Source organism: Oncorhynchus masou, chromosome 18, assembly GCF_036934945.1.
Source record: "Oncorhynchus masou masou isolate Uvic2021 chromosome 18, UVic_Omas_1.1, whole genome shotgun sequence".
NCBI lineage: Eukaryota > Metazoa > Chordata > Actinopteri > Salmoniformes > Salmonidae > Oncorhynchus > Oncorhynchus masou.
Window position 1 is genome coordinate 19,173,894 of NC_088229.1, and position 144,179 is coordinate 19,318,072.

At 44.0% G+C, this 144,179-nt stretch overlaps 3 protein-coding genes, 1 long non-coding RNA gene and 1 other non-coding gene across 6 annotated transcripts in view; 2 read left to right on the forward strand and 3 right to left on the reverse strand.

Annotated features, from left to right (window-relative positions):
- LOC135559315 (C4b-binding protein alpha chain-like) overlaps positions 1-3,044 on the forward strand; it is a 51,480-nt gene extending 48,436 nt beyond the window's left edge. Inside the window, exons 21-24 of the mRNA XM_064993498.1 lie at positions 11-52; positions 510-555; positions 936-1,010; positions 1,350-3,044. Coding sequence (XP_064849570.1) covers positions 11-52; positions 510-555; positions 936-996 — 149 coding nt within the window. The 3' untranslated portion in view covers positions 997-1,010; positions 1,350-3,044. The remainder of the gene's footprint in view (positions 1-10; positions 53-509; positions 556-935; positions 1,011-1,349) is intronic.
- Positions 3,045-24,799: 21,755 nt separating this feature from the next.
- LOC135504146 (uncharacterized) lies at positions 24,800-37,897 on the reverse strand. Its single transcript, XR_010450082.1, has 6 exons — positions 37,624-37,897; positions 35,997-36,111; positions 35,641-35,677; positions 34,140-34,258; positions 31,729-31,772; positions 24,800-25,293 (listed from the first exon to the last, which is right to left on the reverse strand). It is a non-coding gene; the product is annotated as an uncharacterized LOC135504146 (long non-coding RNA).
- An 11,391-nt stretch (positions 37,898-49,288) lies between these two features.
- Positions 49,289-93,131, reverse strand: LOC135504147 (uncharacterized). 2 transcript variants are annotated; one of them, XM_064922470.1, is made up of 9 exons: positions 92,907-93,131; positions 67,737-67,865; positions 63,052-63,180; positions 57,745-57,965; positions 56,874-56,954; positions 53,526-53,634; positions 53,330-53,382; positions 51,670-51,822; positions 49,289-51,171 (listed from the first exon to the last, which is right to left on the reverse strand). In XM_064922470.1, the coding sequence occupies exons 1-9, from the start codon at positions 92,986-92,988 to the stop codon at positions 50,989-50,991; spliced, it is 1,140 nt and encodes a 379-aa protein (XP_064778542.1). In that variant the 5' UTR covers positions 92,989-93,131; the 3' UTR covers positions 49,289-50,988. The 2 variants fall into 2 exon arrangements, with proteins under 2 accessions (XP_064778542.1, XP_064778543.1); XM_064922471.1 differs by lacking the exon at positions 67,737-67,865.
- A 6,506-nt stretch (positions 93,132-99,637) lies between these two features.
- On the forward strand, positions 99,638-99,713 carry trnaa-ugc (transfer RNA alanine (anticodon UGC)). Its single transcript has one exon. It is a non-coding gene; the product is annotated as a tRNA-Ala (tRNA).
- Positions 99,714-140,272: 40,559 nt separating this feature from the next.
- Positions 140,273-144,179, reverse strand: part of LOC135504148 (plexin-A2-like) — a 467,742-nt gene continuing 463,835 nt past the window's right edge. Inside the window, exon 32 of the mRNA XM_064922474.1 lies at positions 140,273-144,179. This exon is cut by the window's right edge and continues 1,187 nt beyond it. The gene's annotated coding sequence lies outside the window, so the exon portion shown is untranslated.

Below are 144,179 nucleotides of genomic sequence, written 5' to 3' on the forward strand. Positions count from 1 at the left end.
TTATTTACAGACAACACTGGGGTAATAGCAGGCTGTGTTGTAGGTGGACTTGGTAAGTTGCAGCAGATGTTATTTTTGAATGACGAGCTATGTGGATAACAACATCAATCAAGGAAGAAACTGTACTCTATTGCAGTCTAACATTAGCGTCATAAGTGGGAATTTGGTCAAATTCACAACTATTCTTCTGAAGATTTTCATTGGATTGGCAACTTTCTTTTCAAATCAAGTTATCGTTCAACAATTGTGTACTTGTTGCTGTACTATTAAATAATTTTCTAACATACTCACAAATGTATAGACTTTTTACGTTTCCTGTGCAGAACTGAGTTATTTAATAATAATCTTCTATTGTTACTGGCATACCAATATTATTTTTTCATATATTCACAATAAGGGTAAAGTAGCAAGAATGTTTTGGTTTTAAAATGTATGCCAAGTAAAAATGAACTACCTCTGATGTTAAACAGAATAATACCTTATGGGTTCATATTTATTTTTCTTTCTAGCCATTATTTGTGGTGCAGTATTTGCAGTCTACAAATTTAAACAAAGGTAAGAAGTTCTCATCTCATTAACTAACATCCAACCAAAGCTTGCTTCGTCATGGCTCCTCCCTCTTTTCTTGAAATGTTTGGAGCTCAGTTTCATGTGTTCTTGCACTGTTACCACTGATGCCGGTTTCTGCCAAAGCTGCATGATTTACGTTTGTAAAGCTTTCTGGTGTTTTGATATCAATACACCAGTCACAGTAGTGGAGCAAAGTGAAGGCAATGGCCATGTCAGAAGTGTATTGCTCTTTTAGCATTGAGCTGGTTGGTGTGTGTCATTGAAGAGGTCTAGAGGGGTAGTCACTTAGGTGGTGGGCAATGGTGGCGGTTTTCTAAGGTTGAGAAATAGCGGATGATGACCGGTGCTCGACTTCTGGGTTACAGCTCTCGAGGTGGCTACTCATCAAATGTGGCCACTAAAATCTCTGAAGAGAATGAGTTGTAGCATCCTCTGCCATGGTAAGAAGGCTTCTGTGCACACAGTTTTTATTTAATAAGAAAAGGTGGGTGGTATGTGATTTGAAAATGAATTGGCAGTGAAATGCAAAATGTTTAGTTTTTTTGAAGGGTGAGCATGAACCTTGAACTGAAACATAATGATCTCAAACTTGGCTTCAAGCTGACATGTTGTGGCAGCTGTTCAGTGATATATGTCAAAGTCCAACAGATTTGATCCAGTTTGTGTTCCACAGGTCCATGTTGATTTTTATTTAGCAGGGTAGATGGTTATTATCAGTATATAAATAAATATTTTTTCAGGAGTTGTCTAACAATTTTATTTTGATGTTTTGTTTTTAGTGCCAAGCAGCCTAATTTGCCTTAGTCGTCTCCTGCTTCATTGAGAAAGGAGTCAGAACTGGCTGCTGTGACGGTGCCTCCGAATCATCTACTCTCCCATTTGGAAGCTTGTGCATAAGGAGTGTCCTTGATTAGATAATAACTATTCATGTTTCCAGTGTACTTCATATATCACTTTTTCTTAATCTAAGCCTGCCTCATCTCATTGCCTACATTCTGATGTTAAAAGTCCCACATATGTATGGAAGCTGCTCTTTAGAGCGACCATGCATCACAAAGCCAGTTTTACCCCCTCTGAAATAAGAAGATTTAAGGAAATCATATCCTTTGCAATATAAAAAAACTCACAATATATCATGCCGTTTGACACCAATGTCTTGATAAAGTCATACCACCAAAGGTCAAAACTGGTTTCATAGACTAGGTTGCAGATGTGTTGAATGTAACCTGGAGTTCATGAACAAAATCTGGTTCGGGGAATCAATGGGCGCTCACGAACTTTAGCTCTAATCATTGGCCTTGGTCTTTAACTGTGTAAATGTCAGGTTCATTTAAAAAGGTTGGTTTTATAAGGAGACCATGGAATTGATGTAGTATACTTATTTTGTAAAGTGTGCTAGTTCTTTGAGGGATCAAGGACTCATGATCCAGCTTTGGAATCTTTATTTGCACTTATAGCCTATTTGCATTGTCTTGGAGTTATATTGTAGATAAGACCATGAAAGATTTATTTAAAAGAATGTAAATGCATCTTGTTTTAATGAAGTTAAATGGGGAAAAATACATGCTTACAATGTTATGTCTATTTTCAGAGATGAGTCATGTTTCTGTGACACATTTTCCCTCTAAACTGTTCTAGATTTGTGTGTAATTGGCTCACATTGCATGTGTAAGAATACCTGGGAACTGATTTAAGCAGATTGCGCAAATGTATTGGAGATCTGCTATTCAACCACTTGTAATATAACATCCACCATACCCAACAGTTGAATTACTGCCTTGAGTAAATGTACATAGTGACGTTAACCACAGTGCAAGACTATCTGGGTCGTGGTGTTCTATAGGAAAGAAACCTGCAGCTCTCTGTAATATCAGGCTCAGCTTAGTGCATTTTGAACGCTCAATGTGCTCTGGATTCTTCACTATGCCTTGTAATGAAGAATATTTTGGAGTTTGATGTCTATTGTATAGCCTACAGTGACTTTGCTTTATTCTGATCAATGTACCCTACTAAGCAGCGCGGTGTTCAACATATCCAAACAAGACAACCCCACTTGCCATGTTTTCAAAATGGAATGAAAATACATGTTCCAGAATGTCGTCTTTCACTTGATCTTTGAAACTACTATTTCCAACAGAGTAAAATGTATTCATGTGTTTTTGAAGTATTCTGTAGTGGCTCTATTCAATCTGTATTGCTGAAGCATTACAGATTGCACAATGTAAAGGTAATTTCTGATTGGTTGACATGCAGCGTTTACTGGGAATGCAGTCGCTGCTAAAGCTGGAACAATATCTTTATTTTAATCACGCTTCCTATACGCTGTACTTGTCTTTGGTGTCAGTGTGTCTGTAATCTGTTAAATTCAGTGTGGGACCACATCTTATGTTGTGGTTAGCCAGTTATGAAAAATATTTTTAGCACTTGTTTGTACATTAAGTTAATCAATTAAACAGCAATCATTTTAACATGAACCGGCATCCTGTCTTTGGCCATGCTTTACTCTTGATACTGAACTAGTATCTATATTTACTGTTACATTGTGCTGTGACTTGGGTCATGACAGTTAGTTGGTTCTTGACCTAATATTTACACATCTCAGATTGGTCTGCGTTATCTTGCCAAAACTATGGTTGTGAATATTTTATTTTGCTGAAGAAAATGCGGTCATACATCATGAAAATAATGTACATGTTACAAGACATGCCACCAGAGGTTTCCACAGTCCCCCAGATTCTGGGAAACACACAGCACTTACTACATAGTTCCATGTAGTCATGGCTCTGTCTTCCACAACAAGTAACTCAAGTGTGCAGTAAAATCAGATTTAAAAAAAAAACTGATAAAACACCATGGCACAACGTGGACTGTTGGGGGACAAACACTCGCATGCGCACACTCACTTTACACACATTGTAATATTGTGGATTTTATACTGTACATTTAATATAGTGATGTCTTGTATGTTCTATTGTTTGGACCCCAGGAAGAGTAATGGGGATCTTAAAGACAAATATTCAATCTATCAGTGATGCTTGATAGAAATTTGAAGTTGCCCACCAGAAGCAAATGCCACTCCCATTTTGACATAATTCTTGCCCTAGAGTGGAAATGCTTGTTTAGGTTCCACACTCGGAATATCTTACTAGCTGTTATCTGTTATACAGTGGGTGGGTCTAATCCTGAATGCTACTTATACAGTGGGGAGAGTATTTGATACACTGCTGATTTTGCAGGTTTTCCTACTTACAAACCATGTAGAGGTCTGTAATTTTTATCATAGGTACACTTCAACTGTGAGAGAAGGAATCTAAAACAAAAATCCAGAAAATCACGTATGATTTAGGGTTATTTGTGGGGAGTTTTTGTAATTTCAATAGCTGCCACACGAGAGGCTCGGGTTCGTTTCCCAATCTATGCATCAATTGACTAAAATCTGGGTTTCTGATTTGTAATTCAACTATTGGTATGTTTTGCCTGGAAAGATACGGTCGCTAGTGTTTGTTTAAAATATAGACTGAACGTTTTAATAGCTTGTTTAGGTTAAATTGAAAGACTAATTCATTCAAAAATAATAGCGAGGCGATTTCGATGTAGTACGTTGTCAGTTGAAATAACATATTGAGAATGGAGTAGTATTTAAATAACTGAATCAGAGAGACCGTTACCTAAATCTAATGAATTCTAATAATAAGCGGGTTGATGTTGTACGTTGTCAGTTGAAATAACATATTGAGAATGGAGTAGTATTTAAATAACTGAATCAAAGAAGAGACAGTTACCTAAATCTAATAAATTCTAATATTAAGCGGATAGGTAATTGCGATAGAGTTGTGCCCACCGAAATGTGTTTTTTATTCTAAAAGACTTGACTGATGTATTTTATAAAGTTGCCGATTTACAGTGCCTTGCGAAAGTATTCGGCCCCTTTGAACTTTGTGACCTTTTGCCACATTTCAGGCTTCAAACATAAAGATATAAAACTGTATTTTTTTGTGAAGAATCAACAAGTGGGACACAATCATGAAGTGGAACGACATTTATTGGATATTTCAAAGTTTTTTAACAAATCAAAAACTAAAAAATTGGGCGTGCAAAATTATTCAGCCCCTTTACATTCAGTGCAGCAAACTCTCTCCAGAAGTTCAGTGAGGATCTCTGAATGATCCAATGTTGACCTAAATGACTAATGATGATAAATACAATCCACCTGTGTGTAATCAAGTCTCCGTATAAATGCACCTGCACTGTGATAGTCTCAGAGGTCCGTTAAAAGCGCAGAGAGCATCATGAAGAACAAGGAACACACCAGGCAGGTCCGAGATACTGTTGTGAAGAAGTTAAAAGCCGGATTTGGATACAAAAATATTTCCCAAGCTTTAAACATCCCAAGGAGCACTGCAAGCGATAATATTGAAATGGAAGGAGTATCAGACCACTGCAAATCTACCAAGACCTGGTCGTCCCTCTAAACTTTCAGCTCATACAAGGAGAAGACTGATCAGAGATGCAGCCAAGAGGCCCATGATCACTCTGGATGAACTGCAGAGATCTACAGCTGAGGTGGGAGACTCTGTCCATAGGACAACAATCAGTCGTATATTGCACAAATCTGGCCTTTATGGAAGAGTGGCAAGAAGAAAGCCATTTCTTAAAGATATCCATAAAAAGTGTCGTTTAAAGTTTGCCACAAGCCACCTGGGAGACACACCAAACATGTGGAAGAAGGTGCTCTGGTCAGATGAAACCAAAGTTGAACAATGTCCGGTCATTACTGAGTGGAGGGGGAGCCTGGACATTTAGAATCTTGAATACAAGATATGCGTCAGTGTATTGCAAAATATTTTTTCCAACTCAGGAGCTCATGCTTTCTGAGAATGTAACCGTGATTATAGCTATTGGCCTTCCTATCAAGCACTTTGAGAACCTGTTTGCAGACAGATTGAATGGGTTTTAATGTTGTAAAGCAAGCTTGGGCCAAACTAGTCAGGTAGTATGAAATGGGGTGGAGTATCATAGATTTGAAGTACAATTTGTTACCTCTGAAGTCAAACAATTTCACATGTTTTGGAAATTTGCTAGGTTGAATTTGTTTATTTGAGTTACCTTTTTCATTTGCTTTTTCAAAGAGAGGTTGGAATCAAGTATGATGCCGTGGTACTTAAAATCGGATACCACCTGGAGCTCTTCCCCTGATACATACCTGATACATAGTCTTCTGTCTCAGCGGTATTATTTGTTTTCTTTGTAGTGCGTTCTTGTGTAGCTTGTTATTTGCATGCATGTATCACTGCATCATCTGCATACATTGGAACTTCAGACTCTGTACAGACAGAAGAAAAATCATCAATGTACGAGCTGAAAAGTATTGATCTTTGGGGCATGCAAACATTGTAACTATGAGTGAAAAAAAATAGTTAGTTTTGACTCTTACGCTGATGAGACAGCACCAACTTTTTAAAGGTTTGATATTTATTAAACAACAGGATTCTTTCTCCCCAGGATAATTGTATCTAAGGGTAGCGCATGTTCAATTAGGTACATATAAACATTGAGGAAGTTTAAAATGAATTATTTGAGGGAGTACAGTGGAATCATCATTATTATTAGGTTTTGTTTGTTTTTAACTTTGGTGTTTGCAAATACCCACACAACAAATAGTGTATACCTATTTGTTGGTGTTTTTAAAATACTATGTTTGGATTCGCGTGTACTATTTATTTTGGGTTTAGTGAGATTTCCATTTGCCTTAGTGCTACGATATCTTAAAGGGGCACGCACACACATGGAATTTTAGAAGTTTTATTTTCTGAGTTTTAATTAAACACGTGAATTCTTTTGATAAAGGAATGTTCTGGGAACCTGGGATACAACATGTAGAAAATGTTTAACGGTTTTTCTTTAATTTGTCTAATATAGTAACAAACACTTCTTTGAAGGGGTGGTATGACTTATGACCTCTATCATGACTTTCCTTTGTGGTTTGATCATTGGAAAGCCATTTGGATAATACATTTAAGGTCATTTGTAATACTGATTTTAAGGTCATTTTGTGTAATCGATAATTATGATGGAGTTTAAAGTTCTTAGACATATGTAATTTGATCCAATGAGAAGAAAGAAAGGGCATAGCTTTTGACTAAGGACAGGCTTCCTTAAGTCTTATCTTCCTATGGCCATAAGGGTACAATCATTTTTCTTTGAGTGTTTCGGTGTAGTGGTTTTGATCTGATTATGTTATTTGAAATTGTATTTTATCTTTTGACCTGTAGTTGTATTTTTATAAATTACCTAGCTAAGTTTTATTTCCCCTTAGGTAGTTAGCTATTGTTGTATATAGATTATATCTTTGTGTGAAATTTATCGCAGCATATTTTTGTGTGAAATTTAACACCAAAGAAGGCGGTAAAATTGACATGTTAAAATTATAATATTATTTAAATTGAATAAGGTTATACAGTTAATAAGAATATGTTTTAATTATGGTAGACTTATATTAAGTATTTAGGACCTATTTTAAGCCTGAAGGAGTATTAATAAATGGGGAAAAGATTTTGGTCGTTCAGCTTCCGGACATCAGACAGTAGAGAGACTGTCTGCTCCATTGGTTATAAAACAAGAGATGTCGGGAGGGCAGGCATGCATCCCAGTCCTTAACTCCAGGATATGTCCAGTTAATCTGTTGAGAAGAGATACAATGACTCTGTTGAATGTGGCCATCACCCCCACAGAAAGCCAGAGGCTATAAAAGAGATTACTCCCACCTTTGAGGACTTGTTAGAGGGGGGTGTAATTAGAGAAAGTGATGCACAATGCAATTCTCCAAGGTTTTGGCAAAGAAAGCAGCCCCAGTTGAGAGTTCTGCCACAGAGGTATAGTAAATACCTCTGGGAAACCTATTACACATGCTCAGTTGATTTTGAATCTATTAGATGCTATACATTTGCCAGCAAATTAAGCTATTTTTAAGTGTGAGGCTCATAATAAAGGATCAAATAGTATATTCTTTTAGAATAGATAAATATAGCAAATGGGTGGAAGTATTTCCAACTTACTTGGCGGACACGATTATGGTAGCTAAAATATTAGGTCCAGATATTATCCCTAGAGTTGGTTTACTGGGATCTATTTCTTTAAACAATGGATTACGTTTCAGCTAATCAGGTAGACCATGTGGAATGCCAGAGTTAGGGAGACCAGAACAGGCAGACATAGAAGTTGAAGATATACTAGCAGAACACATGAGAAGACTGTTTGTTAACCAAACCCGTATGTCCAACATTTTGTGTCCAACAGGTGAATTACAGGAGAAGGTGATTCACTCAATCCACCAGGAGACAGGGTGTGGATTCAGTCCCTGAGGAGAAAAGACTGGAAGCAGCCCCGTTGGGAAGGCCCATACCAGGTTCTGTTAACCACTGCCTTTGCCATTAGAATAGCTGAGAGAGTCACTTGTGTCCATGTTACCCACTGCAAAAAGGTTTGTACATATAGAAGCACTGCTGATCACACACAGAGTTAGGAGAAGAACCGAGAACCAACAGGGTCCGGGGGTTACCTCCTTAACGAAGATTCCCTATCCTGACCGTTCATCACTGTGTGTGCTCCTAGAAGTGTGAGTATGGTGTGGTACCTAGCAGACCGACTAAGGGCAGGAGAGACTTGGCGGTTTTGGGGAATATTAGGGACTCTGAGCTGCATCATAGTCTCGGTAATGTTTCTGATACATTCAGATCCACCACCTTCCGGTACTAATTATACGATGCCGTTGTCATTGATAAGAAGTAAAAGACAAACAATATAAAATACTGACCATCAAGGATGAGTGACTTACAGAATAAGGAGACAAAGAAGGTCAAGATGTAGGATCTAAGATAAACATTAAACAATTTCCTCAGAAAGCAAATAACTTCACAGGGATTGGGTTGGCCAGATGGAAGTACTCGGCCAACTCATTTCGGTTCACTTTAACTCCTGATGAGTACCAGCGTTATAGATACGAGAAGGGCACCAAGAACTTAGGTGATTTTAATGGCTGTAAGGCAATCACTTAACCTCACAGCACCTATAACTGATTTATGGTGGGCTTGTACCAGCAAAGGATGCATACGATAGACACTACCAAAAGGGTGGTTAGGAACTTGCACCCTGGTGTTATTGGTCCAACCAGTTCGAGTTAGTCATCAGAGGTCAGTTATAGGAGGCTAAAGAAGGCACAGGAGGAGTTTAGACCAGGATGGGAGTAGCTTTGTCTGTATGGATGCTATTGGCATCCCCATGGAAGTTACAGATTAATACAAAGCTATGAATCAAATAGGTGAAGACTTTACCACTACGTTCTTTTGGTGGTTGACAATAAATAAAAATGTGGATTGGATTAATTACATCTATTATAATCAACAGAGATTCATGAATGAAACCGGGGATGCAGTAAAGGGGTTCTCTGACCAATTATCCACAACCTGACCTGGCAAAATAGGTTGGCTCTCGATATGTTATTGGCAGAAAAGGGCCGGGTATGTATAATGATTGGGGTTCATTGTTGTACATTTATTCCTAATAACACAGCTCCAGATGGATCTGTGACCAAGGCCCTGGCCGGTTTAACCACATTAGCTCATAAATTAGTAGTGAACTCTGGGGTGGATACCTCCACGACTGGGTGGTCCGATAGTATGTTTGGAAAATTGAAAATTTTTGTAATTACTGTATTGTGGGCTGATTTCACCTATATGAGTGTGTTGGTGTTGTGTGGATGCTGTTTGATCCCATGTGTGAGAGGTTTAATCACCAGGACTCTCGAGAGATCGATGACGCAACAAATGATGAGGTATGGACAGATTCCGAGCTCCGACCAGTGGGATGACTACTTCATGCCTCCAGGCCTAGTAGATGGGTTTCCTTCAACCACAAGGAGCCCAGGCAGACTGTTCAATTAATGAAGATTAGAATGAAAATCCTAAAAAGAGTTATAATTGGATATAGGCCTAGAACAGTCATTGATGGGTATCTGATGTAAATACATGTATTGGTTTTGTTTGCTTTTGTGTAACATTTATGATTCCATATGACGGTTGACATATCAGTGTGTAATATTTAGTCAAAGGGTGGATTGATAAGGGAATTCATATGTTTAAGGTAATGACTAAAGAATTCCACCCTGAAATGTAATTATTAGATTAATTATTCTTATACATGTTACATAATCTAATAATTACATTAGTCTAATTATTCTTATACATGTTACATAGACTAATGTAATTATTAGACTATGTCAAATGTATTAAGAATAATTAGACTAAACTCCAATAAGGTTTGGTCGAGACAAGTAAGGGAGAGAAATGTGTGTGTGTGTGTGTGTGTGTGTGTGTGTGTGTGTGTGTAAGAAAACACAGAGGACAATTATACATGACCTGACCTGGTTAAAAGGGTGAAAAACTTACGACAGGAAAAGGAGTCCTGTGAAGGTCCCTCTAATCTCGGGAGGAAGGGAACGGTATGGAACTGCCAGCTTGGTGGTGATAAACGAGGAATGAGGACTGTGGGGAAAGATACATCCCACCCACTGTTTGTGTGTCTGTGTGTGCGTGTAATCCCCCTACTGTTTGTGTGTCTGTGTGTGCATGTAAGTAGGTAGGGGGGTGGGAGTTATAAAATGACATGTCTTGGCATTTTTTGAATTTAGAACGTTCTCTTGAATAAAGAACCAACCATGTGCAGAAGCTGAGTTTTTGCCTAATTATTATTAAACCCAGCATTTTACAAATCCCGGGGATTGGTCAAAGCTTCAATAATTGTTTAGTTATCATCATTGGGATTGAAAATTCTCGTGACAATAAGCTATGCATTAGTCAGGCCCCAGTGTCCGGTCTGGAGTGTGATGTCACGGCTCTGCTGGGCAGTGGCAAAAGCCCTGTGAATACCCATACTAACATACTGCATACTTAACCTCTCTGGGATATTCGGGACGGTAGCGTCCCACCCTGCCAACAGCCAGTGAAAATGCAGGGCGCCAAATTCAAAACAACAAATCTCATAATTAAAATTCCTCAAGCATACAAGTATTTTACATCATTTTAAAGATAAGATACTCATTAATCCAGCCACAGTGTCTGATTTCAAAAAGGCTTTACAGCGAAAGCACCACAAACGATTATGTTAGGTCACCACCAAGTCACAGAAAAACACAGCCATTTTTCCAGCCAAAGAGAGGAGTCACAAAAAGCAGAGATATAGATTAATCACTAACCATTGATGATCTTCATCAGATGACACTCATAGGACTTTGTTACATTTACATTTACATTTAAGTCATTTAGCAGACGCTCTTATCCAGAGCGACTTACAAATTGGTGAATTCACCTTCTGACATCCAGTGGAACAGCCACTTTACAATAGTGCATACATGTATGTTTTGTTCGATAAAGTGCATATTTATATCCAAAAATCTCATTTGACATTGGCGTGTTATGTTCAGTAGTTCCAAAACATGCGGCGATTTTGCAGAGAGCCACATCAATTTACAGAAATACTCATAATAAACATTGATAAAAGATAAAACTATTATACATGGAACTTTAGATAAACTTCTCCTTAATGCAACTGCTGTGTCAGATTTCAAAAGAACCTTACGGGAAAAAGCATACCATGCAATAATCTGAGTACGGCGCTCAGAGACCAAACAAGCCAAAAAGATATCCTCCATATTGTGCAGTCAACAGAAGTCAGAAATAACATTATAAACATGCACTTACCTTTGATGATCCTCATCAGAATGCACTCCCAAAAATCCCAGTTTCACAATAAATGTTTGATTTGTTCGATAAAGTTCATAATTTATGTCCAAATAGCTCCTTTTGTTAGGGCGTTTGGTTAACAAATCCAAACGCGCGTCCAGGTCCAGCCGAAAGGTCGGACGAAAAGTCCAAAAAGTTATATTACAGGTCATAGAAACATGTCAAACGAAGTATAGAATCAATCTTTCGGATGTTTTTATCATAAATCTTCAATACTGTTCCAACTGGAGAATTCCTTTGTCTGTAGAACTTTTTACCGTGCGTCACGAGCTCGTGGCACTCTGCCAGACACCTGGCTCAATCCCCTCTCATTCGGCCCCACTTCACAGTAGAAGCATCAAAAAAAGGTTCTAAAGACTGTTGACATCTAGTGGAAGCCTTAGGAAGTGCAACATGACCAATATACCAATGTATTTTCAATAGGCTATGAGTTGAAAACCTACAAACCTCAGATTTCCCACTTCCTGGTTGGATTTTCTCAGGTTTTCGCCTGCCATATGAGTTCTGTTATACTCACAGACATAATTCAAACAGTTTTAGAAACTTCAGAGTGTTTTCTATCCAAATATATATTATATAGGGGAGGCAGGGTAGTCTAGTGGTTAGAGCGTTGGACTAGTAACCGGAAGGTTTTGAGTTCAAACCCCGAGCTGACAAGGTACAAATCTGTCGTTCTGCCCCTGAACAGGCAGTTAACCCACTGTTCCCAGGCCGTCATTGAAAATAAGAATGTGTTCTTAACTGACTTGCCTGGTTAAAAAAATAAAAAATATGCATATTCTAGCTTTTATGGCTGAGTAGCAGGCAGTTTACTCTAGGCACCTTAGTCATCCAAGCTACTCAATACTGCCCCAGTCACCATGAAGTTAATGAGTATTGTCACGATCCGGCTCAAAGCCCGTAACATAAAGGGAGACAACGTGGAGATAATAATAACAAAATATATTTATTAACTGAAGTAAATTAAATACAATTAACAATGGTGTGTGTTTAGTCAGTACTGTAAGTGAGTGGTCGCGTGTATACATGTGATAATGAGGGGTGTTGAAAGGTGCCAACACAAACAAACCAAATAACAACAAAAATGCCACAACCAAAATCTGTCTGTGTCTGCATGGAGAGAGTCTCCCCAATGAATGGGGACGAGGTGCATTTATCCTGGGACACAACCGAGCCCAGGTGTGTCCCATTTCTCTGACGACCCTCCCGGCTCCGCCCACCGACTTCCTATTAAGGAAAACAAGAGCAAAGAGAAAGAATTCGGCAGACAGAGTGGGAGGGTCGTCACAGTATATACTATGTACTATTAGTATACTGTAAACAAACAGTATGCTTTCAGTTGAGCGTACGAGCTCCTCGCCTTTCTACCCGAAGTTGATGATGTTGCTATGCAACCTTCTGCAAGCTAGTTAGCAAAACAAATGACTAGTTAGACATTTTATGACTTCAGGTGTGTTCTTAAATTCAATGTGGAGTGCCAGAGTGCGCTCGTAAATTTAGAGCGTTGTCAGATTGTCCATTTTGTAAATTCAGAGCGTTTCGCTCTCGGAGGAGTAGGGTTGTTTTGAGCGTTCTGACCTTACAATAGCAGTCAAGCACCCAAGCTAACGTTGGCTTGTTAGCTACTTCCAGACTCAAATGCGACCACTCGGACCATTTTACTCACCCTAGCAGAGCTAGTTAGGCAGTTTTCATGTTATCCAGAGCGTTGGTGACTGTAACTGTGCTGCTGGCAACAATTTAATTAAGATTTTTTTGCCCACGTTTACTGACACCTGACATATTAAACAGGTGTTGAGCGCTCGTAAATTAATTATTCTGCGCTCTTGACGACGCTAGGCCAATTGTGCGTCCCCCACGGACCTCCCGGTCGCGGCCGGTTACGACAGAGCCTGGGCGCGAACCCAGTCTCTGATGGCACAGCTGGCGCTGCAGTACAGCGCCCTTAACCACAGCACTTTCTTGCCTTCCAACCTGGAATTAAAATAGATTAGAATTTTGGGGGGGGTTATATCATTTGATTTACACAACTTGCCTGCCACATTGAAGATGCAAAATATTTTTAATCTGAAACAAACAAGAAGAGGACTTGACAACTTGAGCGTGCATAACTACCCCCCCCCCCCCAAAGTCAATACTTGGTAGAACCACCTTTTGCAGCAATTACAGCTGCAAGTCTCTTGGGGTATCTCTATGAGCTTGGCACATCTAGCCACTGGGATTTTTTGCCCATTTTTCAAGGCAAAACTGCTCCAGCTCCTTCAAGTTGAATGGGTTCCGCTGGTGTACAGCAATCTTTAAGTCATAACACAGATTCTCAATTGGATTGAGGCCATTCCAAGACATTTAAATGTTTTCCCTTAAACCACTCAAGTGTTGCTTTAGCAGTATGCTTAGGGTCATTGTCCTGCTGGAAGGTGAACCTCTGTCCCAGTCTCAAATCTCTGGAAGCCTGAAACAGGTTTCCCTCAAGAATTTGCCTGTATTTAACACCATCCATCATTCCTTAAATTCTGATTAGTTTCCCAGTCCCTGCCGATGAAAAACATCCCCACAGCATGATGCTGCCACCACCATGCTTCACTGTGGGGATGGTGTCCTCAGGGTGATGAGAGGTGTTGGGTTTGTGCCAGACATAGTGTTTTGCTTGATGGCCAAAAAGCAACATTTTTGTCTCATCTCATCAGAGTACCTTCTTCCATATGTTTGGGAAGTCTCCCACATGCCTTTTGGTGAACACCAAACATGGTTGCTTATTTTTTTATTTAAGCAATGACCTTTTTTCTGGACACTCTTCTGTAATGCCCTGCTCTGTGGAGTGTATGGCTTAAAGTGGTCCTATGGACAGATACTCCAATCTCCGCTTTGGAGCTTTGCAGCTCCTTCAGGATTATCTTTGGTCTCTTTGTTGCCTCTCTGATTAATGCCCTCCTTGCCTTGTCTGTGAGTTTCGGTGGGCAGCCCTCTCTTGACAGGTTTGTTGTGGTGCCATATTCTTTCTTTTTTTTTACGGATTTAATGGTGTTCCATGGGATGTTCAAAGAGATCATGTGACACTTAGATTGCACACAGGTGGACTTTATTTAACTGATTATGACTTCTAAAGGTCTTATTTAGGGGCTTCATAGCAAAGGGGTGAATAGATATTCATGCACCACTTTTTGTATATTTTATAATTTTTTGAAACAAGCTATTTTTTTCATTTCACTTCACCAATTTGGACTATTTTGTGTATGTTCATTGCATTAAATAAAAATCCATTTAAATTACAGGTTGTAATGCAACAGAATAGGAAAAACACCAAGGGGGATGAATACATTTGCAAGGCACTGTATATCCATACCTTGACCAATAAGCATACTCAACTGTCGGACTGCCAAGTCTGTCGGACTGCCAGATGGTGAAGCGTGATTCATAACTCCAGAGAATGCTTTTCCACTGCTCCGAAGTCCAATGTCGGCGAACTTTACACCACTCCAGCCGACGCTTGGCATTGCGCATGGTGATATTAGGCTTGTGTGCAGCTGCTCCGCCATGGAAACCCATTTCATGCTCCCGACAAATAGTTATTTTGTTGATGTTGCTTTCAGAGGCAGTTTAGAACTCATTAGTGAGTGTTGCATCTGAGGACAGACAACTTTTACACGCTACGTGCCTCAGCACTCAACAATACCGCTCTGTAAATGTTTGTGGCCTAGCACTTCGCGGGTGAGCTGTTGTTGCTCCTAGATGTTTCCACTTCACAATAGCTGCACTTACAGTTGACCGTGGCAGCTCTAGCAGGGCAGAAATTTGACAAACTGACATGTTGGAAAGTTGCCATCCTGTGATGGGCCATTCAACTGTCAATGTTTGTCTATGGAGATTGCATGGCTCTGCTCAACGGGTGAGGCTGATAAAGTCGAATCCACTAATTTGAAGGGGTGTCCACATACTTTTGTATTTATAGTGTGTGTGCTTTTGCTCCATGACCAAAACATGACATTCTATACTAAACAAAAATATAAATGCAGCATGCAACAATTTCAACGATTGTACTGAGTTACAGTTCATATAAGGAAATCAGTCAATTGAAATAAATAAATTAGTCTCTACTTTATGGATATCACAGGACTGGGAATACAGATATGCATCTGTTGGTCACAGGTACCTTAAAAAAGGTAAGGGTGGCGTCCCGAGTGGCACAGCAATCTAAGACACTGCGTCGTAGTGCTTGAGGCATCACTACAAACCCGAGTTCGATCCCAGGCTGCGTCACAACCGGCCGTGACCGGGAGTCCCAGAGGCTGGCACACAATTGGCCCAGCATGGTCCGGGTTAGGGGAGGATTTGGCCGGGGGGGCTTTATTTGGCTCATTGCGCTCTAGCAACTCCTTGTGAGGGCCGGGCACCTGCAGGCTGATGGTTGGAGTTGGCTTCCGAGTTAATCGGGTGGGTGTTAAGAAGTGTGGTTTAGGTGAGTCATGTTTCGGAGGACGCATGACTCGACCTTCACCTCTCCCTAGCCTGTTGGGGAGTTGCAGCGATGAAACAAGATCGAAATTGGGGAGAAAAAGGGGTTAAAATGCCACAACAAACAAAGTAGGGGTGTGGATCAGAAAGTGTGGACCAGTCAGTATCTGGTGTGGCTACCATTTGCCTCATGCAGTGTGACACATCTCCTTTGCATAGAGTTGATCAGGCTGTTGATTGTGGTCTGTGGAATGTTGTCCTGCTCCTCCTCAAAGGCTGTGCGAAGTTGTTGGATATTGGCAGGAACTGGAACACGCTGTCTTACACGCCGATCAAGAGCACCCCTAACATGCTCAATGGGTGAAATGTCTGGTGAGTATGTATGCCATGGAAGAACTGAGGCATTTTCATCTTCCATGAATTGTGTACAGATCCTTGCGACATGGGGCCGTACATTATCATGCTGAAACAATGGGCCTCTGGAAATCGTCACAGTATCTCTGCATTCAAATTGTCATCGATAAAATGCAATTGTGTTCGTTGTCTGTATCTTGTGCTTGCCCATACCATAACCCCACTGCCGCCACACAATGCCATACACGTGGTCTGTGGTTGTGAGGCCAGTTGGATGTACTGCCAAATGATCTAAAACATTATAGGCAGTTTATGTGGAGAAATTAACTTTAATTAACTGGCAACAGCTCTGTTGGACATTCCTGCAGTCAGCATGCCAATTGCACTATCCCTCAACTTGAGACATCTGTTGCATTGTGTTGTGTGACAAAACTGTACATAAAAAAGTGGTATTTTATTGCCCCCCAGCACAGGGTGCACCTGTGTAATGTTTTATTTTTTTATTAGCACCTTGACATGCCACACTTGTCATATGGATGAATTATATTGTCAAAGGAGAAATACTAATGTTTGTGCACAGCATTTTTGAGAAATTATCTTTTTGTGCTTATGAAACATTTCTGGGATATTTTATTTCAGTTTCTCACGCCCTGGTCAAAATATATTGTGTTTGTCTGCATTTATTTGGTCAGGCCGGGTTGTGACATGGGTTTATTGTGGTGTGTTTTGTCTTGGGGGTGTCTAGCATAGTCTATGGCTGTCTGGAGTGGTTCTCAATCAGAGGCAGGTGTTTATCGTTGTCTCTGATTGGGAACCATATTTAGGCAGCCATATTCTTTGAGTGTTTTGTGGGTGATTGTTCCTGTCTCTGTGTTTGTTGTCACCAGATAGGCTGTATAGGTTTTCACGTTCCGTTTGTTGTTTTTGTATTGTTAGTTATTTCATGTCTAGTTCATTTCATTAAAGAACATGAATAACCACCACGCTGCATTTTGGTCCGCTTCTCCTTCGACAGACGAGAACTGTTACACAGCTACTGAAACAAGGGATCAACACTTTACATGTTGCTTTTATATTTGTGTTCAGTGTTTTTAGCTGATATAGGAGTGAATACATTCAAGCAGTATATCAAACTGTCACCAGCAAATATACTTTAAATACTTAAGTATATTTTAGAAATACATTTACCTTTGATTCTTAAGTATATTTAAAACCAAACACTTTGAATTTTACTCAAGTAGTATTTTACTGGGTGACTCACTTTAACTTGAATCGTTTTCTATTAAAGGTATCTTTACTTTTACTCAAGTATGACAATTGGGTACTTCTTCCACCATTGACCCTAGCTTCATGTCCACATCCCAGTTCACATTGACCACAGTTTTGCTGTGTGTGTGTGTGATTTTCTCTCTCACACACAATCATCCAAATGAGAGATTATGTTATTAGGGAATGTTATCCGGGTCCACTCACTCACACACTCATATGTAGCCTACAGATTAAATAAGATACTCAATTTACCCATGGTCAACGAATCCCATTCTTAGGGGGCGGATACATAGGCATCGCGTCATTAGATCCAGTATCTCTGGTAATCTCATGGACAGAAAACAGGAAGCGACTAACTTCTGCAAGAATTTTACTTCTGGGTAATCGAAGTATAAGAATGGCACTGAGAAAGACTCAGCCATGCCACATGGTGGACTAAACTGCAAATGACAAATCAATCGTGTGAACACTGCCAAGACAGTCTGATCAATATCATTACATTTTATGTGTACCAGATCTATGGTATTATAATGATGTATTTATGTTCATTACATACTTTTGATACCTTAATGATCACATTTTATTTTGAGTAGACCACACACACCAGTAGTGTTTCAACACGTCGTTACTGTATGTGTGTAATGTACTGCATAATCTTTCAAGTGATGTGATTCAGTGTGCATTATTTTACACAATACTTTATTAGTAGATTCTGTTTTTAGAACTCAGAGACATTGACAAACATCCCCCCTCCTTTATCCCCCCCACCCAGCCCACCTATCCCTCCAACCCACCCCACCAAGTCATCATACAAAACAGCAAGAAAACTACAAATAAACAATAACAGAAACAAAACTAAAAGCAATTGCAGTAAATTATAATGATTATAGTATTACAGAATAACACAAGTACTAGTAAAACAGGTTTTACAGTAACATTTTAAGGGAGTTCTTGACAATGGGATCCAAAACAGTGGAGAGCACAGTAACGAGACAGGAGAAGCTGGAAGGCTTGACTGTTACTCCATGGTCATTGTAAACAAACTTACCCCGTCATCTGAATGCAGCAACAGCCCCGCAGAAGACAGGCTATTCGCTCAATGCAGACATTTCCCTGCGTCTGTCCAGTTGACTTTGTCCTTTATTGTAACCGATTTCAAATGGTGCTAGAAACACAACAAGACTCTGAACACCAAAAGAAATCGGTCACCCTTGGTGATAGGACAAATAGCTGGAGGTGTCTGTATGTCTGTCTCCTCTGCTGAGACATACCTGATGACTAGTGCCATTGACTGTTTACCACTACACCACTAAGGGAAACATTCAATGGCCCTTAATATCTTCCCCTCTCAATACGAAGTATCACTCTGCTGCTTATCTTTCAAGTCCAGTCATTCAGGGGTGTTTGGTTAGGTGTTGATGGGCCAAGGCACATAGAAAGACGTAGCTACTTCTCACCCCAAGAACACTGATTTCAAATGGTGCTAGATAATGACTACACTCTAAGCCACCACCTGAAACCAGCTTCCAAGAGGAGCATTGTTAGGTCACACCAACCTTAACTGATGAAACTAACAATGCGCCGAGCCTGCTGGACATTAGAAAACAAAATGTGAAATGGTTAGTATTCATCTTGTTTACAAAATTATTAATCATTGCAAGTGTTAGGATACATGTTAAAGCTTAATAGTATAATGTAGTCATGTGCTGCACATAGTAAAATTGTCCCACAAAATGTTTTTTTGGAGTTGCGAAGTGGTATTTAAAAATTTGTCAATGAGTTAACTAGCAGAGAAACCTGCAGAGTGTAAGGCTCTCTTTATTTATATAGCCTACAGGCGTGTTTGATTTAACACGATTGATACCTCTCATACATACTAAACATTTGTTAGCACTTTACATTACAGCGCATAAATTGGTGATAACATGGTAATAGTATGGTACCACTTTATCTTGTGCTGTAAGCCACCTGAAGTCCACTTATTGAACAACTCAACACAGCAAATATGGAAATATAATATCCTACTGTCAATTTGTTTGAGTGCTTTCCCTGTATTTACATTCCTGCAAATTACTACTTTTTTATCCCATTGAGCTTATTTGATTATTTATTTGATTATTCTTATGTCGCATTGTCGAGTGTGAACCTGCAATTACGCATTTCATTGTACTGTGTATAATGTTTATCCTGTGCATATGACAAAAAAACTTGACTAGTGTAAAGTACAACCAAACACTAAGTAAAATCTTAATGTGCTAAGTATCTCCAGCCCAAGTCCTTTATTAAGACACAACCTGCCTCCTCCTGAAACCCTGTCTCTGTCCATAACCTGGGTTATTTTCCCGTCAGCCTACCCTCCTCTGAAATCTAAAACGTTAATTGTGCTTGGAGGGAGGAGAGGCACACTTGTACGTTTCAACATGCCCAAAAGGAGAGGAGGACAACAACAGACTGCCATGTCAGAGTCAGTGGAAACTGAACACCACCAGGCCAGGTCCTTTTCACTGGAGTCAATAAGCTGAGTCAAACCCCCCGGCAGGCCGGCTGGACCAGGAGGATCTGACACAGACTGTCTTGTCCCAAATGGCCAGGGCCAATAGGACTGTGGTCAAAAGTAGTGGACTATATAGGGAATAGGAGAGGCATAGAGGGCATGCCTGGGGCACTTTAATCTTGTAAATCTCTGACAGAAGAACATCCTACCATTTCACATCACAGCTTCAGATAGTGGCCTTTAATATGATCTGAGAGGCATCGCTGCCCTGTTAAGTACAAATGTAAAGTAATGCAGTAATGCATCGTCATTCTGTATAGAGCAATACAACATTTATTACGGTTGTCAGGATGCTCTCACTGAGCAGTAGAGGAAAAAAGATTGAGAGGAACATCTATCAAACTAGAGTCCTCCATCATATTGATGTCTGTCATTAGATAAATGGTAGTCAACTGTAAAATCGCTATATAGGATATGCTCTGTTGTATCACGTGCTCCATCCGGGGTTACATTGGACAAGAACAGGGTGGAGCAGAGTCATTTTGGGTTCATATTGAAAATCTCCATAAGAAATGCATAATGGGACAGTACAGGAAACGGGAAGGAGGGAAAGCCCCTGTTGAGGACATCTTTCACTAAGTTAGTTCTTTGCATCAGGCAAGATAGTACTTCCATTATTACCACATGAGAGCGAGTGAGAGAAAGACATGTAAAACGATACAGAGAACACCACACCTACTTCCTTCTAGCAAACCCGCCACTTGATCCAAACGAAACAGCTTGGAGTGGCGCAACATTCAACACCACATGCTGCTTAACATCTTTTTAAATCTATGGTCTCACCTGCAGCCCTGAAAACACAGAGACAGATGCTGGCTGGGCTTTTGACTTCGGTCCCCTTCATTTTGACTCACAGTGGTATGATATTCACACTCACAGCTCTCTACTACCGCCATAATGGAGAAAACCAAGGAAGTGGCAGGTAGATTCTGGCAGGGAGAGAGCCGTGACGTAGGCACATCGTTCGTGTGTGGTGATAGGTAGTGGCCAACTCACATCACTTACAGTTTTGCCAACTGATTAGCTAGGCGAAATACAAAACTGTCCAACCCCTCTCCCAAAATCCCCTTCTCTCCTCTATGTAATTCAGTGTCTCTCTTGTTCTCTGTTCTCTCTTCTTATTCTCTCCTTGGCAGGTAAATTAACTGCTGCCTTATCCAGCTACACAGTTCCCCCTCCTTCTTCCGCCCCCCCCCATATTTATCTGTTTTAATTTCCCTCTCTTCAACAATGCCCACAAACACTCCTTGTACTTCAACTGATTAGAAGAGGGCCAGGGAAGTAAGGCTACTGCCAAAATATTCCCTCCCTGTTTTTATTTCCTATTTCAAATGCATATTTACTTTGATTTCCACAATGAGATGAAGAACAAAGACCCTAGAGCCCATATCAGCCTGATCTACAGACAGACTGGACAATGTTTCCAGGAGTTAGCTAGTGAGTCAGTGGGAATTCTGTGTTTATTTTCATTTGCCACCATGACAGGTCAGACTCTGATCAGTAGGGCTGTGTGTGTGTAGGTGTCTGGTTCCTCCCTTCAACCCTACCCTGGCAGGCAGATGTATTTTTTGGGTTGTTTGTTGCCTGTGTTCCCTAGACCTGTTGTGTAATCTTTATAAAATATTTAAAGGTACAGGAGCCTTTCCATGTGCATCCAAAACAACAGACAGCTTTGGCCTGCCTAAATGGACTTCGGGCTCTATTCAATCCGTATGGCGGAAGTATTACAGCATGATTGAAATTTAAAGGCAATGTTCCCACATCACGAGAGACTGCATTCATGGTAAATGCTGCATGTGTTGGCTCAATGGGAAATTACTTTTGCATTTCTATTGAACAATCTGTAACACTTCAGCTACCCAGATAGAATACACACCTTGACTGGAGAATGAGAATATATACATTTTTTTTTAATTTTACCTTTATTTTACTAGGCAAGTCAGTTAAGAACAAATTCTTATTTTCAATGACGGCCTAGGTTAACTGCCTGTTCAGGGGCAGAATGACAGATTTGTACCTTGTCAGCTTGGGGATTTGAACTTGCAACCTTTCGGTTACCAGTCCAACACTCTAACCACTAGGCTACCTTGCCGCTTTGCTTCAATAGATGTTCAAAAACAAATCAATCTAACCAGTTCACCCTGGAAAAAACACCATCAAAAGGAAATAAACCTATGTTTAAGCCAACTTATATAGCTTAAACAAACGTTTGATTATTTTCACACTATGGGGATATTAATCTTTATAGAGACTATTATAGGGCTCCCGGGTGGTGCAGTGGTCTAAAGCACTACATCTCAGTGCTAGAGGCGTCAACACGGACACCCTGGTTTGAATCCAGGCTGTATCACAACTGGCCGTGATTGGGAGTCCCATAGGGCAGCACACAATTGGCCCAGCGTTGTCTGGGTTTGGCCGGTGTTGGCCGTCATTGTAAATAAGAATTTGTTCTTAACTGACTTGCCTGGTTAAGTAAACATTTAAAAAACAAATAGCCCCATCAAAACAGCCTGGGAGTTTCATGTGAAGGAGTGATATTATACTGAACAAAAATATAAATGCAACATGTAAAGTGTTTGTCCCATCTTTCATGAGCTTAAATAAAAGATCCCAGAAATGTTCCATATGCACCAAAAACAAAATTCTCTCAAATGTTGTGTACAAATTTGTTTACATCCCTGATAGTGAGCATTTCTCCTTTGCCAAGACAATAAGCTAATTAAACAGCATGCTCATTATACTGGTGCACCTTGTGCTGGGGACAATAAAAGACTACTTTAAAAAATGTGTGTTTTTGGTCACACAACAGAAGGGAGTGTGCAATTGGCATGCTGAATGCAGGAATGCCCACCAGAGCTGTTCCCAGATAATTGAATGTTTATTTCTCTAGCATAAGCCACCTTCAATGTCGTTTTAGAGAATTTGGCAGTACGTCCAACCGTCCTCACGACCACAGACCACATGTCACCACGGCAGCCAAGGACCACAATCCCACTTCTTCAACTGCGGGATCGTCTGAGACCAGTCACCCGGACAGCTGATGAAACTGTAGATTTGCACAACCGAATAATTTCTGTCAGAAACCATCATCCTCACCAGGGTCTTGCACTGACTGCAGTTTCAGCGTTGTAATCGACTTCAGTGGGCAAATGCTCACCTTCGATGGCCACTGGCACGCTGGAGAGTGTGCTCTTCACAGATGAATCCCGGTTTCAACTGTACCGGGCAAATGGCAGACAGTGTGGTGTGTATGGCGTTGTGTGGGCGAGTAGTTTGCTGATGTCAACGTTGTGCAGGCATAAGCTACGAACAACGAACACAAATGCCTTCTATCGATATTAATTTTAATGTTCAGAGATACCGTATGAGATCCTGAGGCCCATTGTCGTGCCATTCATCAGTCGCCATCACTTCATGTTTCAGCATGATAATGCACGGCCCCATGTCTCAAGGATCTGTACACAATTCCTGGAAGCTGAAAACGTCCCAGACGTTGGATCAACATGTACGACAGCGTGTACCAGTTCTCGCCAAAGACGTGGATGTCGATTAAGGCAGCCCCCCACACCTCTCTGTTTCTAAGGGGTTGGGTTAAATGTGGAAGACAGATTTCAGGTGAAGGCATTCAGTTGTACAACTGACTAGGTATCCCCCTTTCCCCCCAATATACAGCAACTTCGCACAGCCATTGAAGGGGAGTGGGACATTATTCCACAGGCCACAATCAACAGCCTGATCAACTCTGTGTGAAGGAAATGTGTCGCACTGCATGAGGCAAATGGTGGTCACACTAGATGCTGACTGGTTTTCTGATCCACTCCCCTGCCTTTAAAATAAAAAAAGGTATCTGTGACCAACAGATGCATATCTGTATTCCCAGTCATGTGAAACCCCTAGATTAGGGCCTAATAATTGCATTTCAATTGACTGATTTCCTCATATGAACTGTAACTCAGTAAAATCGTTCAAATTGTTGCATGTTGGGTTTATATATTTTTTTACAACCTAACGTGAATATTAATTGAGATTAGAAACATTCACCCATTCAGGATAAAATCATATCCACCATGGCAAAATGCTCATAGATATCTATGAAAAAATCAATTTCACGACTGTCTACTAGTGAGAAAAGAAAGTGAAACGACACACTCAAACACTGAGGTTTGGGTCTCTTCTCCCTGCGCCCATCTAATGACATGCTGCGTGTGTTTTCACCACACACTGTCAGGAAAACGCTTTCTTGTTGCATCCTCATTCATAAGAAATGTCCGCCCATGGGGCGACACCAGGTGAGCTGTGGAACCCTCAACCCTAAAGATTTGCAGTTTGCGCAAGCCCAACTCAGTATGTTTTTTCTGTATATCACACTCGTCTTGTGTATGCGAGTGTGTTTGTGTGTGTGTTTCTGAGACGGAGAGAGAGGTGCCGACTGCAGCAGTAGTGGATGCAATGCAGACCCTTGACAAACACAGTCGTTCTTGCGTCACTTTAGAAAGTGGCAATGTGGCAGGTTTGTGACATCACAGAATGCCAGTTCAGAGAACCCTCGGTTGCTCCCCATCTCACGGACCACAACCGTAATAGAGCAACCAAATCAAACACTAAGTAAGTATAGACTTCCCTCTGGGAAGGGAAGGAGAAGCGATTGGTGCAGCGTCCAGACAGAACAGGAAGTGGACTGTGTTTGGCCTCCAGCATAACAGGAAAAAGACAGGGGCTGATCAATGTCAACATGATGTAGTACACGCAAACCAATCAGACTATGAGAACACATTACACAAGACATTACTGGAGCTTAGTAAACAGATACACACGTGTTTACCTACAGTGCTCATGTTTCCGCTCCTTTCAGCCAAGGACTAACAACAATATAATCCATTGTAATATACAGTACATACAGCTTACATTACTGTAGATAAGGAACAATGTAAAACAAAACCATGTGCTGTTACTGTACACATTTTATTAGTACCCCTATAGAACACATACATTTGTTTTTTAAACGTACTGCACGATAACGCTACTTATCCACCAGTCAGAAGCTGTCCACCACCTGCTCCCTTCTGCTCGTCCAATAGCATTGTGCTGCCAGCAGAGTCTGGGGAGGTCCTCCCACCCAACGGGAAGCCAGCTCTGGCACTCAGGCCTGTGATGCAGCAGCTTTAGGAAGTCTAGTGCATATGAACTGGAGAGCTGCCAGTGCAGTCCCCAAGAAAGCAAGGTAAACAACTTCTCCCTCTCTTCTTCTCTGTTCCTCTCTCTTTCTGAACTCGAGCCATGACATTTAAACCCCATTTGCTGCTCCCTCCCATCCAGAGATAGAGAACAAGACCGAGAGGGAGAGAGAGAGAGAGAGAGAGAGAGAGAGAGAGAGAGAGAGAGAGAGAGAGAGAGAGAGACAGTGAGAAAGGGAGAGAATAACACAGGGACAGTCATGAGCCATTCTGTCATAGAAGTACAGCTCAGTAGATGACTGCGTCACAATCTCTGTTTCTGTCTGTACCAACTACGCAGAAACAACACCCCCTCTGTTTCTATCTGTTCTAACTACGCAGAAACAACACCCCTTCTGTTTCTATCTGTTCTAACTACGCAGAAACAACACCCCCTCTGTTTCAGTCTGTACTAACTACGCAGAAACAACACCCCCTCTGTTTCTATCTGTTCTAACAACGCAGAAACAACAACCCCCTCTGATTCTATCTACTCTAACTACGCAGAAATAACACCCCATCTGTTTCTATCTGTTCTAACAACGCAGAAACAACACCCCATCTGTTTCAGTCTGTACTAACTACACAGAAACAACACCCCATCTGTTTCAGTCTGTACTAACTACACAGAAACAACACCCCATCTGTTTCAGTCTGTACTAACTACACAGAAACAACACCCCATCTGTTTCAGTCTGTACTAACTACACAGAAACAACACCCCCTCTGTTTCAGTCTGTACTAACTACACAGAACAACACCCCCTCTGTTTCAGTCTGTACTAACTACACAGAAACAACACCCTGTCTGTTTCTATCTGTACTAACTACACAGAAACAACACCCCCTCTGTTTCAGTCTGTACTAACTACACAGAACAACACCCCCTCTGTTTCAGTCTGTACTAACTACACAGAAACAACACCCCCTCTGTTTCAGTCTGTACTAACTACACAGAACAACACCCCCTCAGTTTCAGTCTGTACTAACTACACAGAAACAACACTTCCTCTGTTTCTATCTGTACTAACTACACAGAAACAACACCCCCTCTGTTTCAGTCTGTACTAACTACACAGAAACAATGTCTCAGGGAGGGTTTCCACTAAACCCCAGACAGTCGCCCTAGAGACAGACAACAAATCCCATGATAATACTGGTCTGCTACAAGATAAAGGCTTCAAATAGGTCTCCTGTTGGCTTCTCTATTAACAAAATAAGCCCAGATTGATCCCTGGTTTACTCAATCCCGGTTCACTCTCATCCTTCTTCCTGCCTTCGACCCTATGAAGAGTTAATCACAACAAGTAACAGACAAATATGCTGCGTAGCAATATCAACAAATGTTATTGCCTGGTTTGGACCATATACGCAATAGCAGGTACTATGGGAGAAAAGGTATCCTATGATGACATTATAATACAGCCGAACCAGCTCCATACCTCCATACCTGTTACTATGCGGTTTTATATAAGGGCAGACAACACGTATTACACACACATAGATATATATATATCTACATAATGATTTATGTAATCACTTATTGGTATATATGTAACCATATAATAACCATATTCGATTACCTCGATAATTCCTAGAATACGCTCCCCAATGCGCTTCGTCTCGATAATAAGAACCTTCCGGAACGTTCTTTTGTTAACCCCTTCCCACCCTCTACTCCGACCTCATAATCAATGTCAATCTAAACACCCACACAAACGAACTGTCTCATCTTCAGCATCGATGTTGGAAGTCTTCTCTGCGATTCCAGATGAACTATTATACAGATGTAGAGGCTGAGGGAGAAGCTGGTAATAAGCTCTACGGATGAGGCCGAAGAGGCAGAGGTTCTCGCGTAACCATTGCTTCCAACTCTCAGGTAGAAAAAACCAGATGACTCTGGGCTTCTGTTATCTTAGATTCTGTCGTCCCCCCCCGACATGAAAAAGTGACGTAGCAACTAATCCAAAATCTCTATATCTGTGACTGCCTCCCTCCCTTACTCCCTGCCTGACTCAAACACGCATATACACTCTCTCTCTCTCTCTCTCTATTTTCAGCTAGTTTGCACTGATACAGATATACGCCAACAGATCAGACCACACACAGAAAGAGATTGCCACAAGGTCTCACGATCGATCGAGAAATATAAATAGAGTGTGGTATGACGCAGCACTAATTCTCTGGGCTTTCTCAGCTGCCACTGTTGTGGCTATACACAAAACACATGCAGCAGCTTCTTAAAGAACTTGACCCACCAACATACTGCTGGCAGCCACACAAACAGCTGAGCACAGGGCTGCAGTTAAAGGGACCTTGCTACCAGTTTGCCACTTCCCACTCTGTACACCCCTTTCTCTCTGACCGTGACGGATCCTGTGGCCCCATTTAATTGGGTCTCGCTCCCTATTTTCTGTCTCTCTCTTCCTCTCCTCCATCATCGGTCTTTCCTCAGGTTTCTCTCTCGCTCTCTGCCTGGCTGTGAGCTGAGCTGACGGAGCCGAGCCTCCTCTCCTTGGTCACCTGACTAGCCACTAGTCTTAAAGGCACATCATCCAGAGGGTTTTGTCAGTTACATAACTACTTGTCTTTTTAAACATTTCCTGGCTAGGGGCTGGACTTGAATTCATTGTCTGGTGTTGTATAAAAGGGAATCCATATGGATTGTAGCCAGACAATCTATTTGTATCCACAGAAATAGGACTTCTATGTGATTCTATTTCTATATTGTGTCTCTGATTCTAATTCTTTTTCATTCTTCAGTCTGTAGGAATAAACATCAACCCTACATTTTCTGTGCAAGTCTATAGCATTGTGCAGAGATGAGTCTGTGTGATGACAACGATGGCACCAGAGACTGTCAAATGAACATGACTACACTATATATACAAAAGTATGTGGACACACTTTCAAATTAGTGGATTCGGGCTATTTCAGCCACACCCGTTGCTGACAGGTGTATACAATCGAGCATACAACCATGCAACCTCCATAGACAAACATTGGCAGTAGAATGGCCTGTACTGAAGAGCTCAGTGACTTTCAACATGGCACCTTCATAGCATGTCACCTTTCCAACAAGTCAGTTCATCAAATTTCTGCACTGCTAGAGCTTCCCCGGTCAACTGTAAGTGCTGTTATTGTGAAGTGGACGTCTAGAGCTGCCCGGTCAACTGTAAGTGCTGTTATTGTGAAGTGGACGTCTAGAGCTGCCCGGTCAACTGTAAGTGCTGTTATTGTGAAGTGGACGTCTAGAGCTGCCCCGGTCAACTGTAAGTGCTGTTATTGTGAAGTGGACGTCTAGAGCTGCCCGGTCAACTGTAAGTGCTGTTATTGTGAAGTGGACGTCTAGAGCTGCCCCGGTCAACTGTAAGTGCTGTTATGTGAAGTGGACGTCTAGAGCTGCCCGGTCAACTGTAAGTGCTGTTATTGTGAAGTGGACGTCTAGAGCTGCCCGGTCAACTGTAAGTGCTGTTATTGTGAAAGTGGACGTGCTGTTAGAGCTGAGCTGCCCCCGGTCAACTGTAAGTGCTGTTATTGTGAAGTGGACGTCTAGAGCTGCCCAGTCAACTGTAAGTGCTGTTATTGTGAAGTGGATGTCTAGAGCTGCCCCGGTCAACTGTAAGTGCTGTTATTGTGAAATGGACGTCTAGAGCTGCCCCGGTCAACTGTAAGTGCTGTTATTGTGAAGTGGACGTCTAGAGATGCCCCTGTTATTGTGAAGTGGGTCAACTGTAACGTGCTGTTATTGTGAAGTGGACGTCTAGAGCTGCCCGGTCAACTGTAAGTGCTGTTATGTGAAGTGGACGTCTAGAGCTGCCCGGTCAACTGTAAGTGCTGTTATTGTGAAGTGGACGTCTAGAGCTGCCCGTTCAACTGTAAGTGCTGTTATTGTGAAGTGGACATCTAGAGCTGCCCCGGTCAACTGTAAGTGCTGTTATTGTGAAGTGGACGTCTGGAGCAGTGGAAATGCATTTTCTGGAGTGATGAATCATGCTTCATCATCTGGCAGTCCGATGGACAAATTTGGGATTGGCAGATGCCAGGAGAACACTTCCTGCCCCAAATGCATAGTGCCAACTGTAAAGCTTGGTGGAGGAAGAATAATGGTCTGGGACAGTTTTTTATGGTTCGGGCTAGGCCCCTTAGTTCCACTGAAGGGAAATCTTAACGCTACAGCATACAATGACATTCTTGACGATTCTGTGCTTCCAACTTTGTGGCAACAGTTTGGGGAAGGCCCTTTCCTGTTTCAGCATGACATTGCCCCCGTGCACAAAGCAAAGCCCATACAAAAATGGTGTGTTGAGATTGGTGTGGAAGAAATTGGCTGGCCTGCACAGAGCCCTGACCTCAACCCTATCGAACACCTTTGGGATGAATTGGAACACCGACTGTGAGCCAGGCCTAATCGCCCAACGCCAGTGACCGACCTCACTAATATTCCAACATCTAGTGAAAAGTCTTCCCAGGAGAGCTGAGGCTGTTAAAGCAGCAAAAGGGGGGGGGACAAACTCTATATTAATGCCCATGATTTTGGTATGAGATGTTCGACGAGCAGGTGTCCACATACTTTTGGTCATGTAGTCACTATTTCATCATGCATTTCCTGTTATGTTCTGAGGCTGCCCACAGTACCGCCCTGGATAAGATAAGGAGTGTTACAAGTCACACTGTAGCACCTACCTCTCTTTTACAAACCAACATAAAAACATGTCAACATTGTGAAAACAGTTAGAGAATAACCTATTACAAATTGAATCATATGCATACAATTACTGGATTAGAAGATTAACAAATACATTGACTGATTGATTACATTTACAGTATGAAATAATGTACATTTGAAGTCGGAAGTTTATATACACTTAGGTTGGAGTCATTAAAACGCGTTTTTCAACCACTCCACAAATTTCTTGTTAACAAACTATAGTTTTGGCAAGTCGGATAGGACTTGTGCATGACACAAGTAATTTTGTTTACAAACAGATTATTTCACTGTATCATAATTCCAGTAGGTCAGAAGTTTACATACACTAAATTGACTGTGCCCTTTTAAACTGCTGGAAAATTCCAGAAAATATCATGGCTTTAGAAGCTTCTGTTTGGCTAATTGACATCATTTGAGTCAATTGGAGGTGTACCTGTGGATGTATTTCAAGACCTACCTTCAAACTCAGTGCCTCTTTGCTTGACATCATGGGAAAATAAAAAGAAATCAGCCAAGACCTCAGAAAAATAATTGTAGACATTCAGAAGTCTGGTTCATCCTTGGGAGCAATTTCCAAATGCCTGAAGGTACCATGTTCATCTGTACAAACAATAGTACGCAAGTATAAACACCATGGGACCATGCAGCCGTCATACCGCACAGGAAAGAGACGCGTTCTGTCTCCTAGAGATGAACGTACTTTGGTGCGAAAAGTGCAAATCAATCCCAGAACAACAGCAAAGGACCTTGTGAAGATGCTGGAGGAAACAGGTACAAAAGTATCTATATCCACAGTAAAATGAGTCCTATATTGACATAACCTGAAAGGCCGCTCAACAAGGAAGAAGCCACTGCTCCAGAACCACCATAAAAAAGCCAGACTAGGGTTTGCAACTGCACATGTGGACAAAGATTGTACTTTTTGGAGAAATGTCCTCTAGACTGATGAAACAAAAATAGAACTGTTTGGCCATAATGTTCATCGTTATGTTTGGAGGAAAAAGGGGAGGCTTGCAAGCTGAAGAACACCATCCCATCCGTGAAGCACGGGGGTGGCAACATCATGTTGTGGGGGTGCTTTGCTGCAGGAGGGACTGGAACACTTCACAAAATCATCATGAGGACGGAAAATAATGTGGATATATTGAAGCAACATCAAGACATCAGTCTGGAAGTTAAAGCTTGGTTGCAAATGGGTCTTCCAAATGGACAGTAACCCCAAGCATACTTCCAAAGTTGTGGCAAAATGGCTTAAGGACAACAAAGTCAAGGTATTGGAGTGACCATCACAAAGCCCTGACCTCAATCCTATAGAAAATATGTGGGCAGAACTGAAAAAGCGTGTGCGAGCAAGGAGGCCTACAAACCTAAGTTACACCAGCTCTGTCAGGAGGAATGGGCGAAAATTCACCCAGCTTATTGTGGGAAGCTTGCGGAAGGCTACCCGAAACATTTGACCCAAGTTAAACAATTTAAAGGCAATGCTGCCAAATACTAATTGAGTGTATGTAAACTTCTGACCCACTGGGAATGTGATGAAAGAAATAAAAGCTGAAATAAATAATTCTCTCTATTATTCTGACATTTCACATTCTTAAAATAAAGCGGTGATTCTAACTGACCTAAGACAGGAAATTTTTACTAGGATTAAATGTCAGGATTTGTGAATAACTAAGTTTATATCAAGTCTGGGATGTAGTGTACCTTTAAAAGGGTTGTGTTGATGTCTTCAAATAGTCTGTTTTGTTTCAGTTAATAATTTACATAGAGGGAATTTCAAGATATATTGGGTTTAATAGAGTCCACATACCTTATCCAGCACTTGACAATTCCAAACAGTACTCGGAAGAGGTTCTGAAGAAAGATAAAACAACAAGTTGGTTGTGATTTTTGTAACACAACATCATAAGAATGAACTTGTGATTCCATCATGATCCACTATATACTGTTTCATGATGCTCCAAGCTAGCTGACCAAGCAATGAGCCCATGGAAGGAACACCACAACAGCCCATGGAAGGAACATACAGAAACATATTTACCCCTGTGTTTCCTGTCTCTCTGTGCCAGTGTATTTACCCCTGTGTTTCCTGTCTCTCTGTGCCAGTGTATTTACCCCTGTGTTTCCTGTCTCTCTGTGCCAGTGTATTTATCCCTGGGTTTACTGTCTCTCTGTGCCAGTGTATTTACCCCTGTGTTTCCTGTCTCTCTGTGCCAGGGTATTTACCCCTGTGTTTCCTGTCTCTCTGTGCCAGTGTATTTACCCCTGTGTTTCCTGTCTCTCTGTGCCAGTGTATTTACCCCTGTGTTTCCTGTCTCTCTGTGCCGGGGTACTTATCCCTGTGTTTCCTGTCTCTCTGTGCCAGTGTATTTACCCCTGTGTTTCCTGTCTCTCTGTGCCGGGGTACTTATCCCTGTGTTTCCTGTCTCTCTGTGCCAGTGTATTTACCCCTGTGTTTCCTGTCTCTCTGTGCCAGTGTATTTATCCCTGTGTTTCCTGTCGCTCTGTGCCAGTGTATTTACCCCTGTGTTTCCTGTCTCTCTGTGCCAGTGTATTTACCCCTGTGTTTCCTGTCTCTCTGTGCCAGTGTATTTACCCCTGTGTTTCCTGTCGCTCTGTGCCAGTGTATTTACCCCTGTGTTTCCTGTCTCTCTGTGCCAGTGTATTTACCCCTGTGTTTCCTGTCTCTCTGTGACAGTGTATTTACCCCTGTGTTTCCTGTCTCTCTGTGCCAGTGTATTTACCCCTGTGTTTCCTGTCTCTCTGTGCCGGGGTACTTATCCCTGTGTTTCCTGTCTCTCTGTGCCAGTGTATTTACCCCTGTGTTTCCTGTCTCTCTGTGCCGGGGTACTTATCCCTGTGTTTCCTGTCTCTCTGTGCCAGTGTATTTACCCCTGTGTTTCCTGTCTCTCTGTGCCAGTGTATTTATCCCTGTGTTTCCTGTCGCTCTGTGCCAGTGTATTTACCCCTGTGTTTCCTGTCTCTCTGTGCCAGTGTATTTACCCCTGTGTTTCCTGTCTCTCTGTGCCAGTGTATTTACCCCTGTGTTTCCTGTCTCTCTGTGCCAGTGTATTTACCCCTGTGTTTCCTGTCTCTCTGTGCCAGGGTATTTACCCCTGTGTTTCCTGTCTCTCTGTGCCAGTGTATTTATCCCTGTGTTTACTGTCTCTCTGTGCCAGTGTATTTACCCCTGTGTTTCCTGTCTCTCTGTGCCAGTGTATTTACCCCTGTGTTTCCTGTCTCTCTGTGCCAGTGTATTTACCCCTGTGTTTCCTGTCTCTCTGTGCCAGTGTATTTACCCCTGTGTTTCCTGTCTCTCTGTGCCAGTGTATTTACCCCTGTGTTTCCTGTCTCTCTGTGCCAGTGTATTTATCCCTGTGTTTACTGTCTCTCTGTGCCAGTGTATTTACCCCTGTGTTTCCTGTCTCTGTGTGCCAGTTTGTCTTGTATGTTAGACAAGTCAACCAGCGTGTTTTTCCCGTATTCCTTTTGCTATTCTCTTTTCGCTAGTCCTAGTTTTGACCCCTGCCTGACTCTGGGCTTCTTTCCTGCCTGCCTGATCATCCTGCCTGGCTTGACCTTAATTCTGCCTACCCTTCCGTACCCTTTGGACTCTGAACTGGTTTTGACTGTTTTGCCTGACCACGACCCTTCTCTTGCCTTCCCCTATTGGATTAATAAATATTGTAAGACTCCAACCATCTGCCTCCTGTGTCTCTGCATCTGGGTCTCGCATGATAGTGTGTGTGTGTGTGAGTCTGTGTCTGTGTGTGCTGGTGTTAGCTATGGCTGTAGCATTACAACCACTTAGCACCAGACATAGGCAGGGCTGGAGAACCGTCATTAGGTTAAGCTACACACCACAAGGCAAACCACATCATGTCTGTGTACAGTGCTCGCGGATTAGAAACATACTTTTAATACCTGGGCTGTAAATGGAAGCTTTGTCTTACAGACCGATTCGTGTAAAGTAAGTTGATTTCCTTCACGCTTGAGCAGAACCACTCCAACACAACTGGGCTGAATTATGCATTAAATAAGCAACCTTGGAATCAAATTGCTTGGAGGAAGATGATACAGTAATAACATGATAATTACATTGTAGGACATAAAGTATGTTGCATTGACACAGGTTCAGAGAGACCGAAAGAGAGAGAGAAAGAGAGGGAAAGAGACAGAGAGAGCGTTCACTTCAGCATTCACTCTTTGGGTTCAGCTTACCCGGGTGGGCAGGGAAGGAGACTATTGGTAAAGAATGAGCTTTCTCTCAGTGCTGCCTCTTACTCTCCACCAGCAGCAAGGTGATGTAAGGGATCGGTCTGATCAAAGGCATGTGTTCTCTGAGGAGACATGGTGTTGTGTATTAAGTTGTATTGGGGTTATGCCACAGAGCATCATGGGAGTTGTATGTGTTGATTATTAAACCCATGAGACAACAAAAAATTGGTTAACGAGTAAGTCTGAACCTCCAGGATCTATTTTGTCCGGAAGAAGTCAGTTTTTACTAGTTTAAAACTATTATTTACCATGGTACAGTCTAGGCTAATGTGTTCTCTGAGGAGACATGGTACATGCAGGAGTACTGATCAGAGATCTGGTCTCCTCTCAGTCAGTAGATACACAGACTAAACAACACAGCACAACGTAACACTTGGAACAGAAGCAGGAGGCCAATGGTGTGAGGGATTACCAGGTTGAAGCCAGGTCCAGGTTCCTCCCCCTGCTACTGGTATATAATGTACTACCTGCACCAAGATCAAATCAATGCAATACATATGCAGTGAGCGTAGTGCAGTAAGAACTATAATCTCAATCAATTGTAATGGAAGATTCATTTAATGTGGTAATGCCTATAACACATGAATGTTCCTATTTCTTTATTGTCATACCAATATATAAGGCAAATCCTATACAGGTCATCCCATATTTGCATCATAGACAGCTGGTGGCAATTTGTGTGCAATGAATGCCCAGTATGCATGAGTATGCCCAGTATGCACAATTTAAACTAGTCACTGTATAAAGAAAAGACAGATTTGTGTTATATTGACGATGACGTGCAGTGTTGCCTTGACAGTGCTTCCAGTGATGTGCAGTGTTGCCTTGACAGTGTTCTCAGTGATGTGCAGTGTTGCCTTGACAGTGCTTCCAGTGATGTGCAGTGTTGTATTGACAGTGCTTCCAGTGATGTGCAGTGTTGTATTGACAGTGCTTCCAGTGATGTGCAGTGTTGTGTTGACAGTGTTCTCAGTGATGTGCAGTGTTGTATTGACAGTGCTTCCAGTGATGTGCAGTGTTGCCTTGACAGTGTTCTCAGTGATGTGCAGTGTTGTATTGACAGTGCATTGAGTGATGTGCTGTGTTGTGTTGACAGTGTTCTCAGTGACATGCAGTCACTAAAGATGCATGCAACCTGGAGCTGGAATCCTTTCTGTCAGCGATTTATACCCATCATTCACTGGGCACTGCGTTAAATTTAGCCATGTCATCTCAATGTCCTGCTCCACTTCCTAAACCCTAATCTCTCTCTCTGGCAAGGTAAGTGCCCTGGTCTGGTCTGTATGCCTGCTCACTGCTGTTGTTGTGGCTGTATGGGAAGAAGCCTTCGCCATCCATCCCTGAAATCTAACACCATATGGCTCAGCAGTTTGTGGCACTCTTAGAAATGTGTATATTACTATCATAGGTGTTCTATTTGTTAGGTGTTGTGTATACTACTCACCTTATTTTGGCCCCATCGATGTTTCACCTTTGTTCTACTGAAAAATAAGAAATGTAAAGGTACGTGGATGAAAACTTATCCAACAAACTTTGTCCACCACTTCATATCAGGACATAGCCTATGCAGCTCCAGACGTCTACATTCTTGCACAGTAAACACAAACTCCCTATACATCCAATGACAATATGAGTAGATTGATGATCTAGCCTAGACCTACATAGTTATGTTACTTGGGCTCCCGTGTGGCGCAGCAGTCTCAGGCACTCAGATCCTGAGTTCAATAAATGTAATTGATTGAACCCTCCAACATGCACACAATTAAAGAGATATCTGTATAACTGAGATAATAAGATCACCATCCACTGCAGTCACTTTTTACTGTTGAGGTTTGAAGGCCTTGAAGTCAAGAGAGTCCTGGTCATTCTTTCCCACATGGTGCCAGCCATTCTCATAAACCTGACCGGACATAACCTGTGGAGGGAAAATAAACATCACACATTTTATTGAACTCCAATCAGAATACTGCTGTAATGTTTCACTAGTCAAGCGGCAGGTCACCTAGCCTAGTGCGGCAGGTAGCCAAGCAGTTAGCGCGTTAAGCCAGTAATTGAACGGTTGCTAATTTAAATTTCTGCACTGATTTTGGTGAAAAAATAATAATAAAATCGGTAAATTTGCAAAAATCTATCAATTTGCATTTAAGCAACGCACTTAACCCTAATTGCACCAGTGCCCCTGTGACAACAATTTTGGACCCCTTGTGGCCCCCCTAAATGTGGAGTATAAAATCATTTTTACATAACAAATTTTTGCTATCGTTCTTTTTTTTACATCCGTTATTAGACAGTGGCAATGTGGAAAACTAATTCAACCCACACATTTTCTAGAGGGACGGCTTTAGGCGGAACACAACAGTATCGTACCACATGCATCTGCATTATGAACATGGTATTTTGCTTGCTAATGCTTGCAGCAATAACTTCTAATGTAACTGGCCCCTCTAACAGTGCAACTGGCCCCAGCTTGGTTCCCTTGTAGAAATGGTCTAGATCCACCACTGGTCTTGGGGGGAGTGGGATATGCAGGAAACACATTTCCTTTACACACTTGTATAAGCACCGCCTATCGATCTCTTTTTTTCATGAAAAGGTAAAATAATCTCAGGTGGGAAGATCACATATACATCGATGATGAGACGATAACGTCCAGTGTCCACATTCAGTATTGAAAATGAAGGATTATGTATGTTTATCTAAACTGCAAAACAGCGACACCCACCGTCCAGGAAGTGTAATGGTTTGGGGGTTTGTTTACATCAGAAATACAAAGTGCGCATCTCATCCTACTTTCAATAATCATGTAATCCATCAAAAGGCCTACTTGGGTAAACATTAGTTTAGTCAAAGAAAGCAGAATTACGTATTTTATTTAGAGGATGACATTATTAATATCAACAATAATTTATGTCTGTATATCCTATATATTACATTACATATACACTACCAATGGTACATCCTTGTAAATATAACCAAACTTGCCATACCACTCCGTACCCAGCGTCATAAAATACGCACAGAGAGACAGACACGCAGGTAAATAGAACTGCGCAACATCCTCCTTTGACAGTGTCAAGCCCTCTCTCCTCCGCAGCATCATTTTTTTACTGTTATGGTACCCTCCCCATCACCTTGCCTTCAATTTGATGCCCTATTCCCAGGTAATACGATCACTTTTACTAGGGATTATACATTTTATGCATTAGCCTATTGGGCTGACACTTTAAGATTATTCATAGTGTAAGAAAATTCATAACAACTGTTTTAAAACCCCATAGCCCCATATCCTACATGGCAACACTGAGGATTTCTATTAACATTAATACAATATCAGAAACATGAACTGCCTGAAACCTTTAGAAAAGTTACACAAACATTTTCGATTGCAACCTAAAAGTATTTCCTGATTATATATTTACAATTTCACCTGTTATATCCTGGGATGTTGACAATGACAGTAGACTGAAGCAACGGTGGTGTGTAATGATCCAAGCCCTATCCCACCACTTGGGCAGAAAGGACTCACCTATGGCCCATCTCCTCAGTAGCATGTCCTGCGAACATTCTGAACAATAAAGTGCGACACTACTAGAGTTGTATTCCTGGCATTGGTCCCTTCATCATTTATTTCAAGACGTTTGCTTTTAACCTGATAATCCGTCGAATTTTCCAGAGCGCCACATTCAAACCACGCCCTCTCACACACCCCCGATGTTCGATTGGCCACTGTACAAAAACGTAATACTGCGTTGTCGGAATCACATGCTTTTGACGCATATTCACAAACATTTGGAACTGTCACGTTAAAATGTAATACTCAAGACGTGTTTTTCAAAGATTTTGAAGTGCAATGACAGTAGAGTATTCTAGGCCTACTGCCCTATAAAACAATAGGTCTACCTGTCCATAGACTAATGAACTAATAAGGAAAACAGGTCATGAGGCAAATGAAATCAACTTTCGTTCAGTTTCCCTTTGCAATAACAACATATTTAAACCCTTACAAAACTGTAGAATGGTCATTAGTACAGAAGGGGGCGTACTAACCCAATGATAGAAAGCTTGGTTTGAAGGAAGCTCTACCCTCTGTGGAACAGAGAACAGTGCTGTTCATAGTCTCCCTGTGTTCTATATATTTGGGGAATTTAGGTCTATACCGATTCACTGATTCAGTTTTTCAGTTTTACTTGATTGTGGTGAAGGTGATTTCTAAGAGTATACTGCATAAAATAATTGTCCATATTAGGCTAAAGTAGTTTTAAAATGATCCATATTTCCTTAGAGCAAGTAAGGCACAATACACATTGGACTGTGCATATGCGATCAAAGCAGTGGACATCATATAGGCTGCATTACAACAAATGTGGCGATAAATTACGGTATGTTGTATTAGACAGTGTATCATGGACTGCAAGGTGTAGCAGGGCCAAAGGAAATTAACTTGGTTGAGTATAACATTGCATCACAGTGGAAAGAAAGGGATGATGTTTTCCAGATTGTTTTTTGTTTCTCACAACAGATGTGCTGCTTTAACTGGGAGCTTCCTCATAGATTTTAGTTCAATGACATCAGAGGACTTTTGCTTTGTGGGAAAGAGATATTTTATCACTTGTGCATCCAACACTAGTCACTTGGGTATCTAATGCAAATAATACATCCTCTAACGCCTATCAAAAAAGTAGACATTGCAAATTAGTCACTTGCAATTCCTCACATCTGAAGTTTATTTCTGCATAATTAATCTTCATTATACACCTTTTAGTTAAAGTCAAGCATTTTGTACTGCAGCCTGAAGTACCAGAGGAGTATTATGAGAATGTTAATATAGTTATACCAGAGGAGTACTATGATAATGTTAATATAGTTATACCAGAGGAGTACTATGATAATGTTAATATAGTTATCCCAGAGGAGTACTATGATAATGTTAATATAGTTATACCAGAGGAGTACTATGATAATGTTAATATAGTTATACCAGAGGAGTACTATGATAATGTTAATATAGTTATACCAGAGGAGTACTGTGATAATGTTAATATAGTTATACTAGAGGAGTACTATGATAATGTTAATATAGTTATACCAGAGGAGTACTATGATCATGTTAATATAGTTATCCCAGAGGAGTACTATGAGAATGTTAATATAGTTATACCAGAGGAGAACTATGAGAATGTTAATATAGTTATTCCAGAGTACTATGATAATGTTAATATAGTTATACCAGAGGAGTACTATGATAATGCTAATATAGTTATACCAGAGGAGTACTATAATAATGCTAATATAGTTATACCAGAGGAGTACTATGATCATGTTAATATAGTTATACCAGAGGAGTACTATGATCATGTTAATATAGTTATACCAGAGGAGTACTATGATCATGTTAATATAGTTATCCCAGAGGAGTACTATGAGAATGTTAATATAGTTATACCAGAGGAGTACTATGATAATGTTAATATAGTTATACCAGAGGAGTACTATGAGAATGTTAATATAGTTATACCAGAGGAGTACTATGATAATGTTAATATAGTTATACCAGAGGAGTATTATGATCATGTTAATATAGTTATCCCAGAGGAGTACTATGATAATGTTAATATAGTTATACCAGAGGAGTACTATGATCATGTTAATATAGTTATCCCAGAGGAGTACTATGATAATGTTAATATAGTTATACCAGAGGAGTACTATGATAATGTTAATACAGTTATACCAGAGGAGTACTATGATAATGTTAATATAGTTATACCAGAGGAGTACTATGATAATGTTAATATAGTTATACCAGAGGAGTATTATGATAATGTTAATATACCAGAGGAGTACTATGAGAATGTTAATATAGTTATCCCAGAGGATTATTATGATAATGTTAATATAGTTATACCAGAGGAGTACTATGATAATGTTAATATAGTTATACCAGAGGAGTACTATGATAATGTTAATATAGTTATACCAGAGGAGTACTATGATAATGTTAATATAGTTATACCAGAGGAGTACTATGATAATGTTAATATAGTTATACCAGAGGAGTACTATGATAATGTTAATATAGTTATACCAGAGGAGTATTATGATAATGTTAATATACCAGAGGAGTACTATGAGAATGTTAATATAGTTATCCCAGAGGATTATTATGATAATGTTAATATAGTTATACCAGAGGAGTACTATGATAATGTTAATATAGTTATACCAGAGGAGTACTATGATAATGTTAATATAGTTATACCAGAGGAGTACTATGAGAATGTTAATATAGTTATCCCAGAGGAGTACTCTGGTGGAATCTGTGGAAAGAACTGAAAACTGCTGTTCACAAATGCTCTCCATCCAACCTCACTGAGCTCGAGCAGTTTTGCAAGGAGGAATGGGAAAAAATTTCAGTCTCTCGATGTGCATAACTGATAGAGACATACCCCAAGCGACTTACAGCTGTAATCGCAGCAAAAGGTGACGCTACAAAGTATTAACTTAAGGGGGCTGAATAATTTTGCACGCCCAATTTTTCAGTTTTTGATTTGTTAAAAAAGTTTGAAATATCCAATAAATGTCGTTCCACTTCATGATTGTGTCCCACTTGTTGTTGATTCTTCACAAAAAAATACAGTTTTATATCTTTATGTTTGAAGCCTGAAATGTGGCAAAAGGTCGCAAAGTTCAAGGGGGCCGAATACTTTCGCAAGGCACTGTATGTGAATGATGTACATTGGGACATTCCAGCCCTGTTACAGCGGTCAAATGGTGTGAATATGAGATAGCTAGCTACAGTGTCTCCCTCTATTGGCCCATTTCAGAAACCCTCTCAGGTTTGGATCAAGGCATGCTCCACCACGAGGATCTTCTAGCAAAAACAAGCTGTGAAGCTAGACACTCTTCCATATTAACTGTCCAATGTTTAGTGGGTGGGTTGAGCTGGACACATTGATCCCCACTAAAGGTTAACCATGTCGGGGTTCTGGTCTGATTAATACTGTATATATCAAGCATCATGATATCACGGTGTGTACAGTATAATCATCAGACACTTACAGTTTTTGCTTCAGGTATTTTGTCCGTAGTGACCTTCCTGTTGTGATGTATGCCTACTTTATTCAAGATCTACTTCACCCCCCTCTGAAATGAAAACTTGATATGCTTTTCTTATTTTATTGGAACACTGATACAAGCATTCCTACAGCTCTATGCTGATTTAGATACATATTGTAGCCCATTACAGTAAAACTCTGTGCCAATTTGTAATGGTATTGTTACGGCAAATGAGTGAGGAGGTGTGGAGTCAGGCGCAGAGAGCAAAAGATGTGGGAAAAAACACGCTTTAATGTCCCGGAAAAATAACATGAACAAAAGTAGGAAAACAAAAGATCAGAAATATTAACGGACAGCGCGAAACCCAAAATACAAAACAAAATACACTCAAACATAGAACAGATGAACAAGCCCGCACGAAACAGAAGCGGGCTGAACAAACTATATATAACCCTACCCTAACAACCATACAAGAAACAGGTGATACCAATCAGACAAAACCAAAGGAACACAGAACAACGGATCGGTGATAGATAGTAGACCGGCGACGACGACCGCCGAGCGCCACCCGAACAAGAAGGGGAGTCACCTTCGGTAATATTCGTGACAGGTATTTCCTAAAAAAGAAAGGCTCTGTCAAAATGAAATTTACCTCATTGAGAAAATCACCTGATCCTAGTCTAGCAAACTAACTTAGCCTGTATTGTTTTTCTGTTGAAAGACCTCTTTTCTACTCTGTTGTTTTATCCGCCCTCCACACTGTAACACAGGTCTGCTGAAACAAACTGAGGGTATGAGAGGTTGCTTTCCCAGGAGTAGACAGAGTGAGAATACACAATACAGCCAGCCAGTTCTAGAATGATTTCCCTGACTCTGCAGATATTCCGCCTTCACTTCAGCAGCCATTGTTCTGCCTCCTTCACTTCATGCTCTAAGGAGCTCAAATTGGCCGATTGGATTTCTGTCCTACGTCTCATTGTTTGCCCCTTCCTACTGGACAAAAACTGGTTGAATCAACATTGTTTCCACATAATTTCAACCCAAAAATTAAACCCAAAAAATTAAATGTGATTACGTTGAATCAATGTGAAAAACTGAATGGCATTGGCGTGATCCTGATTTCATATTTATCTCCCGAGCCAATCATTATTATCATGAAGCAAAGCCATTTATCATCTGAAATGTGCACACGTAATGGATAACACATACATGCATTCAGAAAGTATTCAGACCCTTTGACTGTTTCCTCATTTTGTTACGTTGCAGCCTTATTCTAAAATGGATTTAAAAAAGCAACTATCATCAATCTACACACAATAACCCATAATAACAAAGCAAAAACACGTTTTTAGAATTTTTTTGCAATTTAAAAAATAAAATAAAATGGAAATATATAATTTACATAAGTATTCAGACCCTTTTTTTCAGAACTTTGTTGAAGCACCTTTGGCAGCGATTACAGTCTCAGGTTATCTTGGGTGTGACGCTACAAGCTTGGCACACCTGTATTTGGGGATTTTCTCCCATTCTTCTCAGCAGATCCTCTCAAGCTCTGTCAGGTTAGATGGGGAGCGTCGCTGCACAGATATTTTCAGGTCTCTCCAGAGATGTTAGATCGGGTTCAAGTCCGGGCTCTGGCTGGGCCACTCAAGGACATTCAGAGACTTGTCCCGAAGCTTGAGCGAGCGGCCAGCTTTAGGAAGAGTCTTGGTGATTCCAAACTTCTTCCATTTAAATATGATGGAGGCCACTGTGTTCTTGGGGACCTTCAATGCTGCAGAATGTTTTTTTGCGCCCTTCCCCAAATCTGTGCTTTGACACAATCCTGTCTCAGAGCTCCTGTCTCAGAGCTCCTGTCTCAGAGCTCCTGTCTCAGAGCTCCTGTCTCAGAGCTCCTGTCTCAGAGATAAACCCAGTTAACATCAGCAGACCAACTGCGAATACAGACCAAGTGAAACAGGAAGTTGGTAAACATTGCTTGGTCCATTTCTTAACAGTGGGAAACTCCTGAGCATGGATGGTCAAAATGTAATGCAAGAGGCCTGTCACATGAAGACGGGGTTTGATGCTGAGATAAGCTTTAAGCAGTGTTATTTTAAACTCTTTTGATTCATTTTTTTGCTACTGCCATGACTCCACCTTCAAGGACTAGTAGTGAGTATTGAACGATGATACGTCATTGTGCTGCCACACTATAGACGGGTTAGCTGGCAATGTCACAAAAATTATGCAACGGCATCGATGTTGCCGGAAGGTGTGCCTTGTTATGATTCTGAACGGTCAGATAGCTATCAACAATGACAAGAAGCTGCCCTGTGGGGAATCGTAGGTGGCTTGTTTCAGCTCGTTGTATCTTGTTATTGATACCTGTCACGGCCTGACCTTAGTTCCTTTTTATATCTTTATTTTGGTTTGGTCAGGGCGTGAGTTGGGGTGGGCATTCTATGTTTTGTTCTGTGTGTTGTATCTCTATGTGTTTGGCCTGGTGTGGGTCACAATCAGAGGCAGCTGTCAATCGTTGTGTCTGATTGAGAACCATACTTAGGTAGCCTGTTCCCACCTGTGTTTGTGGGTAGTTGCTTCCTGTTTTGTGTTTTTTCACCTGACAGGACTGTTTCGTGTCGTTCACTCTCTTTGTTGTTTTTTTGTCATTCAGTGTTCAGTTTATTTAATTAAATTTACTATGAACACTTACCATGCTGCGTGTTTGTCCGATGATTCCTATTCCTCATCATCAGACGAAGAGGAGAGCCATTACAATACCATGTCTTGTTTTAGGTATTTTGACTGATATGGTAGTCAAAATACCTAAAACAAGACATGCTAATACGTCAAAAAAGCTTACCAACAACTATAATTATGTATTTGAGAGACAACAAGTGCTCATTGCTTCAATAAACATTTGTAGACTAAATATAGTTGACATGTTGTTAGCAGTCTAAGCCAACCCTGTCTCTTTTGCCCTAAAGTAGAGCAAGCCTCGGTTTTGTTGCTAAACAACCAACCTGTCTATTCTTTATTAAGAAACTATTCCTTAGACTGTGTAGTATATAACTACTATAACCTTACATAGTCCTGAGAAAACTATTAGTGGAATTAGGGAATGATTTAGTATTGGCGACACTGGAATCCTATGCGACAGTTTTACCTGCTACGGTCCTGTCCTGTCCTCCTCTCCTCTCCCCTCCTCCCAGTCTCCCTCCGTCCATTCCTGCCTGATAGTATCTTACCATCAGTGAGGGGAGATGGGACATCAGGGGCGCGTCTTGGCAGGAAGAGGAAAAACATGACGTGTTGCACAGCTATGATTATACCAAGGGAGACCCGCCCTCCATGAAAACAACCAGCTGAGATTTTTAGTCCACCCAGGGGTGGGGTGTGTGGGGATGTTTTGTCTACGGGTGGGGGGGAGGGGGGGATGGAGGGATGGAAGGGTGGAGGGACTGTTGGGGGCTCAACCCCACCTGGGATTTGTCTAATATGGGTGGGGTCCAGTGGTCCTCCCTCACAGCAAATACTCACCCCACCTCCATCCCGACCCAGACACATCTGTCCTGTAAAATACAGATGGCTTCTCCCCGAAGGCTGTTTCACCTCTAGAGAAAGAGGTCCTGGTGAAATAACGGTTAAATCATGCAGAGATTTCTCAATATGGAGCTAGACAAGACAATATTCCTGCCAAGATTTCTTTCACTTAAGATACAAACGATAACAGTACAGAGACTGATTTACAGACAGGATGTTTTCTGTTTCTTTGCATTTTTATTTAACGCCTTTTACTAAAAATGTATCTATCTATATGCTTTAAACTACAGTTCCTGAGAGTAGTTTAATTCTAATAAAATATGGCTCTACTGTGTACTGTGATTGTAATACTGCTTTTCTACTGTCATATACTGTTAATCAAGGAACCTGGGAACATTAGCTAAGATTCCCATTAAGTTCTAGTTAGGTTTGTATCTAAAGTTAGGATGTTAACATCCCAAAAACATTCAAAAAATATTTTTGATGAAATATCCTTGGAAACTTCTCCTAACATTCATTAAAATTCAGTGCAGTACATGTGTAACAACCACCACAGAACATTCCCCAAACTTTCTCATTAGGTTTCCAGGTAATGTAATAACACAATGTACCAGTAATGTTATTCCGGAAAACCAAAATTGGTTCTGTGAAAGTTCCCAGAACACAACTGTCCAGTCACGCTGATGATTGTACAATGTTTGTATTAAACATTTGTCTGATGTTGTAAGAATGTTCCCTGAACACATTTTGTATGTTCTGTAAAGGTTCTCAGAATGTTCCATTAGGTTGTGGGAACAGTCTGGCTTGAACATTTTGGGGACGTCACAAAAGATATGTTCCCAAAACACAAAAAACTGTCCAGTTGTGCGGAGGATTCTACAACGTTTCTTTCAGGGTGCAAAAAACATTCACCTGATGTTGCAAGAACGTTCCTGGAACACATTTAGTATGTTCTTTAAAGGTTCCCAGAATGTTTTTTTAGGTTGTGGGAACATTGTGGGGATATAAAAAGAGACAGGTTCCCAAAACACTGAAGCTGTCAAGTTGTGCTGACATTCAGATCATGTTTCTATCAGGGTGCTAAAAATATTCCTTTGATGTTACAAGAATGTTGACAGAACAGCCTTTCTGAATTTTCAACGGTTCCAAGAACATGTAATTAGGTTTTGGGAACTGTGTGGACACATTGCAAGAGATAGGTTACCAAAACACCAAATATGATGACATTCAGACAATGTTTACATTGCACAGGACATTCCCTTAATGTTGCAAGAACATTTTGTGATATTCACGAAGATTGCACAGAACATTCCCACAATGTTGCATAATGTTCTACAATTTCCAAATAAGGCCATTTTTATGACATTCATAGCATATTTGTTTTAGGTTTAATATAATAGTCCATTGATTTTCACACATTATACACTACCATTCAAAAGTTCAGTGTCACTTAGAAATGACCTTGTTTTCAATGAAAACATACATGAAATAAGTTGCAAAATGAATAGGAAATAGAGTCAAGACGTTGATAAGTTTACAAATAATGATTATTAATTGAAATAATAATTCACCCCATGCTTCCTGAAGCACCTCCCACAAGTTGGATTGGCTTGATGGGCACTTCTTACGTACCATATGGTCAGCTGCTCCCACAACAGCTCAATAGGGTGACTGTGCTGGCCACTCCATTATAGACAGAATACCAGCTGACTGCTTCTTCCCTAAATAGTTCTTGCATATTTTGTAGCTGTGCTTTGGGTCATTGTCCTGTTGTAGGAGGAAATTGGCTCCAATTAAGCGCCGTCCACAGGGTATGGCAGGGCGTTGCAAAATGGAGGGATAGCCTTCCTTCTTCAAGATCCCTTTTTCCCTGTACAAATCTCCCAATTTACCACCACCAAAGCACCCCCAGACCATCACCTTGCCTCCACCATACTTGACAGATGGCGTCAAGCACTCCTCCAGCATCTTTCAATTTTTTATGCATCTCACGAAGGTTCTTCTTTGTGATCCAAACATTTCAAACTTAGATTAGTCTGTCCATAACACTTTTTTTCCAATCTTCCTCTGTCCAGTGTCTGTGTTCTTTTGCCCATTTTAATCTTTTATTTTTATTGGCCAGTCTGAGATATGGCTTTTTTTTGCAACTCTGCCTAGAAGGCCATCATCTAGGAGTAGCCTCTTCACTGTTGATGTTGAGACTGGTGTTTTGAGAATACTATTTAACGAAGCTGTTGAGGACTTGTGATGCGTCTGTTTCTCAAACTAGGCACTCTAATGTACTTGTTCTCTTGCTCAGTTGTGCACCGGAGCCTGCCACTCAATTATATTCTTGTTAGAGCCAGTTTGCGCTGTTATGTGAAGGGAGTAGTACACAGCGTTTTACCAGATCTTCAGTTTCTTGGCAATTTCTCGCATGGAATAGCCTTAATTTCTTAGAACAAGAATAGACTGACGAATTTCAGAAGAAAGTTATTTGTTTCTGGCCATTTGAACCCTTAATCAAACCCACAAATGCTGATGCTCCAGAATTCAACTAGTCTAAAGAAGCCCAGATTTATTGCTTCTTTAATCAGGACAACAGTTTTCAGCTGTGCTAACATAATTGCAAAAGGGTTTTCTAATGATCAATTGGCCTTTTAAAATTATAAACTTGGATTAGCGAACAAAACGTGCCATTGGAACACAGGAGTGATGGTTGCTGATAATGGGCCTCTGTGCACCTATGTAGATATTCCATTAAAAAAATCTGCCCTTTCCAGCTACAATAGTCATTTACAACATTAACAATGTCTACACTGTATTTCTGATCAATTTGATGTTATTTTAATGGACAACTGAAAAAGTGTGGGCAAGCAAGGAGGCCTTCAAACCTGACTCATTTACACCAGCTTTGTCAGGAGGAATTGGCCAAAATTCACCCAACTTATTGTGGGAAGCTTGTGTCAGGCTACCTGAAACGTTTGACCCAAGTTAAACAATTTAAAGGCAATGCTACCAAATACTAATTGAGTGTATGTAAACTTCTGACCACTGGGAATGCGATGAAAGAAATAAAAGCTGAAATGAATCATTCTCTCAACTATTGTTCTGACATTTCACGTTCTTAAAATAAAGTGGTGATCCTAACTGACCTAAGACAGGATTAATTGTCAGGAATTGTGAAAAACTGAGTTTAAATCTATTTGTCTAAGGTGTATGTACTCTTCCGACTTCAACTGTATCTGTTTAAAGTAAGAATTGTTGTAGACTGACGTCGCTCTAGTCTAGCCTCTGGGACACATTGTGGCTCTTTGTCTGAGGGCACATTAATATTGCAGATTTAATTAACGGATTTAATTAACGGCCTTGGATTAATATTTTCTTATGGGGCTGTGGGGTCACATTGGTGTCTTGTGATTATACAGAGATGGTGGCAGCTATCCAACAGTCTACTAGATGAAGTGACAGAAAAAGATCCAAAAATAAGGACTGAATATAGCTTGGGCTTGCAGATTTCACGATTGTCTGAGAAATACCTTGCACTCTCATCTAACAAATTGTCTATAAAGAGAGTGCAAATTATAACCTTGTCCGTTTCTCTATCAAATCTTAACCTGCCTGACACCTGGATATCACAAAACATGATCAGTACTGATCAACACAGAGAGACAGCTGTGTGAGGGATGTTTTCTTTGCCCCACACAAACACTGAAATACAAAACTGTGTGAAGTGATGTCTGCTTATGCAAACCAGCTGTGTGACCTTATGGGATGCATGGGACACCATGGTGTGTGTGTGTGTGTGTGTGTGCGTGTATGCAGTTGAGCTTTAACACATTTCCCCCTGCCAAAACCTTGCCTGTATTTATTCCCTCAAACACAGCAGATAGGACTGAGTGAAGTAAAGAGAGATGTATCTAATTAAGTTATTGAGAGGGCTACAACTTTTCTTTACACAGGAAATGTCACGCCCTGACCGTAGAAATCCTTTTATTCTCTATTTTTGTTTCGTCAGGGTGTGACTCGGGTGGGAGAGTCTATGCTTTCTGGCTCTTTGTTTTTGGGCGGGTATGATCCTCAATCAGGGACAGCTGTCTATCGTTGTCTCTGATTGGGAATCATACTTAGGCAGCCTTTTTTCCTTTTCTCATTTGTGGGTTGTTGTCTTTGTTAGTGGCATGTATAGCCTTACAGAGCTTCGTTCATTTTGTTGTTTATTGTTTTGTTGGCTACATTTAAAATAAAAGAATGTACGCTTACCACGCTGCACCTTGGTCCGGTCATTTCCTTTGCAACAAACGTGACAGGAAATTAGATGAAAATGTCATGATTTTTTTTTTAAAGTATTTTATTTTCCAAAATGTATTCTTATCGTGAACTTTAGGATGCTAGTAGAATTAAAACAGTCATTCGGGAATGTACAAAAATACAGAAAATGAATTAAAAATAGAACTGAAAGCAAGGTAACACTTATGCGCTGAAATGTTCTTTAAAACGGCAATTTCTTCCAGTTAGATAACCAGCAGTACTCACTGTTTTGCTGAATTTATTAAAAATAACATAGTATTGTAATGTTATGTATAATGGAAATTGTGACATTCCCCTTAGTTCCTGATTTAAAAGGTCAGCAATATGACTTCATCATACCCAGCGGAACGACTCTCAGCTTGTAGATATTTGTAAACAAGAAGTCACCCTGCTGTGTATACAGTGTACTTTAACAATAGATTGGGCTGGGTTGTTAAGAATGCCGTTCTGCAAAAATGTAGTATTGCCAAGCTTTGAACAACATATATTTGGGCAACTAGGCTAACAAGATGTGTAACACACACTAAAAGAGACCCAAACACTACCTTGATGTCACAAAAAGCAGCAAGTAGTTTCTCCATATGTTCACTATTCCTCCCTCTACAGTATACAGTATCTCCGCATGGCAAGCTGGTGAAAAGGATTTCTTTGGCTTAGAACAAAGCAAGTGTGAAAAAACACAAAAACACAAGACAAAACAGAAACATCATATTATATAACATTGTTCCGTACAATACTGTATGTATTAAGTGTCTAATTATATACTGTTACAAAGGTATTAAAAAGAGAATAATACAGACTTTTTTTAAAGGATTGGCACATCTGACCTCTTTATATACACAACACTGTGTCCCAGACCTTACATACATAAGTCTGGTATCGTTTTCAGCAGTCACCATTGTGACACTGTGTGGATCTAGTTTTTCTAACTTCTGTCAGGCCATTGGCTTATGTGGGTTTAACTTGCAGTAATGAAGGGGAGAATTCCTTCCTGCTTCGTCTCCTACAGATTGATACAGTGAGATTAAGCACCAAAAGAAGACCCCTCTCCAGGTCACTACTAGGGACCTATCTCCCCAAGCAATCACCTTGTCTGCTTATTTGAATAAATTGTATTCTAAATTTTTTTGGGGTGACACACATGTACATTCTCGCACAGACACACACACTCACATGCCAACACACATCCGCCTGTACACACAGAAAACAAGCATAAACACACACTGCTTTTACACACACAGCAACACTCCTTACACGCACACGCACACACAGAACACAATAACACAAACATAACCAAACTAGCTCAGCTTCCACTCTGATAAGTTTGTAAACAGATTCAAGAATGTGTTATGTTATTTTCTCCTTTTTATGATCAACTGAGGACCAATTTGAGTGGTAGTGATGCAGTGCTTCAATTTATGGTTAAAGGATTTATGGCAGGAAGCTTTAAACCTGATGACATGTGAAGGCAGGGCCCCTCCTGGGCATTGAAAATGACTACATGGTTGATGTGACCCAAGCTGCAGTCTTAGAGCCACTGGTGATTGACAACACAAAACCCTCCCTCCCCACCACCCAGTGCTAACCCTGGCCCAGTCTCCAGCCCTGTATGACGTCAGCAACCCAGGGACAGGGACACAGCCCTCGGCATCATCATCATCATTCACATTATCATCAACACCTGTTCATTGTAGTCTTATGGTTACTTTACCATGGGGTTGTCCCTCCATTTTAATTGTTGAGGCATGTAGCCGAAGTGGGGCACACAGAGAGTCTGGAGGAGTGTTTATGTGAGGGTTAAGAGGGGTAGTTCTAGTCCCTAATGTCCGTGGTAGGATGGGGCTTCTGGGGGGGAAAGGGTTGGTGTTGGAGGAGGGGTGTGGGATCTGATCCATTCTTTTCCAGGTGTTCTAAGGGGTCTTCAAAGCTCTGTGTCTGCCGTCTTGGTGGTGGAGTGGCCGTTCGTGGGAGGGGGACAGGTCTTGGCGGCCTCTTGGGAGTCCCCGTTCGCAGGCTTCTCCAGGATCTCAGGGGGGTTGAGAGGGGCAACAGACACCAGGGTGTTTCCGTGGTTCTCCTCATCGACTGGGTACGCCTCCTCAGCCTGCACACAAACACACACCATACACACACAGTCAACATCAACAGGCTGCTCGTCAATTATAAACAAACATTATGAATGTCTTTCCTCCACTAGCAGCACTGTCTTTGTTGAGGCCCATACCCGGTGGAGGGTCTTTATCATGTGACATCACTACTGACTGGTCTTAGAGAAAAGTAGTTGTATCTTTTTGACCAGGAGATGAAACAGTTGTATGCATACATGCACACACGTACACAGACACACACACCAAACACACACTCCTCATCTCATTACATTGCTCCACGGCACAGTTGGCCTATGCTCAAGGTTAACCAGTGGTGCTAAAATGTATGATAAAGTAGTATACAACCAATGAATTATAAGCTAAAGTCATACACAAATGAGATCTAGAAAAAATGCTAATAGCTCTACAGTAATACATACACCTAGAGGTACTAGAGGTACAGTCAACCAAAACAATGGTCAGCCAGTGTAGTCAGAGATAGAAGGTGAACTGACCAGCCTCATGCCCTTGGTGTTGTGTCCACGGTAGTTCTTCATATAGTAGCATCCGATGATGGCAGCTGCCAGCAGCAGGCCAGTAATGATCAGGGACACCAGCACAATGGGAGTGTGTGTTCCCCACTGAAGAGCTGCCTCCACCACACCCAGCTACACACACACACACACACACACACACACACACACACACACACACACACACACACACACACACACACACACACACACACACACACACACACACACACACACACACACACACACACACACACACACACACACACACACACACACACACACACACACACACACACATCGTTCCTCATGAAGCTGGTTGAGAGAATGCTTGATATAGGATTACAATTTTAAAAATCCAATAGATAACCCTATCACATTTTGGAACATATCCTATAGGATTTTATTCTCTAGGATAGAATCCTGTAGGAGTCCAATGGGACTGGTTCCAAAATCTGATTGGATTTTCTATTGGAACTTTAAAATTGGATACCTGTAGGATTTCTTTACTAGGGATTAAGCCATGCCACACTGGCTGTATCTATGGAGAGGACTCTGGGAAGCTATGGGAGATTCCTCTATAGAATTAAGAATTAGAATACTAGAATGAGAATGAACCTTCTTATGATGGTCCAAAGATCAGCCATTTTGGTCAGGGAGTTGGTCAATCATGGTTTGCCAGTGCTGTGATAAGATTGTATGTAAAACAATGAATGTGAAGAATGAATCTGCACTGCATGCGTGTTAGCCAGCTAGCCAGACAGTGTTAGAGGAATGATTCCGTACGTTTTTCAAATGAACTTACAATATGAAAACATTCCATTCCAACAATGCAGTCAAGCCACAGCCACACACTGGCTAACATTTTGTAAATGCAGTTGTAAATGCATCAAGTACTGATATTGTATCACATAATATCACTCAGCTTTAAAAGACAAGAAGATCTGAGACATTTCTGGTCTTTTACATACATTGTAGAGGCTATTTATACATAAAATGTTTATAAAACCCATATAACCTGTATTTATAAATAAAATACAAATATTTTAGGTTGACTATAATTCAATTACAATTGCCAATGCATCACGTGCCTACTTTTATTTTCCTGCATATGTTAAAGCAGGAAATGCATCACCTATGCCTGTACTGCCATTTACTCCAATTAGACTGGTTTTGGATTTCTCCCTGACCAAGATGGCTGCCATTTTGTCCCCATTATGGAACTTGAGGGTTTATGACATAGCCCCTCTAGTAATATAATAGGATCGCTATGGATTCCTCACTCTGATGCCTGGGGACTGTTCAAGTCATGGTTAGATCACTACCCGGCTTTAAGCCAAGCCACTTTGTTATTTCTATTAAACCAGATTGTGATTTGTAAGTGGGGCCCTGCATAGCATTCCACTGCCTGGTTGGTTCCCTACATTGTCCATATCTCCCTCTTATAAAACTATCATGGTACCTGTGTCGCAGTCCATTTAGAGTTGTGTACATACAAGATAGCATGTGAATCAATACATTTTCCCTTCCATCTATTGCTATGGGGATGAGTAGTTATAGTTGTTAAACGTGACCGCGAACAAGAAGAAAAAAGGCCTAGTTTTCTTCTCCCATAAGTATGAGTGTGTTGAAGTGGACATACCTGGTCCTTGATGCCTTCACTGACCAGGCTCTCTGACAATTCTTTCACACCACCTGTAAGGAGGGACCAATGGGAGTGAGAAAAATATTGTATACAATATTCAGATTGTCTAGATTAGAATTCTATAGTGTTCAAAGAAACGCATTACTGTAACGTATTGTTATGATTATCATTATTATGAGGCAGGGAAACCTACCATCAGCGCGTGTCAAAAGATATGTGTTAGAGTTCTCTTCCTGGAACACTTGAAGGTTGCAGTCCCCTGCGCACCAGGCTGAATCCTCCAAGATTCTCTTGGTCTCCAACTATGGGAAAGCATGTCAGTTTAACAATCATATATTGTTATGCTCAATTCTCAACTATAAACACAATGATTTATGTGTTAAAACCACATCACCTTAATGATGACACTGATCTGTTTATTCTCACAGAAAGCCAGAGGTCCCCAGAGTATTTTGGCATGCCCTGTTCCAGTGACCCAATGGGACTAGGCTGCGCTGACTGTTGTGGTTCTCCTACGCAGGGAGGATGTCTATCCTCATCTTAACTTCACCACACCAAACACACAATGACGGTCATGGTTTGAGCCGGCTACAAACATACACTCTGCTCTCTTTCTCAGCGTTCTCTTCCTTCCTCTGTAGAGCTAATGCCTCTCAGATGCTTCACAGTAGACTTGCAGTGTTAAATGTTATGTGGGTGTGCGTGTGAATCTGTCCAGCTGAGTGTGTGAGTCAGTGTGTTCACCACGCCATATGCCATTGTGTTTGCGTAATGGAAGATGCATTGCGTCGGATGGAAAACGACGAAATCAGCGACCACACCCCATCTCTCTCTCTCCCACCTTGGTTTTGAACTATGATATCATCACATTGCACAAGGGCCTCGGGATGGGAACTCTCACTACCCACTCTGTGTAATGCGATCCAGACAGCGCTTCTCTTCCCCATAGGCCGCTATGTGCAAACACAGCATCCTCAGTCAGGAGTTCCACATCTACAGCTACAGCCTGGTCTCCCCATAACATGGAGCTATCCAATGGGTAGGAAGGAAGGAACCCTGCACAGCCCACATCAGCTCCCCATCCCTACTACTCTACCCTACAGTACAAAGCTAATTTGTGTTTAGTATCCAGTCTCCTTCTCGTCTTCCTCTCTCTGCCTCCTGTTCCTCCCGCCTCTCTCTCTTTCCCGCTCTCTCTCTCCCTGCTCCACCAGTGACTCATTTAAGCTACGCTCAGGACCTCTAATTTTCGTCACAGTGGGCCTCTCTCAGGGATGACCTCAGTCTCACTATTGGCAACCACAACACGATGTCTGCTTTTCTATTTATTTTCATTTAGATAGAAATGGCTCTACGAGATTGCCGTTTGTGATTGACATCTAAGGCCTTGAGTGAGACTGGTGTGTGTGTTCTTTATAGTAATTATGTTATTATTAGCTGCTGCCATTTATAGTGTTGACTGAAACCTCAGAAAAGGGGACAACGTTTCTCATGGGAATTTACAGGGATGTTTTTTAGAGAACATTCCAGGACTTTTCTCATTGAGAGATTTTCCACGACTTTGGAGTGGATCTCGGTTCATGGGAACGGCTCCATGGATAGAAGGTGATAGATAGACATTACTCTTGTCTTATCAAGGCTTCCCAGCAGCTCACCCACGCTCTGTGAATGCTTGTCTTATCAAGGCTTCCCAGCAGCTCACCCACACTCTGTGAACGCTTGTCTTATCAAGGCTTCCCAGCAGCTCACCCACACTCTGTGAACGCTTGTCTTATCAAGGCTTCCCAGCAGCTCACCCACACTCTGTGAACACTTGTCTTATCAAGGCTTCCCAGCAGCTCACCCACGCTCTGTGAACGCTTGTCTTATCAAGGCTTCCCAGCAGCTCACCCACACTCTGTGAACGCTTGTCTTATCAAGGCTTCCCAGCAGCTCACCCACGCTCTGTGAACGCTTGTCTTATCAAGGCTTCCCAGCAGCTCACCCACACTCTGTGAACGCTTGTCTTATCAAGGCTTCCCAGCAGCTCACCCACGCTCTGTGAACGCTTGTCTTATCAAGGCTTCCCAGCAGCTCACCCACGCTCTGTGAACGCTTGTCTTATCAAGGCTTCCCAGCAGCTCACCCACGCTCTGTGAACGCTTGTCTTATCAAGGCTTCCCAGCAGCTCACCCACGCTCTGTGAACGCTTGTCTTATCAAGGCTTCCCAGCAGCTCACCCACACTCTGTGAACGCTTGTCTTATCAAGGCTTCCCAGCAGCTCACCCACACTCTGTGAACGCTTGTCTTATCAAGGCTTCCCAGCAGCTCACCCACGCTCTGTGAACGCTTGTCTTATCAAGGCTTCCCAGCAGCTCACCCACGCTCTGTGAACGCTTGTCTTATCAAGGCTTCCCAGCAGCTCACACACGCTCTGTGAACGCTTGTCTTATCAAGGCTTCCCAGCAGCTCACCCACGCTCTGTGAACGCTTGTCTTATCAAGGCTTCCCAGCAGCTCACCCACGCTCTGTGAACGCTTGTCTTATCAAGGCTTCCCAGCAGCTCACCCACGCTCTGTGAACGCTTGTCTTATCAAGGCTTCCCAGCAGCTCACCCACGCTCTGTGAACGCTTGTCTTATCAAGGCTTCCCAGCAGCTCACCCACGCTCTGTGAACGCTTGTCTTATCAAGGCTTCCCAGCAGCTCACCCACACTCTGTGAACGCTTGTCTTATCAAGGCTTCCCAGCAGCTCACCCACGCTCTGTGAACGCTTGTCTTATCAAGGCTTCCCAGCAGCTCACCCACGCTCTGTGAACGCTTGTCTTTTTCACTTGTTTCAGACCTGGTCCCCAAGACAATTTCTCTGGTTGAATTCATGCTAGGATTAGCAGGTTAGACCCACACGTCAATCCCTTATTGTTCTGATAAGGTGTTTGTTTTTGTACATGGGTACAGGTCTTCATGGAATTATCATGTCATCAGTCAACACTACCATGGTGTTTCATTCCATCTCACACTGAGGGTTCCACTACACCAGTTCCACTCTACACACCCTGCTATTCTTCCATTGACCGTGGCCCCTGGAGCACACAGAGACGCCCAGGGAGGAAACATTGTCCTCCTCCCCGTTTGTCTTCTGTGACGACAGACGGACGGATGATTTAGAATGGCTAAAGAATGTCTGAAAACAGATCTGCCTTTATCAGGCCAAGGCGCTGGGAGCCAGATAAGGGCCAGGGTATATGAAATGTGGCTCCAGGGCTGAAGGGTAAGGGGCTTCCTGTCTGTCTCTGTTCGTCTCCCAGGCAGTTGGCTGGTACAGGCTGATATCTCTGTAAGGGCTGTGGTTGGAAACAGAATGTAGTGCAATACACACTGTGGTAGAGGCTGGGGGAGGGCAACTGTACCAGAGATACCCTTGTATGCGGCTTAGACTGTATTGTTCTGTTTTATGATAGACGAGAGCTAGGTGGGGTGGTAGAGCACAAAAGCTAATATGGCATGGGAAAAGTCCATAAGGAGACATTTCATAATGACAGTAAAACATGTTGCTACTCACACAGCTGGTTTCTGAAGAAAGCTCCACCTTGACTGCATCCTTATCCTTCACTGCCTCCTTGTCCACACACTCAACATTGGGCTGCAGAGACAGAGACGGCATAAAGCTTTCAACTCAAGTGTTGACATCATCAGATTCTGTAAGTTAGTCTCTCCATTCAATCACAATCTGTTACATTCCCTCTACAATACAATGAGTTATGATATGTGGAATTTCAAGTTCATTTGCAGTCCTACAGTTGTATCAAGTTGGCTGGATGTCCTTTGGGTGGTGGACCATTCTTGACACACACAGGAAACTGTTGAGCGTTAAAAAAACAGCAGTGTTGCAGTTCTTGACACACTCAAACCGGTGTGTCTAGAACCTACTACCATACCCTGTTCAAAGGCACTTAAATCATTTGTCTTGCCCATTCACCCTCAATGGCACACATAGACAATCCTTCTCAAGGATTGAAAATCCTTCTTTAACCCCTTCATCTACACTGATTGAAGTTAACTAGTGACATCAATAAGGGATAATAGTTTTCACCTAGATAGTCTATGTCATGGAAAGAGCAGGTGTTCCTAATGTCTTGTACACTCAGTGTATACACTAGATGACTGACAGGGTGCACTGTTTTGAAGCCACCACGCCTCCATTATGGCACTCCCCCACCATTGTAAAAAAATATTTCGGAAGCTATAGAAATGAATACATTTGTTTTTGACATGTTTATTATATTACAGACACCTTAATGCATACTTTTAAAATATATTATGTGAGATAAATATACATATACATCATTGTCCTGAACAGTCTTTCAGAATTTCATTATGATACAGCATCTAAATATATTGTAGACATTCCCCATTAGTTAGGTAATACTCACATTCACAAGAACCTGTGTCTTGGCTACAACCAGTGCATCAGTTACTTCAGTGCCCTGTGTGTCTACACCAGGTCCAGCCGTGGTTCCAGAAGCTTCACCTCCTGCTAAGAGGTCACTGGTTGGCAACATGGAGGAGAAGGCAGTGTCCTGGTCTGATCCAGGAGCACTGGCCCCAGTAGTGTCGTAGGCTGTGGCGTCGGCGACGGTAGTGGCCGTGTCGTCTACGGGGGATTGAGTGGTTGCGGTGGCATAAATACCATTACTTTTTTTTTACATTGAAAACATATTTTATACATAAGTGAAGCTGCTCCGAATAGGCTACCCAGTCCCCTTCATGAATCCTCCCAATCCCACCCCACCCTATCCTAACCTGAAGTATGTCAATAGAAGTGAAGAAGAAAACAAACAAGACAAACATGCAACAGATACTGGTAGAGACGTACAGGCAGACAGGACAACATAATAATAACAGACTGGACAGGCAGACAGCACAACATAATAATAACAGACTGGACTGGCAGACAGCACAACATAATAATAACAGACTGGACAGGCAGACAGGACAACATAATAATCACAGACTAGACAGGCAGACAGGACAACATAATAATCACAGACTGGACTGGCAGACAGCACAACATAATAATAACAGACTGGACAGGCAGACAGGACAACATAATAATCACAGACTAGACAGGCAGACAGGACAACATAATAATCACAGACTAGACAGGCAGACAGGACAGTATAATAATAACAGACTAGACAGGCAGACAGGACAGCATAATAATAACAGACTGGACTGGCAGACAGCACAACATAATAATAACAGACTGGACAGGCAGACAGCACAACATAATAATAACAGACTGGACTGGCAGACAGCACAACATAATAATAACAGACTAGACAGACAGACAGGACAGGACAACATAATAATAACAGACTGGACAGGCAGACAGGACAGGACAACATAATAATAACAGACTGGACAGGCAGACAGCACAACATAATAATAACAGACTGGACTGGCAGACAGCACAACATAATAATAACAGACTGGACAGGCAGACAGGACAGGACAACATAATAATAACAGACTGGACAGGCAGACAGCACAACATAATAATAACAGACTGGACTGGCAGACAGCACAACATAATAATAACAGACTGGACAGGCAGACAGGACAGGACAACATAATAATAACAGACTGGACAGGCAGACAGCACACCATAATAATAACAGACTAGACAGGCAGACAGGACAACATAATAATAACAGACTGGACAGGCAGACAGGACAACATAATAATAACAGACTGGACAGGCAGACAGGACAACATAATAATAACAGACTGGACTGGCAGACAGCACAACATAATAATAACAGACTGGACAGGCAGACAGGACAGGACAACATAATAATAACAGACTGGACAGGCAGACAGCACACCATAATAATAACAGACAGGCAGACAGGACAGAGGCAGACAGGACAGTATAATAATAACAGACTAGACAGGCAGACAGGACAGTATAATAATAACAGACTAGACAGACAGACAGGACAACATAATAATAACAGACTGGACAGGCAGACAGGACAGTATAATAATAACAGACTAGACAGGCAGACAGGACAGTATAATAATAACAGACTAGACAGACAGACAGGACAGTATAATAATAACAGACTAGACAGGCAGACAGGACAGTATAATAATAACAGACTAGACAGACAGACAGGACAGTATAATAATAACAGACTAGACAGGCAGACAGGACAGTATAATAATAACAGACTAGACAGACAGACAGGACAACATAATAATAACAGACTGGACAGGCAGACAGGCAGACACAGACAATAATAATAACAGACTAGACAGGCAGACAGACAAATAATAACAGACTGGACAGACAGACAGGACAGTATAATAATAACAGACTAGACAGGCAGACAGGACAGTATAATAATAACAGACTGGACAGACAGACAGGACAGTATAATAATAACAGACTGGACAGGTAGACAGGACAACATAATAATAACAGACTAGACAGGCAGACAGGACAGTATAATAATAACAGACTAGACAGGCAGACAGGACAGTATAATAATAACAGACTGGACAGGTAGACAGGACAGACATAATAACAGACTAGACAGGCAGACAGGACAACATAATAATAACAGACTAGACAGGCAGACAGGACAGTATAATAATAACAGACTAGACAGGCAGACAGGACAGTATAATAATAACAGACTAGACAGACAGACAGGACAGTATAATAATAACAGACTGGACAGACAGACAGGACAACATAATAACAGACTAGACAGGCAGACAGGACAACATAATAATAACAGACTGGACAGGCAGACAGGACAGTATAATAATAACAGACTAGACTGGCAGACAGGACAACATAATAATAACAGACTGGACAGACAGACAGGACAACATAATAACAGACTGGACAGACAGACAGGACAACATAATAATAACAGACTAGACAGGCAGACAGGACAGTATAATAATAACAGACTAGACAGACAGACAGGACAGTATAATAATAACAGACTAGACAGACAGACAGGACAGTATAATAATAACAGACTGGACAGACAGACAGGACAGTATAATAATAACAGACTAGACAGACAGACAGGACAGTATAATAATAACAGACTGGACAGACAGACAGGACAGTATAATAATAACAGACTAGACAGGCAGACAGGACAACATAATAACAGACTGGACAGGCAGACAGGACAGTATAATAATAACAGACTGGACAGACAGACAGGACAGTATAATAATAACAGACTAGACAGGCAGACAGGACAGTATAATAATAACAGACTAGACAGACAGACAGGACAGTATAATAATAACAGACTGGACAGACAGACAGGACAGTATAATAATAACAGACTAGACAGGCAGACAGGACAACATAATAACAGACTGGACAGGCAGACAGGACAACATAATAACAGACTGGACAGGCAGACAGGACAGTATAATAATAACAGACTGGACAGACAGACAGGACAACATAATAATAACAGACTGGACTGGCAGACAGGACAACATAATAATAACAGACTGGACAGGCAGACAGGACAGTATAATAATAACAGACTGGACAGGCAGACAGGACAGTATAATAATAACAGACTGGACAGACAGACAGGACAACATAATAATAACAGACTAGACAGACAGACAGGACAGTATAATAATAACAGACTGGACAGACAGACAGGACAGTATAATAATAACAGACTAGACAGGCAGACAGGACAACATAATAACAGACTGGACAGGCAGACAGGACAGTATAATAATAACAGACTGGACAGACAGACAGGACAGTATAATAATAACAGACTAGACAGGCAGACAGGACAGTATAATAATAACAGACTAGACAGACAGACAGGACAGTATAATAATAACAGACTGGACAGGCAGACAGGACAGTATAATAATAACAGACTGGACAGACAGACAGGACAACATAATAATAACAGACTAGACAGACAGACAGGACAGTATAATAATAACAGACTGGACAGACAGACAGGACAGTATAATAATAACAGACTGGACAGACAGACAGGACAGTATAATAATAACAGACTGGATAGACAGACAGGACAGTATAATAATAACAGACTAGACAGACAGACAGGACAGTATAATAATAACAGACTAGACAGACAGACAGGACAACATAATAACAGACTGGACAGACAGACAGGACAGTATAATAATAACAGACTAGACAGGCAGACAGGACAGTATAATAATAACAGACTAGACAGACAGACAGGACAGTATAATAATAACAGACTGGACAGACAGACAGGACAGTATAATAATAACAGACTGGACAGGCAGACAGGACAACATAATTATAACAGACTAGACAGACAGACAAGACAGTATAATAATAACAGACTGGACAGGCAGACAGGACAACATAATTATAACAGACTAGACAGGCAGACAGGACAGTATAATAATAACAGACTGGACAGGCAGACAGGACAACATAATAATAACAGACTAGACAGACAGACAGGACAGTATAATAATAACAGACTGGACAGGCAGACAGGACAGTATAATAATAACAGACTGGACAGGCAGACAGGACAACATAATAATAACAGACTGGACAGACAGACAGGACAGGACATAATAATAACAGACTGGACAGGCAGACAGGACAGTATAATAATAACAGACTGGACAGGCAGACAGGACAGTATAATAATAACAGACTAGACAGGCAGACAGGACAACATAATAATAACAGACTAGACAGACAGACAGGACAGTATAATAATAACAGACTGGACAGGCAGACAGGACAGTATAATAATAACAGACTGGACAGGCAGACAGGACAACATAATAATAACAGACTGGACAGACAGACAGACAGGACAGGACAACATAATAACAGACTGGACAGGCAGACAGGACAGTATAATAATAACAGACTAGACAGGCAGACAGGACAGTATAATAATAACAGACTGGACAGGCAGACAGGACAACATAATAATAACAGACTAGACAGACAGACAGGACAGTATAATAATAACAGACTGGACAGGCAGACAGGACAGTATAATAATAACAGACTGGACAGGCAGACAGGACAACATAATAATAACAGACTGGACAGACAGACAGGACAGTATAATAATAACAGACTAGACAGGCAGACAGGACAACATAATAATAACAGACTGGACAGTTGTGAAAGGAAAGTGACCATATATATGGTCAAGTGTATTAAAGTTAATTTGGGAGGAAGATTGTTGTTGGGGGTGGGTTGTGTTTGGTTTTGTCAACAGTTTATCAACATAATTAGTATATAGTTCAGAATAACATTTTAAAAACTAGAGAGAAAAGGAAGAATAGAAATGAAAAGGACTATCAGTACTTTGGTGTGTCGTCAGTGAGGGCTGGGACTCCTAAACCATCAGAGCAGGGTGATAGTTTGAACTGAGCACTATAGGTCTGCTGGTGTTATAAATGTTATGAATGGGTGTGATGTAATTCACTTATAGATGAGTGACCGATGGCTAATGAAAAGGTACTACTGTTATACTGTACCTTACATTCAGTTGCCATGTAAGGTACTAATTGTAATTGTGTAATTAGGGCCAATCTCAAATCATGAAGACCTGTTGTCATCTCCTGATCCTCCATATCATAACTACTGACTTCAGCTTTGGTCTGGACTTTGGACAGGGATGTTATTAATGTCTTACTTCTGACTGTAGGGTTGGAGGATGCATCTTCGAGTACTGATGTATTTTCTGGAACAGAGCTGGGGACATCTGTGACAACCGTATCAGGTGCAGCAGAGAGATCAGTGGGGTCAACTGCTTGAGTTCCACCTGAGAGAGAGAAATAAAAATGAATCAATACAGTAGACCTGATACTGCCACACTGTTCAGAGCTTAATGCAACCTTACCTCGCATCCTTAATGCAACCTTACCCTGCAATGTTAGTGCAAGGCCTTTATATCCTGTAATGATTGTAATGCATGTCAAACAATCAATGAAACAAACAATGCAAGACTGGTTTTGCTTCACATAGGCTAGTGCCAGAATTGTACTAACCCTTCCACTGTAGGGAGCGCTCAAACTTTATTTAGTGTTCCTCTCCTTTCAGACAGTAGCTCTGCACTCTCTATAAACAATATTCTAAAACACGCCTATGGTAAATTACTGTTGTAGCCCAGCTGTAGGTATCCAGAAGGCTAATCTGTGGGATGAGTTTTGGCACGTGGGTGGTGTGTTTGTGTGACTGTGGTTCGGGGGTGGAGGGCAGGTTGACACTGCCTGGCCCCTATGACTGACACCCTGTGCCCCAATGTACTTGGAAACTCTAACCCTGGCAATTTGACTGGTAAACTCATGGGTACACGCGGAATGGCTGCCTGGTATTGTTATGCAATACTTTGAATGGTATTTTGGAATGTTCTGTCAACTGATACTCAAGATTCGATATTCACATAATAATAAGGAATTCCCCTCGACCACGCCCAGAAATTGGGGGAAACAAACATTCTTTCCCATTGATCCCCAGTGGAAAAGAACCAAAATAGTTTTTCTGTTATACAGAAATCACAAAACATGCCGATAAGCTGCTGTGTTGTTCAATGTACATGTAACCAGGTTTAAAATCCTGACCTACGGTTCCTAATGCTCCCACATAGGGAAATAGAACCTGTGAGAAGAGCCCTGAAAATGTTGATAATTTGAGCACAGGGCTTAACATGTCTCTCAAGGAGGCTAAAAAGAGATTTTGGCTTGGAAAATCTGAATATTTGCAGGAGTCGGGTAATTGGTTAAGGGAAGAAGATTAGAGGGAAAGAGAGGGAAGGTTGAAAAGACTGAGAAAGGCGGAGGTTTGAATATGTTGAAGCCAGCAATAACAAGGGAGAGGGTATGTCCAGGAAGATTGGTGTCAATTTCAAATCAAATGAATGTTTATTTGTCACGTGCGCTGAATACAGCAGGTGTAGACCATACAGTGAAATGCTACTTACAGGCTCTAACCAACAGTGCAAAAAAGGTATTAGGTGAACAAAAGGTAAGTAAAGAAATAAAAACAACAGTTAAAAGACAGTGAAAAACAGTAGTGAGGCTATAAAAGTAGCGAGGCTATAAAAGTAGCGAGGCTACATACAGGCACCGGTTAGTCGGGCTGATTGAGGTAGCATATATATGTAGATATGGTTAAAGTGACTATGCATATATGATAAACAGAGAGTAGCAGCAGCGTAAAAGAGGGGTTGGCGGGTGGCAGGACACAATGCAGATAGTCCGGTAAGCCAATGTGAGGGGGCATTGGTTGGTCAGGCCAATTGAGGTGGTATGTACATGAATGTATTATTAAAGTGACTATGCATATATGATAAACAGAGAGTAGCAGCAGCGTAAAAGAGGGGTGGGGTGGGGTGAGGGGAGGCACACTATGCAAATAGTCCGGGTAGCCATTTGATTACCTGTTCAGTAGTCTTATGGCTTGGGGTTAAAAACTGTTGAGAAGCCGTTTTGTCCTAGACTTGGCTCTCCGGTACCGCTTGCCATGCGGTAGTAGTGAGAACAGTCTATGACTGGGGTGGTTGGGGTCTTTGACAATTTTTAGGGCCTTCCTCTGACACCGCCTGGTACAGACGTCCTGGATGGCAGGCAGCTTTGCCCCAGTGATGTACTTGGCCATGTCGTGCCCTCTTGGCTTTGTCGTGCCCTCTTCACAACTGTCTTGGTGTGTTTGTACGATTCTAGTTTGTTGGTGATGTGGACACCAAGGAACTTGAAGCTCTCAACCTGCTCCACTACAGCCCCGTTGATAAGAATGGGGGTGTGCTCGGTCCTCCTTTTCCTGTAGTCCACAATCATCTCCTTAGACTTGGTTACGTTGAAGGATAGGTTGTTATTCTGGCACCACCCGGCCAGGTCTCTGACCTCCTCCCTATAGGCTGTCTCGTCGTTGTCGGTGATCAGGCTGTTGTGTCGTCTGCAAACTTAATGATGGTGTTGGAGTCGTGCCTGCCCATGCAGTCGTGGGTGAACAGGGAGTACAGGAGGGGACTGAGCACGCCGCCCTGGGAGGCTCCAGTGTTGAGGATAATCGTGGCAGATGTGTTGCTACTTACCCTCTCCACCTGGGGTGGCCAGTCAGGAAGTCCAGGATCCAGTTGCAGAGGGAGGTGTTTAAGTCCCAGGATCCTTAGCTTAGCGATAAGCTTTGAGGGTACTATGGTGTTGAATGCTGAGCTGAAGTCAATGAATAACAATCTCGCATAGGTGTTCCTTTTGTCCAGGTGGGAAAGGGCAGTGTGGAGTGCAATATGGATTGCATCATCTGTGGATCTGTTTGGGCGGTATGCAAATTGGAGTGGGTCTAGGGTTTCTTGGATAATGGTGTTGATGTGAGCCATTACCAGCTTTTCAAAGCACTTCATGGCTACGGGGTCTGTAGTCATTTAGGCAGGTTGCCTTCATGTTCTTGGGCACAGGGACTATGGTGGTCTGCTTGAAACATGTTGGTATTACAGACTCAATCAGGAACATGTTGAAATGTTAGTGAAGACATCTGCCAGTTGGTCAGCACATGTCCTGGTAATCCATCTGGCCCTGCAGCCTTGTGAATGTTGACCTGCTTAAAGGTCTTACTCACGTTGGCTACGGAGAGCGTGATCACCCAGTCGTCCCGAACAGCTGATGCTCTCATGCATGCCTCAGTGTTGCTTGCCTCAAAACGAGCATAGAAGTGATTTAGTTTGTTTGGTAGGCTCGTTTCACTGGGCAGCTCACGCCTGTGCTTCCATTTATAGTCTGTAATAATTAGCAAGCCCTGCCACATAAGACGAATGTCAGAGCCGGTGTAGTACGATTAGATCTTAGTCTTGTAATGACACTTTGCCTGTTTGATGGTTCATCGGAGGGCATAGCGGTATTTCTTATAAGCTTCCGGGTTAGAGTCCCGCTGTGTAAATGTTGCTTGTAATCCATGGCTTCTGGTTGGGGTATAAACAGACTGAGCCGGATGCCAGTTCGAGTTCTGGAAGTGAAATGGAAGGGGTAGAAGGTGTTGTGAGGAGCTCGGAGAACGAGCTTTACATTGATGAGCATGGTCATGATAAAGATACGTTTGATCCAAAAGGAGTGACATTTTTGGAGAAAGTGGATCCTTGCCTTTTGGCGGATCCATTTGTGGTTTCAGGGTGGGGGAGAAAGGAGTTGGGTGCAGTTGAATCAGGGAAAGGAGTGATTTATGGTGTAGCGTCAAATGTGGAGGTGGAGCAATTGAAGTTTCTTGGTGTTTGTAATGCCCAACGTTTGGTGCGATGCAAACCCGATGGTGAGCGTGGTGAAACAGAGGAGTCCCTGTCAGTCCTTTTAAGTCCGTCTTTACCCGACAAGGTCAAGTTAGGATATACAGTGCATTCGGAAAGTATTCAGAGCCCTTAACTTTTTCCACATGTTGTTACGTTACAGCCTTATTGTAAAATGCATTAAATTAAACATTTTCCTCATCAATCTACACAGAATACTCCACAATGACTAAGTAAAAACAGGTTTTAAGAAACTGTTGCAAATGTATAAAAAATAAAAACAGAAATACCTTATTTACACATTCAGACCCTTTGCTATGAGACTTGAAATTGAGCTCAGATGCATCCTGTTTCCAATGATTATTCTTGAGATGTTTCTACAACTTGATGGGAGTCCACCTGTGGTAAATTAAATTACAGCAACACTCCCCATCCAACCTAACAGAGCTTGTGAGGATCTGCAGATAAGAATGGGAACCTCCCCATCCAACCTGACAGAGATTGAGAGGATCTGCAGAGAAGAATGGGAAACTCCCCAAAGGTGTGCCAAGCTTTTAGCATCATGCCTAAGAAGCCTGTCAATGCTGTGCTTCAACAGGGTACTAAGTAAAGGGTCTGAATACTTATGTAATTTGGGAGGAAGATTGTTGTTGGGGGTGGGTCATGTTTGGTTTTATCAACAGTTTATCAACATAATTAGTATATAGTTCAGAATAACATTTTAAAAACTAGAGAGAAAAGGAAGAATAGAAATGAAAAGGACTATCAGTACTTTGGTGTGTCGTCAGTGAGGGCTGGGACTCCTAAACCATCAGAGCAGGGTGATAGTTTGAACTGAGCACTATAGGTCTGCTGGTGTTATAAATGTTATGAATGGGTGTGATGTAATTCACTTATAGATGAGTGACCGATGGCTAATGAAAAGGTACTACTGTTATACTGTACCTTACATTCAGTTGCCATGTAAGGTACTAATTGTAATTGTGTAATTAGGGCCAATCTCAAATCATGAAGACCTGTTGTCATCTCCTGATCCTCCATATCATAACTACTGACTTCAGCTTTGGTCTGGACTTTGGACAGGGATGTTATTAATGTCTTACTTTTGACTGTAGGGTTGGAGGATGCATCTTCGAATACTGATGTATTTTCTGGAACAGAGCTGGGGACATCTGTGATAACCGTATCAGGTGCAGCAGAGAGATCAGTGGGGTCAACTGCTTGAGTTCCATCTGAGAGAGAGAAATAAAAATGAATCAATACAGTAGACCTGATACTGCCACACTGTTCAGAGCTTAATGCAACCTTACCTCGCATCCTTAATGCAACCTTACCCTGCAATGTTAGTGCAAGGCCTTTATATCCTGTAATGATTGTAATGCATGTCAAACAATCAATGAAACAAACAATGCAAGACTGGTTTTGCTTCACATAGGCTAGTGCCAGAATTGTACTAACCCTTCCACTGTAGGGAGCGCTCAAACTTTATTTAGTGTTCCTCTCCTTTCAGACAGTAGCTCTGCACTCTCTATAAACAATATTCTAAAACACGCCTATGGTAAATTACTGTTGTAGCCCGGCTGTAGGTATCCAGAAGGCTAATCTTTGGGATGAGTTTTGGCACGTGGGTGGTGTGTTTGTGTGACTGTGGTTCTTGGGTGGAGGGCCCCCATGACCGACACCCTGTGCCCCAGCCCCCCCCCCCCTCCCCAAGCCCCCTGACGATGAACCAATTCGGCCTGTTTTTTTTAGTCACCCTAGATAATTAATGGCTGAAGTGTGTGTTACTGCCCACTCTATGGCCTGCACAAGTAAACTCCGCTCCCCAAAGTCACGACCCCTGAATCTACACCAAACCTCCGGGAAAGATCACATTTCTGAAGTCAGATCAGGTTGCCCTGCAGGTAGTGCAACGGAAGACTAGATGTCGATAAAGTCAAGTGAAACTGTAAGAATTTTTTTATCCATGTGAGTTAATGGGGTCAATGATATATATTTATTATGTTTTGATGTTTCTATTGGACTCTACACTTGCTATACTGGATGTTCACTTGCTATTGGGGCCAGAGTGGACATTTTCAAAGATAACTGGTTGGGCAGATGTGCTACAGTGTTTGAGCTGGGATTCTAGAGCCCAGTATTCCCGGAGTCCAAACTCATTATCACTGGCCTGCTACACAAGCGTTAATACCCCTCATCTGGGTTACACTGACACAAAGACTGACGTGATCCTTTTCTCTAACACAGCTTCAACGACCCATTGTCTCAATACTGTGTTTATCTCAGGGTGTATAAGTTGTCAAAGCAGGTTTATTGAGATATGGTGCAGTACATGAACATAACCACTGTTTTCTGTGCACTGGTTGAAAGATGTAAACTCCTATGTCATGTAGTATTCAGATACTTATCTATGGTCATAACCCTAAAAGGTGCCAAAACAATGTAACTGTCACTGATTTTAAAGTGCAAGTTAAGTTTAAACCATAGAAATAGTATGAATAGAACGTGCTTGGAAACTCTAACCCTGGCAATTTGACTGGTAAACTCATGGGTACACGCGGAATGGCTGCCTGGTATTGTTATGCAATACTTTGAGTGGTATTTTGGAATGTTCTATCAACTGATACTCAAGAGTTGATATTCACGTAATAATAAGGAATTCCCCTCGACCACGCCCAGAAATTGGGGAAAACAAACATTATTTCCAATTAACCCCCAGTAAAGACCCAGCATTGTTTTTTTTTATACAGAAATCACAAAACATGCCGTGTTGTTCAATGTACATGCTCCCACATAAAAATCCTGACCTACGGTTCCTAATGCTCCCACATAAAAATCCTGACCTACGGTTCCTAATGCTCCCACATAAAAATCCTGACCTACGGTTCCTAATGCTCCCACATAAAAATCCTGACCTACGGTTCCTAATGCTCCCACATAAAAATCCTGACCTACGGTTCCTAATGCTCCCACATAAAAATCCTGACCTACGGTTCCTAATGCTCCCACATAAAAATCCTGACCTTCGGTTCCTAATGCTCCCACATAAAAATCCTGACCTACGGTTCCTAATGCTCCCACATAAAAATCCTGACCTAAAACGGTTCCTAATGCTCCCACATAAAAATCCTGACCTTCGGTTCCTAATGCTCCCACATAGAAATCCTGACCTACGGTTCCTAATGCTCCCACATAAAAATCCTGACCTACGGTTCCTAATGCTCCCACATAGAAATCCTGACCTACGGTTCCTAATTCTCCCACATAAAAATCCTGACCTACGGTTCCTAATGCTCCCACATAAAAATCCTGACCTGACGGTTCCTAATGCTCCCACATAAAAATCCTGACCTACGGTTCCTAATGCTCCCACATAAAAATCCTGACCTACGGTTCCTAATGCTCCCACATAAAAATCCTGACCTACGGTTCCTAATGCTCCCACATAAAAATCCTGACCTTCGGTTCCTAATGCTCCCACATAAAAATCCTGACCTACGGTTCCTAATGCTCCCACATAAAAATCCTGACCTACGGTTCCTAATGCTCCCACATAGAAATCCTGACCTACGGTTCCTAATGCTCCCACATAAAAATCCTGACCTACGGTTCCTAATGCTCCCACATAAAAAAATCCTGACCTGACGGTTCCTAATGCTCCCACATAAAAATCCTGACCTACGGTTCCTAATGCTCCCACATAAAAATCCTGACCTACGGTTCCTAATGCTCCCACATAAAAATCCTGACCTACGGTTCCTAATGCTCCCACATAAAAATCCTGACCTACGGTTCCTAATGCTCCCACATAAAAATCCTGACCTTCGGTTCCTAATGCTCCCACATAAAAATCCTGACCTACGGTTCCTAATGCTCCCACATAAAAATCCTGACCTACGGTTCCTAATGCTCCCACATAAAAATCCTGACCTTCGGTTCCTAATGCTCCCACATAGAAATCCTGACCTACGGTTCCTAATGCTCCCACATAAAAATCCTGACCTACGGTTCCTAATGCTCCCACATAGAAATCCTGACCTACGGTTCCTAATTCTCCCACATAAAAATCCTGACCTACGGTTCCTAATGCTCCCACATAAAAATCCTGACCTACGGTTCCTAATGCTCCCACATAAAAATCCTGACCTACGGTTCCTAATGCTCCCACATAAAAATCCTGACCTACGGTTCCTAATGCTCCCACATAAAAATCCTGACCTACGGTTCCTAATGCTCCCACATAGGGAAATAGAACCTGTGAGAAGAGCCCTGAAAATGTTGATAATTTGAACGTGGAGCACAGGGCTTAACATGTCTCTCAAGGAGGCTAAAAAGAGATTTTGGCTTGGAAAGTTGAATATTTGTAGGAGTCGGGTAATTGGTTAACAGAAGAAGATTGGAGGAAAAGAGAGGGAAGGTTGAAAAGACTGAGAAAGGCGGAGGTTTGAATATGTTGAAGCCAGCAATAACAAGGGAGAGGATATGTCCAGGAAGATTGGTGTCAAGTTGAAACAGAGTGAACCGGACGCGAGTTCGAGTTCTGGAGGTGAAACGGAAGGGGTAGAGGCTGTTGTGAGGAGCTCGTTGTACGAGCCTTGCATTGATGGGCATGGTCATGATGAAGATACGTTTAATCCAGAAGGAGTGACATTTTTTGAGAATATGGATCCTTGCCTTTTTGGCGGATCCATTTGTGGTTTCAGGGTGGGGGAGAAAGGAGTTGGGTGCAGTTGAATCAGGGAAGGTAACCTGTACTGGACCTGTGATATTCGTTTGTGTTTCTTCTGACCAGAGGGAGCAGGCGCTCCGTGTCACACAACTTGGGTCAAGATCTGTTTCTTGCTTTGCTCATAGGAACATGTTGAAACGTCATCTTTAGACATGTTGGACTTTTCTTACAATGTAGTTGACTAAAATACGCAGGTGAGAATTGCGTTTGAAAAAGACAACATTTTTGCTGTGAACCGCGAACAGGTTGTTTTCTCCGCAAATGCGTTCCGTGAGAGGTTAGTTCCACTCCACACCTTCCACGTCGTGCATTATTTTCCAGAGAATGCACTGCCCCTCGTTGATTATACTTTGTTATACCACAGCTTTAAAATTAATTATTTGCAGATAGAAATGAGACGACATTCACTGAAGTAGCTAGCAAGTTCACATTATAGATAGCTACAGCAGTTGCCTTGGTAACCTAACAGACATACTTTTTTTACCCCCAGATCACAGTTTATTTGGTTCTTAAAACTTAAAGCGTCTTAAAACGTCCCATTTCGACAACTTCCGGTGAAATTGCTGAGCGCCAAATTTAAATTAAATTACTATAAATATTAAACTTTCATGAAATCACAAGTGCAATACATAAAAATAAAGCTTAACTTGTTGTTAATCCAGCCACCGTGTCAGATTTCAAAAGGCTTTATGGTGAAAGCAAACCATGCGATTATCTGAGGACGGCACCCAGCACACAAATGCATAACAAATCATTTTCAGCCAGGGAGTTGCGACACCAAAGTCAGAAATAGCAATATAATATATGCCTTGCCTTTGAAGATCTTCTTCTGTTGGCTCTCCAAAAGGTCCTAGTTACATTACGAATGGTCCTTTTGTTCGATAAAGTCCTTCGTTATATCCATAAAAACTCAGTTTAGCTGGCGCGCTTCAGTCGATAATCCACTCGGTTTCCCTCCTTCAAAATGCATTCAAAATGAATCCCAAACGTTACCAATAAACTTATCCAAATAAGTCAATCAAAATTTATAATAAAACCTTAGGTACCATAATACACAAATAAACGATACAATTTAAGAAGGAGAATCGTTATTGTCTTTACCTGAGAAAAATACCAAAGAACGCGCTCTCATTCAAGCGCTCTCATTTACGTGCTTGGAAACACTACAGCCAAAATGTTAGCCACCTAGAAAAACTACAATTTCTGGCTCATATTTCCAAAAACCAGCCTGAAACTCTTTCTAAAGATTGTTGACATCGAGATGAAGCCCTAGAAACTGCTATTATAAAAGTGCCAGCCATTGAAATCAGTGGTAGGATGAAACATTTTTGGGGGGGTATGGTTTGTCCTCTGGGTTTTGCCTGCCATTTCAGTTCTGTTATGCTCACAGACATGATTGTAACAGCTTTAGAAACTTTAGAGTGTTTTCTATCCAAATCTACCAATTATATTTATATCCTAGCTTCTGGGCCTGAGTAGCAGGCAGCTTACTTTGGGCACTCTTTTCATCCGGACATCAAAATACAGCCCCCTATCCCAAAGAAATTTTAAGCCTGGTTGCAACAGATGAGTGGTAAATACTGTAGTTTGGGATCATGGAAAAGAGACAGGTTGCTGTTTACGTCATGATGCAGTCATGAAAAACTAGTATTTGTGTCATGTTGAGTCAGTAGAAACAAACAAAATCCCACTGTGAAACTAGTGAACATGAACATACTCTATTACAATATATCTATGATACTCCAAGTATGCAAACAGTCATGTGAGACATGCAGAAACTGTGAGACATGCAGGCATTGGGAGAAGATGTGCCTGAAGGAGATTTTCCCCAATCTACACAGACAAGAGATGATTTGTCTTCTACGCTATGACCTCTGTAACCTGGGGTTGAATTTTAGAATGCACTGCCATGTCAAATTCTTTGCTCTCTAGAGATGTAATCCACTCTGTGAATCTGCAAGTCCCTAATTTTCAGCACCTGGATTTGATGTGTTAGTTGTCTGCTTGAGTTTTCACAGCTCCAGCTCCCAGCCTCCTATCAGTGGGAATGTGTTCAGTTTAGCGACCTCTCCAAACAGACTTGCTTGCCAAAGTATTATGCTAGCTTGCTATTATGAAAATTTAATTCAACAATGCCAATAATGTTTTCAATTCGACTTTTACTTTCAAAAGCAGATTAAAAGTAGAACATGTAAGAATGAACTTCATAGCCATTGAATTATACCACGCAATTAGGGAAATATTGCATACTCTAGAATGCCCTTCAAGCCAATCCGAAATGAGTATTCAACAATGCCATGGTATAATTAAGCAATAAGGCAATAGGGGGTGTGGTATATGGCCAATATACCACGACTAAGGGCTGTTCTTATGCAAAACGTATCGCAGAGTGCCTGGACACAACCCTTAGCTGTAGTATATTGGCCATATACCACAAACACTCAAGGTGCCTTATTGCTATTATAAACTGGTTACCAACCCAATTAGAGCAGTAAAAATAAATATTCTGTCATACCCATGGTATAAGGTCTGATATACCATGGCTGTCAGCCAATCCGCATTCAGGGCTCAAACCACACAGTTTATTATATCTAAAACTGACTGGGACTATGCTGGATTGCCATTGTAATGTAGAATGTTCATTCAAATGATGTTAACTGATGTGGCTCATGCAATGGAATGTATGTCAGTTGACTCAACAAATCACAGCACAGATTGAAGGGTACACTGCTTTTACTTCCACTCTTACTCAAAATGGCTGCCAGCCCACCCATTATGCCATCATTGACTTGAATGGAGATGCCCTTTCTATTTATTCTATTTCTATGGTTTAAACACTGCCTGATGTGGAAACAAATGTGGTTTGCAAAGCCCTATAACTGGAACAATTATCTTCCCAACACTACGGCATAATCACGACGCTCATGAGCACACCACAACACATTATTTATCAAAACACCACAAACCATCCACCCATTGTAGTGGATGTTAGCTTCCTTTTTCTTCTATTGTGATGATGCATTTTACATTTTAACATACTGCAAACCACAGATGAGAGGATGTTAGCCAACCTCTTTTTAAGGATGAACGCACAGCCAACGTCTTTGTATGGATGTTAGCTAGCAAGCATTATTAACAAGTTTGAAGCGTTACCTCAATATTTCCAATGATTAATAGCTGCCAAGTGGCCACCATGATAGTGTGTCTCCAGAGCTGCACACTAAGTCCTGTAAAATGTGCTACACTTCCCTCCTGCAGTGCACTTTATCTTGACAGCAAGTGGCAGTGCCAACCAAGACATTGGACATTATGCAGAGCATGTCATATATTTTAATTGGCTTAGCTGGGCATAATTCCTCAATGTTTAAGTGTTTTTAAAAGACCCTAGCTAACTCACTTTGGCCCTGAGATGACACGTTTATTGATACAGTAATTGTGAATAAGAATGCACAGCTAAACTTACAAGATCGAGCAATCAAACCCCCCTACCCCATCGCTCACCTCATATGTAGGCCTTCTCATGTTGACACCTTCTTACTCACATGTTCTTCTCACTCACATGTTCCAGATGTAAAAATGTATTTTCATGTCTGCAAGCATACTGTACTGTACACATGTCCTTGAATGCACTAACGAAATACAAATGTATGGTATTGCAATGAGATGCTTACAGAATGTCTCTTTTCTGATTGTTGGACCTCTCTCTCTACTCCATCAGGTTATACAGTCAAGTGCTTCCTTGGGCAGTGATAATAGGAGGGCAAAAGCTGTTTATGGCGTGAGGCTTTTTAACTCTGATGGTATTAATCATGCTATTAATGTGCTCCCCTGTCTACACACACATCCAACCTGGCCTACCTCTGCATAGCATCACCCCTAGCCTGGGCAGCATGACGGTGGTTTACACTTTATGTGATGCTTTACACACACACACACACACACACACACACACACACACACACACACACACACACACACACACACACACACACACACACACACACACACACACACACACACACACACACACACACACACACACACACACACACACACACACACACGGAGAGCTGAGCTGAGCTGAGTGAGAAATCTCCCTCACTACACTACCGTGTCAGGCCACCACACAAGCCTGCTATCAGCCCAAACACACGCCCGTACTCCACACAGTGGCTTCTTTCCTCCAGGATTGTTTTGGGTGCTTTGGAGCATGGAGTCTGGGCACCAGTCAAATACAGCTCCTACCCTGTATGAGGCCTCAGTACTCCCAGTACCCTAAGTCTTCCCCAGCCAATTCTACTCTGGGTGTTTTAGCCTGTATCACATTGTGGTGGGGAGGCACGACCGCCATAGGCCACTAAATCATGGGCTGCAGTGTGGATGGGATGTGACGGGCCTGGTAGTGCGTGACAGCTGAAATGCTGCTTCTATAGCCTGGCTGTGGTTGGACCCATCAACAGCACATGATACCATAGTAAGTAGTAACGTTCTATGACCAAATGAGAAGACAACCCATTACATATAGAATCTATATAGAATGGTGATTTAATAGGATCTCTGTGGGACAGCCACAGACCTAACTGACACGCTACAGAGATGTGGGTCATTCTGTTGGGTTGATGAATGGAGAGGAGATGGTTGACTTCATGGTTATATTTTCTGAGGGGAGCTGGTTATAATCCCTGGGTGAGGTCACTGAGTTGACATACTATAGAAAGTCACACTGTACATATATCAAGTATCTACACATCCATAAATAAGTGCTATTCCTGGAAGTATGTTATGTATTTCACGACTGTACGCAGTCATTTTTAAATCGAGAGTTCCAGGAAAGTCACAAGGAGTAAATATTATTTGTAAATCTCAGGTCATCCTAACGATGAGCTACCACTCAATGTTGGTACATTCATAAACACATAGGCTATTCTCCTCTAAAACACCCCTGTTGGAGCTGACAACACTGAAAATCTCCTGTTGGAGCTGATGCGACACTGGAACTCCCCTGTTGGAGCAGACACGACACTGAAACTCCCCTGTTGGAGCAGACACGACACTGAAACTCCCCTGTTGGAGCAGACACGACACTGAAACTCCCCTGTTGGAGCAGACACGACACTGAAACTCCCCTGTTGGAGCAGACACGACACTGAAACTCCCCTGTTGGAGCAGACACGACACTGAAACTCCCCTGTTGGAGCAGACACGACACTGAAACTCCCCTGTTGGAGCAGACACGACACTGAAACTCCTCTGTTGGAGCTGACGCGACACTGAAACTCCCCTGTTTGAACTAAAACAGTGCTGAAACTCCCCAGTGTGAGCTGACACGGCCCTGAAACTCCCTGTTGGAGCTGACGCAACACTGAAACTCCCCTGTTGGAACTAAAACAGAGCTGAAACTCCCCAGTGTGAGCTGACACGGCCCTGAAACTCCCCTGTTGGAGCTGACACTATACTTTAACTCCTCTGTTGGAGCTGACACGACAATGAAAATCCCTTGTAGAAGCTGACACGACACTGAAACTCCCCTGTTGGAGCTGACACGGCGCTGGTACTCCACGGTTGGAGCTGACACAATGCTGAAACTCCCCTAATAGAGCTGACACAACACTGAAACTCTTCTGTTGGAGCTGACACGACACTGAAACTCCCTTGTTGGACCTGACACAACACTGAAACTCCCCTTTTGGAGCTGACACAACGCTGAAACTCCCCTGTTGGAGCTGATACAACGATGGAACTCCCCAGTGTGAGCTGACACAGCACTGAAACTCCCCAGTGTGAGCTGACACAACACTGAAACTCCCCTGTTCTAACTGACACGACACTGAAACTCCCCTGTTCTAACTGACACAATGCTGAAACTCCCCAGTGAGAGCTGACACAAAACTGACACTCCTCTGTTCTAACTGACACAATGCTGCAACTCCCCAGTGTGAGCTGACACAACACTGATACTCCCCTGTTCTAACTGACACAATGCGGAAACTCCCCTGTTCTAACTGACACAACACTGAAACTCCCCAGTGAGAGCTGACACAACACTGAAACTCCTCTGTTCTAACTGACACAATGCTGCAACTCCCCAGTGTGAGCTGACACAACACTGATACTCCCCTGTTCTAACTGACACAATGCTGAAACTCCCCTGTTCTAACTGACACAACACTGAAACTCCCCTGTTCTAACTGACACAATGATGAAACTCCCCAGTGTGAGCTGACACGGCCCTGAAACTCCCCTGTTGGAGCTGAGGCAACACAGAAACTCCCCTGTTGGAGCTGATACAACGATGGAACTCCCCAGTGTGAGCTGACACAGCACTGAAACTCCCCAGTGTGAGCTGACACAACACTGGAACTCCCCTGTTCTAACTGACACAATGCTGAAACTCCCCAGTGAGAGCTGACACAACACTGACACTCCTCTGTTCTAACTGACACAATGCTGCAACTCCCCAGTGTGAGCTGACACAACACTGATACTCCCCTGTTCTAACTGACACAATGCGGAAACTCCCCTGTTCTAACTGACACAATGCTGAAACTCCCCAGTGTGAGCTGACACAAAACTGAAACTCCCCTGTTGGAGCTGACACAATGCTGAAACTCCCCTGTTCTTACTGACACAACACTGAAACTCCCCAGTGTGAGCTGACAGAATGCTGAAACTCCCCTGTTCTAACTGACACAACACTGAAACTCCCCAGTGTGAGCTGACACGGCCCTGAAACTCCCCTGTTGGAGCTGAGGCAACACTGAAACTCCCCTGTTGGAACTAAAACAGAGCTGAAACTCTCCAGTGTGAGCTGACATGGCCCTGAAACTCCCCTGTTGGAGCTGACACGATACTTTAACTCCTCTGTTGGAGCTGACACGACAATGAAACTCCCTTGTAGAAGCTGACACGACACTGAAACTCCCCTGTTGGAGCTGACACGGCGCTGGTACTCCACGGTTGGAGCTGACACAATGCTGAAACTCCCCTAATAGAGCTGACACAGCACTGAAACTCCCCTGTTCTAACTGACACAACACTGAACCTCCCCTGTTCTAACTGACACAACACTGAAACTCCCCTATTCTAACTGACACAATGCTGAAACTCCCCAGTGTGAGCTGACACAACACTGAAACTCCCCTGTTCTAACTGACACAATGCTGAAACTCCCCAGTGTGAGCTGACACAACACTGAAACTCCCCTATTCTAACTGACACAATGCTGGAACTCCCCAGTGAGAGCTGACACAACACTGAACCTCCCCTGTTCTAACTGACACAACAATGAAACTCCCCTGTTCTAACTGACACAATGCTGAAACTCCCCAGTGTGAGCTGACACAACACTGAAACTCCCCTGTTCTAACTGACACAATGCTGGAACTCCCCAGTGAGAGCTGACACAGCGCTGAAACTCCCCAGTGTGAGCTGACACAGCACTGAAACTCCCCAGTGTGAGCTGACACAACACTGAAACTCCCCTGTTCTAACTGACACAATGCTGGAACTCCCCTGTTCTAACTGACACAATGCTGGAACTCTCCAGTGTGAGCTGACACAACACTGGAACTCCCCTGTTCTAACTGACACAATGCTGAAACTCCCCAGTGTGAGCTGACACAACACTGGAACTCCCCTGTTCTAACTGACACAATGCTGAAACTCCCCAGTGTGAGCTGACACAACATTGGAACTCCCCTGTTGGAGCTGACACGGCGCTGGTACTCCACGGTTGGAGCTGACACAATGCTGAAACTCCCCTAATAGAGCTGACACAGCACTGAAACTCCCCTGTTCTAACTGACACGACACTGAAACTCCCTTGTTGGACCTGACACAACACTGAAACTCCCCTGTTCTAACTGACACAATGCTGAAACTCCCCAGTGTGAGCTGACACAACACTGAAACTCCCCTGTTCTAAATGACACAATGCTGAAACTCCCCAGTGAGAGCTGACACAACACTGAACCTCCCCTGTTCTAACTGACACAACACTGAAACTCCCCTATTCTAACTGACACAATGCTGAAACTCCCCAGTGTGAGCTGACACAACACTGAAACTCCCCTGTTCTAACTGACACAATGCTGGAACTCCCTAGTGAGAGCTGACACAGCGCTGAAACTCCCCAGTGTGAGCTGACACAGCACTGAAACTCCCCAGTGTGAGCTGACACAACACTGAAACTCCCCTGTTCTAACTAACACAATGCTGGAACTCCCTAGTGAGAGCTGACACAGCGCTGAAACTCCCCAGTGTGAGCTGACACAGCACTGAAACTCCCCAGTGTGAGCTGACACAACACTGGAACTCCCCTGTTCTAACTGACACAACGATGGAACTCCCCAGTGTGAGCTGACACAGCACTGAAACTCCCCAGTGTGAGCTGACACAACACTGAAACTCCCCTGTTCTAACTGACACGACACTGAAACTCCCCTGTTCTAACTGACACAACACTGATACTCCCCTGTTCTAACTGACACAATGCTGAAACTCCCCAGTGAGAGCTGACACAACACTGACACTCCTCTGTTCTAACTGACACAATGCTGCAACTCCCCAGTGTGAGCTGACACAACACTGATACTCCCCTGTTCTAACTGACACAATGCGGAAACTCCCCTGTTCTAACTGACACAACACTGAAACTCCCCAGTGAGAGCTGACACAACACTGAAACTCCTCTGTTCTAACTGACACAATGCTGAAACTCCCCAGTGTGAGCTGACACAACACTGATTCTCCCCTGTTCAAACTGACACAATGCGGAAACTCCCCTGTTCTAACTGACACAATGCTGAAACTCCCCAGTGAGAGCTGACACAACACTGAAACTCACCTATTCTAACTGACACAATGCTGAAACTCCCCAGTGTGAGCTGACACAACACTGAAACTCCCCTGTTCTAACTGACACAACACTGATACTCCCCTGTTCTAACTGACACAACACTGAAACTCCCCTCTTCTAACTGACACAACACTGAAACTCCCCTGTTCTAACTGACACAATGCTGAAACTCCCCAGTGTGAGCTGACACGGCCCTGAAACTCCCCTGTTGGAGCTGAGGCAACACTGAAACTCCCCTGTTGGAACTAAAACAGAGCTGAAACTCCCCAGTGAGAGCTGACACAATGCTGGAACTCCCCTAATAGAGCTGACACAGCACTGAAACTCCCCTGTTCTAACTGACACGACACTGAAACTCCCTTGTTGGACCTGACACAATGCTGGAACTCCCCAGTGTGAGCTGACACAACACTGAAACTCCCCTGTTCTAACTGACACAATGCTGAAACTCCCCAGTGTGAGCTGACACAACACTGAAACTCCACTGTTCTAACTGACACAATGCTGAAACTCCCCAGTGTGAGCTGACACAACACTGAAACTCCCCTGTTCTAACTGACACAATGCTGGAACTCCCCAGTGAGAGCTGACACAACACTGAACCTCCCCTGTTCTAACTGACACAACACTGAAACTCCCCTGTTCTAACAGACACAATGCGCAAACTCCCCAGTGTGAACTGACACAACACTGAAACTCCCCTGTTCTAACTGACACAATGCTGGAACTCCCCAGTGAGAGCTGACACAACACTGAACCTCCCCTGTTCTAACTGACACAACACTGAAACTCCCCTGTTCTAACAGACACAATGCTGGAACTCCCCAGTGTGAGCTGAAACAACACTGAAACTCCCCTGTTCTAACTGACACAATGCTGAAACTCCCCTGTTCTAACAGACACAATGCTGGAACTCCCCAGTGTGAACTGACACAACACTGAAACTCCCCTGTTCTAACTGACACAATGCTGGAACTCCCCAGTGAGAGCTGACACAACACTGAACCTCCCCTGTTCTAACTGACACAACACTGAACCTCCCCTGTTCTAACTGACACAACACTGAAACTCCCCTGTTCTAACAGACACAATGCGCAAACTCCCCAGTGTGAACTGACACAACACTGAAACTCCCCTGTTCTAACTGACACAACACTGAAACTCCCCTGTTCTAACAGACACAATGCTGGAACTCCCCAGTGTGAGCTGAAACAACACTGAAACTCCCCTGTTCTAACTGACACAATGCTGAAACTCCCCTGTTCTAACAGACACAATGCTGGAACTCCCCAGTGTGAGCTGACACAACACTGAAACTCCCCTGTTCTAACTGACACAATGCTGAAACTCCCCAGTGTGAGCTGACACAACACTGAAACTCCCCTGTTCTAACTGACACAATGCTGGAACTCCCCAGTGAGAGCTGACACAACACTGAACCTCCCCTGTTCTAACTGACACAACACTGAAACTCCCCTGTTCTAACTGACACAATGCTGAAACTCCCCAGTGTGAGCTGACACAACACTGGAACTCCCCTGTTGGAGCTGACACGGCGCTGGTACTCCACGGTTGGAGCTGACACAGCACTGAAACTCCCCTGTTCTAACTGACACGACACTGAAACTCCCTTGTTGGACCTGACACAGCACTGAAACTCCCCTGTTCTAACTGACACGACACTGAAACTCCCTTGTTGGACCTGACACAATGCTGGAACTCCCCTGTTCTAACTGACACAATGCTGAAACTCCCCTGTTCTAACTGACACAATGCTGGAACTCCCCAGTGTTAGCTGACACAACACTGGAACTCCCCTGTTCTAACTGACACAATGCTGAAACTCCCCAGTGTGAGCTGACACAACACTGGAACTCCTCTCTTCTTACTGACACAATGCTGAAACTCCCCAGTGTGAGCTGACACAACACTGACACTCCTCTGTTCTAACTGACACAGCGCTGAAACTCCCCAGTGTGAGCTGACACAACACTGGAACTCCTCTCTTCTTACTGACACAATGCTGAATCTCCCCAGTGTGAGCTGACACAGCGCTGAAACTCCACAGTGTGAGCTGACACAGCGCTGAAACTCCCCAGTGTGAGCTGACACAACACTGGAACTCCCCTGTTCTAACTGACACAATGCTGAAACTCCCCAATGTGAGCTGACACAGCGCTGAAACTCCCCAGTGTGAGCTGATACAGCGCTGAAACTCCCCAGTGTGAGCTGACACAACACTGGAACTCCCCTGTTCTAACTGACACAATGCTGAAACTCCCCAGTGTGAGCTGACACAGCGCTGAAACTCCCCAGTGTGAGCTGACTCAACACTGGAACTCCTCTGTTCTAACTGACACAACACTGAAACTCCCCAGTGTGAGCTGACATGGCGACTTCGAGCTAGCTAACTTATGCTAGGATTTAGGGTTAGGGGTCAGGGTTAAGGTTAGGAGTTACAGAAGGGTTAGCTAAAATGGTTAGGGGAAGGGTTATCTAACCTGCTATGTAGTTGCAAAGTAGCTAAAAAGTAATGTATATTTGAAAAGTTACCAATTACCTAAAATGCTAATGTCGTCCATGATGAGATTTAAACGTGCTACTTTGGGTTGCTACACGTTTGCGTTATACGCCCACCATACCAACCGTAACATATCATACTAATTTGTGTCTATGTCTACTATATTATTAGTCTAGTCTATGAGAACAGGCTGGGTACACAGACAAGTAAACTATTAGTGGAACTTCAACCAAAGAATCAGTAAATACAGGCAAGCCATTCTCTTTTTACTTGATGAACTTGAGGACAGATTCTAACAGTGCAAGTTTAAGACTTTGAGTTTAAGACTTTGGGCGTGGTTCTGTGTTTGTGCAGAGTGTGCGTGCATGTGTCCAGCTCCTTTCAGGACAGGGTCCAGGTCCGTCCTCTTCACAGCCCCATCCAGCCCTGTGCAGACCGTTTCCTGGCCCCTCACTGATGTCATCATGGCACCAACGGAACAGATTGTCTCATTGTGCTCATGAGCAGCTCGGGTCTCCATAAAGAAACGCATAAAATGTAGATGCCAGATTTTGCATGGGTGCAGAAGGGAAAAATGGCAAGATGATAATTTGTTTGCTTCGCACTGCTGCAGCACGTGGCAGAGTAGTGTAGTGAGGCTGTGGCTAGCTGTGGCTCAGGAACAGGGAAACCAGTTACCTAAGTCCACAGGGAACACACCCACACACACACACGAACGCACACACACACACACACACACACACACACACACACACACACACACACACACACACACACACACACACACACACACACACACACACACACACACACACACACACACACACACACACACACACACACACACACACACACACATAGAGTAGACGTGACAGGATCCAGGCCAGGTAATGACAGCTCAACTCTGAGTAAAACCTCTGTGTGATCACAGCAGGACCAATGGAAACATAGAGACATCTTGAAATGCTCACCGAATGGAAGAGGTCATGGAGAACAGTGTAACATGCAATTCATGCTCCAGTGCAGCACTAGAAAATGAACCAGTGTGACTCCCCAACCCAACCAGGAGCAATGTTGTGTGGAAAAATCAACAAGCTGTGTGGCATCATGTTTACTCCGCACAACATCTTTCTGCTTTCAACAATGCCTTAATTACAGACCATTAAACCCTGATTTACTGGGCTTTTCTAGATGCTCGCTCTCGGTATAAGAGAGTCTAAAATGTAAATATTGTGACGTTTTTGATGATTTATTGTGAAGACGTCTACCCACTTACTCACTGTGTCCTCCTTTTTCCTCCTGCACTTCCTTCTACAACCTTTTACTATTGTGATATCCATCTCTGACCCTTCCTATATTCCCAGTGTAAGGGATGCAGGGTGGGGAAGGAGGATAGTGACTGAACCAAAACAAACATCTCTACACTGAATTAAAGGGGCAGACAGAGAGCAAGAGACGAAAGTCCTGTTGCATGGCCTCTCTAACCTCTAATTAGGGCCTGGTTCTTCTCTGGGGAGGGCTGGAGATGTGCCCGTGTCTGGCCTGTAGCAGGGTTGGGTCCTGGGGGCCTCCAACCGGGTGGGGTCTAGCCCAGCTGATGTCAGTCTCCCTGGGGAACCATGGTCCATCTCTCTCCCTGGCCCTGCCTAGTATTAGGGAGATGATCAGGAGGTCTTTTGACGTCATGCAGCCACTCAGAGACAGACAGGCCTCAGGCTCAGCCTACAGCCTGGGCTCGCCTCCCCACCCAAGCCACAGAGACGGCACCTTGGCTGTTACCACCTGCCTGCTGCACCCCTCCCAGTCCCAGTCTTTAATTCTCCCACCTCCAGGTGTCAGTAGTAGAACGCTGACTTCCCTGATTCTCAGAGGCTAGACTGTCACCTCAGACCCAGGCCAGGGTGGATTTCCTCCAGGCTTCCAGAGCCTTCAGAGAATGGCTGCGGCCAGAGGAATGTACAGGGAGGCTGGACAGGGATCCCATTCCTACTAGTCAGCAAGTCAACTGAGCCCCTCTGTACTGGGATACCTTCCTTTAGGTGTCCATGTAGCCTATAGTAGAACAATGTGGACACCCCTGTTCTGTTCTGCCAGCCTGTAGCTACTAGACAGCCACACCAGCCTGTCCTGCATGAAGCACTGGCCAGAAAAACTGTTTCCCTGGTAACCAAATACAGCTTACAGTTTTTCCTCTCCTGTGACCAGACGGCCAGTCAAAACACCAAACCACAATCTGGAAAAAACCTGCATTGGAACAGTCACCGGGTCCCATGCTCTGTCTACATGAAAATAACTTGATAACTATTTATGCTTCTGAAACCAGGATGGTCAGGATGAACATGGTGACTTTTTGTTGTGAATTAGCGACAGACGTTGGAACGATGTCCATGCACATCCTTGGACAGGAAATGGTTCTTACGTCACATGGCACACTGTGACCTCACTAAGCCTCAGAGCTGAGGAGACCGGGCCCATCAATAATACCCAGAACATCCAGCAGGCCTCCCAAAGAGACACACACAGCAGGTTCACTAATAACCACACAATGACACGAAGAGAGAGAGCCACCAGTCAAAGCTAATGGTTCATAACGCCACAGGCATATTACAGTAAGTATACTGCCACTAGATTTCCACCTCTGCTGGCTATACATCTCTACACTCTACACTGCTATTGGAATCCACTCGAGAGCAAAGAGAAGAAATGTGGATGAGGCTTTGTTTTGGGTTTGAAAAATGGTCTGAAACATGGCTCTGGTATTTCTTCAACGCTAACAATGCTGTCATCTAAATTTGGACAGGCAGCCCCTCCGTAACATAAAACCTCAGTTTCCTAAATAGACCGTCCATCTCATTACTGAAGGATAGGCCAGGCCTTGTTCCTCTATACCAAGGTTGTGATCCAATATGACATCCTATTCCCTACATAGTGCACTACTTTTTACACAAGGACTCCGGTCAAAGTAGCCTAGAACACTATATTGGGAATAGGGTGCCATTTGGGACACAACCAAATACCAGCTGCTCTGACAGGCTTGTTCATTGCCTCACAGCTCCCACTGTCAGAACCAAAGCTGCCTGGGCTGTTATTGTTGCTGAGTGCAGATGTTGCTGGGTGGCTTCCAACAGCTTTTTGACATCAGAGTAGGAAGTGAAAGGGGAGAGGTTGTGTTAGAGGATATGTAAATGTACAGTTCCCCTCCAATGGCTAGCTTTATACAATGGTTTGGATTAAGTAGGGAAAAAGGAAAAGCAGAAAGATGGTGGGAACAGTAAAAGACACAGTGCCTGGTTAAACTCATAGAGGAGACCTTCCCAAACACCAGGATCCTTGCTGGTGCTTCACACTCTCTCTCCCTCAAACTACCATGAGAACAGAAAGTCCCAGTGCCATCCAAAGCAGGAACAGGATGTAATCTTATGTTTTCAATTAGCCAGCAGCATAAAGAAAGGCCCCAACGACCGAAGCATTTCTAGCTGAACATTAATTACAAGGAGCAATTACTCTAGCAGTGAAAGGGCCTCAGCCAAGCCTCATTAAAATACCCTTTATTCCTCAGGCTAAATTGTACACACCACCATAAAGAGGCATGCCTCCCTCTGCCTTCTCCTGACAAGCATGCCTTGCCTTAGACAACATACTTGTCATATACTTACTGTTATTGTAAACCTGCTGTGGTCTTATATGCTGACAGTCTGTGACATTACCATGACCTAGGATCTTCCAAACATGAGCTAAGTAAGTTTGTGATAAGCTTTCATCACTGCCTGAGCTCATGTAACAAGCATTGGTGATGACGCACACACTCCATGTCGATCTTTTGAAATTTCCCCTAATTTCAGGGTTGTTCATTAGTTTAACTCTGTATGACTTGAGTGTGGAAGACTGTTGTCTACAAGCTCCCAAGTGATTCTGCTCCTTGTCCAAGGTTGCTGTGGTGTGTTGAAATCAAAGAGAACTAGGAGGAGGGGAGAGGGTTGTTGCTCCTCGTTTGAATCCCAATGGCACCCTATTCCCTATATAGTGCACTACTTTTGACTAATTCCATATTGGCCATGGTCAAAAGTAGTGCACTATATAGGGAATAGGGTGTCATTTAGGACGGAACCATTGTTAAAGCCCCAACGGCTATAAAACTGCACCAGGGTGCCAGGGGATCATGGAACATAAAGATTGCTAGAAACAGCATAACGAGGAGAGGATGATTTGAATGGTAACACACCGTCTGTAATTCATTAAGACTGTTTAGTTGGGTAAATATGGTTGCTAGAGTCTGCAGTCTTTTGTATTTGTCTGGTTTATTGCCCTAGAAGGGTTCTGGGCAATTGCATTCTGGGCAATTGTGATTGTTCTTATCCTTGGTTTTGTTGCCTTTTTTAATAAGTTTTCTTTGGAATAGGGTTGGTAGAAGCCAAAGCCCAAATGAAGATGTTCTGTTGATCAGAACAGTTACTTGTGGAGTGTGTTGATGTAGTCCAGAGTGCGAGGCCATAGAATGGACAAAGGGGAGTAAGAAGTTCTCCTGTCAAACCTTCGAGCCAGATTGACACTGACAAACAATTATTTCAACTTTATTTTGACTGGTACCTATTACCTTTTACAAAACCACTGAGGCAACTGCCATTTAACTGTAATCCAGCTCTAATGATGTGGTCTCATGGTCTTTGGATCGTGACTATAGGCCCACGAGGATGGAACATGCACCCAACACCCTGCTCCCTCTGACATAACACAGTCATCTGCCAGACTGTTACGTAAAAAGCCCCACACCCTCCTCTGGATGTGGTGAGTCCACGTTAACCATCCTGACTTGGGACTTTTAAAAAAAAAAATTATTTTACCTTTATTTAACCAGGCAAGTCAGTTAAGAACAAATTCTTAATTTCAATGACGGCCTAGGAACAGTGGGTTAACTGTTCAGGGGCAGAATGACAGATTTGTACCTTGTCAGCTCGGGGATTTGAACTTGCAACCTTTTGGTTACTAGTCCAACGCTCTAACCACTAGGCTACCCTGCCACCCTGCTGACTGATGGAATGCTAGTCAATAACTGAGGACCATGAGAAAAAAAGAGGGTCAATATTCTGAACTTGTTTATGTTGGTCGGAAATGTTGTCTGAACTGAACGCAGTCTGATGTCCATTCGCACAGAACCCATCTCACTCCCGATACTGGTATTCAGATGTCCAATCAACTAACACATGATGGAGCTATCTTTCCTCATTGTGTCGGTCTTCACTGTTCAGATTTGTGTGTCCATATTCATTGAGAGTTTATGGTTCACACCACCCTGAATGACTGTGCTGTGTCTCACTGTGCTTTTTTGTTGTTGTACCTGTTATTTAACTTAATTCATTAACTTATTTCTTATTTATTTTTTCTCAGACATGTAACTTTAACTAGGCAAGCAAGTTACGAATAATTTCTTATTTCCAATGACGGCCTTGGAACAATGGGTTAACTGCCTGTTCAGGGGAAGAATGACAGACTTGTACCTTGTCAGCTCGGGGATTTGAACTTGCAACTTTTTTAGTTACTAGTCCAACACTCTCACCACTAGGCTACCCTGCCACCCCTGTAAAGGATGTGGTGTGAGGAGAGACAAGGATTGTATTCCCCCAAATCATAGGAATGCACATTGTGTCTGTCCCTGTTTCACCCAAGTTGGAATGGTGGGGAATAGTGTGGAATACGGACATCACAATGGCTCACTCTACTGTGCCACAGGCACTGAATTAGTGGCACAAATGATGCAGCTCCTGGAGTACCAGCCCAGCCGTGAAATTAAACATGTTCACGTGTTTTTCTCTCTCTCCATATCGCTCTAAAGCTAGCTTGTTTTCCCTCTCTCCACAGAAAACTAGGGCTCCTAACATGAAATGTATTCCACGAGGCATTGGTATGACATCATGCAGCATTTCTAACCCAGCCCATTCCACTGCTACATATTTGAGAGTCTGCATAACTGCTGAATCAAAGCCACAGGAAACGGGAACATAAACTCAATCAGTGTTTGTGATGAAAGTGTGTAGTTTGAACATCTGGCTTGGATAAGAGTAGAATGTTAGTTCAACTTAACACTTTCCCCATTGAGTTGAGTCATAGAACCCCCCCCCCCCCTGTCTTCTTCTCTCTTTTCTCTTCATCTCTCTCTTACTCTTTCGATCTCTCCCCATCTGTCTCAGTCAGTGGCCGACACCTCTAAAAAAAGGTCTGCATTGGCATTCCTGCTGCAACATCTGAGCCCTACACGTACCATTGGAATGCATGGCCTTCCGTTGTCAGGTGCTTAGGAGCCCTAATGGCTACACAGAGGCTCCCATCTCAGTTACCCACTGTTAACTTTTAGTCACCATAGCCATTCTGCAACTGCTGTAGATACAGCTCAACTGTAACTGTAGCCTCCAACTGTAACTCACCACAGTGGATCTCCAGTGTCTGGGGGTCATGGGTTTGCATGCTATGCTGCTATCAGACTATCCACAAACACACATATTTATATGAAAGATAAGCCCAGTGGCCCCTGGGAAATGAGTTTATTGGTTTCCAGATATATCCAGAGGCATGTACTGTATGGGTCATGTCCGGCTCTTCTGAGTAGAAGCACAAAGAAGGTTCTTTAGTATAACCCTGGAATCAGCTGTTCTCCTCTCATTCCCTCTCTGGGCTAATGACATCACTAACCCTAAATCCAATGTGCCATTGATTAAACCTTATCCACAGCAAATACCCTCCATGAACAAGATCACAACTGTCCTCTGAACTGATGCTGGATTCATCAAAACACCAAGACATTATTAAAAAACCAACTTCTGTGCCTCCTGAGTGGTGCAGTGGTCTAAGGCCCTGCATCACATTGTTAGCCGCGCCACTAGAGATTCTGTGTCCAGGCTCTGTCGCAGCCGACCGGGAGACCCATGGGGAGACCCTACAGTTGTCTGGGTTAGGGGAGAGTTTGGCCGGCCGGGATGTCCTTATGCCATCGCGCACTAGCAAATCCTGGGATCATGGGGGCAGATATGGGACAGAGATCATGGGGGCAGATATGGGACAGAGATCATGGGGGCAGATATGGGACAGGGATCATGGGGGCAGATATGGGACAGGGATCAGATATGGGACAGGGTTCAGATATGGGACAGGGTTCAGATATGGGACAGGGTTCATGGGGGCAGATATGGGGCAGATATGGGACAGGGTTCATGGGGGCAGATATGGGACAGGGATCATGGGGGCAGATATGGGACAGGGATCATGGGGGCAGATATGGGACAGGGATCAGATATGGGACAGGGATCATGGGGGCAGATATGGGACAGGGATCATGGGGGTAGATATGGGACAGGGATCATGGGGGCAGATATGGGACAGGGTTCATGGAGGCAGATATGGGACAGGGATCATGGGGGCAGATATGGGACAGGGATCATGGGGGTAGATATGGGACAGGGATCAGATATGGGACAGGGATCAGATATGGGACAGGGATCATGGGGGCAGATATGGGACAGGGATCATGGGGGCAGATATGGGACAGGGATCAGATATGGGACAGAGATCATGGGGGCAGATATGGGACAGGGATCATGGGGGCAGATATGGGACAGGGATCATGGGGGCAGATATGGGACAGGGATCATGGAGGCAGATATGGGACAGGGATCATGGGGGCAGATATGGGACAGGGATCATGGGTGCAGATATGGGACAGGGATCATGGGGGCAGATATGGGACAGGGATCAGATATGGGACAGAGATCATGGGGGCAGATATGGGACAGGGATCATGGGGGCAGATATGGGACAGGGATCATGGAGGCAGATATGGGACAGGGATCATGGGGGCAGATATGGGACAGGGATCATGGGTGCAGATATGGGACAGGGATCAGATATGGGACAGGGATCAGATATGGGACAGGGGTCAGATATGGGACAGGGATCAGATATGGGACAGGGATCATGGGGGCAGATATGGGACAGGGATCATGGGGTTAGATATGGGACAGGGATCATGGAGGCAGATATGGGACAGGGATCATGGGGGCAGATATGGGACAGGGATCATGGGGGTAGATATGGGACAGGGATCAGATATGGGACAGAGATCATGGGGGCAGATATGGGACAGGGTGTTGTTCCCGAGTTTGGCAGAAATGTTCCAATGTTGTGTTCCAATACCTTATGCTGACCATTCCTTGGCAAATTCACATAGCAGTGCCGGTGGCACACACGTGTCAACTATGTAGCAGGTTAGTGTGATTGGTGGAGTGTGGTCTGTAATGGAGGAGGATATAGGGAGGACTTGTGGCAACATCCCTGTGCTATTCTCAAAGTGAAACCCAAGAGCTGTTAACCTGGGCAGGAATGGGAAATGTTCTACTCATGTAAGGGTTTTATTTCAAACAATTTCACAATATTGACCTAAATAGTTGATAGTTAGTTGAACATCTAATAACCATTTGTAAGGAGACTCCAAATAAAGTAACTAAATAGCCTACAATTAAAGGCATAGTAGAAGCACAATACATGTGTCTCTGTTTCAGATGAAGATGAATCTTAATGTGCCTTTCTAATGTGCCGTGTGCATGTTCCTTTCCATCCTTCTGGGTAGTCTGGCATAGTGTTCCCCCAGTTTACACTGTGCCAAAGAGCTTATGTTTTACCGTCCCAGTGCCCAGATGAGCCACTATGGAGTTCTGGAGAAGTCATCACGCAGACCGAACCAACACCAGTCCCACCAGTCTCATCTTCAAACCATAACATCACCAGGCAATTATCATCTACAGTGCCTTGCGAAAGTATTCGGCCCCCTTGAACTTTGCGACCTTTTGCCACATTTCAGGCTTCAAACATAAAGATATAAAACTGTATTTTTTTGTGAAGAATCAACAACAAGTGGGACACAATCATGAAGTGGATAGAGACATACCCCAAGCGTCTTACAGCTGTAACTCGCAGCAAAAAGTGGCGCTACAAAGTATTAACTTAAGGGTGCTGAATAATTTTGCACGCCCAATTTTTCAGTTTTTGATTTGTTAAAAAAGTTTGAAATATCCAATAAATGTCGTTCCACTTCATGATTGTGTCTCACTTGTTGTTGATTCTTCACAAAAAAATACAGTTTTATATCTTCATGTTTGAAGCCTGAAATGTGGCAAAAGGTCGCAAAGTTCATGGGGGCCGAATACTTTCGCAAGGCACTGTATATTAACAGACTTAAGAGTGTGGTTTGGATCTGATAGCTGAAGCTTCCACTCACACCTTCCCAACATGAGGAAAAGAGAGGTACCCGTATAAACAGAAATACCCACCACACACACAGTATGACAGTTTCCACCACCTAAGGGGCGTCATCTTGTGGATGTAATTTTACTCCCTGCTGAGTCACATTCCCATATCTCTCTTTCACTTCCATTCATTCTTCCTACCCATCCTGCTGGCTAATAGTTTAAACAGGATGCATCTCCACAGGAGAAGCAGGAAACAAACACAGGATGAACTTCCTTCTCCAATCAAACTGGAAACACAGATGAAAAGCCACCAAACACACTGCGAAGATCAAATTGAACTTCCAGAAGTATCTTTCCCCAATTTAAAAAGATTGAATCTGAGTAAAAGCTGCCTGATGGACTTACATCTGAAATGAGCAGAAAATGTTTTAGAAGGAGTGAGCGTTCCATCCCTTCAAACACACACACTGTTCTCAGGATGTAGTTCATCATTATTTTTAATGGCAACTTTCCCCATTGTGTCGGCTAGCTACACCCGCAACTTTTTACCATCCCTAAACTCCTAAAACCTCATAGCTGCCACATGTCACACCATAATAACAAAAGTACTACAGAACTCACTTGTGAAAAAGCCATATGTAATTGAAGATAATTTAAACTACATTATGGAACATTTTATTAGCATGTTCATCTCTCGGGGGAAAGTTTAAGTTCGGAATTCATGTTGCACAGCATGTTGCACATGCTCATAAACACTCCCATGGCTTGCTATACCTGGGTCATCTATGCCTGGGACAGTCAGGCTTAGGTTAATTGAGGTACCATTCTTAGAGTTAGTTTACTAGAGTTATCCATAGTTCAAGATTGAGCATGTAAGACACAGATAACCTTTGAGCCATGAGGTAGAGAGGTGTAAAGAGATGTACTACTCACTGTGTAGGAACAGAGCACAGAGAACCAGGGCTAGAGTCAACCCTCGCCAGGACCCATTCATTCTTCTCATGGACACAGCCATCCTCCAGTCCTTTGTGAGAGCAGCCGGTGTCTGTGTGTGTTCCTTGTAGGAGTGTGTGAGAGAGAAAGAGAGAGCTAAGTAAGTGAGTGTTTGAGCGCTGGGGGAGCCTGTGTGTGTTTCCTGTGAATGCTCAGACTGTCAGGATAAAGGGTGGTTTGTGTTCTGCTGGTTTTATACGCCCCCTCTCCTTTGCCCTCCCTCTCCCCCCCCCCCTCTCACCCTCTCTCTCTCCCCCCTACCTCTCTCTCCCCCCTCTCTCTCTCTTCCCCTCTCTCTCACCCCCTCTCCCCCTCTCTCTCTCTCTTCCCCTCTCTCACCCTCTCTCTACCCCCTCCCTCTCTCTTCCCCTCTCTCTCACCCTCTCTCTCCCCCCTCCCTCTCTCTCCCCCCCTCTCTCTCTCTCTTCCCCTCTCTCTCACCCTCTCTCTCCCCCCTCCCTCTCTCTCTTCCCCCCTCTCTCTCTTCCCCTCTCTCTCACCCTCTCTCTCCCCCCTCTCTCTCTCTTCCCCTCTCTCTCACCCTCTCTCTCCCCCTCACTCTCTCCCCCCCTCTCTCTCTCTCTTCCCCTCTCTCTCCCCTCTCTCTCCTCCCTCCCCCTCTCTCCCCCCTCTCTCTCTCTTCCCCTCTCTCTCACCCTCTCTCTCCCGCTCCCTCCTTCTTTCTCCACACCCCTTTTCTTACTGGTTGGGTTTAACCCCTCTTAAGGCAGCTGGTCCTCCTCGTTTGGGTACGTAAGAAAGAGCGCGTGTAAGAACCCAAGTCATTGAGTGAGCATAGCATACTGTAGTAGGTTTGTGTGAGTGCAATGGTAATATGATGCTGGTGTGACTTGCGTATCGAGCCATCTGTCTCTCTGAGGCATACATCATTAGTACACATTTGCTGAAAACGAAGAAAATTCACATCAGGCTTTACGACACCACAAGTGAACTAGCACCACAGCTGTATATTTGGAGTTGACCCCAACCATGACTCGCTGTCCCCATGAGTACCTAATTGAGACATACCAGTCCCAGGCAGCCTGCTGGCTCTGGCTCGTCTGATAGGCTGAGAGAGGTTCTGCGTTGAAGATACAGCTGGTCAACAAGAAGCGCTGCCCCCGGTCTCATCTGCCTACCTGCTTCATATCGTGCTGCATAGCTGAGAGGCCTGTAAAAGTGCATGGCGTCACGCACATTGCTGTGCTATGCTGTGCTGTGCCTGGGCTTTGGTGTGTCCCTGGACTGGTGAGTCAGAATTATAAAGGGATGAATCATCCACTGAACCCCCCCCCCCCACACACACACACACACCAGGTACATCTGCTCACACTTGATGCCACTGGGATGTATACCTGCCATTTTACAGACTAGTTACCAATTATGCTATTCTGTGTGTTTTATTTTGCACTGATCTTAACTTTTTTTGTACATAATGTTTCTGCCATCGTTTCCTATGACTGAAAATATCTGCTGGACATCAGAACAATGATCACTAACCTCGATTTGGATGAAGAATTTTACTTCAATGACTCGGCGGCGCAGGACACTGCTCACCCCAAACCAGGCCCTAATTGCCGACACCCTACCATAGACCAGGCCCTAATCGCCGACACCCTACCATAGACCAGGCCCTAATCGCCGACACCCTACCATAGACCAGGCCCAGACACCCTACCATAGACCAGGCCCTAATCGCCGACACCCTCGACACCCTACCATAGACCAGGCCCTAATCGCCGACACCCTACCATAGACCAGGCCCTAATCGCCGACACCCTACCATAGACCAGGCCCTAATCGCCGACACCCTACCATAGACCAGGCCCTAATCGCCGACACCCTACCATAGACCAGGCCCTAATCGCCGACACCCTACCATAGACCAGGCCCTAATCGCCGACACCCTACCATAGACCAGGCCCTAATCGCCGACACCCTACCATAGACCAGGCCCTAATCGCCGACACCCTACCATAGACCAGGCCCTAATCGCCGACACCCTACCATAGACCAGGCCCTAATCGCCGACACCCTACCATAGACCAGGCCCTAATCGCCGACACCCTACCATAGACCAGGCCCTAATCGCCGACACCCTACCATAGACCAGGCCCTAATCGCCGACACCCTACCATAGACCAGGCCCTAATCGCCGACACCCTACCATAGACCAGGCCCTAATCGCCGACACCCTACCATAGACCAGGCCCTAATCGCCGACACCCTACCATAGACCAGGCCCTAATCGCCGACACCCTACCATAGACCAGGCCCTAATCGCCGACACCCTACCATAGACCAGGCCCTAATCGCCGACACCCTACCATAGACCAGGCCCTAATCGCCGACACCCTACCATAGACCAGGCCCATCGCCGACACCCTACCATAGACCAGGCCCTAATCGCCGACACCCTACCATAGACCAGGCCCTAATCGCCGACACCCTACCATAGACCAGGCCCTAATCGCCGACACCCTACCATAGACCAGGCCCTAATCGCCGACACCCTACCATAGACCAGGCCCTAATCGCCGACACCCTACCATAGACCAGGCCCTAATCGCCGACACCCTACCATAGACCAGGCCCTCTGAAGAGGAAAAGATGGGGATGAGACAGCCTATAGGGAGGAGGTCAGAGACCTTGCAGTGACAACAACCTCTCCCTCAACATCAGTGTGACAAAGGACTTGATCGTGGACTACAGGAAAATGGACACATCATTAAGGATCTATCATGGTCCAAAAACATCAACACAGTCGTGAAGAGGGCACGACCACACCTCTTCACCCTTAGGAGGCTGAAAATATTTGGCATGGGCCCTCAAATCCTCAAAAAGTTATACTGCTGCACCATCGAGAGCATCCTGACTGGCTGCGTCCTCATTTGGTATGGCAACTGACCGCAAGGCGCTACAGAGCATAGTGCCTACGAGCTCCCTGCCATCCACAACCACTATACCAGGTGGTGTAGTGGAAGCCACCCAAGTTGCAGACTGTTCTCTCTGCTACCGCACAGCTAGTCTGGAACCAACAGGTCCCTGAACAGTTTCTAACCCCAAGCCATAAAACTTCTAAACAAACACACATGCTACTGCTAGTCACTTTACCCGTACCTATACGGTCACGCCCTGGCCATAGTTTACTTTGTATGTTTCTATGTTTTGATTGGTCAGGGTGTGATCTGAGTGGGCATTCTATGTTGGATGTCTTGTTTGTCTATTTCTGTGTTTGGCCTGATATGGTTCTCAATCAGGGGCAGGTGTTAGTCATTGTCTCTGATTGGGAACCATATTTAGGTAGCCTGGGTTTCACTGTGTGTTTGTGGGTGATTGTTCCTGTCTCTGTGTTTTGCACCAGATAGGGCTGTTTTCGGTTTTCGTACGTTTGTTATTTTGTTAGTTTTTCGTGTACAGTTTCCGTATTAAATAAAATGAATCACAACTACGCTGCATTTTGGTCCGCTCCTCCTTCCCACAACGAAAGTCGTGACATATACAGTATGTACAGTATATAGCTACCTCAATTACCTCGTACGCCTACACATCGACTCGGTACTGGTACTCCCTGTATGTAACCATGTTATTTTTACTCTTTATTTGTATTCATTATACACTGTGTCACTATTTTTTTTTTTTTTTAAATCTAGTCTTGTAACGGCTTTCTTCTACCTCCTTCTCTGACGAAGAGGTGGAATAACGATCGGACCAAAATGCAGCGTGATTCGTTCGATACATCTTTAATGATGAAAAAACACGAACAATACAAAACAATACAAAATAACAAACGTCGAAAACCGAAACAGCCCTGACTGGTGTAACAAACACAGTCTCTGTGTTTTCATCATTAAAGATGTAGCCGTCAGGGCTGTTTTTTCATCATTAAAGATGTAGCCGTCAGGGCTGTTTCGGTTTTCGACGTTTGTTATTTTGTATTGTTTTGTATTGTTCGTGTTTTTTCATCATTAAAGATGTATCGAACGAATCACGCTGCATTTTGTACACGAAAAACTAACAAAATAACAAACGTACGAAAACCGAAAACAGCCCTATCTGGTGCAAAACACAGAGACAGGAACAATCACCCACAAACACACAGTGAAACCCAGGCTACCTAAATATGATTCCCAATCAGAGACAACGATAATCACCTGACTCTGATTGAGAACCGCCTCAGGCAGCCATAGACTAATCTGTACACCCCACACAACCCCAAGACGAAACACACTACAAACAAACCCATGTCACACCCTGGCCTGACCCAATAAATGAAGATAACATAATAAATATAGACCAGGGCGTGACAGAACCCCCCCCTAAGGTGCGGACTCCCGGACGCACATCAAAACAATAGGGAGGGTCCGGGTGGGCGCCTGTCCATGGCGGCGCTCCGGCTCGGGACGTAGAACCAACTCTATGAATGTCTTAGTCCCCCCTCCTCGCGTCCTAGGATTGTCCACCCTCGCCGCCTACCAATGCCTAGTAGTCCTCACCCAGAACCCCACTGGACTGAGGGGCAGCTCAGGACAGAGGGGCAGCTCGGGACAGAAAGGCAGCTCGGGACAGAGGGGCAGCTCGGGACAGAGGGGCAGCTCGGGACAGAGGGGCAGCTCGGGACAGAGAGGCAGCTCGGGACAGAGGGGCAGCTCGGGACAGAGGGGCAGCTCGGGACAGAGGGGCAGATCGGGACAGAGGAAGCCCAGCACTGAGAGGAAGCCCAGCACTGAGAGGAAGCCCAGCACTGAGAGGAAGTTCCGGGTTGGAGCGAGCGGTCGCATCTACACTTCGGTCCGCTGGTAGTATAACTTTTCATTACATTTTCATTACATTTCATTATAGTACAACGGTTTGATTTGTCTAATCTTAGCAATTCCTTCTTAGCTAGCTACATAGCCGTCTTTGTATCAAAGATAATTGCGTAATTATCGTATTTCATCGTCCTAACGTAGTCTACACTGCTATCTGCCCAGCATCTAGCTAATCGTCCACCGTCTACCAGCACTGTAGAAACTATTACACTCAACTGAACGACTCGATTAGTGTAGTGTTAGCTAGCTACATAGTTGTCTTTGCTGTCTTCGTATCCAAGATAATTGTGTAGTTTAGAGTGTGTAGACTTAGAGTGATTATCTTAATTTACCGAGGTTAGCTAGCCAGCTATTTGTCGTCCTTAACATAGGAGATACTGCTAGCTAGTTAGCCAACAGCTAGCCAACGTCTACTGAATAAGAACTTCAACAACCCGGTCAACATTCCGCTTCGCTCCACAGGTAGTATCACATTTTCATTTCACTTCATTACAGTACAACGGTTTGATTTGTTTGATTGTAGCTAGCTAGCTACATAGCCGTCTTTGTATCTAAGACAATTGTGTAGTCTAGAGCGATTTTCTAGGTTAGCTAGCCAGCTATTGTCGTTCTTTTAACGTAACGAATAGCAGCACTGTAGCACTGTAGAAACTATTACACTCGACGGAACGACTTGATTAGTGTAGTGTCAACAACGCAGCCACTGCCAGCTAGCCTACAAAGTCAACAACGCAGCCACTGCCAGCTAGCCTACTCCAGCAGTACTGTATCATTTCAATCATTTTAGTCAATATGATTCTTGCTACGTAAGCTTAACTTTCTGAACATTCGAGACGTGTAGTCCACTTGTCATTCCAATCTCCTTTGCATTAGCGTAGCCTCTTCTGTAGCCTGTCAACTATGTGTCTATCTATCCCTGTTCTCTCCTCTCTGCACAGACCATACAAACGCTCCACACCGCGTGGCCGCGGCCACCCTAATCTGGTGGTCCCAGCGCGCACGACCCACGTGGAGTTCCAGGTCTCCGGTAGCCTCTGGAACTGCCGATCTGCGGCCAACAAGGCAGAGTTCATCTCAGCCTATGCCTCCCTCCAGTCCCTCGACTTCTTGGCACTGACGGAAACATGGATCACCACAGATAACACTGCTACTCCCACTGCTCTCTCTTCGTCCGCCCACGTGTTCTCGCACACCCCGAGAGCTTCTGGTCAGCGGGGTGGTGGCACTGGGATCCTCATCTCTCCCAAGTGGTCATTCTCTCTTTCTCCCCTTACCCATCTGTCTATCGCCTCCTTTGAATTCCATGCTGTCACAGTTACCAGCCCTTTCAAGCTTAACATCCTTATCATTTATCGCCCTCCAGGTTCCCTCGGAGAGTTCATCAATGAGCTTGATGCCTTGATAAGCTCCTTTCCTGAGGACGGCTCACCTCTCACAGTCCTGGGCGACTTTAACCTCCCCACGTCTACCTTTGACTCATTCCTCTCTGCCTCCTTCTTTCCACTCCTCTCCTCTTTTGACCTCACCCTCTCACCTTCCCCCCTACTCACAAGGCAGGCAATACGCTCGACCTCATCTTTACTAGATGCTGTTCTTCCACTAACCTCATTGCAACTCCCCTCCAAGTCTCCGACCACTACCTTGTATCCTTTTCCCTCTCGCTCTCATCCAACACTTCCCACACTGCCCCAACTCGGATGGTATCGCGCCGTCCCAACCTTCGCTCTCTCTCCCCTGCTACTCTCTCCTCTTCCATCCTATCATCTCTTCCCTCTGCTCAAACCTTCTCCAACCTATCTCCTGATTCTGCCTCCTCAACCCTCCTCTCTTCCCTTTCTGCATCCTTTGACTCTCTATATGGGTCCTGTGTGGCTCAGTCGGTAGAGCATGGCGCTTGCAACGCCAAGTGTCGTGGGTTCGATTCCCACTGGGGCCACCCATATGTAAAAGTAGTGGCCCCAGCCGACTTGTAAGTAGCTTTGGACAAAAGCGTCTGCTAAATGGGATATATTTATATATATTATTATGTCCCCTATCCTCCAGGCCGGCTCGGTCCTCCCCTCCCGCTCCGTGGCTCGACGACTCATTGCGAGCTCACAGAACAGGGCTTCGGGCAGCCGAGCGGAAATGGAGGAAAACTCGCCTCCCTGCGGACCTGGCATCCTTTCACTCCCTCCTCTCTACATTTTCCTCCTCTGTCTCTGCTGCTAAAGCCACTTTCTACCACTCTAAATTCCAAGCATCTGCCTCTAACCCTAGGAAGCTCTTTGCCACCTTCTCCTCCCTCTTGAATCCTCCCCCCCCCCTCCTCCCTCTCTGCAGATGACTTCGTCAACCATTTTGAAAAGAAGGTCGACGACATCCGATCCTCGTTTGCTAAGTCAAACGACACCGCTGGTTCTGCTCACACTGCCCTACCCTGTGCTCTGACCTCTTTCTCCCTCTCTCTCCAGATGAAATCTCGCTTCTTGTGACGGCCGGCCGCCCAACAACCTGCCCGCTTGACCCTATCCCCTCCTCTCTTCTCCAGACCATTTCCGGAGACCTTCTCCCTTACCTCACCTCGCTCATCAACTCATCCCTGACCGCTGGCTACGTCCCTTCCGTCTTCAAGAGAGCGAGAGTTGCACCCCTTCTGAAAAAACCTACACTCGATCCCTCCGATGTCAACAACTACAGACCAGTATCCCTTCTTTCTTTTCTCTCCAAAACTCTTGAACGTGCCGTCCTTGGCCAGCTCTCCCGCTATCTCTCTCAGAATGACCTTCTTGATCCAAATCAGTCAGGTTTCAAGACTAGTCATTCAACTGAGACTGCTCTTCTCTGTATCACGGAGGCGCTCCGCGCTGCTAAAGCTAACTCTCTATCCTCTGCTCTCATCCTTCTAGACCTATCGGCTGCCTTCGATACTGTGAACCATCAGATCCTCCTCTCCACCCTCTCCGAGTTGGGCATCTCCGGCGCGGCCCACGCTTGGATTGCGTCCTACCTGACAGGTCGCTCCTACCAGGTGGCGTGGCGAGAATCTGTCTCCTCGCCACGTGCTCTCACCACTGGTGTCCCCCAGGGCTCTGTTCTAGGCCCTCTCATATTCTCGCTATACACCAAGTCACTTGGCTCTGTCATAACCTCACATGGTCTCTCCTATCATTGCTATGCAGACGACACACAATTAATCTTCTCCTTTCCCCCTTCTGATGACCAGGTGGCGAATCGCATCTCTGCATGTCTGGCAGACATATCAGTGTGGATGACGGATCACCACCTCAAGCTGAACCTCGGCAAGACGGAGCTGCTCTTCCTCCCGGGGAAGGACTGCCCGTTCCATGATCTCGCCATCACGGTTGACAACTCCATTGTGTCCTCCTCCCAGAGCGCTAAGAACCTTGGCGTGATCCTGGACAACACCCTGTCGTTCTCAACTAACATCAAGGCGGTGGCCCGTTCCTGTAGGTTCATGCTCTACAACATCCGCAGAGTACGACCCTGCCTCACACAGGAAGCGGCGCAGGTCCTAATCCAGGCACTTGTCATCTCCCGCCTGGATTACTGCAACTCGCTGTTGGCTGGGCTCCCTGCCTGTGCCATTAAACCCCTACAACTCATCCAGAACGCCGCAGCCCGTCTGGTGTTCAACCTTCCCAAGTTCTCTCACGTCACCCCGCTCCTCCGCTCTCTCCACTGGCTTCCAGTTGAAGCTCGCATCCGCTACAAGACCATGGTGCTTGCCTACGGAGCTGTGAGGGGAACGGCACCACAGTATCTCCAGGCTCTGATCAGGCCCTACGCCCAAACAAGGGCACTGCGTTCATCCACCTCTGGCCTGCTCGCCTCCCTACCACTGAGGAAGTACAGTTCCCGCTCAGCCCAGTCAAAACTGTTCGCTGCTCTGGCCCCCCAATGGTGGAACAAACTCCCTCACGGCGCCAGGACAGCGGAGTCAATCACCACCTTCCGGAGACACCTGAAACCCCACCTCTTTAAGGAATACCTAGGATAGGATAAAGTAATCCTTCTCACCCCCCCTTAAATGATTTAGATGCACTATTGTAAAGTGGCTGTTCCACTGGATGTCATAAGGTGAATTCACCAATTTGTAAGTCGCTCTGGATAAGAGCGTCTGCCAAATTACTTAAATGTAAATGTAAATGTAAAGGAAGCCCAGCACTGAGAGGAAGCCCAGCCAGGCAGTTGAATCCGGCAGATCCTGGCTGGCTGGCAGTCCTGGCAGATCCTGGCTGACTGGCGGATCTGGAAGAGTCTGGTTGACTAGCGGATCTGGAAGAGTCTGGTTGACTAGCAGATCTGGAAGAGTCTGGTTGACTAGCAGATCTGGAAGAGTCTGGTTGACTAGCAGATCTGGAAGAGTCTGGCTGACTGGCAGATCTGGAAGAGTCTGGCTGACTGGCAGATCTGGAAGAGTCTGGCTGACTGGCAGATCTGGAAGAGTCTGGCTGACTGGCAGATCTGGAAGAGTCTGGTTGACTGACAGATCTGGAAGAGTCTGGCTGACTGGCAGATCTGGAAGAGTCTGGCTGACTGGCAGATCTGGAAGAGTCTGGCTGACTGGCAGATCTGGAAGAGTCTGGCTGACTGGCAGATCTGGAAGCTCTGGCTGCTCCATGCAGACTGACAGCTCTGGCTGCTCCATGCAGACTGGCAGCTCTGGCTGCTCCATGTAGACTAGCAGCTCTGGCTGCTCCATGCAGACTGGCAGCTCTGGCTGCTCCATGCAGACTGGCAGCTCTAGCAGCGCTAAACGGGCAGGAGACTCTGGCAACGCTGTAGAGGCGGAAGGCTCTGGCAGCGCTAAACAGGTGGGAGACTCCGGCAGCGCAGGAGAGGAGGAAGGCTCCAACTGCGCTGAACAGGCAGGAGGCTCCGGCAGCGCAGGAGATGCGAGGCGCACTGTAGGCCTGATGCGTGGTGCTGGCACTGATGGTACTGGGCCGAGAACACGCACAGGAAGCCTGGTGCGGGGAGCTGCCACCGGAGGGCTGGTGTGTAGAGGTGGCACAGGATGGGCTAGACCGTGAAGGCGTACTGGAGATCTTGAGAGCAGTGTTGGCACAGGACGTGCAAGGCTAGGGATGTGCACAGGAGGCCTGGTGCGTGAGGCTGGCACCAACTTCACCAGCCGACTAACACGCACCTCAGGACGAGTATGGAGCGCTGACCCAGGTGCCATCAAATCCCTGACACGTTCCGTCGGGCGAATTCCATGCAAAAAGCACCAACACAGCAACTCCCTCATTTCTCTCTCCTCCAATTTCCCCATTAACTCCTTCACAGTCTCTGCTTCGCTCACCTCCAACACCGGTTCTGGTCTCCTCCTTGGCTCCTCACGATAAACAGGGAGAGTGGGCTCAGGTCTGACTCCTGACTCTGCCACACTCTCCCTGAGCCCCCCCCCAAGAAATTTTTAGGGCTGACTCTCGGGCTTCCATCCGCGTTGCCGCGCTGCCTCCTCATACCAGCGCCTCTCAGCTCTCGCCGCCTCCAGTTCTTCTTTGGGGCGGCGATATTCTCCAGGCTGATCCCAGGGTCCTTCTCCGAACAATTTCTCCTCCCAAGTCCAGAAGTCCTGTGATCGCCTTTGCTGCCTTTGTTGCTTCTCCTGTGGCTCCTGCCCGTTGACACGTTGCTTGGTCCGTTTGTGGTGGGTGATAACGGCTTTCTTCTACCTCCTTCTCTGACTAAGAGGTGGAATAAGGATCGGACCAAAATGCAGCGTGATTCGTTCAATACATCTTTAATGATGAAAAAACACGAACAATACAAAACAACAAACGTCGAAAACCGAAACAGCCCTGACTGGTGTAACAAACACAGAGACAGGAACAATCACCCACAAACACACAGTGAAACCCAGGCTACCTAAATATGGTTCCCAATCAGAGACAATGATAATCACCTGACTCTGATTGAGAACTGCCTTAGGCAGCCATAGACTAATCTGTACACCCCACACAACCCCAAGACGAAACACACTACAAACAAACCCATGTCACACCCTGGCCTGACCCAATAAATGAAGATAACATAATAAATATAGACCAGGGCGTGACAAGTCTTTAACTCTGCATTGTTGGAAAATGACCCGTAAGTAAGCATTTCCCTGTTAGTCTATACCCATTGTCTACGAAGCATGTGACAAATAAAATTTTAAAATCATAAAACCATATTCACACACACATGCCATACGCACACACTCACTGAAATCTATGGGATTATAATGATGACAGAACTACGTGAGTTTTGGGGTTGCAAGTACAATTCGCAAATGTGTAATTACATTTTGCAAGCTTGTATCATGATGTGTATAAGATGTAACAACAGATGCAAACTTGTAACATGACATTTCAATACATTCAATTAGATTTGCAAGCATAATTTATTTTCATTATTATTGCAAGTCCATTTACAACTATGAATATTTTGCTGTGAATCAAAAATACACTTGGAGTTCTGCACTTGGAGTTCTGTCACTGTTGTCTCATTGTAGAAAGTTTTGTGCATTTGTAGAAATAGAAAGAAATTTTGACTTGTGCTCTGGGTCCACCTTTTACGGGGCAGCAGGTAGCCTAGTGGTTATAGCATTGGACTAGTAACCGGAAGGTTGAAAGATCAAATCCCCAAGCTGATGAGGTAAAAATCTGTTGTTCTGCCCTGAGCAAGGCAGTTAACCCACTGTTCCTAGGCTGTTATTGAAAATAAGAATTTGTTCTTAACTGACTTGCCTACTTAAATAAAGGTAAAATAAATAAAATACTCCTGACCAATGAGATCCCTCTGCCAAAACAACAGCCACCTAACATTTCTGGATTGTTCCCTCAATTAAATTTCAGAAAGTAGCCAACCACATGAGCAAGAAAGGAGGAATACATTTAACCAAAATGATCTAATTGAAGGTAATTGTCTCTTTTATCTGTGCATATTGATTTTTGGGGGGAGTGAAAAGGCGTGACAGTCGTTTTTTTTATCATGTGAAATATAATGGTTCATTTCAGACGAACTCTAGACCAGTCATTGCATTGACAGCCACTATTGCATTAGATAGTAAAGCTCGGATGAATGTCAGAGGCTATCAACTGGCTAGCTTTTTCAGGCAGTTTTAGATGTGAGGGGAAAACATATATATTTGCTAATTAACCATCTGATTGATTAAGTTGAAATAAATGCCACTGGCTAGCTAGATGGCTAACTAACTTGAAACTGCTGGGGGAAAGGTAGCTAGCTAACTCCATCATCGCTGCAGTGTAGCTAATGTTTCTAGAAAATAAAAACGATTAACTATAGCTATATTTGCTAGCTATATTTTAAAGACTTGCTACTGACTTTCGAACACTTTTTGTCAAACTGCTTCATTCCACTGCCTGTTGCTACTTCCTAATATTTGATTGATGGAACAATCCAGCCAATGGTTTGGTGGCTGGGGTTTTGGTAAAGGGAACTGATTGGTCAGGAGTAAAAGGTCCTGCCCGCAGAGTGCAAATCAAATATTTACTTGCAAATCTCTTTCTACAAATTGACAAAACTCTCTAAAATGAGAGTGACAGAACTCAGAGTGTGCAGATTCAAAACCTGCAAGTGTATTTTTGATTCACAGCAGAATATACAGTGGTTCCTCCTTTAAACGTTGCTCTGTACTGCAGCCCACCTTGCGGGCTGCTGCAGAATTCTATGGCACGTTATTTAATTGTCAGCCATTGTTACCATTAATGCTAGCTGGTGTTAGTTTGACCACCAGAGGGATTCTTTGAGAAGCATTTGATAGCCTTCAATAGTGGTTGTACCAGAGAATTTAAAACCTTTTTTGTAAGAACATACTATATGGGATTGATTTTAAGAAATGTTGATTCATTAATTTGATTAATATTATGGTGTTTCTATTCCAAGAAAAATTAAAAACGAAACCCTCAGGGTTTCAGTTAGGATGGAACAGAAAAAATGGAGCTGTACAATGTGACGGTCGGGAGTAGGCTACAGTACTAAGAGCATAACATTTTAACTTCAATATGCTTTTTAAATAAATAAGACCTACACCACTTTTAACAGCACATTACTCAACACTAGTGAGACTCATGTCACCTACAGTATATCGAAATATGTTTTTTCAATAACATAACTGTCAGGATTTGGCCAGGGTTGTTCCGGGTTTTTGTCAGTAGATGTCCCCATTGTGCTTTTTGTCCCTGTGTTTTTCCCTTGATCCCCATTATTGTTTGCACCTGTGTCTCGTTTCCCCTGATTGTATTTAAACCCTTTGTTTCCCTCAGTTCTGTGCTCTGTGTTTGTATGTTAGCACCCTGCCCTAGTGTTCTGTGTGCTCTTGTCGATTCCGGGTGACGTTCTTGTGGTATTCTGTTTTTTGTTTTTGTTTATTTTTGGTGAGTTTCTTTTGAGTTCTTTTGTGTTTTACCTACCACCTTTTGGATTTGCCATTTTTGTATTTTAGGATTTTTTCTTTATTAAATACACCGTCTTAAGTACTGCTGTGTCTGCCTCATCTTCTGGGTTCTGCTGTCTATTCGTGGCTCAGTTGGTTAAGTGACTGTTTCTCACTCCGGAGACCCAGGTTCGAAACCGGGTCCTGACAGAAACACAGAGCCAAAAATGAACCCAGAGGCAGCCAGTTCCCAGGACCTTTTTGCCACGCTGTCCCACCACCAGGAGACTGTCCAACGCCACGAAGCCGCCCTGGTTCAGCAAGAGGCCTTAATGGCTAGACATTCTCATCTTCTGTCGGAGATGCTGACTTCCATTAAGCAAATATCTGATCGACTTACCCCGGCAACAGTTCCCGTCCCAGTACCTCAAGTTCACGTACCCATGGCAGTTAACCCCCTGGCTGAACCTCGTCTTCCACCTCCCCAACGGTTCTCAGGTGATCCAAGTGCTTGTAAAGGGTTTCTCACTCAATGTTCTCTCTCCTTTGAGCTGCAACCCTCGTCGTTTCCCACCGACCGGTCTAAGATCGCATATATCATCACCCTGCTGTCGGAAAAAGCCCTGGCCTGGGCTACTGCTGTGTGGGATGCCCATAGTTCCTGCTGTGCCAGCTACTCTGCCTTTGCTGAGGAATTCAAACGAGTGTTTCAAGGCCCAAGCAGTGGTTCTGACTCAGCCAAACAGCTCCTGACTCTCCATCAAGGTTGGCGCAGCGTGACGGACTATGCCATCCAGTTCCGCACGGTGGCAGCAGCGAGTGGCTGGAACAACGAGGCGCTCACGATGTGCTTTCTGAAAGGCCTTTCCGACACTATCCAAGATGAACTGGCCACTCGGGAACCACCGGACAATCTCGAGTCCCTGATCAAGTTGGCCTCACGCATTGACCAGCGTCTGAGAGAGAGAGAACTCAACCGTAGACCTCTAGCTCCTATCAGTCCCAGCTCCGAGTCCCCACCTTTATCATCACTGGCTCCACCGGAACCCATGCAGATTGGACGCATCTCCCAGGCTGAGAGAGACCGCCGGATGAGGGAGCGACGCTGTCTATATTGCGGCAAACCGGGCCATTTCCGTTCCACGTGTCCCGGGCTCCAGGGAAACGCTCTGTCCCGTACAGACCGGGGGAACTGTTGGGAAACATAACCTCCTCCCATCCGTCCAACTCCCGTCTGCTCATTCCAGTCACCCTCTCCTGGGACAACCACAAGCTTCACCTTCAAGCCTTGGTAGACTCTGGAGCCGCAGGTAACTTCATGGATGGTGTCTGGGCGAAGGAGAATGGCGTTCCCTCTGAACTTCTAAGTGACCCCATGAGGGTTACTACATTGGATGGAAGCCCTTTGGGATCTGGACTTGTCACTCATGTCACTACCTCCTTGAGACTTTCAGTTTCACAACACCAGGAATTGATGAACTTTCATTTGATCTCCTGTTCCGAGTTCCCTCTCGTCCTTGGATACCCCTGGCTTCACAGCCATAACCCTCACATCGACTGGTCTGTGGGCACTATCAAGCAGTGGGGTCCTACGTGCCAAGCTACTTGTATTTTCCAGAATTCCCGAGTTCTACTCCCGAGTCTTTAGAATCCATCGACCTGACCCGAGTTCCCGAGTGTTACCATGACCTCAAACTGGTGTTTAGCAAACAGAGGGCCACCATGCTACCACCCCATAGATCTTACGATTGCCCCATCGACCTGTTTCCGGGCACTTGCCCCCCAGGGGTCGGATCTTTTCCCTATCTCCACCCGAACGAGCTGCTATGGATACCTACATCAAGGACTCTCTGGAAGCAGGCCTCATGCGTCCATCAACCTCCCGGCGGGAGCAGGGTTTTTCTTTGTGGCCAAGAAAGATGGTGGGTTACGTCCTTGCATCGACTACCGGGGACTCAATGACATAACCGTCCGTAACCGTTACCCGCTACCCCTTATGGCCACAGCCTTCGAGCTGCTCCAGGAAGCAGTTGTTTTCACTAAGCTTGACCTGCGGAACGCATACCATCTTGTGCGGATCAGACCTGGTGACGAGTGGAAGACCGCTTTCAACACGCCTACTGGTCACTATGAATACTTGGTGATGCCCTTCGGCCTGACCAACGCCCCAGCGGTGTTCCAAGCGCTCATAAACGATGTGCTTAGGGATATGCTTAACATATTTGTGTTCGTTTACTTGGATGACATCCTCATCTTTTCGAGCTCCCTTCAAGAACACACTAAGCATGTCAGACAAGTACTCAAACGCCTCCTGGACAGCCATCTGTACGTTAAGCCGGAAAAATGTGAATTCCATTCATCCCGAGTACAATTCCTGGGATTTGTAGTGGAACCCGGTCGAATCCAAATGGACCCTAGGAAGGTAGGGGCGGTAGCGGATTGGCCCACCCCCAAATCCGTTAAGGATGTTCAGCGTTTCCTGGGCTTCACAAACTTTTACCGCAAGTTCATCAAGAACTTCAGTTTGGTGGCAGCTCCTCTCTCAGCTTTAACCAAAGGTGGCAATGCAAGGTTTTTTGGGGAAGAGAAGCTGAGACGGCCTTCCAAGGACTCAAGCAGCGCATCCTCTCTGCTCCCATCCTGATACTACCGACTACGGATGAACCATTTGTGGTGGAGGTAGACGCATCAGAGGTTGGTGTTGGAGCTGTCCTGTCTCAGAGGGGTGAAGACAAGAAGCTTCATCCGTGCGCTTTCTTCTCACACCGGCTTACCCCGACTGAGAGGAACTACGATGTGGGGGATCGTGAACTCCTAGCGGTTAAGATGGCATTGAAGGAATGGAGACACTGGCTCGAGGGGGCTTCTCACCCGTTTCAAGTGCTTACGGACCACAAAAATCTGGAGTATATCCAGCAGGCGAAGCGATTGAACTCTAGACAAGCTAGATGGTCTCTTTTCTTCAATCGATTCCAGTTTATCCTCACCTATCGGCCCGGGTCGAAGAATCTCAAACCGGATGCCCTGTCCCGAGTGTACGCTCCTGCCATTCGAGATGACACGGACATGCCTGTCCTTCCTGCTGCTAAGATTGTGGCTCCGATCTCGTGGCAAGTTGAGGATACCGTGAGACGTGCTCAAGCTAGCGAACCGGACCCTAAAGGAGGCCCTGCCAATCGGTTGTTTGTCCCCAAGGCAGTGAGGACTCAGGTCCTTCTGTGGGGGCACGCCTCACCTGTCATCCGGGCGTAGGTCGCACCTTGGAGTTCATCCAGCGTAAGTTCTGGTGGCCTACCATAAGAGAAGACGTTGCCACTTTCGTCAATGCCTGCCCCGTGTGCTGCCAGGGCAAATCTTCTCACCTCCGCCCTCAAGGACTCCTTCATCCTTTACCTGTTCCCCACAGACCCTGGTCCCATATCTCATTGGACTTTATTACTGGACTTCCTCCATCCCATGGCAATACTACTATCCTAGTCATAATCGACAGGTTTTCAAAGGCGGCCAGGTTCGTCCCTCTGACTAAGTTACCTTCTGCCAAGGAAACGGCTGAGTTGGTAATTAATCATGTGTTCCGAGTCTTCGGCATTCCTCAAGATGTGGTTTCTGACAGAGGTCCCCAGTTCGCCTCAAGGTTTTGGAAGGCCTTCTGCCAACTCATGGGGGCTTCTGCCAGTCTATCTTCAGGGTATCATCCGGAGTCCAACGGCCAAACAGAGAGGATGAATCAAGAGCTGGAAACCACCCTCCGATGTATGACTTGTGACAACCCGTCCACATGGTCATCCTTTATTGTTTGGGCCGAATACGCGCACAACACCTTGCGCTCCTCCTCCACTGGTATGTCCCGCACGAGTGTCAGTTTGGCTATGCTCCTCCATTGTTCCCGGACCAGGAGGCAGAAGTCAGAGTGCCTTCAGCCTTGAGGTTCGTCAGACGCTGTCGGCTTATGTGGAGGAAGACCCGTCTTAATCTGATGCGTTCCTCACAGAGGTATCAACAACAAGCCAACAGACGTCGCCGTCCGGGCCTACCCTGCGCCCCGGCCAGAGAGTCTGGCTTTCCACAAGAGACTTACCTCTACGGGTGGAGTCTCGCAAGCTGTCCCAAAAATACATCGGTCCCTTCAAGGTTGCCAGGAGAGTTAACCCAGTTTCTTATCGCCTACACTTACCCAGATCCCTTAAGATTAATCCCACATTTCATGTGTCATTGTTAAAACCTGTTGTTTTTCTCCCCTTGTCCCGGCAGACAGACCTCCCCCTCCGCCTCGTGTCATTGGAGGCCAGCCGGCTTATACCGTCCACCGGATACTGGATTCCCGCCGGGTGCAGCGGTCCTGGCAGTATCTGGTGGACTGGGAAGGCTACGGTCCTGAGGAGCGCTCCTGGGTTCCTGCCAAAGACATCCTGGACCCTGACCTCATTCGTCAGTTCAGGGTCCTCCACCCTGAGAGAGCTGGTAGGAACGTCAGGAGCCGTTCCTAGGGGGGATTCTGTCAGGATTTGGCCAGGGTTGTTCCGGGTTTTTGTCAGTAGATGTCCCCATTGTGCTTTTTGTCCCTGTGTTTTTCCCTTGATCCCCATTATTGTTTGCACCTGTGTCTCGTTTCCCCTGATTGTATTTAAACCCTTTGTTTCCCTCAGTTCTGTGCTCTGTGTTTGTATGTTAGCACCCTGCCCTAGTGTTCTGTGTGCTCTTGTCGATTCCGGGTGACATTCTTGTGGTATTCTGTTTTTTGTTTTTGTTTATTTTTGGTGAGTTTCTTTTGAGTTCTTTTGTGTTTTACCTACCACCTTTTGGATTTGCCATTTTTGTATTTTAGGATTTTTTCTTTATTAAATACACCGTCTTAAGTACTGCTGTGTCTGCCTCATCTTCTGGGTTCTGCTGTCTATTCGTGGCTCAGTTGGTTAAGTGACTGTTTCTCACTCCGGAGACCCAGGTTCGAAACCGGGTCCTGACGATAACTCCATCAGTAGTAACATTGAGAGGATTCTTCGTTAGGGCAAATCTTATCTGTGAGAATATCTAAAGGGATTTTATATAATTCTAAATTAATTAATACACGTTATTATAAAAATAATAACTTGTTTCAAAATATTATAAAAAATGTAAAATGTATTCACCCCCTTTGTTATGAGGCCCCTAAATAAGAGCTGGTGCCTTCAGAAGTCACATATTTAGTTGAATAAAGTCCACCTGTGTGCAATCGAACTGCCACATGATCTGTCACATGATCTGTCACATGATCTCAGTATATATACACTTGTTCTGAAAGGCCCCAGAGTCTGCAACACCACTAAGCAAGGGGCACCATCAAGCAAGCGGCACCATGAAGACCAAGGAGCTCTCCAAACAGGTTAGGGACAAAGTTGTGTAGAAGTACAGATCAGGGTTGGGTTATAAAACAATATCTAAAACTTTGAACATCCCACAAAGCACCATTTAAATCCATTATGAAAAAATGGAAAGGATATGGCACCACAATAAACCTGCCAAGAGAGGGCCGCCCACCAAAACTCACGGACCAGGCAAGGAGGGCATTAGTCAGAGAGTTAACAAAGAGACCCAAAGATAACCCTGAAAGAGCTGCAAAGCTCTTTCCACAGGGCCACTTTAAGCAGAAAAAAGTCATTACTTAAAGAAAAAAATAAGCAAACACTTTTGGTGTTTGCCAAAAGACATGAGCTGTCACGACTTCCGCCGAGGTTGGCTCTCCTGCCTGTTCGGGCGTTGCTCGGCGGTTGTCGTCGCCGTCCTACTAGCCACTACCGATCCCTTTTTCGTTTGTCTGATTGGTTTCACCTGTGTGTATTTTAGTTAATTAGTGTCCTTATATGTAGTAGGTTGTCCCGCCCTTGTTTTGTGCAGGATTGTTTTTGCCTTCATGTCGTTTGGTGGAGTACTTGTGTTTTATTCTCCGGTCTATTATGATCCTGTGTTGGATTATTCACCCTGTGTGTTGGGTTGACCGTCGTCTTTTGTGCATCGGAGAATAAACTGTTAAATCACTGAAACATTTACATTTACATTTAAGTCATTTAGCAGACGCTCTTATCCAGAGCGACTTACCTGCTCTCTGTGCCTGATTCCACCCACCTTGGTACATCGTGACATGAGCGAGGAAAAAGGCTATTCTTGAACATGGGGTGAGACATTCTCACTAATTTGTAAATAAAGCCTGTTTGTTATTAAGAATGATTTATTTTTGTTTTTAGAGGGAGACAAACCAAAAGCCGCCTCAAGTGTCTGCCGGTGGCGGCCAGCAAAGGTATCAAACCAGCATCTGTAGCAACGCAGTTTGCACTGCGATGCAGTGTCTTTGACTGCTGCGCCACTCGGGAGGTCCCATCCACAACGTTTTTAATGCTGATCAATTGCCTTGCACAAAGTATCAAAATACAAAGAGGTGTTGGTAAGCGTATATTGTCCTGCTAATAGCTCATAATGGGCTGTTATTGTACTGTACATGGAGTCCAGGTCAGGATAATCAAAACGTTTCTTTATTAACTTCTTAGTGCTAGGCCCCTTTTTTCTCCACTTCCTGTCTGAATGACGTGCCCAAAGTAAACTGCCTGTAGTAAACTGCCTGTCGGCCCTGAAGCCAGGATATGCATATAATTGGTACAATTTGAAAGAAAACACTTTCATAACACCAGATCTGAATAGCCTTTTCAGGGAAAATTATCTTCCACTCCTGGATCAAATCAAGAACAATCTCCAAACCTGGATCTCCTTCCCAATTAGCTTAGTAGGAAGAATTAATGTCATTCCTATGAACATCCTCCCTAGACTGAACTACAATGCCTTGCGAAAGTATTCGGCCCCCTTGAACTTTGCAACCTTTTGCCACATTTCAGGCCTCAAACATGAAGATATAAAACTGTATTTTTTTGTGAAGAATCAATAACAAGTGGGACACAATCATGAAGTGGAACAACATTTATTGGATATTTCAAACTTTTTTAACAAATCAAAAACTGAAAAATTGGGCGTGTCCTCCACTCGTTACCTGTATTAATGGCACCTGTTTGAACTTGTTATCAGTATAAAATACACCTGTCCACAACCTCAAACAGTCACACTCCAAACTCCACTATGGCCAAGAGCAAAGAGCTGTCAAAGGACACCAGAAACAAAATTGTAGACCTGCACCAGGCTGGGAAGACTGAATCTGCAATAGGTAAGCAGCTTGTTTTGAAGAAATCAACTGTGGTAGCAATTATTAGGAAATGGAAGACATACAAGACCACTGATAATCTCCCTCGATCTGGGGCTCCACGCAAGATCTCACCCCGTGGGGTCAAAAGGATCACAAGAACGGTGAGCAGAAATCCCAGAACCACACGGGGGGACCTAGTGAATGACCTGCAGAGAGCTGGGACCAAAGTAACAAAGCCTACCATCAGTAACACACTACGCCGCCAGGGACTCAAATCCTGCAGTGCCAGACGTGTCCCCCTGCTTAAGCCAGTACATGTCCAGGCCCTTCTGAAGTTTGTCAGAGAACATTTGGATGATCCAGAAGAAGATTGGGAGAATGTCATATGGTCAGATGAAACCAAAATAGACATTTTGGTAAAAACTCAACTCGTTGTGTTTGGAGGACAAAGAATGCTGAGTTGCATCCAAAGAACACCATACCTACTGTGAAACATGGGGGTGGAAACATCCTGCTTTGGGGCTGTTTTTCTGCAAAGGGACCAGGGCGACTGATCCGTGTAAAGGAAAGAATGAATGGGGCCATGTATCGTGAGATTTTGAGTGAAAACCTCCTTCCATCAGTAAGGGCATTGAAGATGAAACGTTGCTGGGTCTTTCAGCATGACAATGATCCCAAACACACCGCCCGGGCAACGAAGGAGTGGCTTCGTAAGAAGCATTTCAAGGTCCTGGAGTAGCCTAGCCAGTCTCCAGATCTCAACCCCATCTTTGGAGGGAGTTGAAAGTCCGTGTTGCCCAGCAACAGCCCCAAAACATCACTGCTCTAGATGAGATCTGCATGGAGGAATGAGTCAAAATACCAGCAACAGTGTGTGAAAACCTTGTGAAGACTTACAGAAAACGTTTGACCTCTGTCATAACCAAGAAAGGGTATATAACAAAGTATTGTTTTGGTATTGACCAAATACTTATTTTCCACCATAATTTGCAAATAAATTCATAAAAAAATCCTACAATGTGAATTTCTGGATTTTTTTCCTAATTTTGTCTTTTATAGTTGAAGTGTACCTGTGATGAAAATTACAGGCCTCTCTCATCTTTTTAAGTGGGAGAACTTGCACAATTGGTGGCTGACTAAATACTTTTTTGCCACACTGTATATGTATATTGGGATCCAGCAGTTCTGCTGTGTTTTCTCTCTCTCTCTCTTTGTGAATGTGCTGTTGTTGCTGGGTGTTCACACATAGATGTGCACAAGCCTAGCAGAGAGAAAGTCAGGACGCATCTGGAAGCAGTGCAGCCACACTGGTGTTTTCTTGGGGATTGCCTGCAAAATTGCAAAACAATCAGACCAGATGGGGCTGAATCAAGTCCCTGTGCTTGTTCCCTTTCTTTTGAGACTGACTGGGATTTGGTAATCTGATCCCTTTACGAACCCCTCTTCAAGTCCCCCTGACCCCCACCCCACCCCTCCACGGACCCTCTCTCATTATCTGGAAATGGCAATGCATGGTAGGGGTGGGGGGGTTGTGCATCCTTAACTTTCTAATACTGACCAGACTGGGTCGCACACAAGCACACTCCCGAGCACACATACAGATGTAGGATCTTCATTTAATCACCTTTTTGCTGCCGAGAATATTCTACGCTGCAAGAAATGCCAATGAGCTTCATGATTGAGATAAATTCAAGTGAAAACCTGCACTAATACACAGTTATCTTAACAATATTGCACATTTCATGTAGCCTACTTTTGTCCAGCTAATAGCCTAACCACTGATCAAGCAACATTATGGACTAAAATGTTCAAATCCTGTTGCTGCAGGATTATTTTGTTCCGACAATGCTGATCAAATAAACATCCCACACCTGTAAACGCACACACACACCCGAGCAGGCACACACACACATAATACACACACAACCCTTCCCCCAGCCAGGAGCACTCAACACTGAACTTGTGGCTAGTTTTGGTGTGGCTGCTGAGAGGGGCAAAGGGTTATGGGGATTTATCTTTACTAGGCTACTGACCTAGTGAGGTGGAGGACTACTGACAGGACTGGATACTAGACATCCTACATTGGATACTAGACTTGATCAGAGTGTTCAATGGACAATCTGTTTATCAGATCTTCTACACTCATTATCCCACCAGATTTCCAGACAACTGTTTCCAATTGATGTGTAGATTAGATAATGACATCTGTGTTCCTCTCTTGGCAGGGTGACTTGTCTATATGTGGCTTTGTAAGTATGTTCTGTTATGGTTTCCAATTTCCAAACACTGACCTACCCCGTTTAAAAGGAGACACAGAGTTGTATCTTGATATAGATGGTATGAAATACAGTATATACATATGAGAATAGTAATGCAAGATATGTAAACATTATTAAAGTTGCATTATTAAAGTGACTAGTGATCCATTTATTAAAGTGGCCAATGATTTCAAGTCTGTAGGCAGCAGCCTGTCTGTGTTAGTGATGGCTGTTTAACAGTCTGATGGCCTTGAGATAGAAGCTGTGTTTCAGTCTCTCGGTCCCAGCTTTGATGCATCTGTACTGACCTCGCCCTCTGGATGGTAACGGGGTGAAAAGGCAGTGGCTCGGGTGGTTGTTGTCCTTGATTATCTTTTTGGCCTTCCTGTGACATTGGGTGCTGTAGGTGTCCTGGAGGGCAGGTAGTTTGCCCCCAGTGATGTGTTGTGCAGACTGCACCACACTCTGGAGAGCCTTGCGGTTGTGAGCGGTGCAGTTGCCGTACCAGGCTGTGATAAGCTCGACAGGATGCTCTCAAATGTGCATCTGTAAAAGTTTGTGAGGGTTTAAGGTGACAAGCCAAATTTCTTCAGAGGTTGAAGAGGCGCTGTTGAGCCTTCTTCACTACACTGTCTGTGTGGGTGGACCATTTCAGTTTATCTGTGATGTGTGCGCCGAGTAACTTAAAACTATCCAACTTCTACACTGCGGTCCCATTGATGTAGATAGGGGGATGCTCTCTGCTGTTTCCTGAAGTCCACGATCATCACCTTTGTTCTGTTGACGTTGAGTGAGAGGTTCCTGACACCACACTCCGGGTGTCCTCACCTCCTCCCTTTAGGCTGTCTCGACATTGTTGGTAATCAAGCCTAATACTGTTGAGTCGTCTGCAAACTTGATTGAGTTGGAGGCGTGCATGACCACACAGTCATGGGTGAACAAGGAGTACAGGAGAGGTCTGAGGACACACCTTTGTGTTGAGGATCAGCGAAGTGGAGATGTTATTTCCTACCTTCACCACCTGGGGACGGCCCGTCAGAATGTCCAGGACCCAGTTGCACAGGGCGGGGTTGAGACCCAGGGTCTCAAGCTTAATGATGAGCTTGGAGGGTACTATGGTGTTAAATGCTAATCTGTAATGGATGAACAGCATTCTTACATAGGTATTCCTCTTTTCCAGATGGGATAGGGCAGTGTGCGGTGTGGTGGCAATTGCATCGTTTGTGAACCTATTGGGCCAGCTGGAATTTGCAATTTGAAGTGGATTTAGGGTGACAGGTAAGGTGGAGGTGATATGATCCTTGACTAGTCTCTCAAAGCACTTCATGATGACAGGAGTGAGTGCTATGGGGCAATGGTCATTTAGTTCAGTTAAATTTGCCTTCTTGGGTACAGGAACAATTGTGGCCATCTTGAAGCATGTGGGGACAGCACACTGGAATAGAGAGAGATTGAATATGTCCGTAAACACACTAGCCGTGTGGTCTGCGCATACTCTGAGGACGCAGCTAGGGATGCCGCCTGGGCCTCAATAGTCCTGCTGATCCGTGTAGTAGGCCTGCTGGTCTGTGTAATAGTCCTGCTGATCCGTGTAGTAGGCCTGCTGGTCTGTGTAATAGTCCTGCTGGTCCGTGTAGTAGGCCTGCTGGTCTGTGTAATAGTCCTGCTGATCCGTGTAGTAGGCCTGCGGGTCTGTGTAATAGTCCTGCTGGTCCGTGTAGTAGGCCTGCTGGTCTGTGTAATAGTCCTGCTGATCCGTGTAGTAGGCCTGCTGGTCTGTGTAATAGTCCTGCTGATCCGTGTAGTAGGCCTGCTGGTCTGTGTAATAGTCCTGCTGATCCGTGTAGTAGTCCTGCTGGTCTGTGTAGTAGGCCTGCTGGTATGTGTAATAGTCCTGCTGGTCTGTGTAGTAGGCCTGCTGGTCTGTGTAATAGTCCTGCTGATCCGTGTAGTAGGCCTGCTGGTCTGTGTAATAGTCCTGCTGATCCGTGTAGTAGGCCTGCTGGTCTGTGTAATAGTCCTGCTGATCCGTGTAGTAGGCCTGCTGGTCTGTGTAATAGTCCTGCTGATCCGTGTAGTAGGCCTGCTGGTCTGTGTAATAGTCCTGTTGATCCGTGTAGTAGGCCTGCAGGTCTGTGTAATAGTCCTGCTGATCCGTGTAGTAAGCCTGCTGGTCTGTGTAATAGTCCTGCTGATCCGTGTAGTAGACCTGCTGGTCTGTGTAATAGTCCAGCTGATCCGTGTAGTAGGCCTGCTGGTCTGTGTAATAGTCCTGCTGGTCCGTGTAGTAGGCCTGCTGGTCTGTGTAATAGTCCTGCTGATCCGTGTAGTAGGCCTGCTGGTCTGTGTAATAGTCCTGCTGATCCGTGTAATAGGCCTGCTGGTCTGTGTAATAGTCCTGCTGGTCCGTGTAGTAGGTCTGCTGGTCTGTGTAATAGTCCTGCTGATCCGTGTAGTAGGCATGCTGATCTGTGTAATAGTCCTGCTGATCCGTGTAGTAGGCCTGCTGGTCTGTGTAATAGTCCTGCTGATCCGTGTAGTAGGCCTGCTGGTCTGTGTAATAGTCCTGCTGATCCGTGTAGTAGGCCTGCGGGTCTGTGTAATAGTCCTGCTGATCCATGTAGTAGGCCTGCTGGTCTGTGTAATAGTCCTGCTGACCCGTGTAGTAGGCCTGCTGGTCTGTGTATTAGTCCTGCTGGTCCGTGTAGTAGGCCTGCTGGTCTGTGTAATAGGTAATAGTCCTGCTGGTCCGTGTAGTAGGCCTGCTGGTCTGTGTAATAGTCCTGCTGGTCTGTGTAATAGTCCTGCTGATCCGTGTAGTAGGCCTGCTGGTCTGTGTAATAGTCCTGCTGATCCGTGTAGTAGGCCTGCTGGTCTGTGTAATAGTCCTGCTGGTCCGTTTAATAGGCCTGCTGGTCTGTGTAATAGTCCTGCTGATCCGTGTAGTAGGCCTGCTGGTCTGTGTAATAGTCCTGATCCGTGGTCCTGGTGTAGTCCTGCTGGTCCGTGTAGTAGGCCTGCTGGTCTGTGTAATAGTCCTGCTGATCCGTGTAGTAGGCCTGCTGGTCTGTGTAATAGTCCTGCTGGTCCGTGTAGTAGGCCTGCTGGTCTGTGTAATAGTCCTGCTGATCCGTGTAGTAGGCCTGCTGGTCTGTGTAATAGTCCTGCTGATCCGTGTAGTAGGCCTGCTGGTCTGTGTAATAGTCCTGCTGATCCGTGTAGTAGGCCTGCTGGTCTGTGTAATAGTCCTGCTGATCCGTGTAGTAGGCCTGCTGGTCTGTGTAATAGTCCTGCTGATCCGTGTAATAGACCTGCTGGTCTGTGTAATAGTCCTGCTGGTCCGTGTAGTAGGCCTGCTGGTCTGTGTAATAGTCCTGCTGATCCGTGTAGTAGGCCTGCTGGTCTGCGTAATAGTCCTGCTGGCCTGTGTAATAGTCCTGCTGATCCGTGTAGTAGGCCTGCTGGTCTGTGTAATAGTCCTGCTGATCCGTGTAGTAGGCCTGCTGGTCTGTGTAATAGTCCTGCTGATCCGTGTAGTAGGCCTGCTGGTCTGTGTAATAGTCCTGCTGATCCGTGTAGTAGGCCTGCTGGTCTGTGTAATAGTCCTGCTGATCCGTGTAATAGGCCTGCTGGTCTGTGTAATAGTCCTGTTGATCCATGTAGTAGGCCTGCAGGTCTGTGTAATAGTCCTTCTGATCCGTGTAGTAAGCCTGCTGGTCTGTGTAATAGTCCTGCTGATCCGTGTAGTAGGCCTGCTGGTCTGTGTAATAGTCCTGCTGATCCGTGTAGTAGGCCTGCTGGTCTGTGTAATAGTCCTGCTGGTCCGTGTAGTAGGCCTGCTGGTCTGTGTAATAGTCCTGCTGATCCGTGTAGTAGGCCTGCTGGTCTGTGTAATAGTCCTGCTGATCCGTGTAGTAGGCCTGCTGGTCTGTGTAATAGTCCTGCTGATCCGTGTAGTAGGCCTGCTGGTCTGTGTAATAGTCCTGCTGATCCGTGTAGTAGGCCTGCTGATCTGTGTAATAGTCCTGCTGATCCGTGTAGTAGGCCTGCTGTCTGTGGTCTGTGTAATAGTCCTGCTGATCCGTGTAGTAGGCCTGCTGGTCTGTGTAATAGTCCTGCTGATCCGTGTAGTAGGCCTGCTGGTCTGTGTAATAGTCCTGCTGACCCGTGTAGTAGGCCTGCTGGTCTGTGTAATAGTCCTGCTGGTCCGTGTAGTAGGCCTGCTGGTCTGTGTAATAGGTAATAGTCCTGCTGGTCCATGTAGTAGGCCTGCTGGTCTGTGTAATAGTCCTGCTGGTCCGTGTAGTAGGCCTGCTGGTCTGTGTAATAGTCCTGCTGATCCGTGTAGTAGGCCTGCTGGTCTGTGTAATAGTCCTGCTGATCCGTGTAGTAGGCCTGCTGGTCTGTGTAATAGTCCTGCTGATCCGTGTAGTAGGCCTGCTGGTCTGTGTAATAGTCCTGCTGGTCCGTGTAGTAGGCCTGCTGGTCTGTGTAATAGTCCTGCTGATCCGTGTAGTAGGCCTGCTGGTCTGTGTAATAGTCCTGCTGGTCCGTGTAGCCTGCTGGTCTGTGTAAGGCCTGCTGGTCTGTGTAATAGTCCTGCTGATCCGTGTAGTAGGCCTGCTGGTCTGCGTAGTCCTGCTGATCCGTGTAGTCCTGCTGGTCTGTGTAATAGTCCTGCTGATCCGTGTAGTAGGCCTGCTGGTCTGTGTAATAGTCCTGCTGATCCGTGTAGTAGGCCTGCTGGTCTGTGTAGGCCTGCTGGTCTGTGTAATAGTCCTGCTGATCTGTGTAATAGGCCTGCTGGTCTGTGTAATAGTCCTGCTGATCCGTGTAGTAGGCCTGCTGGTCTGTGTAATAGTCCTGCTGATCCGTGTAGTAGGCCTGCTGGTCTGTGTAATAGTCCTGCTGGTCCGTGTAGTAGGCCTGCTGGTCTGTGTAATAGTCCTGCTGATCCGTGTAGTAGGCCTGCTGGTCTGTGTAATAGTCCTGCTGGTCCGTGTAGTAGGCCTGCTGGTCTGTGTAATAGTCCTGCTGATCCGTGTAGTAGGCCTGCTGGTCTGTGTAATAGTCCTGCTGGTCCGTGTAGTAGGCCTGCTGGTCTGTGTAATAGTCCTGATCCGTGTAGTGGCCTCTGGTCTGTGTAATAGTCCTGTAGTAGGCCTGCTGGTCTGTGTAATAGTCCTGCTGATCCGTGTAGTAGGCCTGCTGGTCTGTGTAATAGTCCTGCTGATCCGTGTTGTAGGCCTGCTGGTCTGTGTAATAGTCCTGCTGGTCCGTGTAGTAGGCCTGCTGATCCGTGTAGTAGGCCTGCTGGTCTGTGTAATAGTTCTGCTGATCCGTGTAATAGACCTGCTGGTCTGTGTAATAGTCCTGCTGGTCCGTGTAGTAGGCCTGCTGGTCTGTGTAATAGTCCTGCTGATCCGTGTAGTAGGCCTGCTGGTCTGCGTAATAGTCCTGCTGGTCTGTGTATTAGTCCTGCTGATCCGTGTAGTAGGCCTGCTGGTCTGTGTAATAGTCCTGCTGATCCGTGTAGTAGGCCTGCTGGTCTGTGTAATAGTCCTGCTGATCCGTGTAATAGGCCTGCTGGTCTGTGTAATAGGCCTGCTGATCCGTGTAGTAGGCCTGCTGGTCTGTGTAATAGTCCTGCTGATCCGTGTAGTAGGCCTGCTGGTCTGTGTAATAGTCCTGCTGGTCCGTGTAGTAGGCCTGCTGGTCTGTGTAATAGTCCTGCTGGTCCGTGTAGTAGGCCTGCTGGTCTGTGTAATAGTCCTGCTGGTCCGTGTAGTAGGCCTGCTGGTCTGTGTAATAGTCCTGCTGATCCGTGTAGTAGGCCTGCTGGTCTGTGTAATAGTCCTGCTGGTCCGTGTAGTAGGCCTGCTGGTCTGTGTAATAGTCCTGCTGATCCGTGTAGTAGGCCTGCTGGTCTGTGTAATAGTCCTGCTGATCCGTGTAATAGGCCTGCTGGTCTGTGTAGTAGGCCTGCTGGTATGTGTAATAGTCCTGCTGATCCGTGTAATAGGCCTGCTGGTCTGTGTAGTAGGCCTGCAGGTCTGTGTAATAGTCCTGCTGATCCGTGTAGTAGGCCTGCTGGTCTGTGTAATAGTCCTGCTGATCCGTGTAGTAGGCCTGCTGGTCTGTGTAATAGTCCTGCTGGTCCGTGTAGTAGGCCTGCTGGTCTGTGTAATAGTCCTGCTGATCCGTGTAGTAGGCCTGCTGGTCTGTGTAATAGTCCTGCTGATCCGTGTAGTAGGCCTGCTGGTCTGTGTAATAGTCCTGCTGATCCGTGTAGTAGGCCTGCTGGTCTGTGTAATAGTCCTGCTGGTCTGTGTAATAGTCCTGCTGATCCGTGTAGTAGGCCTGCTGGTCTGTGTAATAGTCCTGCTGGTCCGTGTAGTAGGCCTGCTGGTCTGTGTAATAGTTCTGCTGATCCGTGTAGTAGGCCTGCTGGTCTGTGTAATAGTCCTGCTGGTCCGTGTAATAGTCCTGCTGACCCGTGTAGTAGGCCTGCTGGTCTGTGTAATAGTCCTGCTGGTCCGTGTAGTAGGCCTGCTGGTCTGTGTAATAGTCCTGCTGGTCCGTGTAATAGGCCTGCTGGTCTGTGTAATAGTCCTGCTGGTCCGTGTAGTAGGCCTGCTGGTCTGTGTAATAGTCCTGCTGATCCGTGTAGTAGGCCTGCTGGTCTGTGTAATAGTCCTGCTGGTCCGTGTAGTAGGCCTGCTGGTCTGTGTAATAGTCCTGCTGATCCGTGTAGTAGGCCTGCTGGTCTGTGTAATAGTCCTGCTGATCCGTGTAGTAGGCCTGCTGGTCTGTGTAATAGTCCTGCTGATCCGTGTAGTATGCCTGCTGGTCTGTGTAATAGTCCTGCTGATCCGTGTAGTAGGCCTGCTGGTCTGTGTAATAGTCCTGCTGGTCCGTGTAGTAGGCCTGCTGGTCTGTGTAATAGTCCTGCTGGTCCGTGTAGTAGGCCTGCTGGTCTGTGTAATAGTCCTGCTGATCCGTGTAGTAGGCCTGCTGGTCTGTGTAATAGTCCTGCTGGTCCGTGTAGTAGGCCTGCTGGTCTGTGTAATAGTCCTGCTGATCGTGTAGTAGGCCTGCTGGTCTGTGTAATTGTCCTGCTGGTCTGTGTAATAGTCCTGCTGGTCCGTGTAGTAGGCCTGCTGGTCTGTGTAATAGTCCTGCTGGTCCGTGTAGTAGGCCTGCTGGTCCGTGTAATAGTCCTGGTTAAGGCCGTATTTACCATTTGGTGTTTTTTTTCCTGTGGTTTGACAGTGTTAACCTCCTGTCTGAAGGAGCAGGCTGCCAGTTTGAACTGCAGTAGGACTGTCTCTGGTTTCTCGTTCACTGACCAATGACCACCACATTGCACTGTTGTACTGCAGTCCCAAGTCATAATGAAAAACCAAATGGGTTTCCTTGTTCTTCCTCTGAAATAATGTATCTTGCTGCTGTGGCTGAAGAAAATAAGAACATTTTATTTCCAGATTTGTCTAAATTACGGATTGTGAAAATGAAAAAATAAGGTATCACACATCTCGATATTAAGTGGAATTCAATAGCAACACTAATGTGTAATTAATTTCCAATTGAGTAATCAGGAGACCTTCAAAAAGGAATGTCAACTTGACCATAGAGCGGTCATTAAAGTGATTATGACCACAAAGGAGGCAACTTTCCTGCTTCCAGGATTGTTGGAATGGAATTCTAACTCAGAATTCCTGGAAGTGGGAAATGGTGAGGAGAGACCGGGAATAGAGTCAGGGTGTGACCTGGCCTGAGAGACGAGCAGCTTGAGAGAGTTGCAGGATGTGACAGAGAGCAAGGGGACTGTTTTCCAAGGCAGGATCATCAGCGAGTACTCAGGCATGCTGCCAGAGGAGGAAACACTAGAGAGACTAAGACCTCCAGATAAACCCCGGTCCTCCTCTCTCTCCCTCTCTCGTGTTGATCTTTCCCGCAATCATCCTGCTGACCTCCCATCCCTCCTGTTTCCTGCTATTCTTAGGACCTCTGTAGGTATCCCCAAAAAATATTTACAGATTGGGGCTTGTAGGGGTCGTAGAGAAAAACGGAGAACATCATTGAGTTCGAATGAGAGTCTCCCCTTTCTTAGTATGTCAAACCATTTGGACACTACAGAAGTTTTTGTGAGAAGACCACAGATGCGGAAGGCCGACATAGGAGGATTCGGTAGGTTGAGACGACCCATGCAAAAAAACTGGCCAGTGGAGAGGCTCCAGTCTATCCAGATGGCCAATGGAGAGTCCTGAATCAGCCCTGTCCCTATTGAGCCTGGTGAGGAGGCATGAGGGAACCCTGGTCCTGCCAAGGCCTGATGCTACTCCTGGCACAGAGGGAAGACTACGGACAACACCAGAGGGAAACAGACTGTCAGGCAAGACGGAGGCAAACATGAAGGAAGGAAACACAATGTAGCCCTCACCAATGCAACAACCATGGTATTGCATCATGTTCTTGGAAGGCAGCACTGCCTTTGAATGTAAACATCTAAATGTATTCTTAACAAATAGGTTACCTTTATTATTCATCAAATCAAATCAAATGTATTTATATAGCCCTTCGTACATCAGCTGATATCTCAAAGTGCTGTACAGAAACCCATCCTACAACCACAAACAGCAAGCAATGCAGGTAGAAGCACGGTGGCTAGGAAAAACTCCCTAGAAAGGCCAAAACCTAGGAAGAAACCAAGAGAGGAACCAGGCTGTGAGGGGTGGCCAGTCCTCTTCTGGCTGTGCCGGGTGGAGATTATAACAGAACATGGCCAAGATGTTCAAATGTTCATAAATGACCAGCATGGTCAAATAATAATAATCACAGGCAGAACAGTTGAAACTGGAGCAGCAGCATGGCCAGGTGGACTGGGGACAGCAAGGAGTCATCATGCCAGGTAGTCCTGAGGCATGGTCCTAGGGCTCAAGTCCTACGAGAAAGAGAAAGAAAGAGAGAAAGACAATGGTATTATGGTAGTCTAAACATACAGTGTTGGCCACTCGACATGGAGCCCGTCAATAAATTGCAATATAGTCCAAGTTATTTGTTCTCTCAATCTGCATCCATTCCGTTCTGACATGCATGCCCTGCATGTTTTATTGATTTGGAGTCGTCTGTAATGGACATTCTAAAACATGAAGGACTAGAGCCAAGTTCACTTCATTCTTTATCCTCCTCCCTCCACCTCTTAGACGGGAAACATGGTTCTTGTACCGGTACCGACCAACATTTTTGCTAATAAATCGATATCTGTACACCACAGATCGAAATGGCATGCATTGAGTAGACCTGATTCTTCACGGACACAGGAGTTTGTCTCTTCTGCCTGTGTGAAGCAGGATGTTAAATCTGACACCACTTGAAGCTGGGATGTCCCTCCTACCATTTAATTCGCTCTTCCGGCTGTCCATTAACTCCTGGCTGAACCGAATGTCACATCCACTAACAATGTCTAGCATCCTTACACCATAACACAGCAGGAGAGAGTGGTTTCATTCCGTTAGCATATTCAGAGATCGATTTATAACCAGTAATATAAAATAATGTATAGATTTTAAACAAAAAGCATGTTCTGTTTGTCATAGGCAGACAAGATTAATATGAGATGAAATGAGAGTTCATAACAAGTTCTGGAAGCCAAGCTAGAGCTCTGTGAGATGTTCACAGCGATGCAGATGCAGATTTCTAAAGAGAGACCTTTAGAAAATATGCACATTTACTCTCACACTAAACATACAAATATGTATTTTACATTTAAGGTGACATTTTTGTTAGTCATTTCAAGCCTTACTCATGCATCTTTGCTGAATAGAAAATTCATCATAAATTGTTTCACATTTTCATATTTTTATCATATTTGTACTGTGCACTTGACTTGTGTCCTCAAAAGTGACTACAACTCAGATATTTGTAACTGTTTTTCCAGAAAGGTGAGATTTTAACCTTCCTTTGAGTTTGCAGCATGACTAGTTATTGTTTATGGCCCTCATGATAAATAATTACTTTGGGGGATTACGTAGATAACATTTTTGATTACAAGAGGTCAGCTTCTCTCTCCCTCTCTAAGCCCTATCCACTTCCCTCCTTACAGCTGTTCCTCTTTAAAAACTGTCTCAGGAGAGAGAATCCTCCTATTGTTCATAAAACCAACCCAGAGAGCCCCGCCAACACCAAACACACACACCACGTTACAACCATAACCTGCACACACACACACGCACGCACACGCACGCACGCACGCACACGCACACACACACACACACACACACACACACACACACACACACACACACACACACACACACACACACACACACACACACACACACACACACACACACACACACACACACACACACACACACACACACACACACACACACACACACACAGTCCCCCCAAAATAAGAAACCAGCTTAATTTGATGAAGCACAACACAAAAAAACCAAGCCATCTTAAAATCGGAAAAGCAAGCACAACAACTTAGATAACATGAAAACATGTTATTACTAGGAACTCTTGAGTGTGCTCAATTGCTTCTACAGTAGAAAGTTGACAGATATTAGCCCCACTGTGAGTTTGACTGCATCATTGTTTTTGACCTCGCCCTCACCTTCACTAATTATATATCAATATGTATATAGTGCATTCGGAAAGCATTCAAACCCTTTCCCTTTTTCCACATTTTGTTACATTACAGCTATATTCTAAAATAGTTTTCCCCCCCGCATTAATCTACACACAATACCCATAATCACAAAGCGAAAACAGGTTTTTAGTCATTTTTTCAAATGTATTAAAAATAAAAACAGATACCTTATTTACATAAGTATTCAGACCTTTTGCTATGAGACTCGTAATTGAGCTCAGATGCATCCTGTTTTCATTGATCATCCTTGAGATGTTTCTACAACTTGATTGGAGTCCACCTGTGGTAAATCCAATTGATTTGACATGATTAGGAAAGGCACACCTCTGTCTATATAAGGTTCCACAGTTGACAGTGCATGTCACAGCAAAAACCAAGCCATGAGGTCGAAGGAATTGTCCGTTGAGCTCCGAGACAGGATTTTGTAGAGGCACAGATCTGAAAGGGTACCAAAACATTTCTGCAGCATTAAAGGTTCCCAAGAACAAAGTGGCATCCATCATTCTTAAATGGAAGAAATCTGGAACCCCCAAGGCTCTAGTGCTGACCATCCGGCCAAACTGAGCAATCAGGGGAGAAGTGCCTTGGTCAGGGAGGCGACCAAGAACCCAATGGTTACTCTGACAGAGCTCCAGATATCCTCTATGGAGATGGGAAAACCTTCCAGAAGGACATCCATCTCTGCAGTACTCTACAGATAAGGCCTTTATGCTAAAGTGGCAAAGTACAGAGAGATCCTTAACGAAAACCATGCTCGATAGTGCTCAAGACCTCAGACTGTGGCGTAGGTTCACCTTTGTCATGTTGGCCTGTGGGTAAGGTTTATGACCCCCCATAAATACCTTTTTCCCTTCCCTCTCTCTTGACTCTACAGAGGGACTCTTGAATAGCCTTTGTTAAACAGAGAGTCTGGAAACATCAAACAAGTGGAGGGAAAGGAACCATATTTCGGTAATGGAACCAGTTGAAAATATGCGTTGGTACTTAATGAATATGATGTCAGTTCGATTATCATCTGAGACATTATGACTGATGACAGGAAGACCTAAACTGTATCCGAAAAATCTACACATTATAGTTATCAGATTCACATGGAATTGTTGTGCAATTCAAATGTTTAAATATAAAATTATTTGCTGAAAAGATTAAATGTAAATTTAGCTTCTAAATGAGAGATTTGGTGTTTTCATGAGGTTAGGGCTCTGCTCAATCAGTGGCCAACCCCTGTGAAGAGACATGGGCTATAAACTATGAAACACACCCTTCTCTCTCCACTATATAAGCCCTAGACGAAAATGTAACCTCCTGTTCTGGGTACATTAGGATGACGATCCGATGTCAGAAGGATTCAGATAATAACTACAGAACGAAGCCAACCAACCTTGGTTCCGAATGCTATGAACTTTGAACTCTTATTCACTACAGAAGTGATACCTCCTAGCCGTTGAGTTAGAGCGGCCGCTGTAAACATGGGCTAGGAAAGGACGGACAGAGTATCCCATCTACCACACTACGACGACACTACAACGTATACCGCTCACCACCAGAGACACTCTTCATAGGACAAAGGACTCTGTTGGGCAACACGGCCTTCCATCTACCACCAACCTAAGCGCAGCACAGAGTAAATACTTATTGTATTTTCGTTTTCCAAATGGCCGGTAATTTAGAATGCATAAGATTCTGTATTTACGGTCCGATAGAGATTCTGCCTACGGTCCGATAGAGACATCGACTCTCCCCTTGTTCTTCAAGTCTTCTCGCTCTTTCACTATGTAACCAGCTGTCATATCTGTTCCGTCCGCTAGGGACGTTTTCCTTTATGACATAATTTGTAATCAAGGTACGATTCATTCTGTGTATATGTAATTGCCACCAGTCATACTGCTCATTCTGTGCATGATTTCCTGCAAGACAGGAATATCAGTGTTCTGCCATGGCCAGAGAAGAGCCCGGATCTCAATCCCATTGAGCACGTTTGGGACCTGTTGGATCGGAGGGTGAGGGAATGTCCGGGAACTTGCAGGTGCCTTGGTGGAAGAGTGGGGTAACATCTCACAGCAAGAACTGGCAAATCTGGTGCAGTCCATGAGGAGGAGATGCACTGCAGTTTTTCATGCAGCTGGTGGCCACACCAGATACTGACCTTGATTTTGACCCACCCCCCTTTGATCAGGGACAAATGATTACATTTCTGTTAGTCACATGTCTGTGGAACTTGTTCAGTTTATGTCTCAGTTGTTGAATCTTGTTATGTTCATACAAATATTTATACATGTTCAGTTTGCTGAAAATAAATGCAGTTGACAGTGAGAGGAGTTATATACAGTTGAAGTCGGAAGTTTACATACACCTTAGCCAAATACAGTTTTTCACAGTTCCTGACATTTAATCCTAGTACAGAATCCCTGTTTTAGGTCAGTTAGGATCACCACTTTATTTTAAGAATGTGAAATGTCAGAATATTAGTAGAGAGAATGATTTATTTCAGCTTTATTTATTTCATCACATTCTCAGTGGGTCAGAAGTTTACATACACTCAGTTCGTATGTGGTAGCGTTGCCTTTAAATTGTTTAACTTGGGTCAGAACATTTCGGGTAGCCTTCCACCAGCTTCCCACAATAAGTTGGGTGAATTTTGGCCCATTCCTCCTGACAGAGCTGGTGTAACTGAGTCAGGTGGGTAGGCCTCCTTGCTCGCACACGTGTTTTCAGTTCTGCCCAAAAATGTTCTATAGGATTGAGGTTAGGGCTTTGTGATGGCCACTACAGTACCTTGACTTTGTTGTCCTTAAAGCTATTTTGCCAACAATTTTGGAAGTGTGCTTGTGGTCATTGTTCATTTGGAAGACCCATTTGCGACCAAGCTTTAACTTCCTGACAGATGTCTTGAGATGTTGCTTCAATATATCCACATAATATTCCTTCCTCATGAAGCCATCTATTGTGTGAAGTGCACCTGCAGCAAAGCGCCCCCACAACATGATGTTGCCAGCCCCGTGCTTCACAGTTGGGATAGTGTTCTTCGGCTTGCAAGCCTCCCCCTTTTTCCTCCAAACATAATAATGGTCATCATGGCCAAACAGTTCTATTTTTGTTTCATCAGACCAGAGGACATTTCTCCAAAAAGTACCATCTTTGTCCCCATGTGCAGTTGCAAACAGTAGTCTGGCTTTTTTATGGTGGTTTGGAGCAGTGGCTTCTTCCTTGCTGAGCAGCCTTTCAGGTTATGTCGATATAGGACTTGTTTTACTGTGGATATAGATACTTTGGACATACTTTGGATATAGATACTGTTTCCTCCAGCATCTTCACATGGTCCTTTGCTGTTGTTCTGGGATTGATTTGCAATTTTTGCACCATAGTACGTTCATCTCAAGGAGACAGAGCGTTTCCTTCCTGAGTGGTATGACAGCTGCGTGATCACATGGTGTTTATACTTGCGTACTATTGTTTGTACAGATGAACGTGGTACCTTTAGGCGTTTCGAAATTGCTCCCAAGGATGAACCAGACTTGTGGATGTCTATCATGTTTTTCTGAGGTCTTGGCTGATTTATTTTCATTTTCCCATGATATCAAGCAAAGAGGCACTGAGTTTGAAGGTAGGCCTTGAAATACATCCTCAGGTACACCTCCAATTGACTCAAATGTTGTCAATTAGCTTCTAAAGCTTCTAAAGCCATGACATCATTTTTTTTTTAATTTTCCAAGCTTTTTAAAGGCACAGTCAACTTAGTGTATGGAAACTTCTGACCAACTGGAATTGTGATACAGTGAATTATAAGTGAAATAATCTGTCAGTAAATAATTGTTGTAAAAATGACTTGTGTCATGCACAAAGTAGATGTCCTAACCAACTTGCCAAAACAAGAAATCTGTGGAGTGGTTGAAAAATGCGTTTTAATGACTCCAACCTAAGTGTATGTAAACTTCCGACTTCAACTATATATATATATATATATATATATATATATATATATATATATATATATATATATATATATATATATATATATATAGTACCAGTCAAATGTTTGGGCACACCTCCTCATATAATAAAATAATAGTGAAGACATCAAATCTATGAAATAACACATATGGAATCATGTAGTAACCAAAAAGTGTATTCGGCGCATGTGACAAATAAAATGTAATTTGATTTCTCTCCCCCGGTAGTCAAGGTCCAGAGCCAGGGGAGAGAGAAAGAGGAAGGGAGGGGTCCGTAACAACCACTAATTGTCAGTGATTTATGTGTAGGGTTAGAGAGGCTCTGGGTTTCACAGTGGACCTGACCTATGCTGCCTAACTCTATAGACTAAGGAGAACAGGAAAGCAGAGAACAAGAGAAAGACAGAGACATGAACAGATACGTATGTGATCTGAACATGTATACAGTATGTTCTCACCAGTGTTGGGGAAGCCACTGAAAATATAGTTGAACAATTACTTAACATGGGAAGAAATGAATCTACAATAAAGCTACCCTTTAAAAGGGGCCATCTGCGGTTGGTCCTTTTAAATTACAGTTGTTTCCAACTGCTTACACACAAAATCTTTTCATGTCACATGATTTTTGAAACCTCTCACTCAAAGTGCTAAACTACACACCAAATATCCAAAACCATAAGCTATTTCTCAGCCTTTGACTCAGTTGTCAATAGCATAAAACACTTTTTTCAAAACACTACACACAATTCTCTCCCTAAAACACAAAAATCTAACAGGAAGTGACTTGCTTTCCTTTTCCAAACACAACCAATCAAAATGCTACACTTATTTACCAGGTCACACACACACTCCTCACATGTGCAAACACTAATAGCTTAACTGATCACTAACCAATCACTGCTTTACTGTAGTATAGGCCTATAAATAGGTCAAAGGTCAGAATACCTGTTTTGAACAATGGATGCCAACAATGGACAGAGAGCAAGAGGAGTAGGAGGAAGAGGAAGAAGCGGAAGAGGACGAGGATGAGGACGAGGGCAAAGAAGAGAAGGAAGGAGAGCCATCTCTGATGAGATTAGGGCAACACTTGTTGATGATGTGATCAACCACGGTTTGACCATGAGAGAGGCAAGACTGAGAGTCCAGCCCAACTTGAGTCGATTTACAGTGGCGTCCATAATTCAAACCTTCAGAAATGTGAACAGGTATGCAACTATCTAATGACTATTTTAGCATTACAGTAATGTACTGTAAAATACGTATGACTGCATAGTATTGCATAAACGTTTGCAACTCTAAGCCATCCATTTACTGCTCTGCATTGAATGAATGAGGTTGGTTATCATGCTGTACTACATTGAATGAATGAGGTTGGTTATCATGCTGTACTACATTGAATGAATGAGGTTGGTTTTCATGCTGTACTACATTTTTTTGTACATTGTTTACAGTTCCTATGCTGAACACATACTGTGTTTGAATTCTGTACAGAGTGGAAAGGCAAAGACATCATGGAGGATGAGGACAAGAGACTGCAATTATAAATATGGTTTTGGCCAACAATGCACTTAGGATTCAAGAGATAAGAGAGCATATCTTGAATAATGACACCATATTTAACAACATCAATGCTGTAAGCCTGTCGACCATACAACGCATCCTCCAACGGCACCGAGTGACGATGAAACAACTTTACAAGGTGCCATTTGAGAGAAACTCTGACAGAGTCAAGAATATGCGACATGACTTTGTTGAGGTATGTATGCAACACTACTTCTAGTACTTCAGACATACCATATTTACTCATCTGTATATCATTTTGTCTGTTGCAGAGAGTATTGGAGCTGGATGCCCATGTAATTTGCAATGAATTTATTTATGTGGATGAGGTTGACTTCAACCTCACCCTAACCAGGCGCCGCGGAAGTAATGTAATAGGCCAGAGGGCCATTATCGATGTCCCTGGACAGCGTGGGGGTAATATAACTATGTGTGCTGCCATCACTCAAAACGGGGTCCTCCATCACAATGCCACACTGGGTCCGTACAACACCGGCCATATGCTCAATTTTCTGGATGCAATTTACACAATGCTTGTCCCTGATGCAGATCAGGAGCCTGCTAGATTTGTGGTTTTATGGGACAATGTTAGTTTTCACCGGGCTGTTCTGGTCCAAAACTGGTTTGCCACTCATCCACAATTTATAGTTTTGTACCTACCCCCATATTCACCTTTTCTAAATCCCACAGAGGAATTCTGCTCAGCCTGGCGCTGGAAAGTGTATGATCGCCAACCCTAAGCCCGCATGCAACTTCTCCAGGCAATGGAGGATGCATGTGGGGACATAGAGGTTGCCTCTGTCCAAGGTTGGATATGCCATGTTAGGAGATACTTCCCTCCATGTTTGGCAAGAGAAAACGTATCTTGTGGACGAAGTATTGTGGCCTGACCCAGGCCGGAGAAGAGATGAAGCTTAGCACTGGTCTTACACAAAGCTAGAATGACTATGTATGTGGATGATTCCACACTCTACATTGCAGTCAGTACCAGAATGCCCTGAGGTACACTCCGCTTTATATTTCTGATGTTAGAGAAGTTTCAATTGAAGAACACTTTCTATTCTATTGGATACATACCTCTCCAACCATGCAAGTACACGTGATGTAAAACAGCATTTATCCAGAGGGCTCTAACAGTTCTCACAGGTAGTTTCTTAAACAGGTGCATGCTTGTCAACAATTGGCATTAATAGTTTTATAAATACTTCCAGTTCTGCATCGAGATTCCCTTCCTCATACACATCAGACCAACATACTGTACATTTTTTACATCTTCAACAAAAGTACTGAGAAAATATTTGATATGATCTCTTAGAAATTACACTAGGCCCAAACTTTGGCACTTTGGTTTTCCTTGTTATGGACACAATGTTAAGGTCACTACAGCCAATGGAAACTGATATTGCTTTGGAGCAAAGCTCTGCAGCATTATGATATGATCAATACAAGTGAATGTCACAGATCCAACACTATTGGTATGCACTGTAGTTGGTTGAGCTGGGTCATATTACAGTTAGAAGCTCCCCCTTGAGTGGACAGCTACAGTAGTTGCTGACCAGTCAATGTTCAGGTCACCCAGAAAATAGACCTCTGTTAATGTCACGCACATTATCAAGCATTGCACACATATGGTCAATAGCACTTGGTGGTCTATAGCACCACCCCAAAAGAAGAGGATTTAGATGATTTTGACATGAGCTCCTCTCTTAGTTTTACAGGAATGTGGCTATGAACATATACAGCAACACCTCCCTCATAGGCATTCTTGTCTTTTCTGTAGATGTTATATCCCTGCATTGCTACTGCTGCATCAAATGAATTATCTAAGTGTGTTTCAGAGATGGCCTGTACATGAATTTTATCCGATGTTAGCAAGTTATTGATTTCATGAACCTCATTTCTAAGGCTACATATTAATATGGGCTACTCTTAGGCCTTTCCTTATTTTATCGGAGATTAATAAATGTGTGTGTAAAACATTTTGTGTGTGTGAGTGATATTGGACTGTAGCTACTGACCTTTAGGCTTGGCTCTCTCAATCCTCCCAGGCTTTTGGGAGGGAGGGTGGACAATCACCCTGTCTTAGCTGATGTAAGCAATGTTCCCATGCTCTCTGGCAGCTGTCATAGCTGGGATACGTTTTTTCCACCTCTGGCACACAGCTTCAGAGAAGTCCTCGTTGAGGACCATGTTGGTTCCTCTCAAATTCTTGGCTCAGATCAGGTTTGTGGGATTAATTCATTAAGCAGAACCCAGATGGCTCTGATTATCATACTGCTGGATGGATACATCTTTGGAGCCCTTTCTCTACAATTAAGTAAGTCATACTGTATAGTCAGTCAGCCGTCTAAGCAGTCCAATGTTAGATTAACTTTAGATGATCTGCACTGCAGACTCCTTATGTGCTATGTTCTAATGAGCTATAACACTATGACATGAGGCGGAGGTTGACCGTTGACAACAATTCAATACAACCGTGACATGAGCATACTTTGTTTTACTGTGTGGTTTGGTTTCATTGCATTCAGGCTTTGCCACCCAGAACATATTGTGTGATACATTAGTGAATTTGACTACAAATAGGGGCTATTATTGAGTTAGCCACAAGATGACACTGTAAGACTAGGTTTCTGAAACTAAACTGCAGTTGATAGAAAGCAGAGACATTTTTGGCCTGCTCAATACTGTACTCTTGTGGCCATTCTATGAATCAAAAGTCCAGTCCAAAGCTCTTCCATGCTCTCTCCAAACAGTCACTCAACACAAACATACAATATCAGGCAGTTTTAGCTTATATACTTATATATATATAAGTATTATATCCTAGAATCAGAGCATCATGGCTTAGAATTAGAAATACATCAATATTCTTGACACAGATAACATATACGATACTCATGGTGGTAGTGAACAAAGAACTGGAGAGGGAAGAAGAGAAAGTGTGTGTGAGAGAGAAAACAGATACAACCTAAACCTGCTCTCACAGCAGTTGAACTAGAAGAACTGGACCAGTACATGTATGTATCAATGTGTAATGTACAGTATACATTCATAGAAGCACATCTCTTCCTATGTGTGGAGAATGTAATTCTACCCTTGACTAAAAAGGTATGGATGGGGTGTTTGTAGTTTTGTAGTGGTGGTGAGGGTGGAGGCAAGGGGGTGTGACGTCTCACCTCAACCCCTCTGAAGAGTTGTTCTGGGCTCGGGGGAAAGGAAGAGCGCTCCGCTCCGTTCCTCTACATAAAATATTAATTTCACAGAAACTCCTCAGCCTTTAATAATTCTCAAAGAAGTATGCCGAAAGCGAGCCCTTGCTACCCCAGGCACGTTCACTCTCTCTGGACAATGGATCCAAGGGAGAACAGTGAGAAAGGGTAGTGGGAACAAGGAAAATAAAGAGTGAGGGAAGAGGAAGAGAGACAGAGGGAGATAAATAGAAAGAGAAAAGGAGGGGTGGGTTTAGATGTATTCCTCACATTTTATGTAACAGATGGCTTGCTTTGAACATTATATGGGGGGGGGCAACAGGCTGTGTTTAGCAAATAGTGATAATGGTTGAAATAAAGGATTGAAAGCCAACGGTGAAGGAAGGAGTAAAAGAGAGCTACATCTATGGGCATAGGATATGTTGGGCTCATATAGGGAAGGAGAGGAATTGTGTGTGTGTGGACAAGAGAGAAAACTTGTCCATAGCTCTAGAACACTTATCTGCATTGTTGTATAGCCTGGGGTTGACCACGTAGACACCAGTACCATGAATAGGCAAGAAGACAACACAAAGGATTTCTGGGGAAAACAAGGGCTTTTAGTGACACTTAAAATCAACAGGCCGAGCTCTGTGAGAGCATGTAACTCAAAATATCAAATGAGTCAAAACTCCTTTGACAGAACTGTTGGAGAGCCTTCACAAGGCCATGTTGCTTTCTTCTTTATGAGAGGTTTAGTGTTCCAAATGGCAACCATTTAAAGTTTAAATAACCTCAAAACTCCTCCAGTGTCCCTATATTCCCCCAGCCCGGGGACTAACTACACAACAGCTGCTAGCCCAACATAGTACCAGATCTCATCTGGCCTGTGTCTCACCCACATAATAGCATCATGACCACATCAAACGATCCAGGCTAATCCGAGGCCAATCGCGTACCATCTCTCTGAGACTCTGACTAAACGGTCTCTTCTGGTGTTTGTATATGGCGTGGCCCTCACCTGGCCTGCCATGCAGTCTACTGATAAGGCCTGGCTGTGGAGAATCAATCAGAGAGAGACAGGCTAGACTAGAACCTTTCTGTATTGTAGCGACCGGTCAGCGGGAGAAATGAGGCATGAAGGAAATCTAAGGTGATTATCTGTATTACCAGCCAGGAGAGAAACCATAGAAAGTATGAGAGGGAGGCGAGAGGGCTGGAGAGCACACTGAGAGTGGTAGACATCAGCTGGACACAATACTCTAAATAGACCCTGTGCCAACAACTAATGACACCTGGATTATCTCTCTCCCTCACTCTCTCTTCCTCCTTGCTGCCTTTTTCCTCTCTTCCGACACTTCCTCTGACTTTCCAAATCATTACCTCTTCATCTCCCTGACAATTTCTTTCCTTTCACTCCACTCACTCCATCTTTCTTTGCCTCCCCTTTTCCTCTCCTCTCATTTTGTCCTTTTCTCTCCAAGTCTGTCACTCCACTTTTCTCATTCTCTCCTCCTCCATCCCTGTGACAGGTGAGAGAGGAGCTTCATGAGGAAGAGCCTTCTTATCTTCTCTAACAAATCCTTCCCAAAGGTCCCAGGGACCTATCCTCCATTCTGACTGATAGTGAGAGTTGATAGGCATGGACATTGCAGCGGGAGGAATCTTATGCAAAGGGAAACAGGCCAGATCCACTTCCAAAAAGCCCTCAACAATCTGAATGTGTTTAACTGAGAGCCATGGAATACATACAGGTAACTTTGTCTTAGCTGTTCGGTGTGCTGTCATGCACCAAACTTTCAGCAGTAATTCTGAGTGTCAGTGGAATATACAATTATCAACAACACATGGTGATCCAGGCACTGTGCCCTCTCGTTTTGAAAGGATAGGTGGCAGGCAGGTGATAGGTACACCATGCCACAATGCTCTAAGGCAACCCTGAATTAGGATGTCAAGGCAATGCAACCCCAACAAAGGAACAATAACAACCCAAAGTTGTATGACAATAGCTAAAAAAGGCACAGAGAGTAGAAGGGGCTGGTTTTGTTTCATATTGAAGTTAATAACCCATACATCAAAAATCGGGTTGAAATAACCTAACCTATCTCTTCTACCAACTTACCTTAATTATTTCAGAATTTGCCTAGCAGGGAATCCCACCCAGAACGAATGGAATGTCAGCTTTATGCATCATCCTTGTAAAGGCATTACAGGGCATTAAGTTCCATATGGGTTTGAATTGGTCTCAGCAGTACAGGATTACAGCACTGCAGGGATTATCCCTCCCTTGAAGTAAATACTGGAGGCAGGAATAGGGGTGGGATAGGGAACTGGGGATGGGGAATAAGGCTGGGGCAAGGGTGGCTGCCGTGGGGATGGGGGACAGAGGTTGGAGTTTTGGCTGGGGTATGGGGGATACAGTATGTCTAGGTCCCTCCCCTGAAGAAAATACAGGAACAACCCATGCTCTGGGGAATGGGGATAAATTTAGGGCTGGGTGGCTTGGATCTGGTGGATATTGTGATGGGATATGGGGGATAAAGTGTGTCTGAGCATCAGCCAAGAGCTTCTGACACTGACACCTCACCTTCAGCCAAAGCTCTCAGTCGCACAGAGCCAGATCAGAGCCTATGACCTGGGACCATATCTCTAACTGTTAGAGACCAAACCACAGGATTGCCTCTGGGGGAGGATTTCATCTCATGTGATTGAGACAGATTCGGATGCATTGTTTCTAATCTTTTGCAATCAGAAAATGAAATGTGCAGAATGAGTGAAATACCTATGCAAAGTGTAAGAAATCCTGCTTTTAAATATGAATATCCAGCCATCACCAGCTGATTTGCCTTTCTGTCCAATTACAATCTGGCTCAATATTGATGAAGGATCATAAGGATCTTGTGGACTTCATGTACTGGGTTATTATGAACATCGGCCTTGCCTGCTAATCATACATTAGACACACTGTGGGTTGGAGGGGCTTATTCATGAAGGTTTAGAGGTACAACCTGTGTTATTTAGTAATCAAGAGCTGGTTCATATCCTGCTCGAAGGTTGCATTTAAGAGATGTGCCGGTTTAAGTCCTGGTTCTCCAGTTAGATTCATTACAAGATTCTGAAATATTTGATGCTACAGCCCACCTACACCCTTTCAGGCACTAGTATTGGTGATGGGTTAAACTGGAGCAGCGTAGTCAACCTCAGCCTTAGACTAGCCCTCAACGGGTGTCCCCGGTGGGGCATCTATTACCATTCTAATGTGATTCTTTCCGCCTCGATGGTGTGGAGGATTGTGCAGCCTGAGCTAATGTTGCTGCCTGAAGAAGACAAATGGTTGCACTTCCACATAGTAGAGGCATGGGTGATCTCGTTAGAGTCTTACCACAATGTGAGTGTTCATTGATGGGTTATCTTGTTAGCGGCTAAGCGGCTAGCCACAGTGTGAGTGTCCATTGTGGCCAGGGATTAGATTGTATCCAAGGATTAACCTGAGCTAAAAGGGATGAATGAGATAGCAGCCCTTTGGTCCCTGTGACTGATGGCTAATGGCTGATTCAGGGTCAGCTAGCTTGGGGCAAGGGCTCATAGTGGAGTGGTTACTACCACAGTAGCTACTTCAACTGCCCAGCCAAGAATTTCACCAATGTTTGGCATCATTATCATGGTTATATCTGCTGTTTAAATCCCGGGGCTGGCCACCTAAGCGTTTATTGCGTGTCTCCTAAATCCAAACAAATATGTATATATAAAAAAAAAGAAACGTCCCTTTTTCAGGACCGTCTTTCAAAGATAATTCGTAAAACTCCAAATAACAGATATTCATTGTAAAGGGTTTAAACACTGTTTCCCATGCTTCCCAACACTGTTTCCCATTCAATGAAACATAAACAATTAATGAAAATGCACCTGTGGAACGGTCGTTAAGACACTAACAGCTTACAGATGGTAGCAATTGAGGTCAGAGTTATGGAAATTTAGGACACTAAAGAGGCCTTTCTACTGACTCTGACAAACACCAAAAGAAAGATGCCCAGCGTCCCTGCTCATCTGCGTGAACGTGCCTTAAGCATGCTGCAAGGACGCATGATAACTGCAGATGTTGCCAGGACAATAAATTGCAATGTCTGTACTGTGAGACGTCTAAGACAGCGCTACAGGGAGACAGGAGACAGACAACTGATCGTCATAGCAGTTTCAGACCATATGTAACAACACCTGCACAGGATCAGTACATCTGAACATCACACCTGTGGAACATGTACAGGATGCCAACAACAACTGCCCGAGTTACACCAGGAACGCACAATCCCTCCATCAGTGCTCAGACTGTCCGCAATAGGCTGAAAGAGGCTGGACTGAGGGCTTGTAGGCCTGGTGTAAGGCACAAACCCACCATCGCTGGACCAGACAGGACTGGCAAAAAGTGCTCTTCACTGACGAGTCGTGGTTTTGTCTCACCAGGGATGATGGTCGGATTCGTGTTTATCATTGAAGGAATCTGGAGAAGGTCTGGAGAAGGTGGGCCAAAATCCCTGCTGCAGTGTGTGCAAACCTGGTCAAGAACTACAGGAAACGTATGATCTCTGTAATTGCAAACAAAGGTTTCTGTACCAAATATTAAGTTCTGCTTTTCTGATGTATCAAATACTTATGTCGTGCAATAAAATTCCGTCTCTCACAATTAAAGTGTACCTATGACAAAAATTACAGACCTCTACATGCTTTGTAAGTAGGAAACACTGCCGATTTTGCAGGTTATCAAATGCTTGTTCTCCCCACTGTATAATAGACAGCGAGTAGCAGCAGTGTAAAAACAAAGAAGGGGGGGTCAATGTAAGTAGTCCGGGTGGCCATTTTATTAATTGTTCAGCAGTCTTATGGCTTGGGTGTAGAAGCTGGTATAGAGCCTTTTGGACCTAGACTTGGTGTTCCGGTACCGCTTGCTATGCGGTAGCAGAGAGAACAGTCTATGACTTGGGTGACTGGAGTCTTTGACATTTTTTTGGGCCTTCCTCTGACACCGCCTAGTATATAGGTCCTGAATGGCAGGAAGCTTGTCCCAGTGATGTACTGGGCCAACACATATAGAATCATGAGAATCACAATACATATCGTATCGCCACCTATATATCATGATAATATCGTATTGTGAGGTCCCTGGCAATTTCCAGACCTAATATCTCCGACTTCTGACTGCCTGTATCTGTCGTACTGTAGCTAATACATGCAATATGCTTGCCCAGGATTCTCCTAGTCTGATTCTCAGAGGCAGTTTGTTTCTTCTCGTGTCAATCAGACAAGGCAGTGTATTTCAGCTCTATGTGTTTTTTAACCAGCAAAGTTTATTTATATATAACAACAGTACAAAGTGAATCCTTGGCTTGCAAAATAGGTGTGCTTCATATTTACAATAGGTACACAATAATATATTATCATAACAAAACCAAAGCAAATAAAAAAACACAAGAACAATTTCTTTAAATACTTTTAACCTTCTTACAATTTTCACAACACTTTTATAAAACAACAAGGACAGCCATTATTATTATCATTGTGATCATTTGTATTGATTATATTACAGAACTCCAGTGTCTACAAAGGGTTGTCTACATTGTGTTGTGTTCAGAATGGTAGAAGGATATTCATTTCATTTTCCGTGATATTTTTGACATGAAGAGAATATTACTAATCTGATGTTCAATTCCTCCGATTGACATGAGAAAAGAAAAAAGGTGAATAATTATTGTTTTTCTGTGAGTAATGAAACATACCAGTAAACCCATCACTACATCACCTACAGCGAAAGAGCAGAAAAGTGCACAATCTTCTTCAATTAGGTCTCATGTCTTCTGTAGTGGGAATGAAGTCCCCGTTTAATAATATTCTATCGCCAAAGTGTATCAACTGCAACGCGTCTCAGAGACCATTAACTGGCTGTGAAATTAAATGGTGCGCTGCAGAATGTCAAACAAACGTCATTATAAAAAATTCACCTTTTAATTTCTTATTGAATGTCATCATCTCCCAAGAAATACAAAAGTGTATAGTATGAAAAAAACAATTAAAATCTCTTTCACAAAACGTCAGACGCAGACAGATGTGAGTTAAGACTTGGAATAATACGATGTGTGAAATGTATTTTCTATTGGTGTTATGGCATGCTGACCAAAAGACAAGGTTAGATTTATACATTTTAAGAACAGTGAAGCAAAAACAGTGAATGGTAGTTCATGAAAATAAAGACAAATCAAAAACAGAACATTAAATAAAGATCCCTTAAGAGAAAAGCAAACTTTGTTCAAGTCAAATCCCACTTTTTCCTTTAAATGCCCAGTGCAGTCAAAAACATGAGGTGGAATAATACTGTTAAATCGTGAAAAATATGATAATACCCTTTAAGTGTAAGAGCTGTTTGAAAATACCTCCTGTAATTTCAGCCTGTTTTGGTGGGATGGAGTTTTGCTTGAGAAATTGCTCTTGCTGAGAAGCTATTTTGTTTTGTTTTTGACCATTTTGACTGAAAACAATCACAGAAAGGTACTTAATTGTTACCCAGAAATGATTTGATATTGAGATAAAAATGTCTGCCTTGGGCCTTTAATCTGTTACTACTGTGGAGAATATAGCATAACAATATACAAGGAAGGGCCTCTCAGTTGGCGCAGTGGTTAAGTGCGCTGCACTGCGCTAGCTGTGCCATCAGAGACTCTGGGTTCACGCCCAGACTCTGTCATAACCGGCCGCGACTGGGAGGTCCGTGGGGCGACACACAATTAGCCTAGCATCGTCTGGTTAGGGAGGGCTTGGTCGGGATGTCCTTGTCTCATCGCGCACCAGCAACTCCAAGGTTGCCAGGTACACAGTGTTTCCTCCAGCACATTGTTGCAGCTGGCTTCCGGGTTGGATGTGCGCTGTGTTAAGCAGTGCGGCTGGTTGGGTTGTGTATCCCGAGCCCATACGGGAGTTGTAGCGATGAGACAAGATAGTAGCTACCACAACACTTGGATACCACGAAATTGGGGAGAAAAAGGGGTAAAAAAAAAAATATATATATATATATATATATATATATATACACACAAGGTACATTTGAGCATGAGTGTCTGTGTCTATATTTAGAGTGTACCTATAGACACAGTATTTGTGTTGAGCAGGAGAAGTTACTGCTTACCAGGGGGCCAACAGATTCCCCCCCCCCTTGGCTAGAGATATCAATACCATTCCAATCATGTGGTCTCCCTGCATTTCTATTTACCAGTTTTGATGTGTTTTTCATCTGTCTCCGGATCACACAACTACACTCTGATCAAAGCTCTTCAAAGCAGGAAACCAGAGCTAAAGGGGTCAGGGCCTCCCGAGTGGCGCAGCGGTCTAAGGCACTGCATCGGTAGTGCTTGAGGCATCACTACAGATCCGGGTTCGATCCCGGGCTGTGTCGCAGCTGGCCAAGTCCAGGACACCCATGAGGGTGCACACAAATGGCCCAGCGTCGTCTGGGTTAGGGGAGTGTTCGGCTGCACTAGCACCATCCTGCACTAGCAACCCCTGTTGCGGCCCGGGCGCAGTACATGCTGACACGGTCGCCAGTTGTACAGTGTTTCCTGCTGGCCATCTCCAGGCTTCCAGGTTATCCGAGCAGTGTGTCAAGAAGCAGTGCCGGATTGTGTTTTGAGGGATGCATGGCTCTCGACCGGTGACTCTCCCGAGTCCGTACGGGAGATGCAGCGATGGGACAAGACTGTAACTACCAATTGGGGAGAAAAAGTAGAAGAAAAATGAAGGTGTTTCTCGCTCTCATTTCTGACTGAGCTCTGGCGAGATGACTGAATCACCATCCACCTTCCTGTACAGAACCAGGTCATAACCTCTTCATCTTTTCACTTCTTCACACACCGTGGCAGCCCAGGTACCTTATCAAAAGGACAATTCAACAAAATGGAGTCACCAGAGGCTGTAGATTAGCGTTGAAGAGGTGAAGAAGAATCAGGAGAGCTTTTATGGTTTTATGGTTGGTTCATTTGGAGTTCTAAGGCAGCAGAGAAAATAATAAGCACCTTTCATTCATCAACATTGGTGTTATATTTTCTCCATCCATAAATAATGTAATTATACTGTACACCTTTAATACTACCTAGTTTCAAGTACTTGATGTAAACAATGAGCAAACATCAAAGTCTGGAGAAAACAGAATGGTGGTGGTCACTAATCCAGCAGAGTGAATCTACAGTATGTGGTCATCCAGCTATGACAGGTACATGTAAGGTTCTCTTTTATTCCTCACTGGAAGTCAGTCTATATATCCTTTCATGAATGGGTTAAGTTTGGTACAGGACAATCCAATCTTACCAAAGATCTACCTGGTAATGTAACATGCATTATGTCTGACGTTTATATCCTCTTTTGTCCATGCTTGCGGTTGAGATATTTCTTCTTGCCAAAAACAAAAAAGGGCAAGTAACTATTATACGGAGTTGTGTCTCTCCTGAGCCTACTTCAGTACCTTCCTTCGTACCTGCTGCCTGTTCACATGCGTCCAGTTACATGAGCACCTCTCTACAGACTCTACTTCAGTTTGAGGGCTTGGCTGGCTCCCTCTGTAAAGCATTAATCGATTTGGACACATCAGTGAATCATTTTTAAACGACAGGATCTTTTGGCACTTACTCAAACTAGACCCACACAGGCTTCTTCTTACTATCTTTTAGAAATACATTGTTCGTTGGTGTACTGGTGGGGTAGAAAACTAACATCTGCTAACATTTAGCTGCTGGCCATCTCCAGCTATCCTGATCCATTGGCACTTAAAAAACAAAGATAGACCTTGAAAACACTTCTTCTGACATGTGATACGATGCATGCAAGTTTTACACACACACTTGATCTGATCCCCAAAAGCGATACAAACAATGGTTATATTATGGAGTATTTTCACTATCGCTTCCACCAGCCGGACTGCCTCAGTCCCCATCTTGGCAGGCCTCTAGAATCTCGTCTCCAGTATATTATGGTATTTGTACGTTAAGGGCAGCGTAGCCACGGCAAAGACGCCTACAATACAGACGGCATAGTACACACCCTCCTATGATAGAGATAGAGATTTGGTAACAGGTGAAACATTGTGAGTGGGGCAAAGGACTAGGACGGATGAATTTTCAGTACATGTTCAGTTAGCCATCTATTTAGACATTATAGAGTTATGTTCAACTAACTCAATTTTGTTTAGAAAACA

What these genes read in the sequence shown, in the direction of transcription:
- LOC135504147 (XM_064922470.1), bottom strand. Translation starts at nt 92,988, where the DNA reads ATGGCTGTGTCCATGAGAAGAATGAATGGGTCCTGGCGAGGGTTGACT. An exon ending in CTCCAACCCTACAGTCAAAA is followed by an intron (nt 63,181 to 67,736) that starts GTAAGACATTAA and finishes TCTCTCTCTCAG; the next exon opens with GTGGAACTCAAGCAGTTGAC. An exon ending in AGACACAGGTTCTTGTGAAT is followed by an intron (nt 56,955 to 57,744) that starts GTGAGTATTACC and finishes CTGTCTCTGCAG; the next exon opens with CCCAATGTTGAGTGTGTGGA.